Raw genomic sequence first — 144,179 nt, 5'->3', positions numbered from 1 at the left:
TAAAACAATGTAATTAATTGTTTAATAAAATTAAAGTATATTAATTACATTCTTTAAGCAAACAAATTATTATATAAATTACAGAGTTGGGGTTTTAGGGTGCATGAAAATCACACTTGTCTCCATTAATATTGTCTAGTTTACGTTAGATAGTTTTGACAGATCTTCGTAGAATCGTCCTTGGAATTTGAGACGTACAAACCAGGGACAAACAGGGGACAAATGCAAATAACTTCTATATGCCGTGAGTTATATATCAAGTATTGACCACATCTCCCCGGTTCGACTCTTTATCTTGTCCGGAAAAATTTATATATACACAATTCCCGATTGAATGCTTGTGTCCCCGTACCCAGATGAGTAAGACTGTTATATGTCTCGTCATCTTCTTTAAGGGTGACCAGCATTCCTGGACCAATCTTGGTGTAATACATACCCATATCAGGAATTTGATTGCAGCTTGACTATCGTTAAAAATTTGATTATCTCTATTGCACCTCTTCTAATGGCCGATATTTCAGACTGAAGTAAACTGTATTTATTCAGAATCCTAAACTTCATTTTGATCCCGAATTCCGGGCTCAAGATACCGTCTCTCGCTAGGTTTTTCCATTTTATACAGTGGAAAGACTGTTTGCACAGCGGCCGTCCTTCAATCTCAAGTTTCCCGAGATAATGAACCGCTGTTTCTGTGGAAGAAGTGTTTGGGAGCTTTATGTGACCATACACTTATTGCTTTTAATCTAAATGAATGAAAGAATTCGTCGAGTTTTTTCCCAAGGATACTGTAATAGAGATTAACAATATTCTCAGAACTTTGTCGAAGGGTTTACAATTTGAGTTCCTGTTTAGTACTTTTCGCCAAACAATGGCTCCATAAAATAGAATTGATTTAATAAGCATCCCAAAAATCCAATATACTAGGTACAAGTTTTGGTTTTATTTGCTCCTATGGCTTTTTTGCAAACATATCCTGGATATCAAAAATCGCCCCAAACTACTTCGTACTAACCAAAAGTGAGCAACTAGTTCTAGCAAACTTTTTCGATTCTGAAATATATTTTGTTGACTATTTCCCTACATTTGATATTTGTTAGATATATTCTTAGTTTATTGTTTCAATTTTGTTTAGTCTTGATTAAAGCGTTTTATTGCCTGACCCCACTGTATGGATGCTTAAGTAGTAACGGCTGAGTAATTTTAAAAAATTTTTGCTAATGATGATTCAATTAAAATTAAATTTAGATGTGGCATGATTAATAAAATAACTCAATTATATTTTAAAAACATAGATTTATGCGATTTTTTGCGGTATTTCAACACTTAAACACCAGCACACACAAATCTACTAAAATGTGGCTGAGTTGTTGTTAGAGGAATAAAGTTTTTTTTAATTTTCTTTTCTTCTTCTTCTTTTAGTTAAGCTTCAAAGAGAAATGCACCTGTTTAACAGTTGTTTGTATCGTTTTGTTTTGTTTTCATTATTATTTTTGTTTATTTTTACAGTTTTGTTGTCTGCGGAGAGTAGTAGAGAAATTGTATAAAAACGGGAGAGATATACATATATACAAAAACGAAGAAGAGGCCTTTCTATCTGTCTCTTATTGCATAAATAAAAAAGCAAGTTTGTGTTGTTTTAATAGTTGTCCTACATTTAGTTTGTTTTTATTTTTTATTCTGTTGGATACATTTTTTATATATTCTATAAGATACTTTTGCTATTAAAAAACAGCACCACCAATACTCTCTCAAATATGTACATGAAGTAAAAAAATGCTAAAATTATAACAAGACTAAAGCAAAAACAAACAAATACAAAAATATAAATACCAACACAATATGAGTTTCTGTGAGCTGTGGATGTATAGTTATTTGTAACTGTATAAGGTATGTCCCCACAAGGTCTGAAATGCTTCAAAAAACTAGAAAAATTATGTTTAACTAAATCCAATAAATAAATTGTATAATTGTTTACTCATTATTAATTTTTTACTTTTTTAAATTCCTTTTTATCAAATGAAGCAGAAAAGTTAAAAACCGGCCTCCAAGTGTCGTCTTTATTTTGATTATACATTCATAAAATAGACTAATGGAGCCAAAACAACAACAAAAATTTGCTTGAATTCCGTTTTTTTTTGACAATTGAGACAATTTGTACATTTCTATACTTATAAGAATGTTTTAGTTATCTCTTATCTACAAGAGAAAATTGTGTAATTCTCTTTCGTTATAAGTGAGAGTTTCCAATTGTAAATAATAATAAAGAGAAAAAAAAAGCAGAAATTACATTACTTTTGTGAAAACCTCTAAACAATCAAGGCTGCCAGAATCAATAATGTTGGAAAACAATCCGGAAGATTTCTTTGATAAATAGATACATAGATAGATAGATAGATAGATAGATAGATAGATAGATAGATAGATAGATAGATAGATAGATAGATAGATAGATAGATAGATAGATAGATAGATAGATAGATAGATAGATAGATAGATAGATAGATAGATAGATAGATAGATAGATAGATAGATAGATAGATAGATAGATAGATAGATATATTGATAGATAGATAGATAGATAGATAGATAGATAGATAGATAGATAGATAGATAGATAGATAGATAGATAGATAGATAGATAGATAGATAGATAGATAGATAGATAGATAGATAGATAGATAGATAGATAGATAGATAGATAGATAGATAGATAGATAGATAGAAAGATAGAAAGATAGATAGATAGATAGATAGATAGATAGATAGATAGATAGATAGATAGATAGATAGATAGATAGATAGATAGATAGATAGATAGATAGATAGATAGATAGATAGATAGATAGATAGATAGATAGATAGATAGATAGATAGATAGATACATAGATAGATAGATAGATAGATAGATAGATAGATAGATAGATAGATAGATAGATAGATAGATAGATAGATAGATAGATAGATAGATAGATAGATAGATATATAGATAGATAGATAGATAGATAGATAGATAGATAGATAGATAGATAGATAGATAGATAGATAGATAGATAGATAGATAGATAGATAGATAGATAGATAGATAGATAGATAGATAGATAGATAGATAGATAGATAGATAGATAGATAGATAGATAGATAGATAGATAGATAGATAGATAGATAGATAGATAGATAGATAGATAGATAGATAGATAGATAGATAGATAGATAGGGATAGATAGATAGATAGATAGATAGATAGATAGATAGATAGATAGATAGATAGATAGATAGATAGATAGATAGATAGATAGATAGATAGATAGATAGATAGATAGATAGATAGATAGATAGATAGATAGATAGATAGATAGATAGATAGATAGATAGATAGATAGATAGATAGATAGATAGATAGATAGATAGATAGATAGATAGATAGATAGATAGATAGATAGATAGATAGATAGATAGATAGATAGATAGATAGATAGATAGATAGATAGATAGATAGATAGATAGATAGATAGATAGATAGATAGATAGATAGATAGATAGATAGATAGATAGATAGATAGATAGATACATAGATAGATAGATAGATAGATACATAGATAGATAGATAGATAGATAGATAGATAGATAGATAGATAGATAGATAGATAGATAGATAGATAGATAGATAGATAGATAGATAGATAGATAGATAGATAGATAGATAGATAGATAGATAGATAGATAGATAGATAGATAGATAGATAGATAGATAGATAGATAGATAGATAGATAGATAGATAGATAGATAGATAGATAGATAGATAGATAGATAGATAGATAGATAGATAGATAGATAGATAGATAGATAGATAGATAGATAGATAGATAGATAGATAGATAGATAGGTAGATAGATAGAACTTGTAATCCTTAAAAGATTAGAGGGTGAAATGGGAAAACTAGGTAGCTTATCTAATAGCCAAAATGGTTTTCGTAAAGGGCCAATCACTGTAGATGCTATTAGAGAGGTGACGAATAAAGCAACGAGAGCAAAAATAACGAAGCATGTCTATGCGATAGACATTAGAAGTGCGAATCGCTTCCAAGAGTGTAAAATGGAAAGTAGTCAAATATTCTTTAGAAACGCAGGAATATATGACTATTTGTATAATATAGTAGATGACTACCTCAAAAACAGAACATTGCTATATGAAACAACAATATACCATTTGTAGTGCCGGTTGTAGTGCCACAAGTATCGCTACTAGAACCGTTTCTTTGGAACGTTATGTACGATGATCTCCTAAACATTAGAAATTAATCGAATATATGGACAATATTGCTTTGGTTATTATGCAACCACCCAGTGAGCTTAGACAAATTGTAGGAGGTAACAGCCTAAGACGGTGTAAAAATTTACTTAAAGAAAAGGCTTAGCTCGCAGTCACAAAAACAGAAGAGATTTTGGTGACATAAGAGAAAATTTACCCTCCCAAAACTACATCTAGAAAACATAGACATCATACTTAAACGAAACTTATGTTACCTCGGATTGCAACTTGATGAGATACTGAGATTCACACATCACGTAAAGAATATAATGAAAATGAAATACAAAAGCATCAAAGAATAAGTGCATTGTGGGTCATATCGGCGTATCGAACAGTGTCTACAGCTGCAGTATTAGTACTCGCAGGTATTCCACCAATCGACCACTTAGCCATAGAGAAAGAAGAAATATACAAATAGACAAACAAGTCAAATAGATCTCATTACCGACTTCATAACAAGAAAAGTGAAGGCTCGTATTAATATTTTGAGTAAATTGGAAACAAGAGGAAAGCGGAAGGTGGACCTACCATCCTTTGCCTTTAGCTACCTTTTATCTAACACAAGTCATGACAAATCATGGAGATTTCAACAAATACCTACACAGATTTGGTATAAAAGTTTCCCCTATATGATAAATGCAAAGGCAAGGAAGAAACGGCAAGACATATGATCTTCGTGAAAATTATATTAATACAATCTCAAGAATAAAAAGTATACAAATTTCTGAACTTCCTAGAAGGGGGACGTAGGGACTTAAAATAGAAGTAGAAGAAAACCAGTCAACTTGAATAAATGCCACAGTAATACCGATATTGATATGGAGGAGTTATCGTGCTATCACTATGTCCATTAAAAAAAATAGATAGGTAGTTGCTTTATATTCATGTGGCAACTCTGTTAATATGTAAATCTGAATTATCTTTATTTATGATGAAGAAATATAAACAAAATAATCGACAACATACATTTTCTGTATTATAGGTATGTACCTATTTTATTTACTTATTAATTAAATTGTTTAAGCTTGCACAAAGCTGTAGCATTACTTTTTTATTTATATGATTAAATAGTTTTCTAAATGTATCTATTTTTAAACAATTTACTTTAAAATGTGATTTTATGTATTTTACTTTATAGTTTTGTTTGTATGATGAAATAAACAAATACAAAATCATGTGTAGCCAGCTTTTTGTTCTCTCTCTCTCTCTCTCTTCTCTTAAAAAGTGAACGAATAAGCAAAGAATTTTATTTCTAAAGCTGCCAGATTGTTGTTTATTATAATAACGGTAAATTAAAGATTAGTGGAAAATTAGTATACTGAGATATCACTAGATCGATTGCAATAGCTTTTCGAAAATTTCAGGCGACTGCTAACATATTGGCGGGTCTCTGAGAGTTTCTGTTTTAAGCGAAATTAGCGTTGCGTTTAATATTCCAAATTCAGCGAAAATTTTACCAAATACGTACTTAAAATTTGGCAACACTGTTTTTCTATGCCATTTTAATTTTTGTTTACTTCTTTGTTGTTTCGTTTCGTTTTTTTGTTTACCGATTTACTTTGTTGATAAAAACAAAAACATTTGAAATTTGCTCCCAATGAGCTTCCCGCGCTCTCTTATTTCTTTAAAATTTAATATTCTCTTGCATTTAAGGTTTGTTTTTATTACTGTGTTTCTCTTGCCATGGTGCTACTCATCAAGTAATGTTATATAAACAAAACAAAAAATGTGCTTTTTTTTATACAATTCATAATAAAGCGATTTAAGAAGAATAAAATTTTTAATAGATTTTAATAAAAAATATATTTACTAGCAATTACTGTTACATTTCATAGACATTAGTTCTTGTTTGTCCCGCATATTTTGATTGTTTGTAACAAGATCAACCACGCCATATCAACATTTGTGAAAAAAGCCGCATCATGGTTACAAATCAGTTTTTATATATAATTATATACATATTTATGTACATAGATATTTTATTGTATCTGTATACGATATGTACTATAGGTACGAAATGTATTTTTATAAAAATCATTGTTGTTTATATACGGATGTTTGAGAATGCACACATAGTTAGTTACACTGCATCTAGTAATCGTTTGTATTTATCACAACAGCAACAACAATAATAATAACCATTTCAATTGTACAAATGTACATTTGTTATTGTTTGTGTGTTACAATCATTACTGAAATCATACGTACATACATTTTACATATAAAAAATATTCAGTTCAGTATAAATTCATCTGTACAATTACATTTATACAACAAATATTATTTTAGCCATACCCAATTTTATATTTATTTTGTTGTTGTAGATTAAAATGCTCTCCGTTTTCTTTATTTTTATAATATTGTTGTTCTTATTTAAGAAACTTTATCAAAAATGTACACATTCTCTTGGTTATTTGTGTATGTGTGGTTTTTAACCCAAGAAAATCATCACTAGAGTTACCAAAATAACATGACATTTCATTTAAGTTGCCATAGAGTTATTTTGCATTAAGTGTTAAATTGACATGTCAACTTTGACAGTTTGTACAATAATAAAACTTTTTGACCTTTCTCAATATAATTTCAAATGCTAAAAGTTAAAAGTAATTAAGCTAGTAAATACCTGTTGAGTTTATAAAACGTTGCCTTCAGTTTTGAGTTAGTAATTTTGTAGAAAATTACGATATTTTAAAATTGACATTTTGACAGAATCTGTCAAATCTGCTGTATCCAGTCAGATTTGTTTGCTCTGTTTATTTTGTTGGACTGCCTTTCTAGGTGGTATGGCCAAGTAAGCACCAAAAATCTGGACTTTACTTTGTACTGTTGGCTCTCTATGAATATAGGCCATTTACCACTTACCAAATCATGTGACCCAAATCTCTGCAGATTCTGGAAACATAGATAATGCTAATATTTTTCTCAAAACATTTTCAATATTCTCTCTCTGGAAGGAGATTTAATCCTGCTTCTCAGATCTTCTTCTCCAAAACTGCAGATTTTTGGGTATTACAGAATTATAGTCTTTAAAGATGGATCTAACTTAAGACAATATGATTATTGTACACTAGAATTGTACACTAGAAGGAGCCTTTGAAAATACAAAAATTTCCCACTTTCAATACAATATTATTAGTACAAATATTTCGGAAAGAATTCATTAAGATATAGGTTCGAAATATATAGGAATATGTCTTGACAGTTAATCGGCTATTCAATTTCTTTCGCGAATATTAGTGGTTCTTGATGTATGTCCAGTCATTCTAATATAACCAAAGGAATTGACCATGTAATTGACCCAACATTTTCCCCCCGGGGGCTTGTTAAATTGGTGAAATTTCCATCTTGGTGTTATTGCAATATCCTGGAGAAAAGTGGTGCTACCAAATGTATCCTCGGCCTTTTCTTGACATGGGGTCGAACCAGAGCACCATATAATCTGGCACTACGGGTGGCCGGTTGCTCACAGTACCTAGTCCTAGTCGGTTAATTGGTTGATGTTCCTTCGGGGTCCACGTAGTGGCTGTGGTTTAAACCCAAATTCGCGGGGAGAGAATGTTGGTTTAAGGACTGATATATCCAAATGCCATATACAAATGTCTGGATTCTCTCTCCGGTGCTGTTGTCATCTCAACAGATGACACTGGCTGATGTGACGGAGCAACTTATACTGGATGGTTGAGGTCCGTTTACTCAACTTGTAGGGGCAATTATTGGGTTCGAATTGACTTAGGGATTGCATTTTAAATAATGCAATCTTTCATGACATCAAAAGGGCATCTTCCGGTATACCGGAAGATTGATTTCACCTGATATTGGGGTTGTCTCCCCTTCTATTGACTTTAGACCAGTGATTGCTTTTTCCTTGTTCGGGTTTGCATTAGGATTGATCACATGCTGCCTGTCATTCCGGGGCTACTATGGCAAGAGATTCAGCAAAGTGCTTGTACATGGACCGGCACAGCCATGTACAAAAATTGCCACCTAAGTTCTTCATAGATGGAATCAGGGGCGATGATTAGTGGATAAAAAAGATCACCGTGAAATGAGGTCGTCAAGGCAGGTGTTCACGTCAAGCACTTAGACATATTGACCCAACATTTGTTAATAAGGCTTCTCACTGCTAGTTTTCGAAGGCCTGGTAACATCGGTCATTATAGAAAATTCAACTACCCCTGAAGCAGGCTATGGGCTATTACAGAAAAAAATCTATTCGGATGGATTTAAGTTTACCAAATGTTGATTTGCGGATTCCTCCCTTTTATAATCGTTCTTTCTGATCTAGTGTTCATGTTCGATATCACAGGTCGATGACCATGGTGAGAATTTTAAGGGATCCATTTTTTGCTTGACGAGATGTAAATGAAACCTTAATATGTTCTATTATTGTTTAGAATCTTCAAATTACTGAGATATAAACCATCTATCTGTGCTTCGGGTGTCATGAAGTCAATATAGAAATCAAAGTATTCCTAACCAGTCGATTTCAGTATCACAGTCAAGATGCGTTGGAAGTCAATTTCGCCTTGACCGCCTGTCGCAGGTCGATGGATGCGCTATGATGGGGTTCTTGCGAGAACCTCTTTGAGTTTTGATAGGTGCGATGCAGGACAGTGGAATTTTACGACTTAACAAATCAGTCGAGGGTTGATATTCACACGATAAATATCATAATTCGCTCCTCGAGCTTGATCAATGCTATATAGGAACACAAAATTGTCCTGATTCGGTTAATACAAAGACACAAGTCAAGTTTCTAGGGAGACAATGACGGCGGATTGTCTCTCTAACTTAACCGAACCTACTCTGCCACTGATGCCTGAAACAAAATCGAAATATATTGCACTAAAAAGAAAAGTTCTAGAAGTCGTTAAAAATATACAAATGACCAGGCAACACTGGCGCTAAATTTAATTCATACATAACAAGTATGAACAAAAAAAAAACTAATACTAACATGACAGTTTTAGCTACCTCTTCTTCTTTTTCTTATTATTGTTTTTATTATTATTTGGTATACTTTTAAGTTTTCTCTTTTAATTTTTCTTTGCCGATTTGTTTTTTGTTCAATTAATAGCAAAAACAAAATGTTGTTTACTATTCATTTTGCGCATTTATTGAGCACGCGCGTGTCAACAAATAAAACTATGCCACTAACAAAAACACTAATACTCTCAACAGCAGCAACAACAACAACACTGTTTATATACGAACACACAGAGGGACAAGGCAAATTGTGTGTAACATACAAGCAGTAGACAAACAAAATACTACAACTACTCGCAATAGAAACAAAACAAAAATTAGCAAATAACAACAATAGCAACAACAAACGACAATGAAAGAAAATATATGATCAATCGCATATTTTCTTAAAGATTTTACAAATAAACAAAACGTCAAGTAGCAATGTATGTACTTATGCATGCAGTTTTTTAATATCTAGTAAAGTACCAAATACAAAATACACGGGCATATCAAGTACTTGTTGTATTTTTTTCTCAATTTCTCTACATACAAATATGTCTAAATGTATAATAAATTTAAAATAAGTACTTAAAAATAGACAAAGTACAATTTTATTTATTTTTTTGTTAGTTATTGGTATGTGTATTTGTATCTTTTTAAATGCATGTGTATATATTCATACGCACATTATACAATATATGAAAATAAAATTGATGCTTGTTCTTTAAAGGTTTTTTCTTTTTCTTCTGTTCTTAAATACACAAAATATTTTTTTTCATTAAATTGTATGTATAAGCTGTCCATGTGGTCATTTTTAGTTAAATACACGTAAATTGTATTGCTTTTTGAAACATTTACAAAAATATCTAAAAGTGAAATAAAAAAGAAATGGTGGCTAAATTTAAAACATACAAATGACAAAGTGCTTGCTTGCATGCTCATGCTCACATATTGGGGGTAAAGGAATCCCTGCATATACATATAAGAATTTATCCATAAGAGGGATGAAATGATGGCTGGAATTATAGTTGGTGTTACAATTAAAGCCAAAAAAGTGTCATGATTTGGTAGAATTCAGAAAAATATATATGAAATAATATTTCTTTGAAATTTCGAGAAAAAATATATTTCCAATAACGATGGGAGATATCTGGCCGTCATGTCGGTCACATTTCGATTTAATTAATTTTGAAAATCAAACTACGGCACTTATGATCACTTGTACGTTACGTAGCAAGTCCCCAATCCATTATTCTACACAAATCCATTATTCTACACAAATAATTTGAGGAGAAGATTGGACTAAAACAAAGAGAGGATCCTGAAAACATCGGCATATATGATCACCTGAACGTTAAGAAGCATATCGTCGTTTGCTCACGGGGGTATTCAGGCTTAAAACTGGTTTAGAGACATCGGTTATGCGGTAGTTTTGGGAAACTCAATTATTATTCCTATTAATACCGACTGCTACTCACCCAATTTTCTCCCAACCAAACAAGTTGCGGAGAAGATTGGACAAAAACAATGAGAGGATCCTGCAAAGCCAAAAATTCGGTGATCAGGCTTAAAACTGTTAGCGATAAGCATGGGAAAATCGGCTATGCGACGGTTTTGGGAAACTTAATAATTTTTCCTATTAAGACCGGCTGCTACTCACCCAGTCCCATCCCCAACAAACAAGTTGAGGAAGAGGTTGGACTAAAACAAAAAGAGGAGCCTGTAAACCGTGACAATTACACGTTGTACGTTACGATGCATGACGCTCTCTCATTCCCAGGAAATTGACCCTTATCTCGGTGATTAGGCTTTACGATAATAAAATTCTTGGAAACATCGGCAATTTGACTATTTTGGGAAACTCTACTAATATCCCTATTAATACCGACTGCTATTCACCCAATTTCTTCTCAAACAAACAAAAAATGATCCTAAAAACGTTGTACGTCACGGAACATCATACCGGGCTCTCTTCGTTTTATTGAAATGGCCTTCCGATCTCATGACTAAGTAATTGGCCCAAAACTCAGCAGTTTGGAAGACTAGAAACATAATATTACCCTCTTCAAGAAGTTGTTTACTGTGCCTACATTCGTTGATGTTACATACGAATTCTGCGTACAATCAGGTCTACAACCATGATGGTAGCCTTACAAGAGCTCATGGAAAAAAAACATTACTTTGGGCAGTTAAATTTTGGATGACTTAGGGGTTCTAGTAAAGAACCTAGATTAGAAGTTAGTTTAATATACATATTTTTCGAATAATACAAGGGACCAGTCTATAGACCGAGTCGGTTGTTATACCCGGCTGTTTTAATAATTTAAATTATCTTTAGCAGAGGTGTGTTGCCATCTTGCTATAGATTATTCTGAATCTACAATCTACCGATGTACTCCAATTCAACATAAACTTTATCATGATAACAGTAATCCCGTGCATTGTGCTCACTTGTCACCGGTCTACGGATATGATGAAATTCTTATTTAATCGTCCTGGTATTTTACAAGAGTTTTCTCTTAGCCGTTATTATTGTCTTCGTTGTTGTTTACATTCTATACAAATTGAGAAGAAGAGGAAGACAAACCAGACATTTTGTCAATTCATACATAAGTGCTATTCATCGTTGCTTGTTTATGTTTGTTTCTTTATTTAATAATTTGAGCGTATTTTTGTATAGTATTAATATATTTGATACTATACTGCGGAGACTAATACGAATACTGTTATAAATACTACTACATATGACAACTATGATGACAGTGTTGCCAATATCGAGCGCTGTAGCTATAATTTCTTTTTCCACAAATTTATGGGGATATTTTGCAAATGGAAAGAACTTTATCATTTTGCTCATATTTGACCAGAATCTCTACAGAATAGAAATCGGAAGCCGGTGCGATCAACGTTGTTATAGCCATATAAAGAGCTCTTGGATCTCTAAGAGGAAGAGTGGAGGGATTAAAAAATAGAACTAGAACAGAACTAGAACAAAACTAGAACAGAACTAGAACAGAACTAGAACAGAACTAGAACAGAACTAGAACAGAACTAGAACAGAACTAGAACAGAACTAGAACAGAACTAGAACAGAACTAGAACAGAACTAGAACAGAACTAGAACAGAATTAGAACAGAAATATAACAGAATTAGAACAGAACTAGAACAGAATTAGAACAGAACTTGAATACTTATAACTAGAACAGCACTAGAACCCAGCTAGAATTGAACTAGAACTGAACTAGAACTGAACTAGAACTGAACTAGAACTGAACTAGAACTGAACTAGAACTGAACTAGAACTGAACTAGAACTAGAACTGAACTAGAACTGAACTAGAACTGAACTAGAACCGAACTAGAACTAGGACTGAACCAGAACTGAACTAGAACTGAACTAGAACTGAACTAGAACTGAACTAGAACTGAACTAGAACTGAACTAGAACTGAACTAGAACTGAACTAGAACTGAACTAGAACTGAACTAGAACTAGAACTGAACTAGAACTGAACTAGAACTGAACTAGAACTGAACTAGAACTGAACTAGAACTGAACTAGAACTGAACTAGAACTGAACTGAACTAGAACTGAACTAGAACTGAACTAGAACTGAACTAAAACTGAACTAAAACTGAACTAAAACTGAACTAGAACTGAACTAGAACTCAACTAGAACTCAACTAGAACTGAACTAGAACTGAACTAGAACTAGAACTCAACTAGAACTGAACTAGAACTGAACTAAAACTGAACTAGAACTGAAATAGAACTGAACTAGAACTCAACTAGAACTGAACTAGAATTGAACTAGAACTGAAGTAGAGCCAAACTAGAACAGAACTAGGGCAATGTATTATCCTAATCCTTAACGGGATTGGTCCATAATTGAATGAGAGCTAATAGGTAATGTGATTGTCCTATGCATTACAAGGTGAAAAAAATGTTTTAGAAAATTTCAATAATTTTCTAACCTAAACGGGCAAACTAGACTTTTGACTCCGGCAATACTGGCCCACCTTATTAATAAGATTGAAGAGAGTGCACTCTTAATAATTTCTTATGAACCACTAGCGAGTAAAACTGAGATACAACAGAAATATAACTACTATATATTTGTATATTTACAAAGAAAATAACAACAAAATAAAGGTTGGCTTGGCTGGTTTGTTGGTTGTCTGTTTGGGTTTGTTGTTTTTTCCTTTTTTTGTTTGTTTTTTGTTGGACATTCAAACAAACTATTTATACCAACATACCCCCAATGTCGTGTGTTTCTCTACGGTGGATACACGTACTCATATAATACGAATTAAGTTTGTACTCTACACTCGGCTCCACACTCTATAGTAGTGTTGCTCTAATATTGAAATGTTGTTGCTTTTTGTTTTTGCTAATGTTTTTGTTGTGAGTACTTACTCGCATTGAATGGCATTGCGATGATGTGATGCGATTTTCTGCTGTTTTTATTTTCATTGTTGTTGTTATTATTTTTCTTGTTGTTATTGTTATTATTATTGTTTTTTTTTTTTTTTTTATTTGCGGCTGACGGCGTAATTTGTTTTGTGCCTTACAAGCATACGGTTGCGTTTCTTTGCCAATTTCTTTATAAAAAATATTTAAAAAATAAAAAAAATTAAAGTTTTTCTTATAAGTAAATTTTTTAAAAAGAAACCCAGAGTATATTGAACTTAAAGATAAAACTTAAAATAAGAATTTTTTAAAATGTTAAACAAAGAGTTTTCTAAAATTACCTAGAAAAAAATACTATGGAAGAAACTGTGTAAAAAATTGAAAAAATCTCATAATTAACAAATGAACAAGTGCAATTCATAGATACATACTACCTACATCTAAACACAATTACAACTCAGTAGATACTATATAGTAGTATTAAATACATAAAAAACAAATAATTAATACGTACAGAAAAATCAAGCCTGATTTATAATTGAAACTTTTCAATAATTTTCACACTCAACACTCCAAAATAAAACAAACGAAAAAACATAGAGTATTGAGAAATTATCTGTTAAAAATACAAAAAAGACTAAAAGGAGGACATTTGCCAATTATTTTCGCAAAGTAAGTACCTACATGCTGAAAAATAATTTTATTTAAAAACTAAATAAAATTTTCAACAATTCATAGTACAGGAGTACATAAATATTATAACAAACATTGTAATATTTATACATATAAAAATTTAAATATAAATATTTCTACACACTAATTAAAAACAAATTTATAATTGTATTAAAATTCCTTATAATTTAAGTTGTACATGTAATTAATTAATTTTTTCGTTCAGTGTTTGTGTCTCATTAAGAAAAGAGATAGAGTTGTCTACTCTCTTAATAAACAATATATTAAAAATGTATGGAAATATTTTCTTTGTTTTTCTGTGTATTTTTAGAATTTTCACTTTTTTTGCTTTTGTAACAATCGATCAAATTTGAAATGTCACAAAAGCTGTTGTTATCCCTCTTATAAGGTCAAATCTAATGGTTATTTTATGAAGTGTTGAAGAGAAATTTTAAATATAGGGGTTTCGTTAAACAAAAAACATACCATTTACCGGATAGGGTTTGTTAATAAAGGAGTAAGACTATATAGTCAGCATTTGCTGAGGTATATTCTTCAGTCACTGATGCCAACGTATCAAGGCAAATTATACGATTGAAAATTCAAAATAAAAAAAATGGTTATTTCTTAGTCCAGTGACACTTCAAAGTCGACTCTCTAAATTTCGATGGGATATTTCAGGTTTAGTGAGCAAGCAAAAGAACAATAATTTTACATATGTCAAAAGAACGTCAAATTGATAGCTCACATTGACCGTAAAGCATCCGAGACTTGGCGATCTTGACATGTAGGTTTAGGACATCATCCCCCACTGATGCCAAGAGTCTACACCTTCTTCAGTCAATGATGCTAAAGTACAATTTCTCCTTAGTGCATCAACGGAAATGATGTTTGTGTGCGTTGTTAATAAGGTTTAAAGGGCGGTGGTGAGTCGCCTAACAGCTCTCCCTGTGGTTGTAAGAGCCACTGTGAAATAAGGCGAGAAGGCAGGTTTTCACGTAAAGCTCTTCGACCTTTGTTCCTTAGTGCATAGACGCTTCAAAGTCGACTTTCCAAATTTCGATGGGACATTTCAGACAACAGTTTTAGTGGGCAAACAATAAGAATAACAATACTTATACGTCAAAAGAACGTCAGATTACTTACAGTAAAGAACCCGAGATTTGGTGAACTTGACATATGAATATCCTCCACTGATTTCAAGTGTCTAAACCTTAAAGTCGATAACTGAACTTCGGTGCGTTCTGATGCTTAAAATAGTCATATATGCGTTCACAAATACAAGTTTCTTTTTAAAAAATTATATAAAATGAAGCTGGGGCGATTTAAATCTGAAGATTGTGGATCGTTTCTTTATTATTCGCATAGTAGTTTTTTTAACGAGTGCTAGTTCTTTGAGCGGTTTCTTAAAAGTTATGGCTGACAATTTCGAACAAAAATCGTCGTTTCAATAATAACAGAAACGTTATATAGAACGAAGTCCAACAAACCGGTTCTAATGGTAATAATATTAAACAAAAATATTTGGTCTCAACAACAAGCTTGAACAAGTGCAGTCTTAATTCATGTTGGTGAATTGGTGAAGTTATACTCGTCCTGTATGTCATCAGGAGACACACTATTCTCCGACTTGTTCCCCTGATGTGAAATTTTTGTAGTCCTTCCCAGCCGTCCACTATTACATATCGTGCGGCCTGGTGATCATATTATACATAGCTTACCACCGAAGGAAAAGTCAGTTACAACTTTTGTACAATCTAATATTGTCCTAGACTGAACGCCTTTATTGCCCTTTGGCTGTCGGAAAATATGTTTACATCTGCCTGTTCCATGTTTAATTCAGCCATTCAATATTAGCACGGACTTCAACTTGAAAACTTCCACTAGGAAAACGAAAATATATTTTCTGTTTGTTTTTAGTATAGATCCAGATGCCTGTTCTATCTCCCAGTTTAAAACCGTCCATTTAACAGTAAATTCTCACGGGTGTTTCATTTAACCATGATTCTAAATCTAAGATCAATGTCTCACAATTTCCAATTATTTCTGTGTCTGATATTCGATTGGGTAACTCATGTGTTTGTGTATGACAGTCCAATATGTTCCGTATAAACTAATTATGTCCACATTTGGTAATTCACCTGCAGCTAAAGTTGGAAGTACACAACACGCGTTGAGGCGGCAACGCGTTTTACGCTTTTCAAATTTTTCGCGCTTTACAAGCTGCATGTTACACACCACGCGTCATTTTGATCTTTCTTTTAATGTTTTTTAAGACTATTACTGTTTTAAAAATCAAAATTTTAAGTTTTCGTTTATTTTTTAATATTTTTCTTTCATTGTTGGTGAAATTTATTTCAGTTCAGTTTATTTTTATTCTACACAAAACAGCTGCTGACGCGTGAAAAGTTGAAAATTGCTGAACAATTCGCGGCAGACGCGTTACAAACTACAGTGTGTAACTTGTTAAATGAAAATACACTGTTTCAACTTTTTTTGACAAAAGCCTATAACGCGCTGCCGCGCACAACGTGTGTTGTGTACTTTCACCTTAAGAGTCGCTCGGTTGTGAGCGCCATATCATATGTATGTGCGTTTCGATTGGAGGAATATCCAATGTTTATAGAGCTTTAGTAATATTTATAGAGCTTTGGTCCCACTCATACTCTAGAAACATGTTATTTTGTCCAAAGGGGTCCACCAGATTACGCAGACCAACAAAAACTAAAAAAAGTTTAAGCTCAAAAACTAAAATATACTTTTCTAAGTGATTGATCTGGCCTCAGAATTTCATAAAATTCGTCTAATAATGGTTTTAAAAGTCAATGTATCATAATGGATCTAAGGGCCTATTTCGAGCCTGTGGTACTCATACAGAGTGCCCAGTACACATGTATACTTAGAATATAATTAAATCGCCAGATTAATATCAATTTTAATAACTTGCATTATTTTTATTATAGAAAGCGTCACGGGAATTTTTGCTGTAGCCATTTTACAATAGTTTATTATTAATAATAATAAAAACAATCTAGAGAAACCCCTACAACTCGCTCTTTTTCTCAATTTTTTTTTCATACATAATTTCATTCTATATTTAGAATTAAATAATTAAACAAAAAATTGAATGTGTCATCTGTATTTTACAAATAATATAAAAACAAATAATTTAAATAAAAAAAATGATAATTTAAAGAAATTTACAATTCTAGGTAGCTATCATGTGAATATTACACCAAATAAATCATAATAAAACTATAGTTTTTGTTATGCCGTCAAACTTTAAATGGAGCACATGACAACTTAAGAAAAAAAACCTAATGTGGTAGCTACACTTAAAGAATTGAAACTAATAATTATTTATACCTATACAAACGTAAATAAGTTTTTTTGTTTTTATCAAACTTTTAACCAAAAGATAAAGATGTGAAAAATTTAAACACTGTTACCAGCAACTTAAAAATTAAAAAAAAAAATTGGAATAATTTTTCAATAATTTTATAATATTGAACTAAAAAAATCATTTAGCAGTTAAAAATCTATAAATATTAAGTTTTATTGTTTACAATGTCAATTTTGACATTTATTACAGGTTTTCTACTGAACTCATCTTACTGTTGGCAACTCTAATTTTCACAAACAAACAACACATGGTTTTTTTTCAGCGTCTCTTTCAATTTGTTTTTGCAAACAGTTATTTTTGTTTATATGTCATCTCTTTAATATACAAAAAATTTTTATAAATAATAATACTCTCTCACAGATTTGACGTCATTATTAGAGAGAAGAAAATAATAAAAAAACGTTTTTGTATCTGTTGAGTTTATTTGTTTGTTTTTATTTTTTTTTATACATATTTATCTTTTGCTGCTTCTATCGTTTTTTTTCGTTTTTAACTATTCTGCCATTAGTTTTAAAATAGTTGTTGTTTTAACTTTATAGTGGCAGCCATTTGGCGTCTCGTCTATTAATTAATTTTTATATTTTATGCAATTTCAAATAAAAAAAAAGTTTTAAAATTTTACTCCACAAAAGCACATTTTTTTTTGTGTTTATTAAACAAATACCTACATGCAAGCGAATAGCTTAAGTTTTAATAAAATCAACAATAAATAATTAAAACCAGAAGGAGAAAGAGAGAGAAAAGCTAAATTTATTCAAAAGTGCATTTTAAAAAAAGCCCTTGTTTTAATTGTTTGTTTAAGAGTATTTTACTTTTTTGAAATTTGTTTTATTTTGAATTATTCTTAATTAACATATAACAATTCCTTTACATTTCTGTTTTTTATCATAGATCACATTTCTAAAGTTAATTTTTTTTATAAATTTTAATAATTTACGAAAACTTGAATACTTATTAGTACAAACAATTATGATGTAATGCTTAAAATGTTTAGAAATTGTAGGCTTTAGTTTTTTTTTGCCCCAAATTTGTTTAATGTGACCATTTGAAAAGAAAATGGGGCGTGTTTGCTTTTTACTCTAACGCAGTCAAAGGTAAAATTTTACAAACAAGGTTAACCTTACTTTTAAAATTAAATATAATGCTATTAATTACACGCTGCACGTTCGCCAAAAAAATGTAACAAAGGGAAAACCGGCTAAAGGTAACATTACTCAAACGTAATGTTACGTAAAAGTAATGTCATGTTAAAAATAAGTTTTTGCCCTTGGTGAAAACCATTCTAAAGTTCTGTACTTAAAAGGACGTATTAATAATTATTACTAGAAGTTCCTAGAGTTTAGATAGTCATAATTTTATTTGTCAAGAAGATCATAGAGATTGCTTTAATTTTGGCCCCTAAGCTTTCACGGATAAGTAAAGCTTTGAATCAAATATGTGGACAAAAATTAAGGGTTTACGACATCCAAGCGCTTGTTCTTAAAAGCTCTATGAGCTTCTCATAACATAAATATTTTGAAAATTGTCCAATAAAATGGAGGAATTTCTCAGAATTGTTTATAAAAGCGAACCTTAAGTATCAAACTACTCGGTAATAATCGACAACGAAAGTGCGAATGTACTTGCTATAATGGAAAGGTAACACGAGGATGTAATGCAAAACCACTTGAAGCAACGTAGGGTGAATGATGACAGACGGTTTTTAACTAAAGGAGGGATTGAATTAACTACTCGGGAATAATCAACAACGAATGTTCGAATATACTTGTTATAATGGGAAGGAAACACGAGGGTGTTATGCAAAACTGCTCGAATCAATGTAGGGTGAATGATGAATGCGAGTGTAATACTACGTATGTCCACTTAGAATACACACACAACCTACGTGATACTTTCTTTGTAATTGCCAAACTTTCGTCGAACTTATATCCAAATATCTTAAACTTTATTTAAAAAATATACTAAAACTTTCATCCACTTTAAACATTTTTGATATAAATCTTTACCAGTGTTCAAATAGTTCAAAATAGTACCAGTCGGTTTTTAGGATACAAGATAGCGTTCTCCAGGCTAACATTTTAGCCATAAAAAGATTAGTAGACTGGATGAAGTACTATAGAATATTCAGTGAAAATATCAATTTTTTCACCGATAAAAAATCTGCTTAAAAAGACAAGTAAACTGGGCTAGGTACTATAAGTTACTGACAGAAAATCTGCAATTAAATCGATTTTTGGCGCAACGGATGAACACTTATACAGCTGGAACTATACATGTAAGTCTACCCAGGCCAGATGATTATCTACGTACTCCTGTTCGACAGCTAAACTGACTGACGATACGATAATCGTAGAACCAAGTTAAACTGACTACAAGATAACATTATTAGCCCAGTAGATCATTTTTTAAGTTTTTATATATAGATTTAAAACGTACGCATGCCAAACTTCCTATAAAAAATTTGACATTTACACGAGTTCTTTTAGATGCTTGTACTTTATTAAATGTGTCTTGAGTGCAGCTTTCATTAGTGCGGCTGTCTCTATTGACAGCCAAATTGATAGGAAATTGAATATTTCCTTTATTGCTTTCTAAATAAGTTGTGATAACGAGGAGTAAACTGCCGAACACTTTCTCTTTTTGTGTCCTGGTCCAATCGATAATAAATTTCCCACTTTAGACTTTCAAGAAAAGATGTTCGTAAAATAGAGCCGTTTATTTATGCCATGGGTTGAGGTATCATCCTTTCCGGGTAACACAATAGAACCTAATTTAGACTTTGACTTTCAATGCTGATCCGTCTACGTAACCTAACCTAATTGACTGGCTGCATTTGGAGATATCGCTTTTATACAATCTAACACTCTATTGATAGGTAACTTTTCTCTTCAACATGGTAATGTTCCGATATTTTACTGCAGATCACTGAATTAAACCTAAACTTCTAAAGTAATAAAATTGGTTTAAACAAAATTTAAATTAGTATAGAGCTAACTTTTAAAGCTTGTCGATTTTAAAATCCTCAACTTTGATTTTAAGGCCTTAAGATTCAAAATTCTAACTGAAACGCGCTAACAAAGGAACAGTACAATCGGCGATGACCACTGACTAACGAACACTTATCCTCCCAGAAATGTTACTCGTTCAATAATGATCTTGGAAATACAAGAGTAGGTCGTTATTTATGGTACTATTTCTTTCAACCGATCACGTTAAAGACTTTATTTTGAAGAATTTTCATACGTCGGCGTATACTCATTACTCTAGAAATTCAACTCTGGCTTCCTGGTCCGTGTAGATCCATAGAAAAAATTTCAAATTGAAGTTCATGTTGCATAAGTTATAGTTCTAAGAGATGATTTCTCAGATGATTTGGCAATCATTTAAGGTATAAGTGTGTGGCTAATTGTTTAATGAACTGTAGGTAAAGTTCTTAGAAGAGATGTATTATCATTACTATTCCGTCCCAATAGAGGACTGGTAACATCGACTGATTTTTTTCAAAATTTTCATAGTTAAGTTATAAAACAAAAACATTTTTATAAGAAAATTTACTCACACATATTAAAAGTTTTACATGTTTGCTTTAAACCACTTGGCAACATTGACATAGTAATACGTTTCTTTCTTACATATGTATGTACTTTTCTTTAGTAATAAATTTGTTTACATTTCCATACATAAGTACTTGTGTACATTATAAAAATCGATTACATTTGATTTTTTTTTTTTTTTCATTTAGCCAACTTAAAATGTTTAAAAAAGTAAAAATATATAAAATAAAGATTACCAATGTGTAAATAGATCTACACTTCCGTACATAATTTTGTCAATCATACACTCGTCTGCCTGCAGTATGAGGAAGTTTAAATTCGAAAAAAAACAAGAAATTTCTAAAACAGAAATCAAATTTACGTGTGCATATTATAATCATAAAAAATAAAATTTAAACAAAAGGAAAAAAATACAACAATATAACAAGAAAGTATAATAAAAACAAAAATGCATGTGCTTTTTTTCGGGTTTCGCTTTAAATATTTGTTTCTCTAATAAAAATACTTACCAGCAAAACATTACTTTTTCGTTCTCTTTTTAAAAGCAAATATATTCCTATTCTAACAAATATACTAAATACTTTTAATTCTTGTATTTATAATATATTATTTATATTTTATTTTTTTTATAACAATTTGTCTGTTTGTCTGTCTGTTTACTCATTTATATGCAAAAAAACCGGAAACAAACAAAAATATTTAAATAAAATGTACAATAAAGAAATGAAGAAGAAGACGACTACGATGACGATAGAGAAGAAAATACGGGAAAAATAAAAATAATTCAATAATTTGTTTAGTGTTGCTTCGATGTTGTTGTTGTTTTTGTTAATGTTATGATACTCAAAATGAAAAGTTCTTAAACTTTTTTAACTTTGTACAAAGCATTTAGATATAAAAATATATATTACAGATCTACAAATTTTCGAATACAGAACCTATTGTTTTTCCCATGATTATAGCGAACGGTTTTTCGTTTCTTTTGAAGCTCAATTCATGTCAATTTTACTTCAAAAGAATTTGGATTCTAGTGAAAAGTTAAAGTTCTAATTCAGAAGACTTGTATAGAGAGAACAGCTATATTAGGGCGATCCAAATATCCTGGGATGCTCCCCTTGGGTGGAACTGTCTTTTAAAATCCGTCAATACAATGTTAAATTCTACAAAAATGGGAGCAGTGCCATCGGCGAGGATCTCGGACTAACAAAAACTCATTCTTTCAGAAATATATCTCGTTCAATAATGATATTCGAAAGATAAATGCTGGCTTATTGTTAAACGTACCATTTCTTTTGAACGGTCTCATTACAGATTCGATTTTGAAGAATCATTTTTCATTGACGTGCACTCATCTCTCGAAATTTCCCTTTGTCAATCCTTTTAGGTAAAGGTGTTGGGTAATTGTGAAACGAATTGTTTGTTGCGAGTGTTAGAGATAATAAGAAGTAAACTGTTCCTTCCGAGATAGAGTGACGGGAAAGATGTGCTGAACTGAGGTTTGGCAAAACGGAGTGAGATGGTGCAAGGTCTTTACTGTCTGTCCTTTCTTTAATTTATCGGCGGTTTTCCTTCATGGTTGAGTGTGTTAGAGTTTACTCTAAAACATGCTCAACTGCTTTTTTGTCTTGTCAATTTAAATTATCCGTGTTTCGGACTACCAATTACGTCCCCTAGGTGCTGTTGCCGAATCAACAGAGTCATCTCATTAGTGTGGTTAGGGGACATACAAGGTTTTCCTTTTTCGGGGTTAGATTGAGCTTGCTCATGACACCTGTCCTTCCCCAACGGGACTACTATAGCAAGAGATTAGATAGCTCGAGCACTCGAGCAAAGTTCACGTGTACTGGACCGAAAATTCCATATACGTAATCCAGTGGCCGAAAAAGACCACCGTGAAATAAAGCACTTCGACATTTATGTTTCTATTACATATATATTCAGATATATCCATTCTTCTATGATCTTGTTTTTGAAAAGATTCCTAAATAATTATTAAATTTGATGTTAGTGAACGTCAATAGATATTTTTCTCGTTCAATTGGGCGATCCTCTGAACTGTTTTAATCGTGTGATATTGTAGGGGACGATAGCTTCTAGAAATACCATTTGTCTGGACAAACGTCTCTCGCTGAATAATAAATTATCACCAAAATCCAACCATTTTGTTTTCTTGGGTTATGTCGATCTTCCAAGTTTGAATTCTAATACAAAATTTAAGAATCTCTGCGCTAAACTAAAGAAGCAATCAAATATAAACCAAAAATGGGTTGATTTCAAACAGCCCAGTCCAACCATCCTCTATATACATACATATATAACATATCCACACACATACATACGGGCATATATATCCAGTTAATTTTTTTTTTCATCTACGTTTTCTTTTTATTTTTCTTTTTGCTTTAGCGATTCTTAGTTGTCTGCTGAAAGACTTAGAGAGTTAGTTTGTCTATTCTGCTCATTTAATCATTCAGTCATTCATTGAATATGGGTGGCAGTTGTTTAATGATTAGATTTTATGTTTGAGAAGATGACATGCTTCAATGCTTCTTAATGTCGGCATTTATTCTGTTAAATATTTGTAGCGTGCAATTATGTTTTGTTGAATCCACTTTTTTTTATTATAATTATGACCACAAATAAGTCCAACTATAAATTGAAATTGACATTGAAAGAGAGCGAGAGAAGTAAAGTGATTGTGTTAATTGAAAAATGATTCAGTTTAGTTTTTATTGAAATACATATTTACATACTATGCCTTTAAATGGAAATAATGGAAGATTTTCTGTCACATGAAATGTGTTAAACATTTCGTTTGCAGATTGTAGTTTTACCTAATATAGTTTTCATATTGTTTAATTTTGGCAATTGTTCATATCTATTTTAAATTTAAAATTTTTGTTAAGCTTTGTCATTTTATTTAAAGAGGGACATAAAATACTATTAACGTCTTTTTTGAACTTATATTTGTTACACCATTTCTAATGGTATTGTATTTATTAGGAAATGTACTTAATTTCAGTTCAAAGTTTTTTATTCTTATTTACAAAGTTTCATTATAAATTTGAACTTATATTTGTTACACCATTTCTAATTGTATTGTATTTATTAGCAAATGTACTTCATTTCAGTTCAAAGTTTTTTATTCTTATTTTCAAAGTTTCATTATAAATTCTGAAAATTCTTTTGAAAATCTATAAAATATGTATAAATGGAAATGGTGTTAATAACTGCAATTACCTTTTAGAAACTCATGTTATTAAGAAAGAATGTGTTTAATTACAATGATTGCTTATTAACAATTAAAATCAATTACTGTAATAATATCCCTATAATTGGAAAATTAAATATATAAATATAAGTTTAAAATTAAATAAAACAGATTGCATTAATTGCATAGGAATTTGATTAATTTAATGGATACTTTTTTATATTACTTGGATGGACATCATTTTTCACCTGTCACTTATAGAACATTTTATAGTGGCTAGGAATCTACTAAGACTCATAGTATTCGTTGGTCAAACCTTCGCGCGACTTGATCATGGTAACTGGCCTTATTGTCTTGTATCCTAAAGACTGTTTGACGAGTGTACACTGCACACTTTTCATTTTTTATCGACGGGCCTAAGATGGATAACGGCATGGATGCCGGTGTCTATAACGCTGACGCCGATATAAAAAGGTTCTTCAGATTCTGAAGAAAATGTTTGAGCCGATAATTTAGCCGCCACCGGTATTTTCTATGATAAGCCGCCGACCAAAAATGGTTGCGCCGCCGCTGCCGACTATTTTGCATCGGCTTGTATCTCTGCTTCGGGCTCCTTTACGAATGCAGTGTCTTCCAAGCAGATATCGTAGCGGAATCATATATATCAAGGGTCACTTGTGATAATTTATGTCGATATTCAAGCTGCTCTAAGAGCATTGGCATGTAATATGGTACTTTCGCACCTGGTTGGAGATTGTAGAAATACTCTTAGGGACATTATGAAGGACTATTTACTATTAGACTGTGTTGGGTGCCGAGGTACTCCAATTTGTGTTAAAAACGAACTAGCTAGATTAGGTTTGAAGGGTGGGGAGACTCAGATTCTCACATTTTAAGGGAATCGATTCAGTAAAACTTCCAGGTTGACCTGTTCTTATTCCTCAGTCCTCTCTACATAAGTTATATTTCATATCTTATAGGTTTTTGTTTCTCTATCTTTGGACCTTTACACTCTACACAGGGAATCATTGTGTTTCTAAAATTTCATTCTGTCCCCGGAATCCGAAAAATATGAAGAAATTTATATATGTATGTATTTTATTATTCAATAGAAAATATTTTCAATTTCCTCTACATACTTATATATGCTAAAAAAGGGGGCAGGCCCAAACAACAATCTTTGGCATACGTACTATATTGCTCATCAATACACGCACCTTTTTTCAACTATTTATGAGAAGTAAAGAGCAAAATGAAAAGAACTATATTAATAATAAATAAACTAAAATAATAACAACAATTGAACATTAAAATTTTGTGTACGAAAAACATTTGAATAAAAATCAAATTATTCGTACATAATTTTCCGAACATACGGGTAACGCAAGAAGAAAAAAACAACAAAGACAAACGGACTTTGTTTAAAATAGGTAGGAATTTATAGCTGGACATCACCGACCAAAGGATATCCTAAACCAAAGGTAACAGTAGGGGTTTTTTATCCGTAAAACCTCCAGCAATTTGATCGCGATCAGGATATGAAAATGTTTACGATGTTAAATAAAAATCCGTAAATTTACAAAAAAACGTATGAAGATTTTCCATTTTAGGATTTTTATTAGATTGATTCCCTAAAACCAAGTTCCTATCGAAATATTTTAAGGGCAAATGAAGAATACATGAAGGTTCCCGAAACCATATTTCATTTTGAAATCTCCGCTTTGGGATTTTCAAACGTAAGGCCTAAAGTTAAAGGTTTAATAAAAATAGGTAAAATTTTAAGTAGTATAGAGGACACATATTTGGAAAACAGGACAAAAATTCAAAATGATAATGTTTTAAAGTTGAAAATCGTTTATTTTTGGTCCCGAACTTTTATAAGTGTATACATACATCTATACAATATTCTAACAATCATCCAGAAGTGATATACATATTCACAAATGTATTTTGTTTTTGTAAAATGTATACTTTCCAGAAGCGTTAATGACGTCTCGTTTTTAAAACCCCGCAATCATTTTGACTTTCAAATGTTGGAAGGGAGTGGTGTAGGGTATAAACACACTCACACTAAACAAAAAAGTCTATAATTGTTGTTAAAAGAAAATAAAATAAATTGTATAGAATATTTGTTTATTGTACAGCAGAGTATTGTTTTGTATTGTATTGTTTTTTTAAATGTAGTACTTTTATAATTGTTATTGTTGTTGTTGTTGCAGTAGTTTTTTTTTGCTATAGTTCTTGTTTAAAAATAAAACAATAGTTCTCTCATAGTTTTTCTCTATCTTTGTATTTAACGACTCAAATTGCGGATTTTTTTTTTGCTTTCTGCTTGTCCGTTTGTTTTGTTATAGTCGTCAACGTCGACGTCGTCATTGTAGCCATTGCCCTAATGTGTTTGTTGTTATATATTTATATTTTAAATGATTAGTGAGTGAGTGTTTGGCGTCGTTCCCAATAAGAATTTTTCTATACTACAACTAAAGTTATTTTCTGTAATTGTTGTTGTTATTGTTTATTATTGGTGATTTTTTTTGAGTGTTTAACACACATACAATCATCAAAATAATACCTAAAAACACGTTGTTTTTATTATTGTTGTTGATTCGCTCGTTCGTTTTTTATTTTCAAGAATGCGTTTAGCGTAGTTTTGTTGTATAACTTTCATTTTTGTTTTTCTTATATTCACATTTACATTTTCTAGTTCTTTTCTTCTTTCTAAATAATTTATTTTTATCTTATCTTGCATTTAGTTGCGAACCTAATTAACCACATTAAATGTGATTTTGTTTTAATATTATAGTTTTGTCTTTACCCACACTCACCCAACAAGTGTAAAAATTATAAATTACGTTTGTTATAAATAAATACATGTGTACTACATACGTATAATTTGTATGTTTTACTTAAATATAGCAAAAGTGCCACCGCAATTGTAAAATCCACCACATTTGTTGCTTTAAGCACGTCGTCAATATTGACAACTTAGTTGCAACTCTGTGTTTATTAATAAAAATAAACAAACAAATACATGTTCTGTTATGGTTGTTGTATAGCTGACGTTTTGTTTATGATTATCACAAGTAGGATTGCCAGACGGTCGAGATTTGTCTTGATTTTCAAGCCATTTTCAGGTTTTTAAGATTCAAACCAAAATACTGGGTGTATGTTTGAAAATAGGGGACTTTCTCAAATTTTTACAATATAAATTTATTCAAAGTATTAGCCATTGTTAACTATGACCTTTTCCTATCTTTCTGGCAACATGTCGATTTCGTGCCAAAAGAACTGCTTATCTTTTGAGGCAACAAATAGTAGTCAGACAGGGCAAGCTTTGGTCTATAAAAAGGGTTAGGCAAAACATTCCAAAGTTTTAAACAGCTATTGCAACATGTGGCCGAGCGTTTTCATGATGGAATATAAAGATTTCATGTTCGGCCAATTATCACTTCAAAAATATCAGTAGCATTCATTCTGACAAGATCTCAGTAGCTCTTAATAGATAGAACTCATTTGGTCAAAACAATTACAGTGCATTGCCTTAGCGCCAGTAATATTTGGCTTTGGCATCGATTACGCTAGTTGGCTGAGCTTTACCTATGTACGTTCTATTTAGTTTTATGTTATGATTTCCTTAGCAGCATTTTAACATGGAACGTTTTCAATTCATAGATACAATCTCGAATGAATCCTATTGTATGCAGACGTTTTGGAATTGCTCCGAACAATTTTGCAAACTCTTGCTGAATTTGATACAATCTCCATGAAGTAATGGCTCCGATTCTTCAAACTTTTTTTGGCTGACCTTGGTGATCTTTATTTTCCATGTCAAAGTCATCATTTCTTAAACCCAGCTCTAGCACACTGAATTTGATGGAACGTATTCACCATAAGTTACGGTGTGCAATCGGTGTACTTCAGTGGATATATACGATTCACTTCGTGAATTTCTGAATTAGAAATTCATTAGAAACCATTATCGATACTAAGTTCCTGCTGAATAAGCCCTCCGATTTGATTTGCTTTATAGTTGAAGTAAATTTCCGAATGAACACTTTTTGATACATATTTCTATCATTTATCCGAATGTTTTCATGTATTGAAAATACTACTGATTTAGGAATCTGATCGACATCCTCAGATTCACTTCATAGTCGTGAATTTACGAAGACTAAAATCGTGCCAAGCGGAATAAGCCTCTCGTATTCGGTTTTCTCTACATCATTGAAGTACATTTCCGAAAGAACACTTTTTGATACATAATTCTTTCATTCGAATGATTCCAGGTATTGAAAGTACTGATCGATAAACACTTTTAGATATTTACATCATAGTCGTGAATTTCCGAATTAAAAGTTCCTCAGAAACTAAGTTCGTGCTCGTATTTAAGCCACTAGTGGAAACTAAAATCGCTTCAAGCGAAATAGTAAAGTTTTCAGACGATATTACCAACGAAACGATAATAGTTATATATTATTTTTAAAAGTATGTACATATATTTTTAATTTTATTTCTATTTAATTCTATTTCTTTACACCTCAATTGCACTTTCAAAACATTATTCTAAAAATTTTCATTATCAAAATTTTTGTGTGTATGTATTTAGTATTGATATCTTTTACAATAGATTTTCATTACTTTTTTTTCATTAATGTGCGATAATCAAGAAACGTGCGGCGATGAAACTACATATATGCAACCTTGGACCTAAGACAGAAAAAGCGCGTGTTTTCTTACGTTCGTTTCTATATTTGTTAGTGTGTCTTTTTTTATTATAATTTATTTATTTTTGTTTTTCTTGAACACTTTTTTTTTTGCTAATCATTGCGTGTTGATATTTAACAAGTTGAACAAATTGTTTATTTTGTTTACTCATATATCAAAACTAGTTTAATTAACAATAATTTTCTAGTTGAAATCTACAACTTAATACGGTCGAAAAAAATGAGAGTTGAAATTTTTAAATGATAAATATTTTGATTTGATTAGATATTTTTTAATTAATTTTGTTTATACATAAAAAAAAAAACATTTGTAAACATATATTATAGATACATATTAGAAACTAAAATAGAAAAAAATAATTTGGGGAAAAAGTTTTTCTTCTAGTTTTATTTGTGTTTTTCTTTGGTTTAAGTATGAAATTCTATGCATACAACTGTATGAGCGAGAGTGTAGTATGCAAGATTTTTTTCCACCTCTGCAATTCTAAATTTAAACACAAATAGTTTTTCTTTCATTATTGTTGTTGTCATCTGACAAATGGTTACAACAACAAAAGCAGCCGCTTATATAGGACAACATTTTCGTCATTTTAGTTTTTTTAAGATGAATTTTTTTTTTTGAATAGCAACAGAGATTTATAATAGTTTGCATTCGATAATAACTATATAAAATAGGATTTTAAAATAGTTTTTGTTTAATTACAGGTTATACTTTCAAGTGCTAAAAAAGTCTTGTCAAGTAAACCAATTACATTTTGTGGAGCCTTTAATGGAATTCTGTACATCAAACATTATCAATATTCGATACAATTTATAGGATCTATCTAACCTTATAAAAAACTAGTTTTAAATTCAATTAAAATTAAACCTGATTTAAATCAGTTGAATGAAATCTAGACCAGATAATCAATAAAGTTAACTATTCATTCTGACTTCACTGAAGGATGTTCACAGATTAATATAAGAGGTAAATCACCAAAATGGTGTCCCGTCTACAAATACCGAAATATAACTTATATTCTTTTGGTTGCCAATCTTGCAGTCAACTGAAGTTGCCTAATTCGTTTTTCTATAATTATGTTGACTAAGAGATTCCTGAGATTATTAGAGAGACATATTCGTTCTTTAACGTTCAGACAATAACGATTTTTAAGTTCAATGACATCTGATTAGAATGTCTGATAACAATACTTGGTGTTAATGTTTATAGAATCCAAGGTCCTTGGGTTCTATTAACTATAATAGACTACCAAAAATCAGTAAGAAGAGGCAATATATTCCTCGCCTTAGAAGAGGACTTAGGTTATTTAGGTAACCGCCTGACAAATAGATGATTTTGGTCCAACCATAGGTTTCTTTGTGATATCGTTGTGCTTTCGCACCAATTCTTCCTTATCTATCTAGTCAACGTTGCTTTCGAGACATTTCGTTGCCCTCATAAAGGATATAATCTAAATCGTATTCTGATAAACCAAGTGTGTTCTGTGAAAATTCTTTATATGTGTTATGTCTTTAAAAGTTGGTATTTTTCAACTGACCAATGGTCAGTTATAATCCTATGAGGTTTCTAAGATAGAATCTAAATGGACTTAATGCAAATCGTTTCCACTTAATGTCCATTGACTGTCATGTCTAGGTGAAGCTATTCGGCTAATATCTTGAATAATTCTTGAATTGGTGTACAGGTGATTGGGTCAAGGGATCTGGTGGCCACTTTACTAGCATATCAGTTAGTAGAGACATGATACCCATTAAATAGATAATATCGTTTGCTTCTTGAAGTTTCGGAGCGTTTGGAAGAAGTTAGAGTTTATTTTGCACTAGAGGTGAGTGAAGCTCTCGTCGTGAGGCTTCAATCGTGCAATTTCAACCCCTTTTGGACATTTTAACATATGACCCGTTTGTGTTATTAGATCGGGATGGTATTATACCTGTAGATCTGTAACACAATGCCGTCTATTTAATACCGATTATACAATGCCTGTATTATATCGTCAAATATACTCGAAGCATGGATCAAGTGCAAGATGGCCTTCATTCCCAAAAAAAGTAAGACTTCACATATGCATCCCGTGTCGATCACATCAGCACTAAACGGTCTTCTATTCAACCAGTCTATTATTACTTTCGTGAACAGACTCCTGATCCCTAAGATCATTATCTCAGAAATCGAAGCAACCACTGCCTCTAAGGTGACAATCTGCAGTACCTCACAAGGAGGAGTATTATATTAACTCCTTTGGAATCTGGGGTTTAATTCGCTCCTCGTAAATCTTAAGTCTATGTGATTCTCGTAAAGGATGGAAATTTCACTTAAAACACTCAGTACCAGGAATTGGCTAGGAGTAAATCCGTCGAAAAAGGGAACTTACGCTCTTCATGAAAAAATACAAGATTGCAGAAATCACTCTAGCTCTTCTAAATGGAGTGGAGCTAAAGCTAACGGATATTGCAAAATATCTGGGAGTTATCGAAAATTCGAAACTCCCATTAAACTTAAATAAACAATTAAGAGTGTTGAAGGTGGCTGCTGTCAAAGTGGAAATCTCTGCAAAAAGCTATCCACCGAAAACAATTTGAAGGTATTCTTTGTATGTCAGCACAAATGATTGATTACTACTTCCTTGCAATCCGGGGGAAAAGAGGTGCTACCAATACTTCTTGTCAGCCGGGACTGTAAACCAGTGGAGACATATGTATCCTCTGCCTCTCCTTGGAATAATTTGACATGGGTTCGAAATAGGGAACCTTATATTACGGTACCACGGGAACTGGTAGCCCACAGGGCAGAGTTTCGTAGTTTGTCTAGTCCGATTACATCGCTAGATGGTGTTGTCGAATCAGCAGAGGTCATCCCATCTGCGTGGTTGTAAACCTAAATGATGTTTCTGTATCTCAGAAGTTAAGCAACGGGGCAGCAATGGTCAGAGATTCGATAGCTTGAGTACTTGAGCAAAGTGTTTGTACATGAACCGGCAGAACCTTTGTAAGAAGCACAAAAGGACGGTAGTGAGTCTTCTAATAAGCTCACCCTCGCAATGCATTTTTTTATGGTTGCTCTGACGTCATGATGATTCCGATTATGTTTTCTGTTCGTAAGTCTGAGAATTGAGGTCAAATAATGACTATGTACATGCTCCGCAGTTTCATCTTCCTCTGGGCATTTAGGACATATTTGTGAGTTGTCCTGCCCAAATGGGTGTAGATAGCTCCTATATATTCCGTGTTCTTTAAGAAATATGGAAGTTTAGTTCCATATCAGTTAGTTTGGCCACACAACAATTGCCAATAGTTTGGAAGAACTACCGGACAATATTGACTACAGCACCCCCAAATCATTTTTTGATAAGCACTTCTCAGTTTTAATACAATTATTAATACTCTGGCCCCTTTTCTTTAACAATATGATGGACTCACGTGCGTGGCTTAAACATGAGAGCAACATGCTCACCTTACATCAACAATAAAATAAGTTAAACCCAGTACCATAAATATCGGATTTCAACTACATTCAATCCTTATTGAAGACAATTTAAGAATTGAGAAAACTATATGTTTACAACCTTGAGCATGTTCTGATTTGTATTCAAATGAAAATATGTATCTTATGAAAGATTTATGGATTTTAAATAATAACTTTTTTATTCTAAAATTTTACTTAAACACTTAATTTGGCCTAAAACTTTTTAAGAAAATATAAAAATTTCCCCTAAACTTGACACCACCCGTTGCCAACTGCTAACAGATATTGGCATTTTTTGGCAACAGCTACTTGTACTATACTATACAGTCACAGATAATTGAATTTTTGTTGCTAATTATTTGCTAAGTGTTACATACTATAATGTAAACTTAAAATACCTTAAAAGAAACGGTACAATTGTAAGTGTCTAACTAATGTAGATATGTTTAAATGTTTATCTAACTTTGTATGTACATGATGATGTTGTACCAGATACTAGAGTACTCTAATAATGGCCCCGGCATTTAGTATGGGATACGAATGAATGTACATACATATGTATATTGTAGTAAAGGTATGTGTAGTTTCGGTCTAGTCTCGTGGTCGAGTGATTAGTATAGTGCTGCTATTGCCCATCAGTAGTTTGTTTTGCTACTAAAGTCACGAGTCTATTATGTGTGATTATCATTAATTTAGCGTATGGTTGCTGGTTCTGGCTCTGACTATGAGGTGTAGTTGTTGTCATAGCCGTATATACCGACGTCACCCTGCTTGCTGGCTGACTGGCTCATCTTCTTTGCTTGTTACCCCAACTTATAGTACATACACTCCCCACACTCTGCTATGTCACTCTTTTTTTGTTTAAGTTTCTTGTGGGCTAAGGAGAAATGCTGTTAACAAAACATTCTCTCTATTAAATTAAACGTGTGTGTGTTTTGGTTTTTTTTTATATCTCAGGTTTTGTTGTTATTTTTTGCTTTGTATTGCTACTCAATACTCTTTATTTTTTTTACTTTTAGTTTGTTTTTATTATGTTATTTGACATTTTGTTGACATATGGTAATTTTTTTATTATTGAAACTACTGGCGTGGAGTACAATTAGTTTGTATGTGTGTGTGTGTGTATTTCTAAAGTTAATTTAATTTTCTTAACAAAATGTGTAGAGATTCAATGATATGTGTGGTTTGTTATCAGCATTAAGTAATGATTTAAATGTTTTTTTTCTGTTTTCGTTTTTTAATAATTGATTGTGTAATTTCATTTGATTTTTCTAGTATTAAACAACTTGTATTATAGGGTATGTAGGGTTTATAGCAAGTCTATATACTTAAGCAAATAAGTTTTTTCATTTAAATTTATTTGCCGAACAAGGTGTTTAGTTCTGTGTTTGATATTTTTTTGTTTATAAAAATAATTTAAATAATTCTTTCCCTAGTCATAAACAAATTTCAAAATTAACATTTTACCGCAATTTTTTGTTTTCAGGTCTCATTAACAAAAAGTCACGAGATTTAATTATTATTATTTTTAATTTATTTATAGTAGGTATTTTTTGTTTTCTATAAATAGCTTTAAATGATTAAACATACGTACAGAAATTTCAAAATTTTGTCATTTTATGCAATCATCAAAAAAATTCTACAGTTTTTGACAGTTTAACAAGTCATTTTCAATGCAATTGTCATTAAATAGAAACAAATTTGTTTCGCCCTTTAAAGAAAATTTTATTAAAACTAGACTCACTTCGATGCCGTAGTGATTACAAACCTTTAAACAAACAACAATTTATAACAATATCGTAAAAAAATTGAGCCATTGAATGCCCTCTAAAGGAAAAAAAGGTGTTAATTGCATAAGAACTCCGCGTGTTAATAGAATAGAAATACACCAAAAACAATCCACTTTTTCTAACACAGTAGAGCACAAAACATTTTATGCTCTCTTTTATTTATTTATTCATTTGTTTATTTTTATGAACAACAATTTTTTTCTATACTTTTTAATAGTTTTCTAAGTGTTTTAATAAAGAAAAGCTCCAAGACCCCACACTAAACAAAAAAAAAAATACTACTAACACACACAATTGCAAATGACTGATAGAAGCAGAGGGAGAGAAAGAAAGAAGCATTCCCACTAAAAACAAAATCCACCAAAACAACAACAAATTATTGAGTATTATAAATGTTAAACAAAGAAATGTTTTCAAAACAAAATGCAAAAGAAAGTATACAATAAATGACAACAAAAAAATAAAAACAACAAACAAATCATACGAAGTAAAGGCATTCGCTAGTTTTCTTCTTCTTTTTCAATTTCATTGTAATAAAAATTTGATTTTTATTAAAAATATACTAACACAGATATTTTAAGAAATTAAGAGAGTTTAATGCGGGTCGTTAGAAAAGAGCGCTTGTTGCTTGAATTATTTTGTCATTTTTCTGTGTGTGTTTATATATTTTTTTTTGCACTAAACAACGTGGATTTTTTGTATTTATGTTATGTGGCTTGTGTTGCCAGATCAGAAAGGAAATTGTTTCAGAAAAATATTAATTTGTGGAGAATATGTACCTTAACAGGGCGTGCTAATACGAGGATAAGTCCATAAATAACCTTTTTAGAACACTGCCGCTAACACAAAGACAGTTATAATGAGTTAATAAAAAAAATACCGCTACCGAAATAAGTTTAAATATACCGATATCTTTCCAACTTTTAGAAACGGTTGTCAACCTTGAGTTGATTATGAATTTCTCATATGAATATTAAAGGGGTTTCAACGTCCATATTTTTCTAACAATTTCTATGAAATCTATTATATTAACGGATGGCAAATTAGTATTTTTGATAAATTGAAATGCACCTAAAAACACTTGTTCATGCATTGGTGGGATACCTTATATAAAGATCTAAGAAAATATTGAGAAACTCCGTTTCCTGGACGTAGATTCTAATACAAACTTTCCAATTAGGGTACCTGGGGGATGTAATATCTCGAATAATATCTCTCTTATTCATTCTAAGGAGGCTTCTCATCCTGCTGTCTGTTATATAAAGATCTAAGATAATATTGAGAAACTCAGTTTCCTCGACGTAGATTCTTATGTAATATCTCGAATAATATCTCTCTTGTTCATTCTAAGGAAGCTTCCCATCCTGCTATCTTGTGAGGTCAGTACATAGGATTTTAGTTTTTCTTCCCACAGTTTCATTTATGCAAGTAGCCGTATTGGTATTCGGACATCCTTACGCTGGTTTTGCTTAGCTTCCTTCTCTCCTCGTTCGCTCTATTTTTGTTTGAATGGCCTGGTACCAATAAGATGCAGTGGATCCACTGGAATAGCATTCGGTTATAGGTCTTTCACAGTCCAACACGTTTTAAATTTAACCTTATCATATCGCTCTAATTGCCGTCAGGTGTCTGAATGCTAGTGTTATGATTAGGAAGACGTTAGTATATTTCGATTTCCGAGTTTTCAATGTAGATCTCCAGTCCGTTTTGTCTCCCAGTTTAGAGATACCCGAGTATTGAACAAATCTCAATCCACTCAAGTTTCGTCAGATGGTAATTATAAATAGACAACTATGCCTCAATCTTACTAAACTTTCTATAGAAGTTTGTGTCTCGATCTCACCAAGCCTTTAATAGAAAATTATGTCTCGATCATTCCAAGCTTTCAATGGAAAACTGCGTCTCGTTGTAACTAATTTTATTATAGAAAACAATGCCACAATCTCAACATGTTTTCTTTGGAAATCTGTGTCTCAATCTAATGAAGTTTTTATAGAAAACTTTGTATCGATTTTGTCAAGTTTTCTATAGCAAACTTTGTTCGATCCCAGCATGTTCAATATTGAAAATTTTGTATCGATCTTAGCAGGTTTTACATAGAATACTTTGTCTCGATTTCATCAATATTTGTATATGAAAATTTATCTGGAACTAAACTTTCTAAAAAAAACAACTTAGTCTCGATCTTAACAAGTTTTCCATAGAAAATTTTATCTCGATCTCATCAAGATTACAGATTACAAAATAAATAAATAAATATATGCAGCTCGATCTAAGTGCCGGTTCACACAGGGAAACTATTGTTGGGAAACTTTAGTTGCACATAGTTGCTGAAACAAAAGTTTTTCTGTGTGGACATTAAGGCAACTTTAAAAGAGAATTTAGAATAATTTTATCAACAAAAGTCTAAATCGGTACTAAACAAATTATCATAAAAACAATGGATCAAAATCTGGGCTAAATTTCATAAGTTTTCTATTGAAGAAACTGTACCTTCTATAGAAAAACTGAGCGAAGACATTTTTGCAAGTTTTATATAGAAAGCAGCAGCTCGATCTCATCTAAAAGCATCATCTATACCTACATATATGTAGCTCGATCTAAGTGCCGGTTCACATTAAGGCAACTTTAAAAGAGAATTAAGAAAAAGTTTATCAACAAAAGTTTCTCTGTCTAAATCGGGACTAAGCAAATTATTATAAAAACAGTGAATCGAAATATGGGCAAAAATTGCCTGACAATTTATAAGAGGAAATGGGGAAGTTTGTCTCTGAAATCTGGTAAGCCTACTCTAAGGTTATTCTTATTAGTTTAAGAAGTACAACTCTCCCTTTTAAACAAAACGCTCTCTTTAGCCACACAACACTAACTCTCTGCTGTAAACAAATCTTTTCACAACATGACAAAAGAGAAACCATAACATAAGATAAGGCTAGTTAGTTGTTGTTATTTTCTATACAAAAAAGAGAGTGATTTGATTTCGAAAGAAGCAATCAAAGAAGAAGAGAGAATATTTTTGTTTTGTTTTTGTTGTTATGTTTGTGTGGGACAATAACAAAAAATATCAATACAACAACTCATCATATTAACAATACTCGTCGTAGCCGTAGACATCGTCATACATACACATGTAGAAATGTATGTCGAAAAAATAAAACAAAATAAAGTGAAGTGAAGAAAAAAAAATATAAAAAAACGGCCAACGCCGTACACACAGAATGAATTGAACATTTTTTCCAAACAACGACACGATAATCATTACAAAAGGCGTCGTTGTTGCAAAAACAACGTTTTCACCGTACTCTCTCCTATTTAACAAAGAAAATTATTAGTAGGGGAATATTTTAATTTTTTCTTTTTGTTTTATAATTATTTTTTTTCTACAAAAAAATATTGTTTATTTGTTTATAAAATAACAAAATTACAAAGAAAACAGCAAACAGTGTTAAACTTATTTTTAAAAAATATTTATTGCTTTAAAAAAAATTGTGTATTGTGAACAGAAAATTTATTTATATGAAATTTTATTTTGTGAAAAAAAACGTGTTTTCAAATGATTATAAATCAAGTGAAAAAAATATAAAAAAATTATTGATTGTTAAATAAAAATTTATACACATAAGAACGACGACGACAAGTAGATTTTGAAGAAAAAAAAAATTATAAAAATAAACATGTGGTTTTGAATCGCAGCTAAAATAAAAATATGAAGAAAAATTTATTTATTAATAAGAATTTAATAATAAAAAATTAAATTAATCTAAAAAAAAACTTTAAATAAATAAATAAAAACAAAGTTTAAGTTTTAGAAAAAAAAATAATAAAAATGGATCTTAAAACAAAGTAGGTAAATACATTTTAATTTATAATTTTGTTGTTTTATTAAAAAATTTTAATTTAATTTTTTTTATAAAAATTTATTTAAATTAGTTATTAATGAAATTAGGTTTTTTTTTTGACAAGTGTCACTGACAACTATTATTTTTGTGTGTTATTGTTGTTGTTATTTTTGTCTCTACTACTACTACTAGCACATACACATTAACTAAGTTCACCAACACTATGAAAACAACAACAGCAACAACATTTTAAAAGCTAAAAAAACAAAATGTGAGATACTTTTTCTTAACTATACAGTCAACAACAAATTGTTTTTTTCAATTTTGCTAAGCGGCCTTGTAGATTTTTATATTTTTTTAGATTTTTTCTATTTTTTTTATAAATTGTTTGCAGACGTGTGCTAATTTTATTATTTTGTTTTTAATTTAACTTTATTTTTTGGCTTCACAATGAATTTTCAATAATAAATTTATTTACTTTACATTTATTACGCAAAATGTTAAAAAAAGAAATCTATTCTATGGAATTTACTAAATTTAAATACAAATTGTGAAATTCTTGAAATATATTTAATATATAAAAATATCTTAAAAGAAATCTTAAAGATTTTCTCTAAGAAATATATCTTTGTTTTTAGTTAGTAATGCCAACTTAGTGCTTTTGTATTAATAAACCCTGTCAGTGTTTAAGTGTTTTGTGTGTCATAGTTTAATTTTAAAATTTTTGCTCAAAATTTAAAATTTCGTAAATTATTGACTAACAACTGTATACTCAATAGGGGTTGCAGTAATTTTAAAACAATTTTACAGTACTTGCCAAATCTTAATGAATGACAAGAGGGCTGAAACAAACAAAAAATCGATAGTGGATTTATCATAATTTTTTAAGGTTTATAAAGTAACTTTAAGTTGTCAAATTTTCTTATAAAAATATCCATACAAAATATTGATTTCATAAAATTTTCTATAGAATGTTATGTCTCAAACTAAAGAGAACCAAGCCTCGATTCTATCAAATTTTCCACTTTTATAGTATGTCTCAGTTTTAGCAAGTTTTCTGTAGAAAACATTGTCTGAAAATTTTAGAAAACTTAACCTAGATCTAGATCTCAGCAAAATTTTGTATAGAAAACTATAGCTCTAACGCAATTTTTATAGAGATTATGACTTGATCTCAGCAAACACTTTTATAGAAATCTAAGGCTCGATCTGAACTAATATCTTATGAAAATTATAGCTCGAACTCAATAAGTTCTTTATAGAAATTCTTAAACAATAAGTTTATTATAAAAGCAATGCGTCATTTTCAGGAAATTCTATAAAAAAAATTATAAAATCTTTTGATTAAATGTTCATGGAATATTTTGAAAAGACTTATAGGTACAAAATTGGTCCTTGAACTCAATCTCTACATATAAGTATACAAAAATGTCAATAAATTTCTCTATTTATAAAAAAATCGATTAATTCTCTCATTATATGGAAACATTCTTTAAAAAGATATGTCTTGATCTCAGCAAAACTTTTAAATAAAAATCTCTTTATGAAACAAATTTTCTTAAAATTTCGAATTTTTTCCTTGAATAAACTATTACTAACATTTTATTGTTTTTTCTGGTTTGCAAATATATAGACTCCTCTTACCTAAACATAAGAATCTGAGAGAAATAGTTTTCCTTTTTTCAACTAAACTGAAAAAAACCCTCTATTTAGACTGCTTATCTTTTTTCCAACAACATACTTTATCTGCTGATAAAACTAATTCAAATAAAAGATATAAATCTTTATATAATCGAAAAACTACTTATATTGATATTTTCCATTTGCACCTTTTTATTAATAGGGGCGTATAGTTTTCATTTTATAATACCTATAACATGTTTAATAGTGTATTTTTCAACATCGGCAAATTTATTAAACTTATGAATATTTTATTGCAATTCCTGGTTTTATAAAATTTTAGTTTCTTAACTATAAGATGTAAACGTGTGTATTGTGCAAGTAACCATGGCAACCCCAAAATTGCACTCGTACCAAAGGAAAAAGTACCGCTAAAGCACAAATGAAAAAAGCACGCGCTTTGTTTACGCAAACTTAACCTTTTCTCTTTTTTATTTTATTTATTTTTTTGTTTTGAATTCAATAAAATAACAACAACAGTAAACAACAAAAAAGAAAAACTTGTTTACATCACCAAATAATACAGAAAAAAAAGAAACATTCTCTCTCTTGCTATTTAGGCTTTCTCTCCGCTATAAATAATAAATACATGTATGTGATGATATAGTTTGGAGCTGCCAGATAAATATTAATAAAAAAATTAACAAAAAAAATCCATATCTTATAAAAATCTTTATTTTTTATTTTTAAAAAAGAAAACTTCTAGATTGTTTTTATACACATAGAAAAAGTAATTTTGAGCTAAAAAATCATTTAAAAGTCAATAAATCAATTGGCAAATCTGGCAGGTTTGTTTTTAGCTTGATTTTGTTGCGGAATTTTTCTGTCATTTCTGCAATTGTTTTTCTGATGTACAGTAGTACATTTAAAGTTAATTTGCCAAAAAAAACAAACACATGCAATTATTAAAAACAATTAGTAATACCTAGATTTTGTTTAAACTTTAAAATAACTCCACCTTCTTCCTAATTAGTACTTATCACTGTTGTGTGTGTCAGTATGTTTTGTTATTATTCTATAGCTGAGAAAAAACTCTCTTCTTTTGTTTAGTCATTCAATTATTTTGTACTTTTTTCTGTTTACTCTCACTCTCTGGCAGTTTACATAGTACCTACAGTTTTATTTTTGTTTTTCATTACAGAAAAATACGACGGTGTGTTATAATTATAATTTTTATTTAAATTGTATTTTAATTTGGATATGTATATATTGTTGTTGTTTAACTTAAGTAGCTTTAACATTAGCATCAGCTATCTATATGTGTGTTTTCTGCTGTTGTTGCTGCTGTTTGTATGACTAAATGTTGTTGGGTCCGTCGTTTGTTAGAGGTTCGTAAATTGTGTTTGCATATTTTCTTGTTTATCACAGTCTATTGGACAGGGGGAGACAAACAAAAACAGAGAATACAGATAAACAAACAAGACAGGTCACCATCATTCGTACTAGTAGTTTTCTTTTTTTTAGTAGTATGTAGTAGTAATTTAACTCTCAGTTACACATACTCACTGTTATACGCTGGAGCTGCCAGATTTAAGATATTAAACTGATTTAAGACTAATCTGTAGTCCTCACTATAGATCAGTCTTAAGTCTTAACTATAGATCAGTCTGTAGTCTTGACTATAGATCAGTCTGTAGTCTTGACTATAGATCAGTCTGTAGTCTTGACTATAGATCAGTCTATAGTCCTCACTACAGATCAGCCTTAAGTCTTGACTATAGATCGGTCTATAGCAACCTTGACTATAGATCGGTCTATAGCAACCTTGAATATAGATCGGTCTATAGCCTGGTCTTGACTATAGATCAGTCTATAGTCTTGACTATAGATCAGTCTATAGTCTTGACTATAGATCAGTCTATAGTCTTGACTATAGATCAGTCTATAGTCTTGACTATAGATCAGTCTATAGTCTTGACTATAGATCGATCTATAGTCTTGACTATAGATCAGTCTATAGTCTTGACTATAGATCAGTCTATAGCCTTGACTACAGATCAGTCTATAGTCTTGACTATAGATCAGTCTATAGTCTTGACTATAGATCAGTCTATAGTCTTGACCATAGATTAGTCTATATTCTTGACTATAGATCAGTCTATAGTCTTGACTATAGATCAGTCTACAGTAAAAAATAAAGACCTATCTTTCACTAATTTCGGCATAGATCGATCTATAAAACAGTCTGTACTCTTGACTATAAACAAAATTCTTTCTAGAAAATCTTTTATTTACTAAAATTAATTGGCAACCTTTTATTGTACAATTAAGTTGTATTATAAGAATAATTTCTCTCATTTTAAAGAGAGTATCACATTCACTTGTTTAATAATACTAACACAGTCATATATATTTTTTTGTGTAATTTTTTTTTATTTTTATTTTAATTTTATTTTGTTTAATTCCATATTTTTCTGTTGTTGTTATTGCTGCTGTTTTTCTACACCGTGATATTGTATTCATTCGTATAATGGCGTCGTTTGTTGTTTATTATTTAATATAATATAAATGTGTATTTAGTTTTGTTGACACTTTACTGTTGTTGTTGGTGTTTTTATTATTATAATTTTTTTCAAAATTCTACGCGCGACATTTTCACTGTAAACACAACAATGGAAATAAAGAATAAAAACAACAACAACAATAAAGAAACTTGGAAATGGAAATGGAAATGACGTCGCAATTTTCTTATTATTTATGTAGAAACTATTTGAGAAGTTTAAGTTAATTATAAAATAATTATGTAAATTGTTAATATTAAACATTTATAAGGTTAGGTTTTATGTAATCAGAAACAAATCTTAAACACATTTATTTGTGGATCGGATTATACCTATAGATTAACCTATGATACTATACCTATAAAGATATCTTTCGGAAATTACTGTCGGGTTTTTTATATATGTACATAACTATCACTTTTTCGTTTAGAAATGTCAAACAGTTTTTCATATTATTTTATATCGAATGCTCAAAGTTCAGAATTTTTTTTCGTATTTAATTTATTACGATTATATTAAAAACTAGTATTGGTCATATTCATTAAGTAGTCCCCATTTTATTTATTGACGTTCATAAATTTTTTGTATTCGAATATGATAAGAAGAAGGGGTATAAAGACAGCAGCAATACTAACTACTCTAAACTATTGAAAGATTTTAAATTTCAATTATTTTTTTTTCTTTTCAAATATCTCCGATTTATGTATGCGTAATTTAAAACCTTATCTCTACCTCAGTGACTGCAATGACTTGAGTTTTATTTTTTTATTCAATATACAGTATATCAGTAAAATATACAAAAAAAAAAAAGTGTTGTTAAATATGACGCCATTTGTCTTAAGCTTACAAAAGTTTTATATTATAAAAGGAAAATAAACAAATTTTATAATAATACTCAATGTAGGGTATTTTAAAGAAAAAATTAACAAATAAACCTATTTCTAAATCTATTAATTTGTTTGTGTGTGTGTAGGTACAATGTGTGTAAATTTTAATAATTTTTCTAAATTAACTTCAATTTCATTCATAGATGTCATTCAAAAAATAGAGACAAAACCATAAACAACAATGATTTCTATGTAAAACTAGTTGAGTGTAATTTACAAGATAGACAACATACCTATATACTGACATCTGTATGTATGTAAGTATGTACTGTTGTTTGTTCAGTAGACGTAAATGGTTCATTTAATATGTAAATATTCATTTATAATACAAAAAAAAGTACCAAACAAAAATATACACGAAAAAAGAGTACAAATTTGAGAGAAACGTGATTAAAAGAGGAAACCCGTTACACGACTCTAACAAGTGTAAAAAATAACATTTTGACTACTTTGTTGTCAATGTTTTTGTATATTAAACTTACAGAGTTGCCAGTTAAAGCTTTGTAATAAAGTTAGGGGAAAATGTAAATCATGGCATATCCCTCTAGAAAAACAAGAACAGTTGTTCTCAACTTAAGTACAAATTGAAACAGCTGATGTAGAAGTTTCGGGAAAACTTTATTTAGGGATTCCCCTTTATGATCTAAATGGCAACTCTGTATGTTATTGATATTTAACATGTTTATTGGAGCTTGTTGTTGTCTTTTTATAAACGTTTTTTCGTTTGTATGATTTTTTCCATTTTTGTTTTATTTTATTTATTAAGTGTTACCGTTGTTTATGGTTCTCCTCTATAATATATGTTTGACATTGTGGGGGTCTGTCTCTTGAATACATGTGAATTTGTCAACTTGTGTAAATATGGTTAATTTAAGTTCTCTTCTATGTCACACACAAACACTTTTTTTCTTTTTTCTTTCACTTATCATGCCCAAAGTGGGTGTCTCTCGTTTCTCGTTATCACAGTGTTGTATTATTTTTAGTGAATTTTAATTGTATTTAAAAATTGTTTGGTTAAGAGAACATAAAAATGAAGAGTATGTGTGATTTTTGTGGTATAAAAAGAGTATATAGTTTGTATAATAATTTATGCGCACATGTGGTAAAGAGGAAACGCGTCATTAATATAAATTATAAAAAAAACCTGCATATTTTTTTGGTTTTTCTTCACTTTATTATTAAACTACACCCATACATAGTGTAAAATAATAAAAACGATGGGCTTGTTTGTTTATGGTCATATGTTAAAAACAACAACAATAACAAAAAATTAAATGTATTTACTAACAAACCTATTTAATTTATAATAGTGGGGAGGGGGTATTTAAAAAAAACCCAAGGGATTAAACCTTTTTTATGCATTTTCTTGTTTTTGTAAATCTCTACTATATAAATAACATGTATAGTTATTATGTAGGTATCTAGTGCAAAAAGAAATTAAGAAAACATATGACTTTTGACATTTACTTACAACTACAATAAACTGCATTTATTTTCAGTATTAAGCAGTATTTATATAAAATGTTTGCAGTGCTAACAAATTATTAACGGATTTAGACGTTTTTTTAGTTCCAAAATGAATATTATACAAAAAGTTCAGTTTCACATTCGTTTTAAAAGAATTATCAATATTTCAACGACAAATTTGGTATTTTGGACTTTATTGTAAATAGCAATTATCAGATTTTTTGAATTTTTATAAAAATTATCAGACAGACCAGATGGCGACTTAAATGTCAGTAAAATATCGATTTATTACTATGTATTAAAAAAGGTTGAAAAACCGTCAATTGAAAAAGTTTCAAAAAGTCGTAAATAAAACTTTAAGCTATGGTTGTCATATTGTATGAAAAATATGTGTCTTACCCCATGTCTATACTTGACAAATATTTATCACAACATTTAACAAAACGTTAGCATTTCTATTGCAATACTAATGCTATTATTTATAAAAACAATGTATATTTTGCAAATAAACACTAATTTAACAAAAACATTTTTAATTGCTCAAAAAAATACACAAGTTTTACAATAAAATAACATTTGTTAGCCAAGACAAAGTTTTCTTCACAATTGTTCTGACAACTTTGGCATAACACTGCTACAACCCTAATAAATACCTCATATTTTTTATCTTGATAGCAATTTAACGTTTAGCATAGCAAAAATTTATCAAATCTAGACATGGGCTTACATTCGTGTGACTTCTGTTCAATTTGACCTAGAAAAACGCTTAAATTTCAACACTGCTACTAAACATGTTGTTCTCTCTCTCTTTCTCTGTCCACCTATTACACGCACTATTTCATTTACATTTTAAAATAACAATAAAAACAACAAACAATGACAATTTTAGCGCTATTAAAGTAATAACATGCCATCTCATCCTTTTATTGTTTGAACATTTTTGCAAAGGAATTGTTTGTTTTTACTCTCTCTTTGTTAAATTTTTAATATAACTCTTCTCCAAGAAAAACAAAAACAATTTCTTTGTAGCATAAACAAAAATAGAACAACAACAAAAGAAAATTTTGTTATGCGCAGTTGGTGTTTTTTCCAATTTCCTTTTTCATAACATAATGAGAGCTTAATGTGTTTACTCTTAAAAAGCTTTTCCTTAGCTCAAATACTTTTGTTGTTTTGTTTTTGTTGCTTGCTTTTTTGTTTATATATTATAGAATAACTTTGTTGTATAACTATATTTCTCTTTGATTTCCTTGTGTCAACAGAACAGTTTGTTTTTACTTATTTTCTTCCTCTCTCTCTCTCGCATTCTCCGGAAAATGAACTTTGCCATCTTTGGTTTTGTTTACCTTTAAGTAACTATGGCGACTTTAATGCTTCCGTTTTTCTTTTGTTGTTTATAAGTATGGTATGTGCAAAAAAATATACAACAATAATAACTAAACTAACATAACATATTTTTACTTAAGTTTTTGTTTTTCTTTTAAACAACAACCACATTATAAGAAAAATTGAAATTCCTTTAGAGGTTACTTGTGTTGTCTCATACCTCCGGGTATATATTATTTGTGCTAAAATTTGTTTTCTTCTTCGTTGTTATAGTTTCATTTTAGTTTATTTTTTGTTACTGTTATTGTTCTATATATTATATCTGTTTCTATGTGATTCTTTTTTTTATTTATTTATTATTATTTTCGTGCTTAAAGTTTTTTTGTCGTTCATGAGTGAAGGTTGTTGTCACTACAATTTCCTTATTATTAGCGTGTGTGTTGTGTGTGGTTTTGTTCTAGCATGGTCTAGTCGACCAGCCATAATTTGTTGTTGTTTTGTTTGTTTTTCTAGTATGTATATAAAGTGCAAATAATAAGCTTTTCTTATTCAATTTATAAAATATAATTACTTTTTTTAACCAAATATCAAATCATATCGTTGCATTGTTTAAATATGCAGTGTTGACATTTTTAAGTGAGAGAGAGTGGAAGTGGGAGTGTAAAAACTATGTAAACTTACGCAGTAAACATGTTGTTAAATGGGCGTTAGCAACATTGTTTACTATATTAAAATTACACTGAATAAAATTTTATCACATAAATACTTTAACATAACTTTAACTAAAAATAATTTTATTATAAAAATTATTTATTATAACATGACTGACGTTTTATAATAATCTTCAAAATACCTATGTACTTTCAAACACGAAACAAATTGAGATTCGCGTAAACTTTAATGGTGGGTATGGTTTGCAAGAATTTTTGTTTATTTTTCTTTTTTTGTGTAAATTTTTGTTTCTGTAGACATAGACAAACATTTATACACAAACTAAATTATCTCTACCTATTTAGTTTACGCAATAATTTCCTATGTACCCTACAGCAGTGTGATGGGGAAATTTTAATTTGAACTAATTTTTTAACTAAGTCAAGATGTTCGTCCCTCTGTCTGTTGTTACTAAATGAAATTTTTCCAAACATTCACCCCATTAACACTTATGGAAATTAGTCCATTATTTGGTGGGTATCATTTGGACCTGACCACATGCTGATCATATATTGGGGACGGCATGGTCTGTGCGGGACCAATAGTGTCAGAGCAACCCTTGTTTTTCACCGCAGGTGCTGTATATAAATTACGATCCTAGGGATCCTGCACATATGTATGTATATTTATATGCTCACCTTGTATACATAGAGCTTCTACCTTGGGGAAGCATCCAACTATGTGATGTTAAAGTTGGGATGATTACTCCGATGACATTCTAGGAGGAACTGTTTAGTCAGCATGACATTATGTTCCATGATTGGAAGGACCTTCGTTTCCTCGTGTAGGTGGTGCTCCGAGGTTATTTGCATGCAGCCCGTTTAGGTCCACAGGGCAGTATTTTGGCAGCTTAGCATATTTCTCCACTGGGTATCACTCTGCGAAGGAGATCACACTGGAGCAGTATAATTGAACACTGAACCGTCTATTGTTTTACAGTTAGCGAATAAGGTTTCTTTGTCCATCCTTCTATCCTTTAAGTGCTGACGGCTAGCATTTTGAGGATCATGTATTGGCATTAACTGAGTTGGTAAATAGGCGCTCAAAGTTGACTCTTAAACATTTTGGGTGGTTCGCAGTCGTTATTTGAACTCCATCGACTATGACGCCTAAATTCATGTTTACTTCCTTCGTATGTTCTATGGCTGAACTGCATCTGGAGGAGGAGCGCCTCAACAGTGTGACAGGAGGGAAACAGCCTGTAGGATTGTCCCTCTGTCACGTTTTCCCTGGTTTTAAATCCGGGATCAGGCATTAGGTATTATCAGGCTGTTCGTTGACAAGTTTAAAACCACTGTCAAGTACTTGAATCTCACCTTGCCAAGGTGTTTCAGCATCAGCCTGGATATGCCATCGGGGCCAATTGCTTTGGATGGTTTGTTAACATTGATGGCCTCTGCAACTTTAGAAGTGGTGTAGGTGTATGTAGGGTGTATCTTAAAGTCGTTACATTTTCTTTTAGTGAAAATATAAAAAAATATGTATACAAATTACGTATACACATTTCAAAGTAACAGACATTTTTTTATAGATAATACAAGTTGAAAATATAATTTTAACACATATAAAAGAGAGGCTTATCTTATCAATTAATTTATCTATCTGCTGATGTATGGTTCTTATATGTTTTATACATTGTTTATTAGGTAAATGTACATAGTCGTTGTATACTTAAAGTAGTAGTTTCTGCTAAGAAAAATTATCTAAGAATTCCCAAACAAAAATATTTTGGGGTTTACAGTGGGGCCACCCGTTCGTAGCCGCTATCGCCAAACAACATTTCACGTGAAATACATACATACATATTTTCTCTTTTCACTTTTTTCGTTTACTAACTTTTTAGACGTAAAAAAATCGCCTGTTGTTAAATTACTTGATTTTGTAAACAATGAACAGCTGTTCATTGTTTACTTTTAAAAAGTAGTTAGTTTGAAAGAATCCTAAGAAATACACCTAGGCCACTATCTTAATGCCGTTTGGGAAACACTGTTAGACTATTTTGTTCTTTGCTATTTGTTAGCTAGTCTGTTTACTTGTTCTGCTGTTTGTTGTATTAGTAGTAGTTCTGTATTTGTATACTTTATTTCAAAAATGCGTAAATAAATTATTTTTGTTGTTGTTGCCGCTGCTGTTTTCAGTTTTTTTCTTTTTAAAATTCAAAACTATAGTATATTGACTGGCTGCAAAAGATTTTGTTGTGTATTTGTGTTTTTCTTGCTTTTTTTGTTTAAGTAAAACACAAACAAGAAAAAAACTTATCATACAATTTTTTGTTGTTAAACTTAGAAATAAAAAGCAAAAGGCAAAATAAATACAAACTAAAGAAATCGTCTTGCTAAAACAAAATGTTCTAATTGTTTTAGTTCAGTTGACAATGTGACTTATAGACCAAACAACCAACCAATTTAATTTTCTTTTTTGGTTATAGACGCCAAAACACACAACCAAAACAACAATAAAAATATAAAAAATAAAAAGAAAAAGTATAAAAAGAAAATCAAGAAAATATATTGTTTAAAAATAAATTAAAAAAAAAAAAGAAAATTGTGTATTAGTTTTCTTTAAATACACTAAAAAAAATTGAAAATGTACGTTTTTCATACATAAATAAATATTTATAGCATAAAATTTTACATACAACTTCATGTATGTATGTAGTATGTATGTTTGAATTAAATGTGTATTAGTGCATAATAATATTATGTATTATTTATAGGAATTTTTTTTTTGTATTTTATTGTTATTGTCATTATATATTTGTTTGTTATATAAACAAATTGCTGTTTTTTCTAATTATTAAAAATTAATTAATTTGCCGTTAAAATTGTTTTTAATTGAAAGTAAGTTTTAAAAGAATTCTTTAATTTTGTAATTTTTTATAAAAAAAATAATGCATTAATTAATGATTATCTAAGAGTTTTGAAAAAAAGTGAAAAAAAAACGTGAAAGTGTTTTTTGTTAATAAAAAGCCGGGGAAAATTTTGTTATTTTTAAATAATTTAAAAAAATTAATAATTTGTAATTAAAAAGTTTTTTTTTAACATTTTTGTTTTAAATATTTTTAATGTGTTTTTCATAAAAATTTTCAAAAAAATTTCAATTCGAATCGAATTTTAAAAATAATTTTCAAAATATTATAAGTTTGACACTGAATGCCTCCGCAGGTTATTTGGTAGTGTTGTAGACGGTCGATAAGGAGTTTGTGGTAAAGGGACTCTGATAAAGGAACTCGCAACAGTCATGATAGTGGGCCAACAATATATCTTAGGTTCTGATGTATGAAATTATACTTAAATAAAACTAAAATTAGATTTTTATGAATCCTCATGATTTAGAGATCAGCTTTAAATAATTTCGAACATAATTTCGGATTTTCTTAGTTAAAATATTACATTTTTTTGCGATGATCTGGAGTTTTTTCATTAATTATAAGCTTTTAAACTTAACAAAAAATTCCAAATTTAAGTTCGAATTTTCGAACATATTTTAAACAAATTAATTTAACACCAAAAACTACATTGAAAATATTTCAAAAAGTATTAAATTAATTTAAAAAATATTTTAAATTTCATGAATATTTTAAAATTATATTCAAAATTGTTAATTTCGAAATTGGAAAGTGTATTAAATTGCACTCAAATAAAACTAAAATTACATATATTTTGATATTAGAGATCATTTGCCTAATATTTTCGAACATGTCTTTAAGAGGTATATTCTGAAATTCAAAAATAACTAAATATTAAGTGGGTCCCTAATTTTTCATTTTGTTATATAATTATTGTTATATAATTATTTTTAATACATCCTCACTATTTAGATTTTTGACAACTGACATTTCTTCTCTATGCTATAAACATAGTTTTGAAACCATTTATTAACAAATATCTTTGATTGACACTAATTTCAAGATTTAAAAAGGCAAATAAGAAAACAATTTAAACTACTAACTAAAAAGCACGTGTTGTTTTAATTTAAAATTATATTTTTTGTTTTCTTATAACAAAAAAATAATTCTCTCATAATAGAGTATAAATATCAAATATGATAAGATAATTTGTAGGTCATGCAAATAAAAACCTTAAATACATTAAAAAAAAGGGATAAAATGTTTATAAAAAATATTTGAAAAGTAAATGAAATAAACAAATTTGGTATTAGAGATAGGGAAAAGCATAAGTAAACAAAAATTGAGGGAGTCTTTAGAGAAAGAGAACAAAATTTTGTTATTTAGTTTACGATGTTAACGTGATGAAACTTTGTAATATTGTTACATTAGATTTCCTTTTTTTATTTGTTACTTTAACTTTAAATATGACTCATGATTTTTATTTGATTTTATTTTTTCTTCTTCCATTTTAGAATGTCGCCAGACAATCCTACACAAATATTGACGACTCATGACTTGAGCCAATTACGTACCTTACAACAAACAGTGACAACAGCTACCGTAGTGGCAGCCGCTTCAAATGGTCTAAGATATCATACGGCTGGGACACAACAGCAACAACATCATCCACAACTTTTGACAAATACTATAAATATCACCTCTTCAGCAGCGACAGCAGCAGCAACAATATCTGCTCATACAACAACCGCAAATAATTTCAATAATCTTTTGGCAGCCGCCACAAAGGCAACGTTTCTAAATTCATCTACAGCACCAGCGTCTTTTAATGCAACCACCATGCCAGCCACTTCGAAATATGTGCTACTGCAACAAAATCGTAACGGTCAGTTTACAGCATACGATGGGACCACAACCGCCATTACGACTAGCAATGGCAATAGCAATAACAATGGAACGTCTCAGACAACGGGCAATATTGTATTACTAGCAGCAGAACCTTTAGATGCCACCACCAACTCACACAATGAACATCATCACCATTCGCCTCACCAACATCACCAGCAGCAGCAGCATGTCATAACGACTTCAACAACAAATGACAATGACGAAGAGTTACGTTCTCTAGCCTGGTTGAACAATTCCAATTTAATTAAAGAAATTGTAACGACCACAACTCCCACCAGCAATACTAGCGGCGGCAGTAATAGCGGCAGCCATCCAAATAACACCACCCCTCAGAAACGTCCTCTATTGAATAATACCAATATTTGCATTGTAAATGCTGCCAATGCTCATGACTTAATTGAAGAGTTGCCTCATCATGTGGCCGGCGAAGAGCAAGTCATCTCGACAAATGTCACAGGTGGCTGTACTACTGAATTGCCGGCTGAAACACAAATAACCACTTTAAGTGCCAGTGATTTTCAGCAGCAATTCAAACGTTTTAGTGCCGTCGATTTAAAGGATACAAAAATTTATGGCAACATTGCGGCCTTAGGGGGTGCTACAACCACAGTGCATGTGGGTCCCAGTGGAACCACCACTGTGGTGGAGTATAAAGCGGGTACGAATTTTCTGCCCGCCAGACAACTTTTAAGCAACTCGAATGGTGGTGGTGGTGGCGCTCACCTTAATGCCACCAATTTAAGCAATAGTCATTCTAATAACAATAACAACAACAATTCTTCCCTTGTGCCTTCTTCATCATCATCATCTATAACCGGTGGTGGCAATAATAATACAACAACGGTAGTTGTAGCTACCAATCACACTGGGTCCAAACAATTAACACTGCCCAGTACTACTTCAATTGTTGCCAATGGCAATAGTGTTGTTAATGGCAGCAACATAGCAACGTCGATTACAACAAGCAGCAGTAACAATGTTACTACTAACACAGTTTATCAAGGTCATAAAAATAATTCTACTCCCGTTTCGAGTAGCAGCAGCAGTACCACCCATCATCCACACAAAAAATACTTAAGAGAGAAAATGAATGTTTTGGATCAAGGTGGCGGCGGTGGTGGCAACTCTACCACTATAACGTCGAATAACTATAATAACAATACAGCTTCTTCTGTCTTGTCCGTCACGTCGTCTGCTTCTCAAATTGCCACAGCTGTTGGCTCAACTATTACCGTAGTCTCATCACCTGCCTCCTCAAATACTTCACTCTCCTCCTCCCTATCGACGGCAGCTATTAATGGTGGCAATAGTCCACCTTTAAGTAAAACATCTTACTTTACTCTAAGTGGTTCATCAACACCTATAGCTCTAAATTACAGCAGCTCAAACTCCTCAACCACAGCACCATTTATAGCGGTTTCTTCAACTAACTCCTCGTCATCAGCTGCTTCGCCCACAACACTGACAACAAGTGTTATACCGCCCGGTTATACCTTAGTTAGTCATCCAGCTTTGCCTCTCGTTACAAATTCTCCTGCAGCTACACATCAGCAACAACAACAGCAACATCATCAAGTAGTGGTGTAAGTTAATTTTAACTATTTTCATAATTTTGTAAAAACTAATTGTTTATTTATTCTCTATTCAGTTCCTCACCAACTCTAATGGTTTCACCAGAAATACAAACACAACCTCAACATACAACCAAAGAATTTTATACACTTAGTAGTACACCTCAACAATTGCAGCATCATTTACAGCAGCAGCATCAAGCAATACGCAGTCCTACCTCTTTTTCCAGTTACGATAATGATTCTCTTAAAGATTTTGAAATATCCAATAGTAATTCAAACATTTCAAACCAAAGAATTAATAATTCTACACCTCAGCAACAACAACAGCAGCAGCAACAGTCACCTCTAACGCCAAAATCATCTTCCTCCTCATCGTTAACCATTAATACCAACCAGAATAATATGCAGACTACACCGCAAAAGCAAAAACATACCAATAAAGTGCCATATGATCCATTGGTACACACACACAACAAACCACCCTATAGTTTTAGGTAAGTTATCCTGAGTTTTTTTTTTTAATGCAATAGGGAATAATTGAATTGTTACATTTCATTACAGTTCCTTAATATTCATGGCCATAGAGGGATCACAAGAGAAGGCTTTGCCTGTTAAAGAAATCTATGCGTGGATAGTGCAACATTTTCCCTATTTCAAGACTGCACCTACTGGCTGGAAAAATAGTGTGCGTCACAATCTTTCATTGAACAAAAGTTTTGTTAAAGTGGAAAAAGCACCGGTAAGTAAAATAATTTAATAGTTTCTTAATTTTAAACAAAATTAACAAATTAATTAAATTATTTTCTCTAGAATATGGGCAAAGGTTCCTTGTGGCGTGTCGAACAGCAACAAAGACAAAATTTAATACAAGCCCTTAATCGTTCACCCTTCTTTCAAAATTCATCGGCTGATAAGATTAGTCTGAAAAGTCCAGGTGGTGGTTCGATAGGCTCATCACAGGGCTATGATGTTTTAGATGGTTCCAAATCATCGACGACATCTTCATCACATATCAATTCACGTTTCGATCCAAATCTATTTCCCAATCTATCGAAAGCCTTTAAAGACATCAGTGATGTAGTGCCCGATGTTCCTGATGATGAATATCCGTCCGATTATAGTACAACCAAAACAAATCATCTTACTAACAACACTAACAACAACAAATACAACTACCCCACAAATAATCCACAAAATGTTCAAACCAATGGCAATTCCCACAACAACAACAATAACATCAACGGCAACGGCAACAGTGCGAACAACACAAACAATCCCTCTTCCATAATGGGTGCTTTTAGCAATTACGAAAGCATAGAACGCTTGGCCAGAGATTGCGGTGCTGATAGCATAGACGATGTAAATGCCGCTACTGCTATGTTGGCTTTAAAACACGGACCAAAAGTTTTTGCCGAAACTTTCCAAAATGGGTAAGAAAAAAAAAAAAGAAACATTATACATTTTGTTTACACTTGCTATAATCTTATTGTTGTTTTGTTATATTTATTTTTAGATCACCTGTTATAACATCTTCACCTAGTGAAGATCATACATATTCCGCTGGTGGCGGTGGCAGTGCTGCTGGTAGTGGTGCTTCTACCCCATTAATCAATGGTAACTCATCTTTAGTTTTAAATGGCAATGGCCAACCATCATCACAACAAGGCTGTGCAGATAATCAAAGTAATTGTGCTTCATCAGATGCTGCCTACGAAAGTAGTGAAGAATGGTGAGTTTTCATATTCAAATTATCACAAAATTATGAGAAATAGAGGCTTTTGGAACTTACAAGTTCAAAAATTTTTTAAAATTTTAAAAATTTGTTTAATTATTATTATTTATTTACAGCCACAATATCACACCAGAAGAATTGGAAGATCAACAACGTCACCGCGATGGCGTAGATGCCTTACTATCACTTTCTCTATCCTCAGGTATTGATACTAGTTCTACAACCACCAATAGTCAAAATTCCAGTCTTAGTTCCAACTCACCGATTAAAAGACCACCTTCTACCACCGTCGAGGAAGAGCACATCATATCCACCTTGGATAGAAATAGCAATTATCATCATAATCAACATCATCAGCAACAACAGCAGCAACATCATCTAGCACAACAACCACACAACATGAGCAAAATGGCCTTATTAAGTACAGCAGCTGCAAATCTATCCTATGCCACTTTAAATGGCAATTCCAATAGACATTCAAGCTCATCCCTACTCGATGAAGGTTATAATACACAAAGTTACTTTGGTTCCACCAACAACAACAACAACAACAGCAATACCACCAACACCAATGGTGCCACACACAACAACCATAATCATCATCATTATGGTGGTTTGCATCATGCTTTGACACCTCAAAAGAAACCAAAAACCTTGAGAAGTTTGCGCACCAAAATTAAACGTAAAGCTCCCTGGATGAGATGAACTTGGTAATGAAATCAAAACTAAACAACAGAGGTAATTTTTTTTAGAGTTTTTTATTGTATCTATAAACATACATATTTCTAAAATACACTATCATCTTAACAACAAATAAAAAGAAAAATTAATTAAGATTAAGTAAATTAAATTAAATTAAATTAAATTTAAACAAAAAATTAGCTGCCTTTTGAGTTGCAAATATTTTTATTAAATAAAAAAACAAAACTCCCTCCCTCCTACTTCCCCTATATTACCTAACACTTCCATCCCTGTTACAAAAACATATATATACATATATATTTAAATAAATTAGAAATTATTATATATATTTTAACCAACTTAGTAAAAGAAAACATAAAATTTGTTAAAAAGAAAAATGTTACCACAACTTTTTTTAGTATTTAAGTGTTTATTATTACAACAACAACAAAAACTATTGTTTTAAACTTACTTTATTTCATTTCTCTAAATATATATATAAACAAAAGAAAAATATAAAATATTTATACACTTAAATTAATTAATGAAAAACTATTTGTTTGTTAAACATTACATTTAAAAGTTTCAATATTTAAAAGTGTTAAAAACGCATTATTATTGAAAAAAAAAATAAATAAAAAAAAACAAAGTTTAATAGTAAATTAATTTAAATACATAAGTAAAAGAAATAAATATATACTATATATATAAAAAAATATTATATACACATACATACTATACATATGTAGAGTATATTTAGCGCCTTATGCAAATCTAAAAGAAATAAAACAAAAATATATAAACTAAAATACTTAGTAACAAAATCAAAATAACAAAAATTATATTAAAAAAAAAAACTATAACAAATAAAACATTTATATTAACGTGCTCAGCGTCCTTACATAACAAAAAATAAAAAAATAAAACAACAGCAGCAACAAATGCTTATAATATCTATAAAGTTTTAATTTCAAACTCAGTCTTAGTTTAATTTTTTTATTATTTAATTTTTATTATTATTATTACTTATTGCTATATTTCTTTATATACATAATACTAAAGCTGTTGTTAAATAAAAAATTAAAAAAAAAAAACTTAAACACCAAATAAAATGAAACTTAAAAAAATATATTTAAATTTATAAAGGTTTGTCCTCCAAAAGAATGTAATAAAAATTACATAAATAAATAATTTTTATTTGAAAATATTTTTACAAAAAATATATCACAATTTATAAGCCTAATTGTATGCTTTAACTATAAAATATTCTTTTAATTCTTAAGTTATGCTTTAAATTGTTACAAATTGTTATTTGCTGCATACTTTTAGGCTTAACACCTTCTATTTTTTTCTCTTCTTTATTAAAATTATTTTTATTATTATTATATATTGTTAACATTTTTACTGTTTTAAATTTAAATTAATAAAACAAAGAAAAGAAAAACAGCAAAAAAATATTTAGTTAAATTGGTTTTTGTAGCCCTCTTTTTATTATTATTATATTATTATTATTTTTTAAAACGTTGATTAATATCAATTGACTTTTATTAGAAAAATTAAACTAGTTTTACTCTATATTTAATCATTAATATATAAATATTATTATTATTATCTACAATTATGTAACTAAAAAAAAAAACAAACAACAAAAAAACACAATAAATCTTAAAGAGATCAATTAAATTTAAAATTTTGTTATAAAACAATGCCACGGGAATGTCGCAATGGTCCTTTATTTAATTTATAAAAATAAATATTTGTCTTTTTTTTACTTATGGAATTAGTTCCACCTTTAGGCATGGCCTGGGTTCTTCACTAAAGATTACAGTTGAAAGTTTAGACAGCGTTTTGTTATATTATTGGTAGTGTACATTTCTTTCGATCTTTGTTAGTTTATTCTGCATTTCAATTCGAATCGAAGTTTTCTTGCATTTCGATTTTACGCGTCATCACTAAAATAACAACTTACAAAAACGTAGCTACGATCGTTATGCAGAATCACACACACACAATCGTAAAGCATTAAACGAAATGGAATTGCTTCTTCTTTTTTGACAATTCCTTTTTGCCATCGTTGTGTAAATAAATGAGGAAATATAATCGAAATGCAGAATAAGAAGGATTAGTTTAAGTGAAACAATGTTACTGTTCGAAGGCCTTTTGCTTTGAATCGAATTCAAGCTAAAGAGCCCATTTATCTTTAGATACATGTATCTACGTAAACTACTTCTTAGAAATGGCTGATAAAATAAATTCTTTAAAACTATTCATAATAATATCTTTTCTACATTTTTTCGCAGAACTTCTTTTAAAGGTTACAATGTGAATGAAAAATTGTTTATAAACCAATTCAAGAACTGTTCTGTAGGACATATGAATATTTTAAACACTTCATCTTCACTGTTATTGTCTGATTTACTGAGAGTATGGAACAATTTGCACTTTAGTTTCGTTTAAAAGGGTTGTATACCAAAGTATACATCCACTTGGGCACCAAAAAGGTCCATTGTGATTAAAAACTAGAAAAATAGAAAGAATAAAAGAGAGAAAGATGTTTCAGTTAATCGTGGAATCCTTTACCGACCCTATTACCCCAAAAGGCTGCAATTACTTTTCCTTTCCATTTATAATAGTACTCTGGTTGCTTTTGCATTTAACATCGGTCATATTTTCTTTAAAACACTGCAATCTAGACTACTGTGCCAGGACCGGATGTTACAGTTTTTGCCATTTTTCGAAGATTAGTCTATAGTAATGACAGACAGGGGGTTGTCTGTCCAACTCAGCTTCTATCTCGTTACCTGTATAACCGGACTAACACTTCCAGGTCCCTTCTGCTGCAAGTTACTAAGCTAGAATGTAACGTGTAACATTGCAAAGCTTTAAGAGCTGCCTGACTATCAAAATAAATCCTTATTTCCGACCCCCTAGTTATATGTGTCTTAATAATATCCGCGGCTAAGATCTCCGCCTGATAGACGCAACATTCGGCGGAAGTCTATAGCACACTTTTGTTTCCATCAACCAGATAAAGTCCGGCCCCTGTGCTAGATTCCTTGGATCCATCAGTAAAGACTGCACACCCCTCAAACAGTTTCTCGTATCCAATTCGCTCGTCCCTACTAGGAATCTCTATAGAAGATGTCACTCCGAAGTCAAGGTCGTAACCAATTGATTCGAAATATCGGCAGTACTTCCCTCAATTCCTGTTAGACCTATCTCGTACAGAGTTTGGTTTTCGCTTTGGTTTTACTAGAGCTGATTCAAACAGTCTAAATAAGTTCCAAGCTACTACACTTTCAACATATTTCTCCAATGCCGCTTGCGGTGTACAACTTTTAGCCTTATTGAGTACTAATCTATAGCTGCTTTTACTCATCCCTACCCACCAAACGGTACAATTTTGATTTTTCATTTATGTATGGAGAAGTTGTCTGGGAATAAACTTAAATTCCTCCTAAACTTCCTAAATGTAAGCGGTTGGTTTAATTCTGGAAGTAGTGAGTAATACTATTAAGACTCCTACGACAACTAGGGTATCCCAAGTGAGCTGATTATCGAGTGGCTACCCTATAAACATAACCTAATTCCTATAGAGTTTATAGCTACGTCCGTCCGTCTCTGCGGCCATTTGCATATTGTAGACATGATAGATGAGAGAAGCAAAATATCCTCCATTGATAAGCACTGTCACGATTTCTATATGAACAAAAATCTCTTGAAGATCGATTCATAATTGACCTCATATAACCGCTCTTGCAGAAATCAGTTTATTGGTCCCCCTATCAAGACTATTTCTCGATCGCTTCCCATTAGCAAGGCACAGCACTACAACAACTCTAAATTTTATAACCACTTAGGTCGCCAACGACTTCAATAAGCAGCAGACGTGTTTAAGCTAAAGCTTTTGTCATGATTGTTTACTCAAGACCGATTAATGACATTTCAAACTCTACTGGACCCCAACGAAGTCAAACGTAGGATTACTGGTTATCTTTGAGAGCATTTGTTGTGTATAGGACAATAATCTAACTACCGAAAGATAAAAATATATACACATTGCATATGCATCTTATTGGCATAATATTCTTTGCTGTCAAAATAAGTTTCAAAATATTTCAATCCTCTCTATTTTGCATTTCGATTACGTTTCCGCATTCTGTTATTTAATGATCGAAAAAAAGGTATTCCAATGGGTAACGGGTAATTCCATTTCGTTTCAATACTTTACGAAAATGGAATTGCTCATCTTTGTTGAGCATTTCCAGGCACGTATGCTGCAGTTATTTACTTTAAAGTCTAAAACTCTATATATTTCGGTCTGAAGTAGACGTATCCTTACAGTACAAAACTCGAAAATTCTAGAGGATATCCCCCTCATTCACTTCTCTTATATCAATCAGAAAGTGAATTCTTGTAATAAAATACTAAAAGCTCTTGCTAGCACCTAGTGGAGTATGTATAAGTAGATGACTACAACGAAATAAGAGGCAATCGATCGCTCCCTTCTTAATTACACAGCCGTTGTATGGCCCCTTTTTCACAGTGACGCACAATCGCTATTTTTGGTAACACAGCAAAACAATGCAAATCGAATCGCGACCAGATGTTTAAAGATATGTAAATAACGCGGATCACCTAAATAAGGAAAGGAATGTTGACTGTCATCCAGTCCTTTCCTAAAAATTTGGAAAAACTTTTTGTGTTATATAAGAGAAATTCTCGACTTCAAATCTGATGTAGACTTATTGTTACTATTAAACGCGCAGAAGACATTGCACCAAAAGAGGTTTCAGAGGCCTTTAGGGACTACATGTGCTATATTGTCTTAAGTCAATATCTCCAGCGATTTCTTATAGTGTATGTAGCAATAACCCACACATACTTGTTCAACTTTTGCACAATTAAGAGAAGGTTGGAGCAATATTCTCAATTGTTATACAAGGAAAAGGTCTTTAAGCCTTCATTTTTCATTTTGGTAGGAGTTAAATTTTTGTGTGGACAATTGTTTTGTGTAATACATCAGAATTTATGCAATAGTCAGTTTTTAAAATGTTTAATTCATTAACTTTTTAGTTGACGATACAAATTGATTACAAATTTATTTATTTACATAATAACTAATTATGTTTATAAACAAATTATTCAATTATTTAATTGATCTCTTGGTGTATATCTGAATTCTAACATATATTTAAATGAAAATTAAATTTATTTTAATTTATTTTAAATATTAGCTTTGTTTCAGATGTTTTGTAATAAAACTTATAGGGTTTAAAACACAACGATCGGGTACTAAAAGTTTAAATTGTTGTTTTAAAACCTGTAAATCTGACTTGAGCTGGAATAAAGTAATAAATTAAAACCATTAAAGTCAAATTTATATATAATAAAGTTTTAATTATATATTTATGTATGTTTTTGGCCCATATGTTTTTATTAAAAAGCTTTTTTTAAAAAAGCAAATAAACACAAATTATAAACTTCTATAAAATTTACACTTGTTGTACCTTTTTGGCGCAAACTAAAATTTGTTGTTTAAATTGACAGAGATATTATGTTTAAAATATAAACAAAATAAAATTTATATTTAACTTAAGCTTTTTACAGCCTTTTTTTTATTAGCTTTTAACTGAAAGAAAATAATAAAATTTAATTTATAATAACAATTGTATAAGAAACAAATGACTAATAAAATCACAATGGCAATATAAATAATAAATAAATACATAACTAAATATTTATTGAACTATTTAAATATAATAAAAAAATAAAACAAAATATCATAAATACAATCAGATGTATGATTATAACTGTTTTAAAATCTATTACAACTAATTGGTTTTCTTAAAAGAATGTACAGTAGACTGATTTAGAAATAGAAAGAATAAGCAGATATATATGTATATATGTCCATTGTTTTTTCTTAGAGCTCTGTAGAACAATATTCAGAATTCGCTATAATTTGCAATTTTTTGTTAATATTTCGATATTGTTAATTCATTTTCCAATTCACAACCACTGTCTTATAGTTGTATGTTGTAAAATTTTTGTAAAAGGTGGCTTGTAGTTTCCTTCATAGAAACTTCCAGGAACGGAAGTTAGGATATGATTTGCATAATAAATTTATTATATTTAACTCAATATGAACTCAAATATGGTTCGCCTTCGACCTCTAGTTTAATTACAATGTTTACATGAACAGACGAAAGGCCATGAAATTGATTCTGAATTGATTGGTATAATCTAAGGTGAGTGTAAGAACAGTATACTTCATTAGGACATAGACCATTTTTGTAATACGAATAGACAACATGTTCTACGAATTCTTAGGCATAATAAAGAAATTAACCAACTTGTATCTCAACCAAGTTATGGCAAAATGATTACTGTAATCACTGGGCATTGTAATTTGGTAACCATGGAAGGAGATATGGCTTCCCGTATTGTAGAGCTATCAAGATGAGTAAGAAGAGGAACCAATTGCTAATCTTCTACGTCCGTTGTCCAGTATTAAGGGACATCCGTCTCCGATGTCTGACATCGATTTTTGAAGATTCTTTCGGGGTTATCTGGTAATAAATTAGATAAAATAAACGTCTTTATTAACGACTGCACTAACGGTAGCTTTTGGTCCAAGGATCTCATTTTAATATTGCTTTATTTTTCATTAGTTTGACTATTAAGTTTTTAACTATTCCTGACTTCTTACTCTTACTCTAATATAACACTTTATTCTTCACTGGTCTCCCGTTTAAATCTTAAAGGTATCTCAAAAAACCCACCTGAGCTTCTTTTGCATTCTGAAAAAACAAAGTCTACTGCTCCATTATAGCAGTAGACTTTGCAGTGTGATTTGTTTAGTCCACTTCGGCAGCTCATATTTTACACTGCAAGTAGTGACTAATAATGCTTTAAAACTGACTTTTAATAGAAAAAGTATTTGCATTAGTTTAAATTTATCCCTAGAAATACGATTTGAGTATATGATCCATTAAAGTAATTCCAAAAATACTCCCCTGCAAACATTATTGGATCACATAATTCGTTTAGTAGACATATTTAATGTCGGCCTGAATCATGTTCTTTTTCTTGATAACATGGTACATGGCTTGCATTACATAGAATTCTGAGAGTAGTTTTAGGATTAGTCTGATGTAATGCTTGTATGGATTACGTGGACCACACCTAGGACATCGCAAATTTCAAATTTAAATGCAGAATAGGTGTGATTAAGTCTTAATTTGACAATTTTATCTTTAATTTCAAATATAAATATGTAACTCTGCAAAGCATCGAACTGTAATAAATGGTCTGTAAGATATCGAGGTATACCTGGCATCTACTTATATGATGCATTCAGATCAAGATTACTTATAAACTTTCGCATAGTTCAGATAAGATTGTTAATATCGGTAATCACAGAACACAGTCTCATTTGCATAATAACTTACACTGAATGCGAAAACGTAATCGAAATGCAGTATAGGGATGAATATACAACTTTGTTGTCTTTCATGGTCATATTACATTCATAAGTCAATTATGGGTATTTCCAGGAGACGGTCGTGTATTTATATGGTGACTATGGTCATATATGGCCGGATCTTCACCAAACTTGAGTGAACAATAATCAATAGAATGATAACAATTACAAAACACTGGAATCAGATATCATAACTATAGGTTCAGATTTCTCGCAGAAGGATGAGGAGTTTAAAACTTTGTTTTTAAGTCGACATAACCGATTTTATAAATAAAAGTGTCCTCCCGCTGTTTCAAATACATATGTGTTTTTTTATAAAGCAATAAATATGTATTATAACAGAAGAAAAGCGAGTTCACACGATGCGCTCTTTATATACTACTCTCTTTTTAAGTTCAACATGACAAAGGTAAAATGAGGTCATATCAAGACATACAAAAGTTTTTATCATCTCCCAATTAATTATCAGATCAGTTATTAACCTAAAAACACATTTGCTCCCGTTACTTCACTTATTCCATTTAAAAAACAAGTAAGAAATTGTAGTCAGGCGAGGCCGACCATATAATACCCTACACCAGTTATAAAAATAAAAAGTGATTTACCTTGATATCTTGCCTCAGATATACTTAAAGCTATTTATTGTTGAATAAAATTGTGGACATTTAAGTCATATTTTGAAGGGGCTTTGCATAGGTGCTAGGGTAAAATGAGGCCCTTTCATTATAAAATTCATCAGGGTTATCAAGGCTGTTAACCATTTTCAATAAGCTATGTCTCATGTGCCAAATTTTATTTAATTATCTTCAAAATTGCGACCCGTAGTTTGATTACAAGGTTTACAAGCTCTATTCGGGGGTTCAGTTGTATGGGGGCTAGTTCAGATAATGTACCGATCTTAACCATTTTTAATTAACTTCGTCCCTGAGACAATAGAAGATCATGTAGCAAATTTCACTGAATTATCTTCAAAATTGTAGTTTGATTAAAAGGTTTAAATGGACGGACATAGCTAAATCGACTAAGAAAATGATTCTAAGTGGATTGGTATACTTTAAGGTTGATATAGGACCATTATTATTGTGTACTATAAACATCAGCACGAATCCAATATACCCTCCCCACTAAAGTGGTGTAGGGTATAATGAAGTGACGTGAAGGGTTTTATAAAAAAGGTAGTTAATCTAAACTTAATCATCTTTGCTGATTTTGTGTTAAATCTTACAGTTAAAAACTGTATATAAATGGGCTTCAAAATCATAATAAGCTAAGTGCATACTTCTAGCGATTAAAAAAAGCTTAAAAAATATTAAAATAAAAAAATCATAGTTTAACTAAGCATATTTTTAAAAGAAAGTCTTTTATATTCTATTATATTTTGAAAAATATCTATTAAACTCTTAATTAAAAAGTGCCTATATAGAATATAAAAAATATAAATATTATTAATATAATACAGTTATTGTAAAAAGTAAACATACATATGTACATATATTTAAATTATATAAGTAACTAGAAAATAAAACAAACCCCGAACTCAATAAACATATTATTAAAACATTACAAATTTATGTACATACTATTTAACTAGATATGTATGTATGTATGTATGCATTTCATTAACAATAAATAAAGTTATTTTTTAACTTTAAGTTATATTGACAGTTTTCATGCAACCATTATTTTAAGTGATTTAAGGAGTGGTGAAAATGGGAGATAAACATATTATTATATAAATTAAAAAATATAAAATATAATTTTATTGTTATAATATAATTTGTATGTTTATTTTATTTAATAAATAAGTAATAAATACACAATAAATATGAACATACATAGATTAAATATAAATTATTAATAAATCAACTGAATTTATATATAAATAAAACCATTAAAAAACATTAAAAAATATTACATGTATAAGGGCCAATCTTTAGGCGAAAGATTAGCGATTAAATTAAAATTAATCCTCGAAAGATGTTTTTGAGTACTCAATTAGTTAATTTTGTTTGCAAGTTTAAGCGCCCAAAGGACGTGGTTTAATCTTAAGAACGAAATGCAAAAGTGTAAACAGCTGATGCAAAAAAATTACTAAAATGTTTATAAATATAAACATTAAAATGTTCTATTTATTGATTAGTATAAATTATGGACACTTCAAAATAGATTTTTTTGTTTTTAATTTAAGTTTTCATTAATTTTCATATTAAATTTACAATTGTCTTCTTCTTTTTTATAAAATATGCATTGTTTTGATAACAAACAGTGAAGTTTTCTGTTGTTTTGTATGGCAACACTGCGAAGTTTAATATTGTACTCAAAAACATCAAAGGGGATTAACATAAGATTAAATTTATTTTTAGATTAAATAATCTGATTATTAATTGGCATTTGATTACCATCTCAAAAACCCGCTCTAAGTATATCAAATGTTTAATAAATCAACAAACTTGTACTTTTTATTTCATTAAAAAAACTTCAATTTACAAAATCATATAGGTTTTTTAACAATTTACAAATTTTTGGTAAGTAAAAATCAAAATTATAATTAAAACATTTGAATTTTGAAAAAATTGGCATTCATGAATACTGATATAATATTTACCACTATTCTACATTTCGATTAAGTTCTCGCATTTAATTCTCGATGGACAAAAAAGGCGAAGGGAATCACAATGGACCTTAGGTCTCCGAGTGGAGTTGCAGCTTTTTATGGCGCATAACCCTTTTTAACCTAAAGTTTAGGTCCTTAACCTTGATAATATCGTAATCAATATAATGAAAAAAGGAACTTTATACATAAGTTAAATGAAAATAAAAAAACTATAATATCGTTTTTTATTTTATTTATTTTTATATTTCATCTCAATTTCAAACATTTTTATCCGTTCATTTTGTTCCAATTCTAATTTTTTTAATTGAAATTCATTTTCAAGTCTAATTCTATCCATCTCTAGTTTTTTCTTCTCCACCTCTTTCGCCCACTCAAATTTGTCTGTTTCTAATTTTAGTTGCTTTTCCCAAAATTTCGTACGCTCAACTTCTATAGCGGTCAACTTGTCGGGGGAAGTGTTTTGTGCTATAGGCTTTACTTTATAAGCTGCTATTGCCGGGGAGGTTGTTGCAAGACTCTCATCTCTATTGTCGATAGCAAGAGGGGAATTGTAGTCAAATCTCTCGTAATTTTCTTCAACGATCTCATTTTTGATCTCAATTGCTTCGTGTGAACTGTTGTCGAATGCATCGTCACTTACTTCATGGTTCTCATCTTTGATGTCAGTTGCATCTTGTGAAATGTAGTTGGCCTCATCGAATGATGTATCTAGTACAGCATAATTTATTTCCTTACCAAGTATAAATATGTCCGATAACTGTTCGTAATATGGGCATATTTTTTGTACAACCTTATCTGTAAAAATTGTAATTGTATATATTTAACTAGCATCTTAACATCGTTTATAATAACGTGTATAACAATGCTTGAGGAATCATGTTATACAAAACTGTTTCTTAAGAAATATGACAATTGAAAAATCGTATCTTGTATAGAACTTCCTTAAATCATGTTGTCTTTGTAAGATGTAATTAAACTTTTTTTATATACAGTGATATAGAAGAAAAAAGAGGGAAATAATTCTGTAACATCACCAGTTCTATCCAAAAAAGCCTATTTTTATGTAACCATTTTTAATGATTATTTTTCTGACTTTATCAATAACAAAAAAAAAAAAAAAAACAACATACAGCTTCATATGTTAAATTTATATGTTTATATATCGTCAGTATATTATTGGTTTGACCCATACGCCAAACACTTGTTATTGAGAAAAACGACTTAGAAGGTTTACATAAACTTTTCTCAAAATTTACGTGATAGATTTTTTCTTTTAATTTTCTCAGTTGATTTCCACATATATTTTGAACAAAGTTATAGATTTATACACCGTTATGTAAAATTGAAAAAAAGTTATTAAGATTTTAATGACAAAAATAATTCCTGTTTTATGGTCTATATCAATTTGTATGCCCTCCACCACCATCAGTGGTGATAGAGGGTATATATAAGTTTGTCATTCCGTGTGTAACACCAAGAAATATTCATCTGAGACCCAACAAAGTATATATATACTGGGTCCTTATGAAATTCTGAGTCGATTTAGCTATGTCCGTCTGTCCGTCCGTCTGTATGTCTGTGTAAAACACGCTCACAAAAGCAAAATCGGTTCACATCGGGAAAAGTTATGAATCAAAATTTAAAACAACTCCGAAATAAATAAGCATTTTTTACACATTCTGATGTTTTTTGTTAATAACTTCCGTAAGAATGTTGATATCTTCACAAAATTTTACAAATTAAAATCTTATGTCAATGGAATTCATTGAGAGAAAAAATTTTCTGGATCGGTCCATAATTGGACATAGCTCCCATACAAGGTCCCCTCCCGAAAATCACTTAAACGAACATAACTCACTACTAAATTAAGATATCCATATAAAATTTGGTACAAGTATTGCTCTCAAATACAGAAATATTACTATGAAATTTTTTTCCGATCGGTCCATAATTGGTCATAGCTCCCATACAAGGACCCTTCCCGAAAATCACTTAAACGCGCATAACTCATTACTAAATTAAGATATCCATATAAAATTTGGAATAAGTATTGCTCATATGCACAGAAATATTACTATGAAATATTTTTCGGATCGGTCCATAATTGGTCATGGCTCCCATACAAGGACCCTTCTCGAAAATCACTTAAACGCGCATAACTCATTACTTAATTAAGATATCCATACAAAATTTGGTACAAGTATTGCTCACATGCACAGAAATATTACTGTAAACGCGCGTAACTCATTACTAAATTAAGATATCCATATAAAATTTGGAATAAGTATTGCTCATATGCACAGAAATATTACTATGAAATATTTTTCCGATCGGTCCATAACTGGTCATAGCTCCCATACAAGGTCCCCTCCCGAAAATCACTTAAACGAACATAACTCATTACTAAATTAAGATATATTACTATGAAATTATTTTCCGATCCGTCCATAATTGGTCATAGCTCCCGTACAAGTCCCCTTCCGAAAATCACTTAAACGCACATTACTAAATTAAGATATCCATATAAAGTTTGGTACAAGTATTGCTCACATATACAGAAATATTACTATGAAAGTTTTTTCCGATCGGTCCATAATTGGCTATAGCTCCCATACAAGGTCCCCTTCCGAAAATCACTTAAACGCACATAACTCATTACTAAATTAAGAAATGCATATAAAATTTGGTACAAGTATTGCTCACATATACAGAAATATTATTATGGAAGTTTTTTTCGGATCGGTCCATAATTGGTCATAGCTCCCATACAAGGTTCCCTCCCGAAAATCACTTAAACGCACATAACTCATTACAAAATATTGATATCCATACATTTAGCACAAATATTGCTCTTATATACATAAATTACACTATAAAAGTTGTTTACGATCGGTCCATATTTGGTCATAGCACTCATACTAGGTCCCCTCCAGAAAATCACATAAATGCACAATATTCATTGCCAAATAATGATATAGATACAGAATTTTAAAATTGTCTTTATGTAGATAATTGTATCATACAAGGTCCTTTTACGAAAATCCCTTAAACGCACGATACTCATTACCAAATAAAGCTATTGATACAAAATTTGGCACAAATATTAGTTTTGTATACAAAAATTCTATTTTAAGATTTTTTTCACGATTGGTTCATAACATGGGTGCGGTCGGTCCCATACGAGGTTCCCTTCAGAAAATCACTTAAACACACATTACTTATTACTAAATTAAGATATAGATACAAAATTTGACTGTAATATAGCTTTTATGTACAGAAATTCAGCTTAAAGAATTTTGTACGAGCGGTCTATAATTGGTCATATCTCCAATACTAGGTCCTGCCCTTAAAAGCGCTTTAACCGTATTTAACTAGTTGCATTATCAATTTGTGTAGAACAAAATTATATATGTATTTTAAAAATCCTTAAATCTTTCACATACTGCCGGTTCACACTAGGAAACTTTTTTTGAGAAACTTTTGATTTTGCGTGAGAGAGAAAGAAAAAGAAAATCATTCATGTCTCTCGCGGTACGGAGTTTCCCGTACTCGGAAACTTGTTTTGATTTGTTATTCTTCTCATTCGTACAACAACATGCAATTAATACGTAGTTGCTGAAACAAAAGTTTTCATGTGTGGACATTAAGGAAATTTCAAAAGAGAATTAAGAAAAAGTTTCTCAACAAAAGTTTCCTAGTGTGGACCAGGTCATACATGCAAATTACTAAATATCCTAAGCGCTATTAAAATATAAAGAAAATGGCGTTTGTCAATAAATCTTGGAATTGTAATAGATTTAAGCTGTTTAAATCTTGGGAATTTTTCTATTTAAGACATGAGAAAACTTATTTCTACAAATATTTGATCAATTAGAAAAGTATTAATATAAAAGTATCTGGTGGAGGGTATTTAAGATTCGGCTCAGCCGAATATAGCATTCTAACTTGTTTGTTTTGTTATTGGTAAAGTAATGGATGGAAAAATGAAATGAATTGAAAATTTACAAAATTAAACTTTTTTAAACACACTATGGTTAAGAATATACATAACTTCACTTGCTATGACTCGGAATTTGTTCGTTATAGCTATATGGTATATTTTTGAATGTAAAACTTTGCAATAAAGAGGACTCTTCAAGGAAATCGAAACAATTCGTTATACATATTTTAATGAGATTGTTATTTCGAAGTTTTATTGTATTTACATGTATGTTAGTATGTATTTACCTTTAACAGAACTCGCACCATCACCATTCTCCATTCTAACACCTGCTTTTCTTCTCCAAGATTCAGCTTTTTGTAAAGTACCCTTAAGATAACGAACTTTACACTTTAATATATTCCAATTTGCATCGAGTTTTGTTTCTTCCAACAATTTTTCATAGTACATACGGGCTGTTGGTTTCTGTAAAAATTCCAACAATCCACTATACTAAGGGCGGGTTTCTTACTACTCAGTTAAACTAGGCTTAACTTGCTGTTAGATTAAACTCGGAACAAATTTAGGCGGACTTTAACCGTTGATTGTGTTTTTCAGTTATGGAGTTAAGTTCAGTTAACTTTGTAAGAATTGCCAACTTTTCACTCAAAAACATAAACAATGAACAGCTGTTTTTTGCAAATAATACTTTTGTAAAATGAAAAATTTTGGAAAAATGTTAAATAAACATTTAAAACAATAATAAATAAAACAAAACAAATCAGAAAATTATAATTTACTTAAAATATTAAGTTTTTGTTCTTCCGAAATCATTGTTTTATTGTTTTTGTTAATTGTGTCTTCTCACTTATAACTTAAGTTTAATTGGCCAATAACACTCAGTTAAACTAAGATAATAAGTAACGTTACTCTTTACTGAAAAACACAAAACAAAGAATGTAGATTATCCTTATCTGAAAAACCCGCCCTAAATATGTAAGTGTCCATGGAATCATGCATCCAAAATCATACCTCAATATTTCGGTGAGCCTGCATATAGCATAACACCTTTTTTATGTCTTCGTCTGTCCATTTCTTTACTTCATTTTCTCTTTTTCTTTTGCGAATTCCATTACGAACTGAAACAAGTGTAAATCAAATATAAACAAATTTTTATTTTAAAACAAATCTTTTACTTACTAGTGCTCATTTTTAAGTTTAATTCGAGTTTAGGTTTAATTTAATATAATTTTTAGTTTATTTTATAAATTTATTGTTTACGGTTGACTGTTTATCGGGTTATCTGTACAAAAACAAAATTTGTTGAAAAATAACCATGTTTACAATTGTTTATAGATTATGTGGTTATTTATATATATCCAGTGTTGAAAAGTAATACGAATTACAACAACACATAGTAGGGTTTTATAGTTGAAAAAAGTCAACTCTTTGCAATTAATGATAAGTCGATTTTTCGACTTATGACTTTGGTAGTAAAAGTAATTTATATATTTGCAATAAAAATAAGTAAGAAAATATAGTCTGGAGTGGCCAACCATATGTTACCATACACCAGTTTTTAAGTTCTACATTGGTTCCTACATATTTAAGCTATATGAGTTAACAAAACAACACATTTTCTGAAAGAGAATTTATATGGAAACAAATGGCAAGTATGGATCGATCCCCATACTATTTGTTGGGGATGTCATTATGAAATTCGACAAAGGCTTGAGATACAGATATGAATATTTAACATAATTTTGAGCTCGAAAGACATATTTGGAGGGTTCAGTTGTATGGGGCTAAATTTTAACCATATTTAATATGTCCTGTGGTCAAAAAAGGCGTAAGTGCCAAATTATCATGAGTACCAATATTTTTTTGCGTTATAAATATCAGCACAAACGATAACAGTCTCCCCACTATAGTGATGCAGGGCATAAATATAGAAGCATTATTGAATTGACTCCCTAACAAACCAATCGGACTATTTCAACTCTTATTTATAAAATCGACTTTCCGCATTTTATGAACAGTCGACTTTTCGACAAAAAGTCAAAATATAAATTTAAACGAATGGCAACTCAAATAAAGTTGTCTTTTATTGGTAACACTGGCACCATCAGTTACTTTTAAAAAATCTTTATTCACTCTGCAGTTACACCCATGATTTAAAAATATCATGGTTATACCTGCAAGTTTTTCATACAAACTGCTTGTCAAAATTCATTTGTAATTGCTTATACTAAAACAGTGGATGGAAAGCAAAATTTCAAAGCAAGTTTCTTTCAACTTTGTAAACTTATCTCTGGTTTGTAATAACATTTTGAACCAGTTCTCCTATTGGGAATAGGCTGATATATGGTAGCCATGAATCCACCTGATGATAATGCAATTATATGTTAGAAAGCAATAATTGATTTAAGTTCTTCTTAAATACTGATGGTTGTTAAAAATATAGTTTTATTTTTTTAATTAAACCATTTTTATGAATTTCGAACTTTCAAATTTTGAAAATAATTTCAAAATTGTAAACTTTAAAGTACTTTCAATGTATCAATGTAGCTTTATAGACTTTTTAAAATATCCATCATTTACTTAATTAAATACTAGACTTCTAGTTAGTTCGTATTGAAATAAATGTGCGATATATTCATAACTTATAATTGATCGATTATTAACGAAAACGAAAATAGTTTTAATAACTATAATAATATGTGTATTTTCAAAAAATGGGTAATTAATGATTTATTAAGCATTTCGTCTAATTTATTGTATATTTAATTTTTTACAACAATTGTTATTTATAACAATTTTTCTAGTTTTTCTTTCAGTTTTAAATTTACCTTTTAGATTTGTGTTTAAAAAAACTTTACTTTTCTGAACACCATATTAATTTATACTTATTTAACATTTAAAAATACACTTATATAAAACTTATTTCATAACAAAGTCTTTTATTTATATAGGCTATAAATTGTGCATTTAACTTACAAGTACATACAGTAATCATCATTATCACCACATGCAAACGAGTATTTTTTTAATTAATATTTTATCACTATTTTTTAATTGAGATAATTTTTTATCCTTAAACTAATATACAATCGGCCAGACTGAATTTTGCAAACAGTTTTCCATAGTAGATTTTTTACATAGCGTATTAAATGTACGATCCCTGGGAAAACCCAATATTTCACGTTCTTCATAGATGCGATAGGTAAATGTACTCTCGTAGGTACCGATAAAAAAATGAGCATGTGAACATATGATTTGATCTATGATGGCAATCCCACCATCTTTAATTAGAGATTTCTGATATAGATTCTCTGCTGTGAAACGAACTACACGATAGCGGGGAATGTATGATTTTAGATTTTTTATTTCAAACGCTGTAGCGTCCGTCGCTAGAAACACTGTGGTGAGATTGTGATTTTGTAAATAGTATTTGATTTGTAGCGCAGATGATTTTAAAGTAGGCGTGGTTTTTTCACGGCCATATAAGAAATCTCCACGCCTCAAATGAACACACAAGTATGGACCTCCCAAAGCTTTGCCTTTATGTTTGGGAGTTTCATATTCCCACATAGGAGGTCTTTGCACATTATCTACTTTATCATAACTATTGAAATTAGACCAACGAAAATCCGCCGCAATTTTCATAAGGTTGTCCGCAAAACGCATGGAACGGCGAGCTCTCCAAAATTCTCGATCAGCCCAGTGTTCATGTAAAACTATTTCAGCGTTTAAAATGGCTATAACTTTAGGCAGATTATCGTTTTCCAAACCTTTTGTTATACGATTAATAACCTGTTTCAGAAGGTTTGCACTACCCTGATAATTGACACATTGTATTTTCGGGTCTTTTATCCAAAGAGGAGATTCCTTCAAAAATGATCCCTGTAATAGTTGAGGATTTTCGGGGCATTCATTGCTTAGTTCCCATTTATCTCTAAACACTCCATTTTCAAACATATCTTTAAAATGTCTTAACTGCAAAACTTTGTGCACAGGTAAGCCAAAAGTTTCTTCTACTCCGAAATTTTTATATTCTGCTAGAAATTCTGGAAAATCCATAACGGGTGCATAACGTTTTAAACTTTCTATATTGAAAAAATTTTGCCACGGCACATTATCCTGTTCTATATGATGAGACTTCCAGTGGTACAATCTACGCCAAGGTGGTAAAACAATACGAACATTTTCATAACCAGGTGTTGCTTGTAAATGACGCATGAAAACGGCCAAACGTATATACACATCGCGACGTAAATTGAATCCTTCCGGAGGATTTACGTCATACAGCAAAAATATGACATTATCTTTATTTTCAGTTGTAAAAGGACAGTAAGGTGGTTGAGGCTGTTGAGAAATAAATTTCAGCCATTTATCAAATCCCAAACATGTAGATTTAGTTGCATTTCCAATATTCACATATATTAACAATAAAACAACTACGCACCACTCTACTCTGATCATTTTAGTTATTTAAACTAAATTTAAAACATTGGAAATTACTATTGTTGAGTTTTTCCGGTTGTAATTTCATGAAGAGATAAGATTGGTACAAAACATCTGGTTAATGTTTGTTTACATTTATTTCTTATCTATTAAAAACACTGAACATACCCGCATGAATAGAGATGCCAATTTTCAAGTTAATTAATTAATTATTATTCCCTTATATCAGCAGGGCTGTAGATGTAGAGATTTTGCGTTTGACGACATGTCTCGATTTTAATCATAATTTACAGTGTTGGTATCATACTCGAGGTATTTTAGATCCGAAACAAAAACAAATATACATGAAATAATATTATAATTTCGAAGAAAAACCGTTATAAAAAAAATACAAAAGAAGATTAATACGTCTTGAAAATTTTTCCATGTTTTATATAATTTACAGAACGCTTTCGCTAAATTTAAGGATTTTTACAAAATAAAATTAATTTGTTTTCATTTAAGCAAGTTTTCTTTTATCTAATAAAAAGCCGCTCATTGAGATTTGGCGGAACAAAAATAAGTCTACCAAATTCTATGACGATCGAAGCATAATTCACCCTAAACCCATATGAGATGTTCTTCAGATAATGACTAAAACGCACAAAAATGGCTTTCAAATGTAGATGTAATAATGGAATTCGACAAAAAAAAAAACTTTTTTAGGAACCGAAACCAATATTTGTGAAACCTGAAATTTTGAGGATCGGTCCGCCAATGTAACCCTCTTACAGAAAATCAATTTATAGTTAATACATCATTCCAAAAGTTTAGCATTATGATACAATTATGGTAGAATTAAAAAAAATATATTAAATTATGGAGATCTTGGTCCATAATTGACCAAATCCCTCATTGAAGTCCCTATTTCGAAAATCAATTTATAGCTAATACATTATTCCAAAAGTTATCACTATGATACAATTATGGTAGAATTAAAAAAATACTTTAAATTATGCAGAACATGGTCCATAATTGACCCAATCCTACATTTAAGTCCCTATTCCGAAAATCACGCTGACGTTCTTATTAATCTAATGATCAAAGTCCATATACATATGTATATGACCACTTCCGAAATTTGCTTTTTTACGACATATTTTTATTATTTATTTATTTCAAATATACTTTATAAATTAATTTATAAAATATATAAAAATGCGCCGGGTAACTAGACCATATGCACATAAAAAGTTAATAAATTAATATATCTGTGAAGATTAAATTGGTGAATTTTGGTGGAAAAAAGGAAGATGGGTGATACCGAGGGCACTCCGGCACGTAAACGGGATAATCCTGATGGTGGAAAAAAACCAAAGAAGAACAAACCAGAGGACACGGTACCTATGAATTCGCCAAATACAGAGGGTAAGTCAGATCAGCTAGACAAGACTAGGGAAAATTCGGACAAAGGACAGAATGATAATTTCGGACAAAGGACGGAATGACAAAATGAAAATTGAACAACCAATTTATAGATATGACGAAACTCACAAGAGAGCATTTTTTGTGTATGTTGATGCTTTCGATAAATCTGGGATAAGAATATACTTGAATGGTATAACTGTTTGTAGAATATTGAATCAATTACAAGGATGTATTGGAAGTGGCAAAAATTGGTTTTGGTAGATGTAAGGTTGTTTTTAAGAATTTTAGAGCTGCTAATGATTTGGCTGAAGATAAGAGATTGTCTGAACTCGGTTTATCGGTTAAAATTTTTGCTCATTTTGTATCTAAAGTGGCAATAATTTTTGACATTCCCACGGAACTCTCAGAAGAGGAACTCAGGAAGAGGAGGCCCGTGAACTTTTTTCTAATATGTTTTCTAATAGATTCTCAATATTGGAGGATGACGAAACTCAATTCCCTCCACTGACTCAAGACTCATCCACTAGATTAAGGAACAATCATCAGGACGCGGTGAAAGATGTCCATAATATAATTCCCTATGCTAAGGCTGTTAAAATTAATTTAAATCGTCAGAGAGAAATTATGAACTCCCAAGAAACAATGAGAAAACACCGTGAGATGGTGAAGGATAATGAGATTTCATTTTCCTATAATTTACCCAAATATTGGGAACTGGAGGTTTTGGAGGTGTAGGTTTCTACATACACAAGGAAATAAAGTACAGTATTTTAAAGTATCAAACCTCGAAGAATATTTTGGCAATAACAACATTAAATTTAAAGAAGAACATTAACATATTTTGTGTCTATTGTCCGCCCAACATCTCTGAAGGCGATTTTTCTATTGAAATGAATAATTCCCTTTATGGAGAATTGGTTTAGAGAATCCCAAGGGTTTAATTTTGGAATCCATTGTTAATGATAATGGTCTTCTGTATTTAAATGATGGCAGTCCAACAAATTCCACGGCATCATGCTCTCCTCCTACATTAGATGTCACTTTTAGTTCCAATTTGCATTGTGATTATGAATGGTCAGCGCTAAATATAAAAATAACAAATAGTAATCATCGTCCTGTGGTTATTTCATTAAAGGATTCCTTTGAACGAAGAGGTTGTAAAAAGATTCTGAATAAGAAACAATTTTATTCTGAGTTATTAGTGGCTAATATAGGTGATAATCTCAGTGATATGCAGAAGGAAGTGGAAATTATTAGAAAAAGTAACACAATACTGGCTGAAGCCAAACATTGGTGGGATGAAGAGGCATCAAAATTATTCCGATTGAGAAATGCTGCGAGAAAAAAATATCACCTGACAAAGAAAGCAGAAGATTTATATATGAATGCAGAAGATAAACTCAAGACTCACATCTCTGAGAGGAAGAAAACATCATTTAATCAATTTTTGGAAGAAATTTCAAGACCTACTGATTTGAAAACACTTTTGAGAAAGTTATCTAATATTAAAAAATATAAAAATTACGACGACTTTGTGAAATTTTTAGTTACCAGAAATCCTGATTCAGCTGCGGGAGTTGATGGAATCTCATATCGCATTTTACTAAATATTTCAGAAGAGAACAGAAAAGCTGTATTCAACCTTATAATAAGCTGCTTTAACTCCTCTTTTTCCTGAATGCTGGAGAAAGATAAGAGTGTGTCCGGTCCCTAAGAAGAACAAGGATATATCTTTAATTGAAAATCACAGACCTGTATGCCTCATGTCTGTTACTGTAAAGGCTCTGGAACACCTGTCAAGATTGAAAATAGAAGAACAATTAAATGGAACGAGGATAATTCCTGAAAGATCATATGCCTTTAGGAAAAAAAGGTCCCTGACAAACTGCATTAATGATGTGATAAATCTAGTGGAGACTTTCAAGAAAAATGGCAATCATGTTATTAGTATCTGTATTGACATAGTGAAAGAAAATGGAAAAAATCCGCATATAATTAACTGGATAGATGCATTTCTATCGGAAAGATTACTTGTGATGGGGGAACAGACAGTGAGGATCAATAACGGCCTTGCTCAGTTCCTTAGTTCCTTATTTCCCTTGCTTTTCAATATATTCACGGCTGATCTACATAAAATTTCATCGGAAAATGTTCACCTCTTCCAATTTGCGGATGATTTCTTCTTAATATATGCAGATAAAGATTTCTCTAAGGCAAAAGATCTGTTACTGGAGAATATAAAGGTGCTTGATAATATGTGCAAAGAAGGTAATCTTCATTTTAATCCGGAGAAAACGAATGCTATACACTTTAGTAGAAGACCGAGAACTCTGAATTTATCTTTGAACAACATTCCAATACCAGAAGTTTCATTCATTAAATATCTTGGTAGAGTTATAGCTGCTAATAACTCTTCGGTTCAACATGCAACAGAAATTGTGAATAATACTAAGAATTCGTGCAAATTTATTAAATTTTTGAGTAGTTGTCGTTTTGGTATCTCTCCGGCGAGGGCTTTAAAATTATATAAAACCTATACAAGGTCCAAAATTGAGTATGCTGTGTCGTCCTTTTCCAATCTCTCCAAAAAAGCCGTTGGCAAGATTTACGTATACACAAATGATGTTCTTAGAAGAAGTCTTGGTCTGATTAGATCTACTCCCATGTTATCTACCACATGGCAGCCGAATTACCACCTAAATATAGATTTATTATCACTACGGCAAAGGAAATAGCAAAGGCGGTTACATTTGAATTCCCAATAATTGACCAGCTTTGTAATTCGGATATGGTCCTGGATACTAGTATTTCGGAGACAATCAATACTAATCAATATAAATTTATTTTTAAAGACATGGGCTCTTTTAAATTTTCGCCACATAAGGAGAAAATCTCTGTATTTATGAATTTCTATAAGGAATTTTAAATTCAAAATTAGAGGCAAGCAAGGAAGAAGTACAATTATTATTCAGAGAGAAGGATAATGTTATCGAAGAAAAAGATTTCGATATTCTGTATACTGACGGTTCAGTTACTGAGACTTCTACTGGATTTGCCTTCTCGCGTCAGGATGACAATATAGCCAATTCATTTTACACACACAAGATTCTTTCTTCTACTACTGCTGAGTTATTAGCTATTGATAAAGCCATTGATTTTGCTATTGATCATGGTATTGAGAAATTAGCGTTATTAATATTCCAATGTCTCCCTTGTTGAATTTCATTTAATTCCTGGTCATGTCGGCATAGCTGGCAATGAATTAGTGGACTAGATGGCTAGAGAGGCAATTAGGCATGGTGCTTGTATTGAAGTGGCTTGGACATACTTAGATGCAATTAGAACAATTGATGGTTAGGGTAGACGGGCAAAACGAATATGACAGATTACGCTTGACTAAAGGTATTAGTAATGGGAAGATTTTTCCTACAGTGAATAGACAACCATGTTTTTCGAACATAAATAATGACGACATTAGACTTGCTGATCTGAAACTTGCTAGTAGAATACTGTCTGGTCACGCTTTTTGCGAGGAAACATTGGCAAACATTGTTCAGTCAAATCTTCGTGAAATATGCAATGAGATCGAGGATATTTCCCATATTGTTTTCAAATGTACAATTTACAACGCTCAAAGATCTAACTTTCCTGACCTATTGAACCATAATTCATAGGAGGAATTCTTGGAAGATAACGGAATCAAGAAAATTTTCATCATAACTCAATTCATTGGTTGTCCAGAATTGGTGTTGGCGTTATCTACAAGGAGAAATAAATCTTAATAATAAATAAATACAATATAAAAAAATGGAAGTTAATAAAATTTTCATTGGGTTTAAATAATAATAAAAAAATCTTAAATTTCGAAAATAGAAAATGGTCTCAGATATCATCAATATTGTGCTTCCGTAAACTTTTTTGTATTGTGGCCAGAAAAGATCCATCTTCACAGTCAAGAATACGTTCCAGTGGTTCATTGATCTTGGACTTCGGACATTCGGCAAGTATATGAGAAACTGTAAGAATTGTATCACATAGAGTACATTTAGGGGGCTCCTTTTTCTCATAATAGCATTTAGTGTTGAAAATAGCTTGCCCACCCTTAAGCGTGCTAACGTCACGCATTGGCTTCATGTCAATGTGTTATTGTATTTGGGTCTTATAGATACAGGATTTTGCCCCTTTCGTAATGTCTTGAAAGTGTTTGTTATAGCCTTAGGAAAACACGGAGCGCAATATTAATAGCCCTTTTAGCTACTTTGTCGGCATGTTCATTTCCCTATATTCCAATGTGAGAGGGAATCCAGAGAATTAAAATTGGTTGTTCTATTCTTTGCTGCAAAATGTTATCGTATAATCCATTTCGGTTTTTCTTCAAAGCCATTGTTGGGCTTAAGCTATCTGTGCAAATTACGGTACTTTGACTCTCCGCCGGAACTACAGCTCCTCTTCGGAGGATAAATAACCATCAACTTTAATCACCATCTTTCAGTTCCGGAGAAAAGATAACAAAATTTTCAAAATTTTTGTAGGTATACCCCATTCGTTGAGTTCCAGAAGAATATAAGTAGAAACAACTCTATCAAAGGCCCTCTCAATGTCCTCCGATAGGACTACAGAGTGTTTGCCATGTTTCAGGTTATGTCGCAATTGTTCTTCAAGTTGATGACAAATACTATGGACACCGTGTCTAGGTATGAATGCGTGTTGAAGTTTCGAAATAATTCCACATCGTTTGGCCAATATTTTCTCAAATATTTTCGATAAAACGGGTAACAAAGAAATTGGACGATATCCTTCAAGTTGATTTGGATTTTTTCCAGGCTTTGGAATGGGTGCCAAAATTGCAGTTTTCCAATCATCTGGAAAGACACCGCTGGTCAAGATTTCGTTGTAAAGGTCACATAGGCGAGATTTCAGGCTATCGGGAGCATTTTTAACCATCGCATAGGTAATCTTATCCTGCGCTGGAGTGGAACCCTTTAATGTTCTCAAAATTTCGTCAAGTTCCACAAGTTCTATTTTAGCACCAATTAACTCATAATTTCGATTGGATTTCTGTAGGTTTTCAATGGCAAAGTTTCTTTTGGCCGCTACTATATCAGGACCAAAAGTATCATCCGAACTAAGTGAGCTCCAAACAAGGCAAATTTATCAGCAATATCCTTAGGATGTGATAAACTGGTACCATCTACAATTAAGTTAGGGAAGATACAAGTTCTGTTTGAATTCAAGTTTCTTATCTTATTCCACAGGTATTTAGTGTCCATTGCTGGACTTAAGGAATTAAAAAAATTCTCCCATGTAAGTCTTTTAGCAATTCTGCATTCCCTTTTGACCTTAACACAAGCTCTTCTGTATTCCTCAACATTTGTTCTATTACGATGCCTCTTAAACATTTTCCCGAATTGTTGCCTTATACGAATCAGTTTCGCAATTTCCGTATTAAACCAGATTGTACTATGATTGGCCGTGGGCTCAATACTAGTAGAAATGATTTCATTAGCTATTTTTCTGAATACACGTTTGATTTGGGCGGCTTCTCTGTTAGCATTGAAGGATTTCTCAAAATGAGATTCAATTATCAAGGCTCTTTCAGAAAATTTGGCCCAGTCAGCATTCCTTTCCTGAAAACGTGGTGAAAATCGTTTAAAATGAGAATCCATATTATTAAAGACACGAGTGGGAAAATGATTCCCAACTTCCGGCATGGGTCAATTCAAATGGGGAGCGATTCCGGCACTTGACATAGAAACGTCTACAGAGGTCAGAGTGTTCCTTGTATTCAATAAAGTAGGAGATCCATCCTTCATAATCACTAAATTTCTGTCATCTGCAAAATCTTCTTCTTTCATTTTCAGAATTTATTCTATTAGTTCTCGGAGGGCTATTTACATCCAAACTTTCCGTGATGTCCATTATAATACCTTCCTTTGTTAATTTCTTATCCATCAACATGTTTACTGTTTCATTTTACTGAGTGGTCGTCATCAATGTTGCTATCAGTTACTGGAATATTAGAATTCATGTTAACTATCCGGCTTTGACCTTCCGGTTTCGCCAAGCTCACGAAACCGGTTGTAATTTGGGGGGTGAACCCCGTTCATAATCACAAAAAAAGGAACCAACCAAAAAATCTGTCGAAAAAACCGTAAACCAATAAAAATTACTTCACGATAACAAATTCGGGAGAGAAAAATAAAACTCGAAGAGTTAGCAACAGACAGATGTTAATTAACCGACACGAGCGAAATTGATGTGCACGCGGCAACTGCCTAACATAGACTGACATATGATTTGCCGAATATAACTATTACTTCTTAATTATTTTAATCATAAAGAAATTAGCGCTTAAATAGGAATAATCCTCCTTTAGAGTTGCGAGTTTTCATACACTCTAATAATGTTTTTAAAGTGAAACTTTTGGAATATTTTTCAATCTCTTTGATTGAATGTTTAATTGATGTTGTTTTGGTTCTCATTATCCCTAAGTGGACCTATTTCATTTGTTGAAACTTTTAAAATTTGGTGTTCTTCAAATCGAATTTTTATTTGAACGTAGAATTTAGAAAAATAAACATATTTTAGCATTGTTCCAGAACTTTTCTGGCTAAAGAGAATTAATGAATTTTCTCTTCGTACTTGTAAAAAGTACGGGAATAGAAAAAACTGAATTTCTTTTTCAAGAAATAAAAAATTTCAAACATTTATTTGTTTTCAATGTACTTTTTAAACAAATAATTTATTTGACATTTTTTTTTTTATTTGCCAGGAAAAAATTTCTGGCTAAAACCGACAAGTTCTGGCAAAGAGAAAACTATTATTATATCCATGATTATTTCTCAATTTTGTTCAATTTCTGGTAAAAACCTGCAAACATGACAAGTAAACGAACACAGCTTTTATATGAAAAAGAGATTAAAATGCCCATAGCATTTATATTTAGTTACAATTGTTTTAAAAAACGCAGAAAATAATTATTTAATTTATTAGAATAAAATTACATTCGATTTACTTTCCACTAGATTTGTGTACTCGGTTTTAAAACGAGAAAAATTATGCGAATTCATTTTTAAACGAGAAATTTACTCGGATTCGGTTTACAGAACAGACAGGACTGTGTAATATTATTTTGCCCAAATTGGCTTTTTTTATTACTGAATAAATAAAGGATTTGTTTTTAATTTTTAAGAATTTTTTATCCATCCCTGCATAATTTCTAACACAACTTTTGTTTGTTTGTTTTTTAAGTTACTTAGTTTACAAAACTAAGATTTATTTGGCCTGTAATTAAAAATTATACAACGCCATCACCAATTTTAGCTAGAAAAAACTAGCTCATATGTTCTAATATCATAATGAGTAAATGAGATGATGATGACGATATAGATACAATAGAGATATAGATACAAATCAAAATATTTACTTTGTATATATAAGATTATACATATATAACTTCCGTAAAAAACCTCATTAAAGTGTTAAATCTATGGATTTTAGAAACTCAATGATATGAGTGATTTTATCCATCCCCTCGCTTTCAATGAATTCATAAAGTTGGTTGTGTCTACTAATTGAAGGAAAATTGCTCCGTTGATTCTCATATTTATGACATTTAAAAATGATGTGAGCTGAATCCTCAGTACAATTTCAACTAGTACAAATATCAGAAACTGAGACACCCATTCTACTCAGTGTTTGGCCACAATAAGTATGTCCGCTCAAAATTCTGTTTATCATTCTCAAGTCGGAAGCCTTGAAGTAAGTTGGGTCAACGTTATAGTCCGCCGTCCAAAAGTTGTCTGAGGTCCTAGGGAAAAACTTACCATAATCGACGCATTTAGTGATCTTCAACCGGCAGTATTCTGTGCCCCATTCGCCCTTTAACATTGATTCAATTACTGGGTAAACCATTCTTGTGTGCATTTATGGCGGCCATCGGTAAAGAAGATCTCATATTCATTATTTACCATTTCATTAATTTTTTCCAAAAACAGGCTGATTACATACCCTTAAAAAAGTTGAGTTGAAAAGATACATGTGCACAATTGCCCACAAAATCGCTGAGATTACCTATATCCTTGAAGATAAAATCATATTGTCTGTATATTTCAGCTATACTTGTATTAACACCGAGAAGGCCGTCTATGTATGAAGAAATAGGAAGTTTGTACATTAACGATTTCAGGATTTCTCTTGCAGTGACCATCACGAATCTATATTTTGGAGGTAGCTCCGCTGCCATGTGATAGAGAATGTGAGTTGGAGTCGATCTTAGTAATCCCAGACCTTGTCTAAGGAAAACATTTACCTGGGTCGTTATAAAATTCAGCGCCGTTTTGCCCAGGTTTGCAAAGGAGGATACTGCATATTCGATGCGAGGTCTTATGAAGGCACGATAGATCTGTATAGCACGAAGAGGGGAAACTCCTTTATTCCTGTGGTTCAAGATCCGATAAAAATTGCAAGTTCTGTTGATACTACCAAAGACTGATCTTATATGATTCATGGATGAGTTGTTACAAGCAATAGTTCTCCCCAAATACTTAATTGAGTTAACTTCCGGTATTGAAATTGATCCAACGGAAAGATTCATTGTTCTAGGTCTGTTGTTAAAATGTATTGCTTTAGTCTTCTCGAAATTAAAGGATAGTTCTATACTCGAACATAAATTAGAAAGTTCCATAAGTTTATTCAGCAATAGACATCTGGCTTTATCAAAGATTCTGTCAATTCATACAACGAAAAAATCATCTGCGAATTGGAAAAGAAATGTACTATCATCCACTATCGAATGTAATTTAATTGTAAAAATATTAAAAAGAATTGGAGAGATTGCACTACCCTGGGCAAGTCCCTTATTTGTACTAACCTCCTGGTCACCATGAACTAGCGTTCTATTCCCCCAAAAAGGATCTTAAGAAATTAACAATGTAATCATTGAATTCAAGACTCGATAGCATTTCACAAAGGATTACGGGATTCGTGTTGTCATACGCCTTGTCTATATCGAGGCAGGCACCCACCACCTGATAGCCCTCATTCCTAGCTTTATATACCGTGTTGATGACGTCATTTACACAATTAGCGGTTGATCTTTTCTTTCGGAAAGCGTAGGATCTGTCCGGGATGATACTTCTAGCCTCATTATGATCTTCAATATGTGGTTTTATCATAGCTTCTAGACATTTAAACATTATCGATCCTTCTCCATTTTCCAGGGATAGTGCCATTTCTCCATAAAGCGTTGATCATATTAAAAAGTTTTTCCCTCTCGATTGGGTTTAGGTTTATGATCATTCTGTAGGAGATTCCGTCATCTCCTTTAGCTGAATCAGGGTTTCTGGAATTAATGTATTTAGTAAATACATCAAGGGATAAGAAAGGTACGTTGTTTGGTGAAATGTTGAAATTAGAGAGATCCTGAGTCGGGATAGAGTTGGGACCAGCAATCATGTTCAAAAAATCTTTCTTTTGTTCACTGTTCCAGGAGTTATTACTATTCTTTGGTAATTGGTACTTCTTCAGATGCGCAAGCTTCTTCCACATATCCTTAATAGAATTAGGATGTGATAATTCTTCCAAAACAGTAGCGAAAGCTTCTTTTTTCCTTTCCGATATGTAATTTTCAAGTTTGGAACCAGCCTCTTTGAATCTTACAAAGTCAGTTAGGGATTTATTCTTAAAGAATCTCGTTCTCATCAAATTTCTAGTAGCGAAAAGTTTATTGGCCAACGGATCCCACCATTTTTTGGATTTAAACTTGTTTTTCTCCGTGACATTTATTGTACAAAGTCTACGAATTCTCTCAATATCTTTTTGAAAATCGTCTATATTATTACAAACTGCCCAATTCAGAGAAGAATCTGGATTTATCTAGAATGATATTATTCTTAAACGATACTGGTAAATTAAGGATTTCTATTACAATGGGTAGGTGATTACTACCCGTCAATTTTGTATTATGTACCTTCCATAATATATCCGAATCTAATTGATTACAAAAAGATACATCCAGTGCTGAAGGTTGGACATTTTCCGTTACGTATGCTACCGATCCATTATTAATGCAATGAAAGTTAGTGTTGAACATGATGTCCTCCAAAATTTTCCCCTTATGATCCTCCTGGTTAGGGTTCCAGAGGAGAGCTTTAGCGTTAAAATCACGACAGATAAAAGTTAAATTTCTATTACTACGAGCGAAAAGAAAAATTTTTCTCATTTCCTATGCGAAATCCTCTAAGTATATACTAGGCGGGCTATAGTTGACAATTATAGTTATGTTTCTTCTCAGATTTAAGGTGGTAATAGCTAGAGTATCAGCGTTTGTGTCAATTGGGTTTATTGTATACCTAATATGTCTTCTCATATAAAAACCAACGCCACCAAAGCCGTCAGTTCTATTTTTCCGATAAAATTAAATTCCGCAAGACTGATACAGGAGTTGTTCTGTAACCACGTTTCGTATAGTATAGCAATATCGATCTGGAAATTATTCATGAATAATTCCAATAATTCTTTGTTACCCTTCTTTTTCAAACTTTGGATGTTAAACTGTAAAATTTTCATTTTGAAATATTAAACTTTAAAATTTATCTTTTATAATGGATTTGTTAATCCTATCTGCGTCTATATAATTCATACCTTTATTTAAATTATCTCTCATGTTAAGGAGGATTTTTCTTATGTGTTATTGACTAAGTTTGCCACTTGTCCAATCTGTTATCATATTCGAAGTGTCTTGGGACACTTTGGCCAAAATATTTATAGCTTTGCTGTGATTATCAGAGGGATCGAGTAGGTCCAATTCGCTCTGACCGGCCTTGCCGCGTTTTTCACTATTGCTTGAACGTTTCGTGTTGTCACCCAAACCCTGACGATTATACTCGAGATTGACCGAATGTTGACTGAGAATTTCTTGATGTTCTCTCATAGTATTACGCGCATTAGCCTCTTCTCTAGCTTTGTTCATATTTATCTTAACTGCTTTCGAATAAGGAAGTACTCTATGAATTTCTTTAATGGCTTCATGGTGTCAGTTACGGTTGTTTCCAGCGCTTCCGGACAGTCTCAACGGTGGGAAATCGTCCACATCTTCTAAAATCTCAAAACGGTTAGAAAACACATTGGAAAAACGTGTTCTAGCCTCTTTAATTGTCAGGTTTTCGATAGTCATTAGCTTTTTGATGGCATAAGCCTTAGTCCGAGCCGGGCAGTCCCTATAAGTGGGAGGATGTTTATCCCTGCAGTTCACACAACTCATATCTAGGCAGTTTACCTCCTCCTCATGTTGGTTAAAACACTTCTTACATAGCTCAAAGGTCTGTTTACAATGTTGCGCAAAGTGGTTAAATCTGTAGCATCTTTAGCACTGACCAAAAGGGATATAGTATTTTACCTTCAATTTCGTGTATCCGTAATTAATTTCCCTAAGGATTTCGTTCCCCTTGAAAATAATTTTAATATTCTTTGTAGGTGTGGAGGACACTTCGCCATCTGAATTCTTCTGCCTGCGTGTGATTCTTATAATTTTCAGTATCTCAATGGGAGAAAAAATTTCCTTCACCAAATCTTCCTCAGAAATATCCACCGGGACATCATAAACTATACCAGGACTCAAACCCTTCTCTTTGATTCTTGAATCATCCATGAAATTGTTAGCAGCGGAAAAATTCTTAAATAATATTTTACAGCGACCGTAGCCTGTCTTCGAGACTTCTTCTATGTGTTCAATTCCAAAGTCCATTACCATCTTGCACACCGTTATAGCATTCAAATATTTCCTCATACCTTTATCGTCATAAGAGTCCACATACACTATGCAAGGGTCTTTATGATCCTTGTCGTAACGATATGTCGATTCAAAAGTAGGTCTTTCCCTATGTGAATTTCCGTCCGATAATTTATCTTTATTATTCTTCGTCCGAACTGTATTCAAGGCTAAGACCGACTTACCTGTAACTGCCATGGCCAAGTCCATTTCGTTCTCATTAGATTCTTGAGTCTCCTGAATTTTCCTCCTCTTCTCCTGCCCATCGTCAACTTCCGGCGGGCTAAAGCCCCCGGCAGATGCCATCCTCTTCCCACCCGGCAATGTCAGGAAGGAAACCACTGATCAATGTGATGAAAATGAATGTATTCCAAATAAGAATGAATGTACAAAATTAAAAAGATAAAAACCACAACGTGGTTTTTTATTTTCCTTTCCACTTAACAGTTATAACAGTAAAAAACACAATCGGAACAAAAGACAAAATTAAAATGCACAAGTAAGAGTGAGACAAACTATACACTTAACAAATCCACAATAATACGTCTTAACACGCTGAAAGTCCACACGCGAATGCACAACTTTTGTGCTTGCTCTGTTTTGTTGTTATAAACAATATATTTGCTTCCAAAATCCCACTTTCTGATCTCTCGGATTCCGTTTATATTAAAAATCGTTGAAATTTTAAAAACTATACGTAGTTGAAAACTTAGCCGGCTTACAGTCGATTTTAAGCAGCCGCCGACATATTTGGTATCAGACGCCGTCGCCGGTAATATTTGTCGGCGCAGGGTTCTGTTGTCTGGTTTAGTTAACACTGTGATCCTTTATTTAAAATTGTTAAAGTAAAAAGTATTAATTAAAACGCGATGTTTATACGACCTATTCACCACATTCGAGCTCTACAAAGATTGCAAACTTTGTCACAGAGATTGTCTACACAAGCGGCTATTAACCGAAGTTATGCAACTTATGGGGAAATTTGTGGGAGAGGACCAACAGTGCTACAAGTAAAACCAATATTATCGTATACATCCAGCGTATGTTATGCGAGTCAACAAGCTAAACCTGTGGAACATGCTGATAGATCTTTAAAATATGGCTTTGAACATGTTATGGGCAAACTGGAGTCAGCTTATCAGTGGAATGGTTTCGTAGGCATTGATCAATTACAACCTTTAATGGATGTACTTAAAGCAAATCCTAATTTGAAGTTGACCCACGAACAAGGATTATTTCTTTTGAATTTATGTGGCTGTGAAATGCCCTCTTTGACGGCTGACGAACGTCTTGTATATTTTCAACATATTTGGCAGTTTCTACAGCAGTCTGATCAGATTACAAAAGATCATTACCACACTATGCTACAAGTTTTCAAATTCAATCGGGCTCCTTTAAAAGACTATAAAATATTGTTACAAGAATACGAAAAACATAATGGCTCACCTAATGAAATATTGTCACAGCTGCTGGAAGTATCTGGTGCTAATGGAGATGTTAAATTAACCACTGAACTCTTATCGGAAATGCGTTCCTTACAAATGGCTCTAACGGAACACGATTTTAATTCTCTGCTGTTAGCTCATGCCCGGGCCAAGGATATGAGCGGTTGCCAAACAGTTCAAGATAGTATGCATGCCACTGGTTTGTCTATAAGTACAGAAACACAATCAACCTTAATTGTGGCTTATATGGAAAATGGAGATGAAGCAAAAGCATCAAATATATTGCAACAATATCATGGACAGTTTAAGTCCTATCAGGTGATAAAAATGTTGCAAAGCATAACGGCGTGTTCGAAAATTTCTCAAGAATTTGTTAGCCAATTGGTAAAAGAGTTTAAGTCGGATTACCTTAAAGGGCCAGAAGTACCAATAGCACTACGAAGAATATGTGTGGAGTTATTGCACAATGAGTAAGTATATATCAACATGTTATTCGGGAATCTCTAGGTATAAATAAACTCAAAAATGTATGCATCATATTGCACAAAATGCACATACTGAGGGTTTCTATTATACCATAATACTGAAGACATTGTTTTCAAATTAAAAAAATATATATAATTATAAAGAAAAGTTGTAATCACAAAATCTTAAGATTATTGCAGCTGCAATTAATAAATACTTTAACAATTTTCCATTGCAGCAAACTGGATTATGCTCTCTGCATTATTGATACTTTGCCAAAGCCTAATTTCCAAGAAAATCAAGATATTGATACATACGGAGTATTTTTGTTGCACGCACTTTTTAGAGCCGACTGTGAACTAACGAAAATCATAGAAATAGCCACTCGACTAGAAGATACTAATAAAAACACGCGTGCTCTGCATGTAGCTGCGGAAATTGCGCTAAAGCGCAATCCACCTATGGCTTTACCCATACTTGAGGCTTTAGTAAAACGAGAACAACCTCTAAGGCCTCACTATTTTTGGCCTTTAATGATGTATAATTTCAGAAGACACAACGAATCGGGCATATTACGTACATTGAAAATTATGCAAGATTTCAAAGTTGAATGTGATCATCAAACGATAGTGCAATATGTTCTACCCAGATTATCGATTATTTTAACAAATCCTCAGGTGGCACTTAAGCAATTGGAAGATGCTGGCCTTAAGACATCTTTGGTACTAACGCCAATTGTTTCTCACATGTTGACGCAGAACAAATGGTTTGATGTTACCCCTCTCGTTGAAGCCTATACGACTAAAATAAATACTGCAGATCTTATTACACCGCTATGCAGTGTTGCTGTTCATGTGAGGGCCACCAAAAGATATCATCAATTTGCCAAATTGCTCAATGCTTTATCCAATAAGAATATCGATCAAAAACAGGATTTCGTAGGACAATTTTTGATTGAACTACTATCAACTCAACCACGTATGCTAGGGGATCTTTTTAGCATACAGCGTTTGTTAAATGAAATGCAAAAAATTGGTTTACATATATCGCCAGCAGCAGTGACAGCTCTACAAACTATATTAACAACAAACAATGGTGAAACTTCAGATGTTTCGACGACAATAAATCAAAAATTGAAAGAAATGACAAAACGCAATTTAGTTCTAGCCAACAGTACAGAAGACGGTTCCGTAATGTCATCTTCATTTATAAAACATCCTCGTGATATGAATATCGACGAATTAGAATGCCACTTAGTAGAATTGGAGGCAAAACAAATGAATACTCGTGGTGTACTCAGACGTTTACTGCAGGTGTGTGTACGTGACAATCGTTTGGAACGTGCTGTAGAAATTAAAAACAAATGCGATAAGTTAAAGGTGCAGACTAGTCCTGGTATGTTAGCCAGCATATTTGAAATGTATACAAAACTAGGGGATCTCGCTAAAGCACAAGAAAGTCTAAAAATATTGCAACAAACTTATCCAGGTAAGTGTACAGCATTAACTGTAAATTATTTTTATTTCTAAATGATATTTCTTATAACACTTTTAGGATTCCAAATTGATGAACACAAACATGTGGATTATGCCACCCTTTTAGTTAAATGTGGTCAGTTGGACACTGCGAAAAAGTTGTTAGAAGAGCGTAGTCTTAAACACCAGATAATAGGTGGTGATTATATTTTAAAAAATATATGGAATTTGCTAACGAATGTGGCTCATTTAGCAGCCATTTCTAAAGATCTTCCTAACGAACGTAATCTCACCCGTGAGACTTATGCATTTTTGCAAAAATTGGGTTATTGTCGAACCCACAATGCCATATTAGGACCCATAGTTAGAGAACGTTTACTGAGGGGTGATATCAACGGTGCCATAATGGAATTCAAACAATTGGCTCAACAATTCAAACACACGCCTCTACAATTTGAATTACTTTCTCTTATAGTGCGTTTGTGCAATGGCGATGAGGAACTATCTAAAAAATATAACTGTAGTACCGAGGAGGCACAAAAACTCTTGGGCGATATAACCGAAATAGTCACTAAAATTCATGGTGTTGTTAATATGAATAGTGGCCTCCTGTTGGCATTTGCTGAATCCGGCTCTGACAATCAACTGAGACGTCTTTTAATTAATCCTGAATTCCGTATTAATGAAGAGCTTCTATTGCGTAATTGTGAACATTTGGGCCAGGAAGGCGCTGTTCGCACGCTGTTGCGTTTGGCACGTGGTGCGCGAGGTTTAAATCGTGTCATCAATGAGCAAAATATTTACAATATGCTATTGAATAACTTTATTAAAGCGAATAATTATGAAGCAGCTCTTAAACTTTACAACCTGTTAGAAGAAGACGATGAATTAAAGGTGTCACAAGAATTTTTACGTAATATAGTTAAACTTTTGAACGTAAATAATATTGAAATACCAAGTAATATTGCTCTGAGAGCACGTGTGGTTTAAGCTTTAACATTTATTAATTATTTGTTTTGTTTTAAAGTTATTTTTAGTAATTTTGATTTTTTACATATTTTATTGTAAACCTTAAATGAAAAATAAACGAAAAGAATTAATTATAAAGAAATTTTTAAATATAAATTCAGACTTTTAAAAATCTAATGGGGTTTGGTTAACTAGCGTAATGGAGACTTTTATTAGGGGATAATATAACTACTCAGGAATGCATGGGTTACTGCAAAGAAGTAATTGCAGTCAATCGAGCATTTAATAAATATATATTTAAGACAAAGGCATAATATTTGTTCAAGGCACATTAAAACGAATGTGTTTTCCCCTAAGTTTACCATAGTTCTGCAATAGTTTTCGTTAAATAAGTTATAATTAGAAAAAAACAAATTATTTTTGTTGGTTTTAATTAATATAGTTTTTCATTTTTATTTAATTATTTTTAATTTAATGCATTTATCATTTATGTATTTAGCAATATTAGTTTATATTATTATATATTTTTTTTAATTTTTATTTATTTTCTTTGTGTTTGTTTATTTTTAATTAATCAATCATTTTTTTCTTTAATAATTAAATTACTAACTATATCTTAGACATAAACATAAATATAAATCATTTTTATTTAGTTTTTTTCTGCATTATTTTTCATAAATCTTATTTAGATATTTACATTTTGAAAAATTAAAATAAAACTGAATTTGTTAAAAAAAAAACAAATATATAAATAAGACTTTATTATTAGTATAACAAAAAAGCACTTTCAATAATTTTAGCCAAGTTTCTTTGTGGGAAAACAAAATTGTTTTTCTATCTTGATATCAAATTAAATTGAATTTTATTCAAAACCAAAAAATTTATATTTTTAAAATTTTAAATGGGATCATGAGGGAATCTCAAGAAAATTGAGGATTTGTAAAGAATTCATGGATTAAATAATTATGTGGATTACACAGGCCAACAAATTTAAAACCCAAAGACCACTGAATTTCTCCATCACATCAGATTTTCGATATATAGTCATAAAAAGGGATTTTTTCAATGTTTAAGAAACAATATCTAAAACCTAATATGATGGAGATATTTTGAGGCGAAGTTTAATACTTTAGAAAAGCATAACTTGATATCTGGGTTTCGACCTTGTTTCAAATTTTGTTGGCCTGTGTTATTTCACTAAAAGTTAATGTTCTTGAAATTTCGTTATGGTCTTATTGTGATTTTTATACGTTGTTAGTTACAATATATAGGATAGGTATAGAATTTATGAAAGTGGAATATACCTATTTTGAGATACATACATATCCTTGACTCAAGGACTGTTTTAGATTTTATTATTCCTGTTTAAAACCTATTTAGTTTAGTTTGTATACCCAAAAGGTTTACATCCACTCGAAGACCCAAGAGGATTGTGATTGCCTTTAAGAAGAAACATAAACAGAAAGAATATAGAAAAGCCGAAGAGATAAGTGTGAAATTAATGAATTCCTTAATTAATTTGATACCAAGATTATTAAATCAGATAACTAGCTTAGAAAATATACGTTAATAATCTGCAAGCCTTTGAGAGAAACTCTTAAAACAAGTGCTAACTTTGAATCTTCATAAGACATAAACAGTAACAAATTGGAAAATTTGTAAACAATTTTTCCAACGAATTTCAACGATAAAGGAGAGTATTATGTTCGAAATTACACTTTTTTGTTCGAAAAATTGTTTACCAGGATTGTTTACTAAAATTATAAATTATTAGAAAATGTTGCTTTCATGCGAAATTATATTATTTTCTTCTTCTTACTTTTCATTGGCAATATTTATATTATGCCTAAACGTATGCAATACTTTTAAAAGTAACGGAAATAGAAAATTACATTTTACAGAAAATACACATGTTTTTGCAAAAACATAAATGTAGTTGATAAACAAAGTCTAAAATGAAAACAAAATATTTGTTTATCCCATTTATTTTAGGTTTAATGGTCTTAAATGACTTTTGAGAACATATCATGAAAGCCTAGTGATTATTACTAATGACTTTTGCCATAATTGTTGTGAATCAACTTCCTTAAAATTGGCAAACTTTGGCTTATTTTGGAATGAACCAGGACAATTTTTTTTTGTATATTCAGACAAAGCTGTCTGTCATCCTTCATGACATTCTAACAAAGTTGCCTGTTTTATACAAGATGATCATGAATTTTTCCACAGATTTTCTCTATGCGAGAATTACAGAAACGGGGCACTGGATTCAGTTTATTTCATAATCTTTTTACTATGCAAATAAAACTCATTTTTGTTGCTATCATCGCCCGAATAAATAAACATGAAAGTTTTATGAACTGTTTATTCACAATCGCTAATTTTGTAAGTAATAGTTCACTTATATTGTTGCTTTCAAAGATATTTAAGAAACTTTCGAAGAGTTTGAAATACATCTGATGAACAGTGCGTTCGGAAGTGCATCACATAAATATATGATGCGCAAACAAATCATATGTGGTGTATAAGTATTTGGATTTTAGTTTGAAAAAATACTAAAAATCCCGTAAATCAATTTTTAAATTAAATTGTGCCAAGTGCCCGCGCATATAAATTAGCAATTGTATGCATTGACTTCGATAAAGATTTCTTCCAAATCGAAACACACAATAAGCCGCGGCATCTGAAGCACAGTATGTTCGCAATTGCATGAGTTTGCAACACTAATACACTTTTATATGATGCGCAAAAAAAGTCAAACACGAGTGATGACTGACGCAGTAAATGAACCCAGGAGAACTTTTATTAGTTTCACCTTTGGTCACTTTCGGAACTATTTCTGTGGAAGTTTCATGGACACTAGTTGTTGTAACAGTTCGACTGTGGCCGATAGTTCTTTCCAGCTGTATCAACTTTCGGTTGATACAGGTGTCGTTGGGTAGAATCTTTGAATCTTTGGCCGAGTAAGACTCGGGTCGTTCCGGAGCGAAGATCCAATAGTTCTATAGAACGGTTCTGGAAACAGTTCTTTCTTTTTTTAAACTTTTTGTTTATTGTTGATTGATTGAGTGTCGAATCGAAATGGAGAATACGAAAGTTGACAAGCGGATAAAACTTCGATTCGAATTGAAATGCAGAATATGGGTGATTATTTTTATTAATGCCGTTATATTTGTTGTTCCATAATTTAAAGATATATTATGTAAACACCCAAATATATGAATATTTCATTAAATTGTTTACATTTTTAATAGATTCTAAGAAGTTCTTTGTAACCATAAAAATATTCCACTGAACTAGTTTAGAACCAAAGTATAATTCAAGCCAAAGAATAAGTTCTTTGAAAACTCTTTAAAAATACTTTCGAATCCCAAGAAAAAACATTTCGTTCTTTGCACCAGAACGACTCAAAATTTAACGAACAATGATCAAGGACCGACAACCACAATCAGAACAATGTTCCACAGAAAAAGATCCAGAGTGCTATGCTAGCTGTTCAAAAATCTTAAGTGGTTCAGTTTGTACCTGTTCTAGTAATAGTTTATTAAGAACAAATGCTAAAATTGTTGCATGTTTAAAACATGCAGCGTAGTAAAGTACTTCCGGAACAGTTTTCGTTATTTCAAAAAAAATATGAAAATGCAATTAAAATTATTAAAAAAATAATAAAAAACTTAACAATTTCCATAGAAAATTATTTGTATTTTTCTTAATTTATATAGAACAAAATAAAAACTAAAAGAAATTCAGTTTCATATTCAAATAAACAATAATCAAAATAAGATAATTTACATTATGGAAAGAAATAAGGAAAAGAACAAAAACATATTCAGTTACATATTTAAATAAGGACTTGTTTTATTATATAAATAATTTTATAATTTTCATTTTTTTATTATTAATTTAGTATAATAATAATTATAATGTAGGATTATTATCGAGTATAAGCATTAGTTTAAGAAAATCTAGCAAAGGTTTGTATTAATTTTTTTTATTTAAAAAAATTTATGAATATATGTTAAATATATAATTATTTTCTTTTAGTTTATTTTTTATTTTTCTTTTGTTAATATTTATTATATTTTTTTGTTTTGATTGTTACACATACATATCTACATGACTATTAATTTTATTAATATTATTTTAGGACATTAAAATATTTATATAAGGGACTAAAATTTAACTTGTTTTTTTTTTCAATCTTTCAAATTTATATTAATATATATATATTTTTTTAAATATTTTATTTTGTTAAATATTAAGAAACTGTATTTTATTTTTATATATGTATATATAGAATTATTTAAATTTATTTTATATTATATTTATATATATTTATAATTATATTCATTTTTATTTAAAGTAATAAACTTAAGCTTTCTTGCCTTATAAATTTGATTTATTTTTTTCTTTTGTTTTTTTTTTTTGTTCTATTAAATTTAAGGTGTAATACAAGTTAATCTAAAAAAGTGAGTTTTTTTATTTTGTTTAAATATTTATATATTGGTTTATACTTTTAATTCAGTTTTTAGTTTTAATAAAAATATAATTTATTTTAATTTAAGATTATTATATGTATATTAATAATTATTAGTTTATATAGTTATCTATATGTATATTTTAATTTTATTAAATAAATATAAAAGCAAGAAAACATTATTTTTTCTCTGTGTTGTATTTAAAAATATATGTATTTTTTAAATTTTCTTATGAGTTAAGTAACTAAACTTAAATTACAGCACAAAAACAACAACAAAGTCGAAGAATTTAAATTCAAAATTAATATCAAATTAAAAAAATAATCTAAAAACAAAATAACGAAATAAACTTATGTTTTCTTTTCCTTAAACAAAATTTGACTGTTCATAAGAATATTTTGCATTATTGAACAAAATAAGGGCCGGAGTCAGGCATGGAAAATTTAGTACTTTTTTCTAACTTAACACTTTTGATAAATGGACCACATAGTAGTCCATCGACCAGTTTGTAGTACATTCTAGTCTATAGTATACTCTAGTCTATAGTCGAGTCTATAGTGTATCCTATAATCTAGTTTATAGCCAATTGTATAGTCTAGTCTATAGACTAGTCTATAGTTTAGTCTATAGTTTAGTCTATAGACTAGTCTATAGTCTAGTCTATAGTGTAGTCTATAGTCTAGTCTATAGTCTAGTCTATAGTCTAGTCTATAGTCTAGTCTATAGTCTAGTCTATAGTCTAGTCTATAGTCTAGTCTATAGTCTAGTCTATAGTCTAGTCTATAGTCTAGTCTATAGTCTAGTCTATAGTCTAGTCTATAGTCTAGTCTATAGTCTAGTCTATAGTCTAGTCTATAGTCTAGTCTATAGTCTAGTCTATAGTCTAGTCTATAGTCTAGTCTATAGTCTAGTCTATAGTCTAGTCTATAGTCTAGTCTATAGTCTAGTCTATAGTCTAGTCTATAGTCTAGTCTATAGTCTAGTCTATAGTCTAGTCTATAGTCTAGTCTATAGTCTAGTCTATAGTCTAGTCTATAGTCTAGTCTATAGTCTAGTCTATAGTCTAGTCTATAGTCTAGTCTATAGTCTAGTCTATAGTCTAGTCTATAGTCTAGTCTATAGTCTAGTCTATAGTCTAGTCTATAGTCTAGTCTATAGTCTAGTCTATAGTCTAGTCTATAGTCTAGTCTATAGTCTAGTCTATAGTCTAGTCTATAGTCTAGTCTATAGTCTAGTCTATAGTCTAGTCTATAGTCTAGTCTAAATCTAGTCTATAGTCTAGTTTAGTTTAAGTTTTAGCCTAAAAAGGTACTCTTTTCAAAATTTCAATTCAATCCTTGCCTGACCGGGGTTCGATAAATAACTCAGAGGTAGTTTTATAATTTAGATTTTAAATTTTAAAATAAAAATAAAAATTCTCTCCGAGCAAAAGAATTGCATCCCTCTATTTAATCTTACGAAATACAATTAAATAAAAAAGCTTGGGTACTTTAAAAGTATACATTTCTTAAGAAGACAATAATAACCAGGTAATTATAATAATTCTACATAAGTTAAGCAAAGACCCTATTCTTAATCGGAAACATTGTCAATTTAGTAACAGTTGTATCAACCGGAAGATTATAGCCGCCATTCACCTCTATTATGAACAAACATGGATTTAACTGTTTCTCTATGGATTTAACCGTTTGCTTAAATAGACATTTTCTGTCATTTAATTTAAGTTCATTCACAATAGTAGATGTTGTTCGTATTTGCTGAGTCGACAACGAAGAAAGTTCAGATAGGAAAATTTTGATTCATGTGAAGAGAGATTATTTCATGTTAAAAAAGTTTTATCAATTGCGATGAGGCAGCTTTTTAACCAACGAAATAATAATTTGTAATTTTACAAAACATATCTTAAAAATTTAATTTAAAATTCCATTTGTACTGCCTTAATTTTGTGAAAACTTTTTAAAATTGATTGCTTTTTAATAGAAATTAAGATAAATGTTTCTGCTATAATACTCCGGTAAAGTGATTTTGGACTAATGCATCATTTCTCTTTTACTTTTGTACTTGTTAATGCAAACTTTAGTGCATTATTTCGTATTCCGATTCGTATAACAAATTCAAACATTTTTGCTTACGAATTACAAAGTAATTGCTTTGTTTTCGTATCGCTTCTATCGAGAATATCTGGGTATTACAATGCAATTAATCATAAATGGACCCAAGTGAGCTGCTTAAAGAGAAAACACTAAACCTATCACTTATCTTCAAATCATAACTCGGCTCTTAATCATGTATTCAAAGCAGCAGATATTAACATTGGTTAAACGTTCTAACAGAACTAATTTGACAACTGTGTTTTTATTTTCTTCAAAAGCACTCAATTTATTACAATGGAATTAATCATAAATGGACCCAAGCAAGCTGCTTAAAGAGAACCTATCGAAAATTTGATACTAAAACATATCACATATCTTCAAATCATAAATTATTATAATTCAGTTTTATCCATTTACGTTTTTTGGTGATAAAATAAAAAAAAAATCCATAAAAACTTCCATCGCGAGTAGTACTGAGCTTTTCACACGAAGAAACATTTTATAGCATTCACAATAATAAGAGCTGAGAATTATTTACAATATTTTATCGATCGGATTAACGACAGAGGGAATTCATTCATTCTTAGATCATTTCTTCGTATTCTATATTTATTTTAATTGAAAAAGAACACACACACACATCTAATCAATGTAAGACCCAGCAGTTCAGAGGGTCAGTCTCGAACTATCTATTTACCCTACCACTTAAGGTTGCCCCTAGCCACTAACTACCCAGTTATAACATGTGCTTGTGTCCTTCAAGGAAGTAGACCATCAATCCATAGATTACAAAGAGACTAGTCCAAAGGAGTCAATGCATGGCAATGAACATATTTGCTTAAGTTTGAGTTTTAAACATCCACTACCTAGATTACGTATGGACTGTAAAGTGGCGATTGATAGCCTCCGCTCTCGCATACAAAGGCTAAATTGAAGACTGTCTTCACTCTCGTTTACAAAGAGTACAAGTCGAATTAAAGATAACCAGATGGTTAGACGTTAGCGAATGCAATGACTCTTTGTCAGAAACTACAAATCTGAAATAAAAACTTGTAACTTTGACGGGATTTTAAGAATAATTAGATACATTAACATAATATAACTCTAATTTTCTTGTTTTCTTATCATTTTTATCGTAACATACAGTTTTCAGAATATCTACCGGTTAAACAACAATCGTAGGTTGAGATAATGGGACTAAAGCAATTAAGTTTCGATATAAACAAGTTTAAAAACATGTTTTGTAATTTTTTTAAATCTTTAAAAAGAAAAAACATTTAATTTGTTTAATAAATATTATCTTTTAGATAACATGTGAACCATTTTTCTATACTTTTAGAGGAAAAACTTAACAAACGCTTGGCTTCTAATATGAATATTTTAATAACCTGTTTAAATATCAAAATACCTGGAGTTGTCTTCACAATGATAACACAAAAACATTAACAAAACAAAAAATAAAATAAGTTGGTTTCATTAGTTTAAATAATATATTTAAAAAACAATTGGTTTCTTTTTTCTTTTATTTCATGACTGCATCCGAATTTAATAACATTAAAATATAAAATGGATTATTATTTTTTTTTTATTAATTTAAATAAAATAAGTGGTAAAATTAAGATTTAAAAAGAAAATGTTATGAGAAAACTAAACAAAAAAAATACGTTTTACATCTAATTCTTGTGTCTCAGCTCTATAATCTTCTATTTCTTTCTTAGTTTATTTAGTTTAATTCTTTTTTTTTTTTCTTTTTTGTTTTCAATATTTAATTTTATTATAATTTCTTTATGTTTTTTTTTTTCTTTAATTTTTAATTTTGTTTATTTTAATACTATTTAAAAATAAAATTATACATACGCTTGTTGCTTTTTAATGTTAATGCTTTTTCCTCATTTTTTGTTCCTGTGCTCTGCTGCTTTATACATTTATTTTTTGTTTTGTTTTAGACAGACTGCGACTGACTCTGCGTTGTCTGTTTTGTTGCCTAAATTATACAAAAAATTCGTAAAAAATGTTTACGGTTCTTTTGTTAAAAAAAAAAACTATTTCTCTTCTACTTTGTTTGTTAATTGCTTGATTTTTGTCGTTAGGAGGCGGCTGTTTTAAAGTCCAAACATAGCGTTTACAAAAAAAAAAAAAACAGGTTGATATTGAGATGGAGGAAATATGTATTACAATACTAGTGATAATGCTGCTGCAGCATATTTATTTAATAAATTTATTGTCCATCGTAGACCTTTGTAACTTTGCTATTTGCGACTTCTTCCCATGCTGAAAAGAGAGAGAAAAATCAAATAAATGAAGTGCCTTCTTTCTCCGCCTTCGAGAATTTTACGTTTCAAAACACATTGGCCAAATGTCTGGCGTCGTATAACTGTGCCGAGTTGAGGTTTATCAAAGATTACACATTGACTATATGCAATAACCTAAACATTTTTATTATGGTGGAGGGCCAAACAAAACACAATTTTATATTCTAACCAGTCGTACTGGAAAATTTGAGTTGACAATGTGAGTCTAAGATTGAAGCCAAATAATCTTAAAACTCAAACAAACAAATAAATAGCGATATAATTCATTTATTTTCTGTAAAGCTCGGCCCTGTAACTCTTAATTGTTTATAATTGAAATAATTTTGTATTACACTTACCAGAACCAATAAAATCAATAATGATGTCATTATGTTGTTGCGTACTAAATGCTGTTGGCATTGTTGTGGGCGGTATAAAATGAATGTCAAACTCTTTGTTGGCCACTGTACCGCCTGCAATGGAAATACGTCTTGGACGACTAGGACTGCGGCTACGTGGAGTATTATTGGCAAAGGAATCATCATCGTTATCATCATAGTCTTCATCGTATTGTTGTTGGGACTGATGATATGACATGACATTGCCACTGCTACTGCCACTGCCGTATTGATTTTGATAATTTTTATTACTATTAATATTACTGTTGTGGTGTTGATGCTGATGGTGCTGTTGGTATGCAGATGACGTTGTTGATGAGGAAATTGAAGATGATGAGAAGGAACTAGAATTTGATGAAGTATTTGAATTTTTATATTGTTGTTGCTGCTGCTGGTTATGGTGCGTTGGTGGCGGTTGTTGATGTTTAGCAGCTGCACGAGCTGCCGCAATAATAGCAGTCTCGATATCATTGCATGTCTCTAATTGTTGTGGCGGTGGTAGTGGTGGATCTAAATTATCCATTGATGTATGAACACTAGCACATCTGGTATTCGAGAGGAAAGTGTTTAGTTTATTTTCCTCCTTTGTTGGCGACATTTGTTGCTTTTGTTTTTGTTTTGCTGAAACAACACTGCTGCCTGCTACGCCACTACTACTGCTGTTACTACAACTGCTATTGGATGACTTTGTTTTATCGGTGTAGATACCGCTATCACTGGACTGATTATTACTGGGCGCTGGCATATGTACAGCTCCTCCACCATTATTGCCGTGACTATTGGCAACGAATGATGTATTGGGAGACGACGCATCAATGCTTGAACTTAATAACATGTCTGAAGTTGAATTATTCACCATGTCATTGCTACACGAGGCTCCAGAATCATTGAAATACATTGTGGATTGTGGTGACTTTATTACTGTATCGTTATTACCAGTGTGCTGGTGTTTCTCCTCGTCCTCATCTTGCGTTTGATTTACATTAATATCGTTATTATCAATGGGATTTTCAACAGCAGTAGCAGCAGAATTATTGTCATCGTCAAATAATTTTAATTCTTCTTCATTGAAGTCGCCAAATGTGAATTGATTGTCTGCGGTGCAGCTAACAGGGTTGCGATCATCGTTAAGTATGATAACAGCAGGACGATTAACTAACGCCGTAGTACTGGCTCCACTGGCAGCAGTCACAGATGATGATGATATTGACGATGCCAAACCCAGAGGCAATGAGTTTGAAGACTTCAACTGTGCTTTTAATGGCTTTTTATTAGCTACAGTGTTGGGGTTATTTTGATTTTGTTTCAATTGAGAGCTGTCCAAAGAACTTTGTTGCAGCTGATGCTGCTGTTGACGTTCTTTTTTAGATTTTTTGGGATTTGTTGTCGATGTTGCTGCTGTTGTTGAAGTCGCATTATTATCTTGGCTGACTTGTTGCTGTGTGGTTGCTACAGCAGTTGGATTACTTGTCGATGAAAGTAATGGTGGAGTTTTTTCTTTGGATTTTTTATTAGTGTTGTTAGTGGTGTTTCCACTGTTGCTGTTAGCGTTTATGTTAGAGCTGGTGCTATTTAATAATGCCGCTTGTATTGTGTTGCTGTTATTGTTAGTATTTGAGGTAGTTAAGGCTGAGTTTTTATTTGAATTTATATTATGCTGTTCAGAGACATTTGCTGCAATTTGTTGCTTAGCAGCTGCCGCAAAATTAAATGGCGTCTGGTTGGTCGTATTCGCCGCCGTTCCAATCATTGTTACATTGGCTGAACTATGACGTTTGACTGTTTTCTCTAGGGCAGGATATTGCTGATCTAAGTTGTTACTATTCAACGAAGCCATATAAATGGCAGAAGAAGATGAAGACGATGACGAAGAATTCGTGGAAGAAATAATGGAATCGTTTTCAACACTTTTGGATTTTTGCAAAATCTGCTGCTGTGGATGTTGCAATGGAGGAATATTGGCATGTTGATGTACTATTAAATTTTTATGCAGCTCTGTTGGCGAGGCTTTGGTATTAATGTCAGAGGAAGAAGGCGAAGAATCGCTGCCCGAACTAAAACCACCAGCACCACCACCAACTGCAGCATGACTTTGAGTTGATATAGTGTTTTGTGTAGGATTTGTTACAGCAGTTAAACTTTGAGAATACGTTATAGTCTTATGATTTACATTCGTACTAGGAATCTTTTCGTCAGCGAGAGCAGCTGAAGACGTGCCGGCCAATTCAGGGAAATCTTGTTTAATTTGCGATTTCTTAACTTTGTGTGATTTTGTAGCTGCACTTGCTGCTGTGGCTGCCGTTGTTGTCGTGGGATTGACAATAGCCGCAGGCTTATCGTCGGTATTAAGTGATTCTGTTGTTGTCATTGCATTGTGTACAAGAGTGTCAGCATTTCTGCATTCAGTGGACATTTCATTATTGTTTATTAAAATACCAGAAGCAGATGCGGCAGCAGCATCAGCAATTTCTTTATTAGTTCTTGCAATATCTGCATATGAAATTGGAGCCGGTGAATTGTGATTTTTAGGATTACTATTTCCCAAAATTGCATTGTTATTATTGTTTTTAGCACCTTTTGTTCTTTGCTGCGTATTTCCTCCTCCTCCTCCTCCCTTGGTCGTATTCGAAGTTGTTGTTGCTACAGCTATATTATTTGCTTTATTGGATGATTCAATTGGTAATGAATGAACCGAATCGAGATCACTTGAATCAGATTTTTCTGAAGGTGGCACGGATGAAGTTGATTTACGTCTAGACTTATCTGTAGTATTAGTATAACTTTCAGTTGAATTATGTTGCTGTTGTTGTGGTTGTTGCTGATTTTGGTGCTGCTGGTGATGATGAGAATTGATTGCACCAACAGCATTCGAGTTAAAATTGCTTGACTGCTGCTGCTGCTGTGATGATGGCTGTTGATGATTATTTTGACTGCTGGTATTTGTATTTGAAATACCAGTGTTCGATGAATTATCATGGTGATAATATTTGTAACGAACAGTCATTTGTTGCTGTTGTTGATTAAATGTTGTTGTTTTTTGCATGGTAAAGTTGTGCGTACGATTGAAAGTGACGGTAGTTTCCTCTAAATTGTTGATCACCTTTTGTTTTTTGGGTTTTTTCTTCTTGGTAACAACGTGAAATTCGGCAGTTTCTGGTAGTACTGATTCTATGGCTAGAATATCGACCACAGTAACAGCATTTGGTGGAATATCTTGTTTCTTACGTTTTTCCGATTTCTCCAATTTATTTTCACTCTTCTCACATTTGTCCGATTTTTCCAATTTCTCAGCTTTTTCGATTTTTTCCAATTTATCAGATTTGTCAATTTGTATTGTAGGTGTGAGCGTAACGTTATTGACCAAATTACGTTCGTTACGTTCATTAGTTTTGTCTTTCATTTCCTTTTCTTCCTTTGAAGACGTTGGCAAGCAACCACCAGCCACTTTACTTTTACGTTCTTTAGCTGATGCTGAAGTAGCAGCAGTGGCTGTTTTCTCTTCGTTTGTTAAATTTGCATTCTGCTGATCTTCCAAATATTTCAAGTCTTCATTTCCCCACGATCTGCGATCGGATTTACGAGAATTTGTTGCTGTTTGTGTTGTGTTTTTCCCCTCTAAATTCTTGTTGATGTCAGCCGTAGAAGATGAATTATTTTTATTCTGTTTACCGCCACCAGCACCACCACTTTTTTGTCGTACCAGTACAGCATTACTTTCAGTTGTGGCTGCAGTTCTCTTAAGTTCATGTACTTCCATTTTAGCACCGCTGCGTAATTCTTCCAGAGAATTACTTTTCTTAAGTTTTTGGTGCTTTTCCTTGTCCTTTTTGCGTTCCTTTTTCTTATCGCCCGACTTAGAGCCTGAACCTGCTTGTTTATCCTCTCCACTACTTTCGATATATTTGACCAATTCTTCAACTGGATCTTTTCCTCGATAGCCGGCTACGGACTCAACATCTACAGTTTTCGTATTGCGTTCCTGTTGAGACTTTTTCTTAGCTTTAGCCTTCGCCTGCGAAGGTCCAGAGGTAAATGTTGTAGTAACTGTAGCCGACGTTGAGACTGTGGTTGATGCGGTATGTGGCGATATGGTTACAGTGGCTGAGGTCGATACATTGCCGCAAGAATTCAATAAAGCGGCAGACGCATTAGCAGCTGTAGGTGAGACAGCATTTATTTGTATTGTTGCCCCAGAGCCTGAACCAGCACCGGAGGAATTCTGATACAATTCACTGAGAGCATTACCATTCTCATCAAGTTGACGTTGTGTCAAGGTTGTAATATTGTTTGTGGTCCCAGTCAAAACAGCGGAACCAGCAGAGGCAGGTGAAGATATTTTTGTATAAATCTAAAAATTCAAATACATACATAGTTACATAATTGTAATTGACACTGAATGCTAGTTAGTCTAAAGCACATACCGAATTTGATTTGGCAAGCATTTCTGGTGATTTATCACCATTGCTACCTAAAACAGATTTGCAGGATTTGTAATTTTCGTCTAAGGGTAAAAATTTTGCATCGATTTGTGATGAAGTTGGACCATTGTTTGTGCCACCATTCTGTTCCAATGCATTGAAACGTACCGTTTCATCGACATACACCTGTGAAGTAGTCGGAGTAAAATTAGTGCCCTTCTTTGAACCAATATTGGCTCTAGGTATACGTTTGTCAGTATTGGCTAAACGTTCGTAAAATGAATGTCCCTTAAGAAAGAAAAAATATAAGTACAAAATAAAAAGAAATTATTAATTTTGAAAAAAAATACCTGTGTGGCTGGATCTTGACCCTTGCATTGTAGTATTTTCTGTTGTTGCTGTATATCCATCATGGGTTCCCCCATGTCAATGATAAAATCACCACCAGAAGCAGTAAATGCGGAATTTGCGGTGGTTGTTGTATTTTCCGAAGTAGTAACAGCAGATTCTCCAACACTACTTGAAGAGGGGTTTTCTTTTATTTCAGTACTACCAGCCGTAGTCGTAGATGCAGCTTTTGAAGCGTTGCGCCGTTGTTCTTTTTTGTTAACTTTGCCAGTAGTCGATGAAGTGGCAGTTCCTGGAGTCCCTCCTTCTTGCTGCATTAAACCTAAATCATTAACGACACCACCACTGCCGCCAACGCTCAATTGATGCGTTACATTAACGTTACTTGGCAAACTACCACCTTCACGTTGTCGTGATGACACTGACGAGGAGTATTTTTTCTGTCTTGAGTTGTGATTTTGTCGACGTGTGCGCTGATTGCCACTGATGCCAATACCAAATGTTTGATCGTAATCCAATTGTGATTCATGTAAACCGATTTCTAAGAGATCTTGCAGAGATCCACCCTGCTTATGGTGATGATGAGAACGATTATGATTATGGCTCTGTTGATAATGATGATAACTGTTGGACGTTATTGAATTGGATAAATTGCGCGATCCACGTGAAGTTACACGGAAAGGATATGATTGATCCTCATTTTCTGCCTTTTCAAGTAATTGCTGGGCGATACAATTAAACGTTAAAGTAAAAAAAAATGTCAACAAAATTTATTTAAATAAAATATACTTTATTGATATGATAATTTCATTATTCATATGTATACATATTTCATATCCTACTCTAATTAATTTTTAATATCTAGGTTTTTACTTACCAAAAATGTTTTACTTTTATTTTCTTTATCTCTAGGATTTTTGTAGGAATAGGCTTCATCTAATAATTCTTTGAGTTTGCTGTCATCCCAATCTTTTAGGCGGCTCTCTTCCCATGATTCAGATAAAAAGTCCTTAAAAATTAAAATAAAAGAATATTTGGATTTAGAAGCCGAAGTAGATTTTTATTAAAATTTTTTTCATTCTTTTAACTTTTTGCAGCAGAGATTAGAGTTGTGCGCAACTACCTATTATAGCAACTGATCGATTTGCGATTCTTTAACATTGCAGTCATTTTATTAACTTTTTTTAAAAGGGTTGCGTTAAGTGCAACTCTGTTAAAAATTAAATGAAAATCTTGTGATCGCTTATTGCAACATTTTGAAAATTGCAACAAGCCCTATTTCCTATTTGGAGTTATGCCAGTCTGGTAGTAAATGAAAAAAAAATCAATAACAAATACATATGTATACAGTAGTGGCCATGAGGTTAGCACATTTGGTATCTGTTAAATATAAAATCAAATATTTCCTATAGTTCTTAACTTTTTTAACAAATTCTTTTTTATGCGTAACACATGTCCTTCGAGGATCACGACACATTACATTTTGTTCCACTACTTTGTTGCAGATAGATTTCTTTCTTTCCAAAGTACATCTACCCCGAAAAAAATCTGGACATAAGTTTAGCACAAAATAAAAAAATCATTAAAAAATTAAAAATAAAGCAAAGAAACTGGATAATTTTATGTAATTTCACTTAAAATTTTATATTTTGTAGAATAGTTGCACATTTTGATAATATCATTTCTTCTCCTTGACATAATCTTCACCAGAACCCACTAGAAATTTCATGACATAAATTTTAACTTTCAGCCCATAAATAGGCAAAATTCTTAGGAATTTGTGTTTTATTTGTTGCACCATTTCGTTTAATATGTTCCCTATTGGATTGGGATCTAGAAATTATTCTGGGGGCTGCAAACATGTCAATCTCGCTCGCTTCCAAGAAGCTCCTCTCTGTACTTTTAACATATTTTGGGTCATTGTCGACCAAAAAACGCCATTTAACTGAACTTTTGTCCACTCATTTTTTTACTAAAATATTTAAGAGTCTATTTTGATAGTCATACTGATCCATTTGTGCATCCACCTTGCGTATAGAACCTCCACTAGCCCGGAAAACGCATCCGAATTCGTCATATTTCACCCATTGTGTTTTATGGTTTTAAATGTACACTTTGGTTGTTGCTGCATGTTTGGAGTACAGCATAATTACATTTTTCCATCAAATTTGATCCTATTAATCTTCAACTAGTATCCTCCAATCATGCAGATAAAGCTAAAGTGTTCCAGAGAAATCATATATCACAATGGGGGGAAATTTCATGGTATTCATTGCATTTTCTTGGCATGCTGTTGGTCCTATATTGATGTTGGATGCAGAAGTGGATCCGTATGACTATCAAAATAGGATCTTAAATACTTTATTAAAAAATCGGAGGACAAAGATGGCGTTTTTTGGTCGACATCGACCGTAAATGTGCTAAAAGTGCTGAGATGAGCTGCTTGGAAGCGACCGGGATTGTCATGTTTGCAGTGCCCAGTATATTTTCTCGATTCCAATTCAATAGAGAACATATAACATGATATGGACCAACAAATAAAAGCAGAAATCACCAAGAATTTTGCCAATTTATGGGCTGAAATTTCTAGAGGGTTCTGGTGAAGATTATGTCCAGGAGGAGGAATGATATTATCAAAATCTGCAACTATTCCACAAAATATAAAATCTTAAGTGCAATAAGATAAATATAACCGGTTGTTTTGTTTTATTTTTAATTTTTTAATGATTTTTTAATTTTGTGCTAAACTTATGTCCAGATTTTTTTGGGGGTAGATGTACTTTGGAAAGAAAAAAATCTACATGCAACAAAGTAGTGGAACAAAATGTAATGTGTCGTGATCCTCGAAGGACATGTGTTACGCATAAAAAAGAATTTGTTAAAAAAGTTAAGAACTATAGGAAATATTTTATGTTATAGGCAACATATACCAAGTGTGCTAAAATCGTAGCCACCACTGTATGTACCTATTAATTACATGCAACATAAGCTATCTTCTAAAATCATTTTTTTGGAATGGACAACACAGTATCAGTATCTGGAAAAGTAATCAATTTATGTTGAATTTAATTTTTTAACAAATACATATAAAAACAATATATAACAACAAGAAGTAAATTGATCCCCAGATACGTATTTATCAAGATAAATAGCATTTTGTTTTTATTAAAAATAACAAATTTTAAATTCTTTCGAAACCTTAACCTATAACTGTTGAATAATTTGCGAATTAAGCAAGAATGCTGTCAATTCTTATATAGTACATTCAAGACTTTTCACAGTCATTGGGCTTTAGCAGAATTTTTTTTTTACTCATTTACCCGTTTTTTAGTTAAAAATGGGGAGTTGATAATATGGGTCACGTTCAAATTAAACAGTATGGATATGTTCAAATCTGGTGGTTCAATAAATTCACATGCTTCTAGGTAAAGACTCAGTAATTTAAGGGCTCTATGACATTGACCGCCATGCCAGAAGACTCGGTCTTGAATACAATGACTACTACAAAAGTTGTCATAATTAAGTGTAAAATGAGACAGTGTCCTATCTACTATGTTATTAGTCTACATATACAAAGAGCATAACTTTTGTACATAAGATAAATCTTGAGAATGTCCTAAGCTTTATCAATGAATCCGGATTGTTTACTTTTGGAAGCAGAGAGTAACACTAAGCACAAGGTCATTCCCCGACAGCCGGCTCTACGTACCGGAATAACCAGAATTATTCGGCGAAGGGCTGTCAACCCCAGCAACAACAATACAATTTTCTACAGCGGAATAACATTTTCCGGTATTGCTGCTTCGCACCCTTTTAATCCGTGTCAGAATTTAATTAAATCCCGGACACGAGGAAACGAAAATCCTCCCAATCAAGAAACACAATGTCATGTTGACTAAACAGTTCCTCCTGGTATGTTATATGAGGAGTCATCCCAACTTTAACATCTCACAGTTGGATACTCGCCCGAGGCATGTCGGGAAGGATCTTCGTATATACGAGGAGAGCAAACGCAGTTATATGCAGGATCCAATATATTTGAACGATATTCATAGTGTCGCCATCAATTCGCAGGATAACGCATAATTGTTGTACTTGGAGGTGGCCCACCGCCCATAGCAGACTCAAAAGAAAACCTACTACGGAAAACAGGAGTAGTTCGAATGTCCAGCATGAGGTCAAGGTACCCATGATATCCACCACATATTTGTCCAATGGATTTATGGACACATCCAGTTGAAGTAGCACAATTTTTAGGCCTGGACATGTACTAGATTATTGTATAGTTTTAGCTGTTACAACAACAGCAACAACTCAGCACATGGTCCTCTGACTAATAGAATAAGACAAGGGGATCAAAAGTGCTAATGAAGTGACTACTACTTCTTTGTCGTATTTTATGTAACTAATATAAAATGAATTTAAGACTTAAGTCATTATGGATCGATCGTTTCGAAATTTATTTTATGGGGTCCATAACAGATCGAACAATTCGACATTAATGTCTTAAAATAAATAGTTTTTGTGCAATTTGAAGTAGGACTTAAATAGATCTACCAATGTTTCTCAATTTATTTTTCTAATGATATCCATTAACTTTTTCACAGTTTTCGTAAAGAAAGTAATATAGAATCGAGGTAAAGATTAAAACAATGTTATTGATATAGAAAATTTATATTTTTGTTTGTTGTAGAAATTGCAAAATATTTCAATTAATTTCTGATATACAATAAATCTTATTAAACCCAATTGGTTCTAAATTTTATTTGAATTATTCCAAAACAAAATCTAATTAGAAAAGGAAAGATTTATTATTATCACTCAATTACATTAAAACTGCCACAAGGGAAACAAAATACTTTGGAGACAATTGATTTGTACAATGGCAAAGTAAATTTATAATAAAAATAGCAATAAAATCATATTGGGTTTTTTTCAATAAATGTAAATTTGCCTTTCTAATTAACTATTAAAGGCTGTATATGTATTTAGTTCAAGGTTATAAATGTTACATTAAACAAAAAATACAAAACACAACTTCAGTTTTATTCTTTACTTTTTTTCCTTTTTGGACTATACCGTTACTTTGGATATTTTTTTGATTTGCAACGAATTCTATGAAAAAAAATAATAATTTACCAAAAATTTAAGTGCGTACACCAAATAAGGATTTCTATTGGATAATTAGATTAGTTGATTTTTTTTTATACAAAAATATAAAATTGAACTTAAACACGTTTCCTTTTACAAAAGTATAAATTTCATAAAATTCTAATAAGTAGGAGATTATAAACAAACAAGTTAGTATTATTGTCTTGTATTACACACTAGCAATATTTATTTAAATGTAGTCTTTAAGAACTTGTGTTGGTTTTCGATAGTTTATTATTTAAAATTTTTTTATTAATTTATTTCTAGTCTTTTTTTCTGAACTGTACTATACACAAATTATAATTTGTTTTTTCGACTGACTAAAATAAGCGACTAAAAGCAAGTATATTAAACTCTAACGGTATGCATATGCGATTTCTTTTTTCATGTGTGTTTATTTGAAATTCTACTTTTGCTTTTGTTTCTCTGGTTCTGTTTTGTGCAAAATTTTAACGTGTGTGAGAGATGTAAACTGCGTGTTACAAATTCATAATACCAGAGGCGAAGAAGTTAGTATTAAAGTCATCTCTTTCATAGAATTATAGGCTGCAATATAATCGTTTATATTTTAATGAGTAAAATTCTATGAAATATTTTTACATTTTAAGACGTTTATCGGAATTTAGGCAATAGAAAAATCTTAATTTATTAAATGATTTTAAATACTCTTTTATTACATTTTTAAGGTAGACCATAATCAACCTACCTACCTACCTATAGAATAACTCAAATATCAGTGCTATTCTGATATATTTCTCTGGGGACGCAGGTGGTTCCTAAATATTATCCTGTTCTTGATCATTAAAAGCCTATTCGACTAAACGTTCGGTATAGATTTTGACAAAAAAACTTCAATTACAAGTAACAAATATATAAGTCTCCTGGGTCAAAAGATATTCCCTTACTAGTCTTGAAGAAGTGACAGCATTTCATTCTGCCGAATTTCCTGCATTTTTGGCTGTATTAACGCCCAATACAAATTTATTTTGTACATTTTAAAGTTATGGAAAGTATGGTAAACTATCATTTTGTTAGGTATGTACAATGTACATTGTACATATTTAGAGTCTAACAATTTTCGACCGCCAGTAAGGCCTTTGGAGAAATTGTTCTTTCGAAAAAGCGGTGTCATTTTGGCAAAAGCAAAGTGGTGGTTCCCGTTCGCCGATGTAAATATTCATGTTCTAGTCATGAGAATACTTTGAGATTTCCGCAGAACTAAACACATCTTTTAAGGTTCTAAAGAAGAATACTTCGCACTATCTGATCTTCTTATTATCTGCACCACTTATATCCGAACATGTCAGTACATGTGTTTCTATAAAATTGAGGAACTAGTTACCGATACTCGCGATACCCAATATTTTTCAATAACACTATACCAGCTGCGGTCAATTGGTCAATGGAATGCACAATGAATTACCGCATGTGGTACAAACTCCTAACAGAGGAATTTTCTGTTATTTTAAATGAATTAAAACCCGTTATAGAATACAATCATTGTAGAAATTGAACTTAAAAACGACTGAAATAAGTGTTGTAGCTTAACCTTTTTTTCATTTTCCATAAAAAAGAGAATCTGCTTATTATTCGTGGTCGCAAATGAAATTCCATTCGTATTCAAAAAAAGATAATAAAAGTCGTAAGTCGAACACAATAACAAAGTAAGATGGAAACAGCTGTTTCATTTTGTTTTGTATGTGTTTACATAAAAATACATCCGTTATCAAATGGAACATTTTTGTTTTTAGAATCATTTCAAAAAAATAAAAAGAGTCATACGACTGTAAAATTTTGTATTCGCATTCTCTAATGTGTGATCGCTTTATTACATATTACGTTTAGACCAGCGAAACAAAACAAAAATTTTTACACATCATATTACTTGTGGTATAATGTAAAAGGGGCTTAATCAATAATCTGACGTTTATCACGCTGCCTCTTTAATATAGGAAACATATGCAAAAATACTGTTTTTCAGAAAATGATTTTTCTGAATATAAAAAAAACTTTATATCGAAAAGCAGAACTAATTAACAAGTGCAAAAATATTTTTAAGTTATGTACCATAATAAACAATCTGTTAAATATTGATCTAACAAAAATAAAATTATATTTTGTTTTTCAATAATAGAACGGTATCAAAACTTTCATACAAACTAAGTATGTATTTATATATGTATTTCTATGAACAATCAATACCCAAGCAGTTTGATTTCTTCTCAACATTACATTATTCATAAATTTATAATACAAAAAAATAATTAAAAGCAATAAATACACATTTTTAGTGACCAAGAGCATTAGAGGGTTAAGTTTATCTGTAGCGATACGATCTAATAATTTTTTGTGCTGTTAACAGGCATGTGTTTTAGTTAATATATCAATGAATCAGAAATCCTTTCACTTGTTATTTTCTTTCAAGAAGAAAAGTATAAAATGCTTCATATTTAAACACATTGAGTAAAATGACTAATATAATCAAGTTTTTCTTTCAAACAGCTGCCAAATATTAGTTTTACAGTTAAAAAAAGAAATTAACAGCAACAATTATATTTTGATATTGCCGACTGTTGTTTTTGTTTATGACCTTTTCAAGCAGTTAAGCATAAAACAACAATATTAAAAGGGGCAGGACAAGACAGACATAGAATGAAGTTGCTTATAAAAAATTCTCTTTATAATACAATAATAAAAAATCACACAACTGTGTGTATCTGATGAGTTTCAATGTTCGATTTCACCCAAATATGGGCGTGCAATGAAATAAATGATTGTACAAATAAAAATTTGGATCAAACATAGAATAGACCTACCTTTGATTTAGTTTCATTAGGTGTGACATTGATATCATCAGTTTTGCTTGCAGAAGCGGTAGTATTAACAACTACTGGCTGTGAAGACGATGAATTTGACGAAGTTGTTGCTGCTATTGATTTCGATTCTGTTGCTGTTGGCAATGAATTAGATTTGATAATTGTTGGCCCGCTGCTGGTTGTGGAAGAAGACCCCTTTACAGTACTACCGGTTAAATTGTCTTTTGTCTGCTTCGTGCTGACAGTATTATTTTCAATTTCAGCTGCAGCAGCATTAGCAGCCGTAGTTGAGGCGTTCGTTAATGCGCCCGTAACAGATGAATTGGCAACCGACATTGAATTTAAACCCTTTGCGGATGCTCTTGATGTTGAATATGATAACGATGATGGGTGTTCAGTGGAAGATGATGACGAAGGCTGTGTTTTATTTTGTAAATCTTTACTATTTGTATTTTTATTGCTATTACTATTCAAAGTGTCGTTGCTGTTACTGTTGTTGTTGCTTCTATCTGTCTCCTTGCTTGTGGGTACAGGAGTTGGTGTAGTTTTCGTTGATGTTGTTGTTGTTGTAATTTCACTTAAAGTCGAACCTGCAATCGATACAATTGGTGTATCAGGAATTATGGCTGCAGCTAATGAAGAAACTGCAACGGCGACAACTGCAGCAGCAGCGTTGGGGGGCGTAGTAACGGGCAAGTGGTTACTTGCATTGACCACTGCAGCTATAGCGCTGACAGTAAATTGTGTTGAGGTTGAATACGATAGTGGTGCTAAAGATGAAAAAGATGACAACGGCAATGATGGCGATGATGATATTGATGAAAATGATGTTGCTGTTGTTGTCGTACTACTGCTGGTATTGCCTGTAGAGTAATTATTGTTTGTAGACGTAGTTGAAACTGTTGTACTAATTTTAGGCGATCTAATACTTTCATTGTTCATCTTTGTGAACAAAAAAAGAACACAGCGACAGCAGCAACAACGATGGTGTCAGCAGCAGCGGCGGTGACGCAGTCAGTAGGTGTGATATTTCAACAAATGCCATTAAATTGAACTGTTCTTCAACAACTTAGGATCAATTAATGAAACGATCAAAAAAGAAGCCAGCAAAGAGACAACACTTTGTTTAACTGCTTTGTTAATGGACTATTGAGTAATGCTTATTTCAGTATATGTATATATAACCGGCAAAATTATCGAACTTTCATATAATGCAGTATAAGTTTTTTTCTTCATGTGATTCCAATGAATAGTCAGTCTGCATTAAACGACCTCGTTGTTTTTTTGTTTTTTTCTTTCTTTTTTAATACACCTATGGAAAAATTGGAGTAATTTCAACTCGTATTTCGTCTCTATCCGGATAAAAATAATAATTAAAATTAAATTATATTAAAAGATTTAACGTTTTAATAACTTTTTTACAACTTCGTTATGTTCAACAATTTATTTTTTTTCTCAGACGTCGATTTTTTGTAGCACCTTTTCGGGTTTCTTTTTATATATATGCACGTCTGCAAAAGTTTTCTTTTCATATATTAGACATACAAATATTTAAAAATTTCATTATTACAATACGACTTTGCAATATTTATATATAAATTTAACTTTTTTCGCAAAAGAAAATTTTTTCAACACTCTATATTGCAAAGAAAACACAGGACGATGTTTTTTCTGACGACTTGTCAAAATATGTTCGCCATTTCAATTCTGCAGTAATAAAAAACGACCGCATATGAAATTGCAGGCTGCAAGAGTGAGACAAATAATATAACATGTATATGTGCAAATAATTGCGTGAGAAAACACTTTATAAAGCTGCCAAGTCAGAGTTGTATTTTAAGGGAGTAAATTTTATTGCCACTTCCTTAGAATCGTTACATTTAGTATTTCCCCTTGTAAATCATTAACTTCGGTTTTATACTTTTTTAGGTTTGGTAATAAATATTTTTCTCAAACGATTTTTTTATTTAAGCTTACTGTTCATAATAATTTTTGTCAAAAAATATAACTTTGATTTCAAGTTTAATAATATGTAAGATATTTCATATCATTTTTTTTTTAATGACCCTTTTAATATTTCCAATAGGTTACAAAGTATTTTCAATTCAAATATTACTATTGGAAATGTAATGCTAATTGATTTTCAGTTGTGCATACAAATATAAAAATTGTAATTGCCAAACACAATTTAATAATTTCAATAAAATAGTGTAATTTTATCGTTACTTTCCTGTTGATTTTTCATAAAAGGGTGTCTACTACCTTTTTACTTTTTATTTTTGAAAAGGTGTCGTATTACAATTAAAATCAAAGAATTATTCTGAACTTGGCAACACTGTACATATAAAAATTTGTAAATATTTTTTTCTTTTTTACAATATTTGATTTTTTTTGTTAACAAATTGTGGTATTTATTATTTTGTTTGCTAAGTAATATTTATCATTTAGCTATTTTTATCGATAGATGATATTATTAATCAAATAGTTATTTGAAATTTACATATATATGTATATATTTCCTTGCCAATATATATTTTTTCAAGTAGGGGTCACAACACATGCACTCTATTTGTCACACTCTAGCAGCCAAAACACGTCATTCTTCATTTTGCACTTATTTTCTTATTGAGGGGCTTAATTTTTTCTTCGAAAAGTTGAAAATATTTACAATTTTTTTAAATGCACTTTTTATTTTAGCAAAATAAGAAAAAATATTTTTTCATTTATGGATTTTTATTAACATAATTATTAAACAATTATATATACGTCTCAATTAATTTATTATTTCTATGATGATTACATATGCTATTTCAATTTACGTTTTCCAGTTTTTTTCTTTATTTAATTTATGGAATTTCTATTACCACTAAAACACCACACTTTGACAATTTTTTCTTTCAATTTTTTTATACATTGCTTAATTTTGCCATTTCATATTCTTCTTCGTTTTGTATGAAAATCTCACGAATAGAACGTATTTTTACACAACTTTGCTTAGAGCAATAAACACTCGATTTAACTGTTACATTAAATTTTCAATGATTTCCATCAAATTTATAGTTTATATATCTGTTTAATAAAGTTTTTATTTATTTTTTTATTAATTAAATGCTTAAAATTCAATGCACAAAATTCACCAGGGCTGACGAACGACGACTATGATGCAAAGACCTGCGCCGACAAACATTAACAGTGACTGCGTCTGACACTTAAAATTTAGTTCGGCGGCTTTAAATTGACTGTACGCCGGCAAAATATTGAGCTGTTTTTAAATTTTCAACTATATGTCTGTTCAATAACTAAAAGTTCCCAGCGGTAAAAATACACATTATGTATTCGCTTATCTAAGTGATATTTCGTGGCAATCAGTGGTGATGCTTTCACTTATTCTTTCACTTAGATTTAACATAAAAGTGTCCTAGGCTACCTCATCGATGTGCTCTCGCTTAGAATGTAAGCCACAATATCATTAAGACAAATTAAAATTTCACTTACATAATGTGTGGAGTTCTAAGCGAAGTTAATGAGACGCCTATAAACGCTTGCAAATAAGAATGTAATGTATGTAGATTACAATCCTATTTGCATCTGTAAGTTAAAGTACCATGTTTTCCGATTTTGTTATAGAAAAAATATATACTTTTTATATTTATTTTAAAATTATGCAAGTTTATTTAAAAATGATCATCAAATAATAAACATGTATTATAGTTAATTCAATAAAAATATAATTAAACAATTTTAACGAAGATAAATGAAATGAATCTTAATTTTCTTTTGAAACTTTCGGTCATCTTCCTTTAGAGATCCTGTAAATAATCAAGAGGAAATTGTCAGTATTAAAACTAGAATATATGAAGTAAATTTACCCTAATTTTTAAGTCCGTTTCTGCCATTTGGATCACCACAATTATTTTAGATTTTTACAATAAAATAACTTTTTTAACAAAACACAACTTCACTTACAAAAGATCAACTTTAAACTGAAACAAAAAGATTCTTCTTTTCATGTAGTATACAAAAGAAAAATAAAACGGTACTTTAGTTCTGTTTTTTTTTTTAAGAAATAAAAACAAAAAACAACATGTAGAAGGCAGCTAACTCTCTGCTTAAATCGTAATCTATGTTATAATTAAAGTGCATGATATGTTGGATTACGCATACATTGCACTGTAAGTACTTAGATTGCTCGCTTAGAACGTCATACTGATGTCATCGAATATTATCTAAGTACTTTGTTTCATTTACCGCTGGGTTGTTACTAATTTTCTCAAAAATATTTGAAATTTGTATTGAAATACAAAAACAATTTGTGATGTATTGTAAACATTTTTTGTTATTGATCAGACATTATATAAACCATAATTTAAGTCTTTTTTCCCTCTAACCATAGAAAAATAAATAGAACTGAAACTGAGAATAAGAAATATTACTCTCTCACATGTACAGGTTTTGTGTGAATTTAATACAATTGTATGAGTATTTTTATTTTTGTTTACATAAAATAACAAAAATATGAAAGTACAAAATGTATCCGAATACATCATACCCTACCACATTGCGAGTAAGTAGCAATAAGTTATTTAGTATTTTTTAATGTAGAAGTTATATTCAAGAGATTGATGTTTGCTTAATTAATGAATGTACTGCTCATTATAACAATATATAGTCAAAATTTCGTATATATAAAATTTGTTGAGTCGAATTTTATAAATACCCTATTCTTGTATAGCATGTACCGCTTACAAAAAAGTTCAATAGGCTAATTTATGGGCGGATTACATCATTACATCGACGCAGGTGTTACAAACTTTAAGACGTAAACAAAATACCGTTCCCATTAGTGTGGTGTAGGGTGTATTTTGACTGCATTTGGGCTGCTTTGAAATTAACAATAATCGTTCATATCAAGCGTTAATTTTAGCATTAGCACAATTTCTTTGGCAAAATAGCCCCTGCTGCTGCAATAAACACTGCTAAAGGTTATGTTTTTCCCATAAAATTATTGAAAACATTTTCAGAAAAAAACAAATTTTTCAATCGTTTTTATTTTTTTAATATTATTTTTAAGTGTCAATATTGACTCAACCCAGCAACCACAAAGAGTTTATTTAAAATTAAAAATAATTTTTAATGAAGATCTTTCTTACATTGGTCAACTGATATTGAATAAAAATGGCTAATTCAAACCATTATTTCATAAAATATCGAAATATAATATCAAACAAAAATATAAAAACTTTTTAAACGAAAGAGTTTGTGTTTGTTGGGTTACATATTTTTCAACTAATACATTCTCACGACTTAGGTTTTTGACAGCAGACTTAGGTTTTGTCATACTCAGTTTCAGTTCTATGTATAGCTTTTCTATGCCTCTAACTATCACTCGATGTTGAATGACACATAAAAGAAAAAGAACCATGATTTAAAAAATGTTGGCTCTCCTTTTTTGAAATAAGCTTCATGTTTTTATTTTTTTTTTTTTCATTGAAGTATCAAATGAATATGGTAGCTTTATTTTATACTGTTATTGCTAAGCTATCGATAATGCTAAAACACCTTTTCAGTCGTTCTACCGTTACCGATAAAATACCAATAACGAAATAAGCCTGAATACCGTTATTATCGCTAAAATATCGAAATTAACCAAAGTGCTTGTGCTGCCGATTTTTCTCTTTCGCTGAAACAAAATTTGTGGACATTAACACAAATTTAAAAGAGAATTAAGAAAATAGTTTAATACAATAATTTCAAATACATATGTTTTAAAAGTTTGCTTAATGCAGTGAGCATTTACTAACATATTTATTTATAATTATTTCAGTCAGCTCTAAAACTCCGTTTCCGAAATAAGCCAAAATACCGATAACGCTGAAATACCAATAACTGTAGTTCAGAGCTGTAAATTAATAATTCATTTTTGACTTTAATTCGTTACGAATTGGCTAAATTTTGTAAAATATTTTTCAATTCAAGCAAATATAATATTTTACAAAATCAAATAGTTATAAGTTTATTAAAAGTTAATTACATTAAAACAAAATTATTAATTTCAATGAATGTATGTTTTTATACAAAATTATTAAAAGTAAAAACATAACGTTTCCTCCTCGTATAATTTAAAACATGGTAAATAAGGAGTGTAACGATCAGGCATTAATACCGATAGAATTTCATCCGATGGAATTTCATCCATTAAGGCTGTAGGATCATTCACTACATCACTTGGATTTTGACAATTTTCAATATTTTGTTGTAAGTTTTCAAAAGTTTGAAAACTTTGTTGTGATGGTTGAACTGACTCTAATAATGAAGGAGCTAATTGGGAAAAATTTGTTAAATTATGGTTATATAGCGATTTATTTAAACGAATTTGACGGGGAGAAAACTGTTTTGATGGATTTGTTGAATGTGAATAACAAGCTTGACATGACGACACGATTTCAGCTATATCCTCATCAATTTTCGGCCACCAACAATAACGTCTCGCAATTTGTTTCATTCTAACTATCCCAAAATGTCCTTGATTTAAAAGTTTTAGAATACGTTATCTCAGGCGTTTAGGAATCACGACACGATTACAATTATTTTGTAAAATTATAACATCACCTTTAAATGTCAAGCTATTACGATGACGGTAATATTGTAGTAATTCTTCAGAGAACGACTTATCCATTTTGTATAAAATTTAAAACATTTGTTAAATTATTGTCTTCTTTAGAAAATTTTGCAATTGCATTAAAATCAAAAGGGAAATTGTCAAATTGCTATTCAACGTTAATTTCATTAACTTCAATTGATGTTTCAAACTCAACATCTTCCTTGTAAGGTAATCTGGACAATAGGTCTGCATTCCCATGACATTTTGTACTCTCCCAGCAAAAAAAGTGTGGAAAAAGATGTAGTATTTTCATCACAACTAGTAACCCGAAGTGCTTCAAATTCGGGTGTAAAACCTATGAATTTTACATTAGCGTGTCATTGGGGGGATGTTGTTCATTTTTGGCAACTTTCTTATTTTTAGAAGCAGTAAAAATCCGATATTTGGATGTCAAAAATAAAACACATTCTCTTAATGACACGCTTATGTAAATTTCAGTACTCTTTCACCAAATCTTGATGTACTTCAAATAGGTTATTTGTATTGACTTTTCAACATCTCCTTCCTCACTTTTAACTGGGGTTTCATTTGTAAGGAAATATTGGGTTTATTTTAAGATGTGATTAAGATCCCAGCAAAAAATAATTGATGTCATACTTTACAAACTACATCTTAATCACATCTTAAAATGCGATTTCATATTTTTCACTTTTATAAACCAAATATTTCCTTATAAATGACACCCCAGTTAAAAGTGAGGAAAGAGATGTGGAAAAGTCATTACAAATAACATATTTGAAGTACATCAAGATTTGGTGAAAGAGTTGTGAAATTTACATAAGCGTGTCATTAAGAGAATGTGTTTTATTTTTGACATCCAAATATCGGATTTTTACTGCTTCTAAAAATAAGATCAGATGTAGTTCAAAGCTGCCAAAAATGAACAACATCCCTCCAATGACACGCTAATGTAAAATTCATAGGTTTTACACCCGAATTTGAAGCACTTCGGGTTACTAGTTGTGATGAAAATTCTACATCTTTTTCCACACTTTTTTTGCTGGGATGTAGTTTGTAAAGTATGACATCAATTATTTTTTGCTGGGCCCAGCAAAAAAAGTGTGGAAAAAGATGTAGAATTTTCATCACAACTAGTAACCCGAAGTGCTTCAAATTCGGGTTCGTATTTGCAAAAATAGTTCGTCATTTAAATGAGTTCTTATAACCAATGAATATTCGATGATTCTCAAGCGAATTTTCATTGGTGCACTATATTTATTTAAAAATGCATTAATGGTATTTCGATTTAATTATCAATATTTAAATAATTTTTTTGAGTGATATTGACTGATTTTAATTGGATTTAAATTCATGCAGAGGAAAAATACCCATTGTGTTTTAAAATCCGTTAAGCAGTCTTGGTTTTTTCCTTCTCTTATTAATGAACTTAATATTACTAATTTTAATGGACTTAATATTACTAATTTTAACAAAAATCTAATAAAAAAATTAATGTCACTTTTAATCTTTATTGTATGAAATGCACGTTTTCGTTAAATCTCCTAAGAGAATACCAAATTACAGTAAAATATTACAATTCCTATAGTGGAGTGAATTTGGGTGCATTTTTCATGCCTTCACTGATGACAAATTTATTAGAATTTAGGCATGTATTTAAAACGCATTAAATAGAATACTTACTAAAGAAATCATGAAAATATCCCTTCTTCTTTAACAACTTCAAAATTTTTTTGCTGGGGTGTCATTGGAGGGATGTTGTTCATTTTTGGCAGATTTGAACTACATCTGATCTTATTTTTAGAAGCAGTAAAAATCCGATATTTGGATGTCAAAAATAAAACACATTCTCTTAATGACACGCTTATGTAAATTTCACTTCTCTTTCACCAAATCTTGATGTACTTCAAATATGTTATTTGTAATGACTTTTCCACATCTCTTTCCTCACTTTTAACTGGGGTTTCATTTGTAAGGAAATATTTGGTTTATAAAAGTGAAAAATATGTAATCGCATTTTAAGATGTGATTAAGATGTAGTTTGTAAAGTATGACATCAATTATTTTTTGCTGGGGGTTTTTGAAACTTTCATTTAAGGTTTTTGAAAGCATCTGTCGCCAAAACTGCAGTGTAGGTAGTGTTTCATCAAAGTAAGCTAACTGAGTAATTTCAACTAACTGATGTTTAAGCTCTTGAAAAGAATTCTTTTGTTCTTTCCCCCAGAAAAAATTCTGATTTTTCTTTCTTAATAAATTAAGTGGGCCACAAATTGTAGAAAAGTTTTTAAAGTTTAACTTTTCCTAAAAACGACTGAAGTTCCTCAAGATTTCTTGGTCGAGGGAACTTACTAATGGCTAATATGAACTAATAATTTGACCAAGATACTCTATCATTGGTTGCATAAATGAGCATTTTTCAAAATTACATCGAAACCAAATTCATACAAACGAGTTAAAAGAAGTTTGAGATTATTAATATGATCTTCATCATTGGAACCGGTACATATTATAATTAACGGAGCCTGGAATACCGGAAATTGACTGTTCAGCACTGGCTACTCCAAACGGTAAACGTTAGTATTGATATAACTCTAATGAAATATTCACTACTAGTAAATTTTAAGATCCTTCGTCAACTTCGATTTGCAAATACGCATCAGAAGGATAGATTTTCGAAAATAACTTTCCGTTCTTTAGTTTGTGAAATAAATCACGAATTCTTGGAATAGCATATTGCTCAACATCCATTTGGGGATTATTTGTAACTTTGAAATCATCACAAATACTAATCTTATTATTTGGCTTTGGCACTATCACGAGAGGTGAAGCCCACTGACTAAACTTTACAGGTTTCCAAATATCTAATTTGGTTAATCTCTTTGAATGTATTAGCGATAGCATATGGAACAGGTCTAGGTTCGAAAAACTTGGGTCTAACATCCGATTTCATATAAATATCCCAATTCTTTGGGGAATAATTCATTAAAATAGTTATAAATTGATTTTATTTTAAAAACTTCCTCTATTCGAAAAATCTGTACCGATTTAATTTCATCATAACAATTTAAAGCAAATATATTGTTGCAATGTTCTGAATTGGCCACAATAACATCTAAAACTTTCGTTTCCTCACGAAATTCTACATATACTTTACACGATCCTAAAACTGCAATCTTTGAGTTGCCGTAAGCATGTATGTAACTTACCCTCATGATTTTCTCTTTTATAAATCCCATATCTATTTTTAATGACATGAATCTTGGTTTTGTAATGATCGTCTAAGCTTGAAATCAATTCAAAATTTGAAGTATGTTTTTTTCCAATAAGATGAAAAGCTTTGTCTCCGACCCATGAACGAAAAAATGAACGGTTCTTATCGTTGTCTTCAACTCCGTATTCCTTAAAATGCTCTTCAAGCTGTCTTTTATACGTATCAAAATCATTTTGTTCATCATCAAAATTGTGAAACTGTGGTACTGCCACAGAACCCGATGCTAAACTGAAAACTGGACTAGACCTTGAATCTCTCAAAGAATTGGTGTTGTTCAGGTACCATTCGCTGAGCCCACTTCTGTTGCATTGTAAGAACATCTTACAAAAATGTTTAGCAATAAATGACCTCGTCCCAATAAAATGTTTTTCAATTCAAGTAAATATAATATTTTACAAAGTCAAATAGTTATAAGTTTATTAAATGTTAATTCTGGAATGAAAAAATTATTGAAAACAGTTGACAAAACTAAATTATAAATTAGTATAAATCTTAATGTGTACTTTGTTCCACATTGTTAAAAACACTTTAATATTTGAATTTTATATTATACTAGCGTCTTATGATATCGACCAAATTTTGTTAATCGAAGAAAATATATTCTTTTTAAATTTCCTTCATTATACCCTACATCACTATAGTGGGAAGGGTATTATGCGTTTGTGCTGGTGTAACGCATTAAAAAATTAGTACTATACCCACTTTAAAGTATACGTTGTTATCAAAGTACAGGTCGCAATTTTTAAAGATAATTTCATGAAATTTGGAATACACGTTTGTTTTGACCCAAGGACGAAGCCTATTGAAAATGGTTAAAATCGGTCCGTTATTTCACCTAGCCCCCATTGAACTGAACCCCCCGAAAATGGCTTTTGAGCTCATAATTATGTATAATATAGATGTATCTAGATGAAAGTTCGCACTACTGTTTTATACAAGCCTTGATGACCTTGCCGAATTTCGAAATGATCGGACTTCATATGACCCTAAACAACATACAAAGCCCCCTTCAGAAAGTGACTTGAATATCCGCAATTAATTTATTAACACTGTTATTGCAATGAAATTTAGCACAGACAAATATTATATAAATACAAATCTATCCAGTCCATTTTATCGGGATCGGTCTACATTTGCTCCTATCCCACACATAACACCTATCGTGCAGTTCGCTGGTTCTAATTTTATAATTCCGCGTAGAGAGGGATCTTTCATCAGTAGGTTGTTTAAAAGCTGTTAATGAGTCAGCACCTACAGAAGCTGTTGTATGAAATTAATTTGATGCAAAAGCCCAGGATGTTATAGTCTGATTTACGATTGTGTGAAGGAGATACTATTGAAATTCGACTCCTTGATTCGTAAATTGAAGTCTGCTGGTGCAAAGCTTGATGCTGTGGTAACAGCATTAGAAAATCTTCGATCTAAAGAGCTAAACGTATCAATTGTGAAAAAAAACTTTTATTAGCTGAAGAATCTAAAAAGAAACAAAGGCAGTCTGAAAACGTAGAAAAAAGTATTATCGCTTTTGCTACAAGAAAAAAAAAGCCAAGTTTAATGGAAAGTGCCATAAGTGTGGTCATATGAAAAAGGACTGAAGTGTAAAAGAGGCAGAGGATGCTGTGAATCAAACCGTTAGTTTTATAGCTGACTCAATCGTCAGATTAGTAACGGTGTAGTCGTATCTTTTGCGATAGATTCGAGTGCAACTGATCATTTTGTAAATGATGAAAAACTTTTTTCAAATATAAATGAACTTTCCGAAACAAGTAATATAAGCGTTGCAAAAGATGGTGAATTTGTATTGGTGAGAAAAATTGGAGAAGTTAAAGGCTTAAGCAACAGTGGTGTTGAGGTAACATTAAAAATCGTATTGTATAGTCCCAAATTTCGTGAGAATCTTTTGTCAGTAAGCCGTGTTGTGGAAGCTGGTATCAAAGTCAATTTCAAAAGGTACGAAACTAGTCTGGAAAATAATGGAATTGTTAATAGCTGTAGCAAAAAGAGTTGGTAACTTATTTGAACTAAAATTCAAGATTTCGAGGTTAGTATCAAATTTATCTAAAGAAGAGTTGGAAGGACTGTGGCATCGGCGTATGGGTCACATTGACAAACAGACATATAGTAATATGGTCAAATATAATATGGGAATATGTATTCCAAATCAAATCCCAATAGATAGTTTGTATCCAAAGTAAACAATGTCGTGATCCATTTGATGGAACTCGTTCTAGTGCTACACGTCCTATAGAGCATATCCACTCAGACGTTTGTAGACCAATTAGTCCTATGACGTACAATGGTCCAAAATACTTCGTTTCTTTCATAGACGACTATACTCATTTTACACATGTCTATTTAATGAAAAATAAGTCTGAAGTTTTTGTAAAGTTTAACGAATATTGTGCTCTTGTTAATGCTAAGTTTGGAATTAACCGTAGACCAGGGTAGAGAATATATCGTCACCTAAAACGCAAACGACCCTATCTAATATTTTTAAAATTTTACAGGAGAAGCAAAAAACTATTTAAATTGAAAAGTTTGTTTCTATCGCCGCGATTTATTTGTAGTAAATAAACAAATTTTTTAATAGTGAAATCTATCAGTTATGATAGTTGACAATGGCGTATAAAAAATTTATAAATTGGACTTTCTACCTTTACCCCCTCATTCACAAACAACATTTTTATTTTATAAAAGGTTTATAAAACAAAATTTCCATACAAAATCTAATTTATAAACTGTTTATAAAATAAAAATTTTGTTTGTGAATAAGGGGGTTAATATTTAAATGTTTTTGTAGATAGGGCCTTTAGTTTTTTGTCAATAAAAACGTTTATTTTTGTGTGGATATTTGTTTTGATGCAATACATGATAATCACCAATAAAAACGATTTTGAATTTTTGGTTAGTTAGAGCCGTTTGCGTTCCAGGTAACGATATGTCAAATAAAATGGATGCGTATTGTAAAAACAATGGTGTATTCTACCCAAAAAATGGCGTGGCGAAGAGGTTTAACCGAACTGTTATTGAAAAAGTTCGAGCGTTATTAATTGAATCGGGTGCACGGAAATTTCTTTGGACAGAAGCACTACACACAATCACAATATTAAAATACAAATTTTGATGCATTTGTTGTTGCAATTTATTATTTTTCATCAGAATTTTCAGGTCAATAAATTATTTTGCATTTTTATAGCGGGTTTTTGAGATGGTAATCAAACACCAATTAATAATTAATTAGTTAATCTAAAAATAAATTTAATCTTATGTTAATCCCCTTTGATGTTTTTGAGTACAAGATTAAACTTCGCAGTGTTGCCATACAAAACAACAGAAAACTTCACTGTTTGTTATCAAAACAATGCTTATTTTATAAAAAGAAGAAGACAATTGTAAATTTAATATGAAAATTAATGAAAAATTAAATTAAAAACAAAAAAATGTATTTTGAAGTGTCCATAATTTATACTAATCAATAAATAGAACATTTTAATGTTTATATTTATAAAAAATTTATTAATTTTTTTGCATCAGCTGTTTACACTTTTCCATTTCGGCGCTTAAACTTGCAAACAAAATTAACTAATTGAGTACTCAAAAACATCTTTCGAGGATTAATTTCAATTTAATCGCTAATCTTTCACCTAAAGATTGGCCCTTAGAATTCCAGTTAATTTCGTTGGGTTTTTCAAATTATTTTTTAATTACTTTTTGGAATTTATTTTATTTTTTTATTCTTAAAAGGTCACGTGTTAAGTATTTTTCAACTGCCATTTGCAAAAAACATATCCTCATTGTGTGAAACTGTGAAGTTATTTGCGTTAAAAATGTTTAAAGGGAAATAATGAGGCAATTCCAATATAAAAAAATAGCCCAATAAACCAAAGAACGATATGATAGCAAAAACGGTATTACTTTTTTAGGGCGATTAGGATATCATATTTTATAATTGAAAACGATATTATAATATAATATAAATTTAATATATTTTGTTTCCAATAAAAAATACAAACATTTGAAAAATATTTCAAACATAAAAATAATTTAAATACACAATTTTCATGAAAAGCTGTTAAGGAAATTCAAATAAAATCAATTCAATTTAGATAAATAATATAAAACTAAAAGAAATACGCGAATTTTGATATTTAAATTTTGTGGTAAGTTGACATGTATACAATTTTAAAAAAGTTTCAGATATTTGCATGACAACGCAGATTTTATGAAAAATTTGATTCTACGAATGTATCTAAGAATGTATATATGGAATCTTTTCTTTTTCAGGCTTTTGTTATTTTACTTTAGCGAAATATTTAGTTAAATATCCTTTAAAATGAGATTTTGATAACAAAAGAGCATACAGAATAAAAGCTAGAAAAGGCGATTTTACTATCGTTATTTTTGGAAATTATGATAGAGAAAACGATATTATAATTTCATGGAAAAACGATATTATAAGGAAAAGTACAATTTAGTCCGTAAGTACTATCATTTCCGATACGAGAACGATATTACTTATGATAATTTTTATTACCTATCACCTATCGTTTCTATATCGTTATAATATCCATGGTATATTTAACAAGGTAGTCTCGTCGCTACAACAAATACAATAATACAAAAACAACAGGCATTTTGTTATTGTAAAATAGGCCAAACTGTCAAAAAAAATGTGTGTGTGTAATAGAAAAACAATAAATAAACACAACAGAAATTTGCGATTTTTGTTTTAAAAATTTAAAATAAGAACTGAAAGAATAAGAAATGTCTTTATTTGCATCCATGTTTACGTAAATAAGTGTCCGGAATATTGAATATCGTAAAATTTAGCGTTCAGCTTTTGTGGTTGTTAATGCATTTTAACATCAAGTCATGATTTTTTAGATAAATGTAAGTAACAATTTCAGATAAAGCATAACAGAATGATAATTTTTCCATAATTTCTCTGAATTAGCTTCATCTGCATAACAAGTCTAAACAAAAATAGGTGAAAATTAAACTAATTCTAAAACTGTAGGTAAGAATGTGAGTGCATCTGTTATCAAGCGTCCCTAAAAGTTTTACAGAGGTATCGAACTTCGTTGATTAAATTGGTGGTTTATACAAAGGTCGCTTCTATATAGCTTTTACAGAACCAGTTCCTGGGATGCTCTTTAATTTAAAATTATCATCGCCAAACTAGAACAGATAAAAGTAGGTAAATTGCATGCGTGCTATGTTTGTGTGTCACACAAACATAGGTCACGTTAAGTCTTAACTCCGGGTACATAAAAGCAATGAGTGCCACATTGAAGTCACACACAATATTATTATTCTCCAATCTTAATTATTTTAAATTAATTTAATTGAATTAATAAAAAATATAAAACTTAAATTTATTTTTCTACAATATTTCACAATTATTTTGAAAGATTTTTCAAATTCAAATAATTTTAAAATTTTCCATAGTAACGTAAACAAACATTTTGACAAATTGGCCTTAAGCAGCTGATAATCAGCTGTGCTGATGAGTATACCTTCTTAATCTACCTTGATAATATCGTTTGGTTTATTGGGAGTTTAGTTTTTTAGAACAAGTGCAAATCAACGAAATACAATTATGATATGTTTAATCAATATCATTAAAGAATATAAAATAGAGCAATTGATGAAATGACCCAAATAATTAATAGCATAAACGCACTGAGTGGTCTTTCAAAATCTTTAACTACCAAAGGGTTGCTCGGAACCAATATAAAGTGAACTGTCGTGTGATACAGGAAAAATACTTAATTTAGATATTTACAAACAGAGGCGGTTATCATCACCTAAGGTCCACAAAAGCAATATCTTTCAGCTAATACATACACTTATTTATATTTAGAACCCAAATCAAGAATAATTACCCCGATCCAAATACGCCTACTGTATTTTATTCATAAAATAGAATCATGTATTCTATTCAAAATACTTATTATTTTCGAAATAAAATCAAAGAAACGATAGATTTCATGTCAAATATTAGTAAATTCTTATAGGTATATAGGATAATAAATCGGTTAAGAAACGTCCAAATTTAGTCGTACTACTACTAAAATTTCTAAAAACTGTTTATATAATATACAGGAGTAATAAAAATGTTAAATTTTATAAAATAATACAGCAATAATAAAAAAAATTAACAAAAAATCTAAAAAAGCAAAATACTTTATTGACCTAAAAAATTAACAATACGTTCACATTTTATAAAAAATCTCGTTAGTTAATATCACGATTTTACCTTTTTTGGTAGAAAATTAAAATATAAGATATTCTTTAAAAAATGCAAATTGCTTAACTTTGCTAAAAATAATTGTTCAGACAAAGCTTTTTCTTAAAATTAATAAAATTTTACATAGGCAAATTACTTAATTGATTCACTGTATTTAATGAATCGAAGTTTCACAAGAGCGTTAACAAAAAGTAGTAAATGTCATGGTGGAATATTGTCCTAATTGATATAGGCTATGGAATCAAGAGGCGCGATCAATAATCTTGTCTCGAGATTGCGACTTTAATGAGTCCAAATTTCCTTTTAAGAAAATCGAGAGTAATGCATCAAGAATTAGAATTGCAGAACGTGAAGACTGCGATGTTGCAAATAGCTTACATCAAATTTAAGAACCAAACCAACAAGAGGGTGAAGGGTAACAGTGTTTCGGTTGAAATAATAGAAGAACCAACAAATTCTGAAGGACTACACAATCATGAAGTGGAAACTGCAACAAATAAAAATATGAAGTGGAAGCTAAACTCAGGGGAAGTACATATGAAAGAAAACCTCCAACCAGACCGACTGATATATATGAAGCCATATTTGAAACCGTTTGTAATGATGATGTCCTCAGCCCGTTTTCACAAATTGAAAATTCGTGTAATCGTGATTAATGGCTTAAAGCTGCCAAAAGCGAACTTTATTCAATGGAGAAGAATAAAGTTTGGAAATTTGTGGATAAACCGAAGAATGAAAAACTTCTCGAAAGTCAGATTCTAATGGAAATCCTGTTCGTTTTGAAACAAGATTAGTTGCAAAAGGTTTCTTGAAAAAATTCGGTGTTGATTATGATGAAACATATTCTCCGGTAGCAAAGTGGTGCCAAAAGAGGCTGCACATTTTACCAATTAGATGTTAAAACAGCATTTCTGCATGGCGAACTTAAAGAGAACATATACATAATTAAATCTGAATGCTGGATGTATTGCTATTTTAAAAAATGCTGAATGTAAAAGGTCAAAACACATTGACATTATGAAACATTTCACATGGGATCATGTTTTAAAGGGTCACTTGAAGATACATACTTCTACGAAGAATCAAGTTGTTGTATTTACAAAAGAGTTAGATAAATGTAATTTTGTTGCAATTAGAGATTTATTAAAATGATCTAATTGAGAAAGGGTGTTGTAATATGTACATTGTTAAAAATACATTATTATTTGTATTTTATATTGTTGTTTTTCGAAGGAAAAATATTCCAACATTTTTAATAAAACCATTTTTATAAAACTATTAGTTGATTTTCCTCTTATTAATATAAAATAAGACCAACAAACAAACTTAGCAAGTGAAATAAAAACTTGTAATATTTTAAAATTTTCCTAAAAAAGTTAAAATTTATTTAGCGCTTAATTTTTAATTCAATATATAAGTAGACCTAAGTTATTTAAAAAGTAATACAATCAATTTAAATATACACTTTACTCGAAACTAGGACTCATTTGGAGCCAAATTACGATATATTTTGTACACATTAATAACATAGCTTTTTTGTTTCTTAAACATAAAATTAAGTGTGAAATACATTTTTTTTAATCAATGTACTTCTATTGCACATTCCTCATTTGCAGATGGTACATCTGTATTTATAGAGAGTTCATCTATTATCTCTGCTAATTCTACAGGTGTAATTGCGTCAGTTTTTTCACCCTCAATATCATTCAAAACAGTTTTCGTATGATCTCGATATATATTAACATTTTTTCGTATCTCTGCATCATCTTCCAAATCTTCTATAAAGTCAAGTTTATCTCTGACGATACGTTCGTCCACCGGGCCATATGTTAAGTGTTTAAGTTTCCAAAGCCGTTGCTTATTGCGGGCTGTACGATCGTGACATTTACGAACGATTATTATATCGGGAATTTGATCTGAATGCAATTTATCAAACTCTGCCTCATTGATATTAATTTCCCTCATGCTATAACACATAACGGAATCACCCACGCTGAGAACATGACCCAGGTGTGAACGAGTATGTGTTATATTTTCATTAGTACCTAGTTGCGATGCACGCACTAACCAAATGTCGCATAATTGATGGCGGCATGATTTTTGACCCTTGCCTGGCGCATTTTTAATATCATTTTCACGGAACGGCTCAACATCCATTACAATAAATTCAATCAGTTGCTTTGGATTACAAATGGCAGAAAACGGTGATCGAAAATAATTTAGACCGCTTAATTCGGATAATTGTGCTGTCATTGGATCTATCAGATGCATTCCATGAGTAACTCTATGTACCAAACACAAAGGTGGCAAGTTGCCGAGTTGATGCCTGAGCTTTTGCGGCAGGCAAACTAGACTGTCTTTTGATAGAGGAGCAATTTCTACGGACCAAGTATATTTATAATGATGAATATTGCTATTTTGATCATGTGAAATTAAACGTCTTGATGGCGTTACTTTTACAGGAACCATACTCTCTAAGAAATTCACCATTTTACGGGCATGATTTTCGGAGGCGTAGTAAAAGTCTAAACCTCCGTGCACTGGCTTAATACCCAAGGTGTTTTCATGAGCTTTGTGCTTCAGAATTAATTGTTCCAAATACAAATAGGTCTTTTTATTTTCCGCATGCTGCCTCACTTGAACTACACAACGCCAATAATCCTTGGCTTCGACACGATGACACTCATTACACATAAGATTTTGAATTGTATAGTCGATAATAACACCTTGACGTAGTGAAGAAAAATCCGCGGGATTTCCTTCTACTACTAATTTTACCTTGAGACGTTTTGAGTGACGTTCTGTCCATATGAAACATGCATCAATTAATTGTAAATTTTTTAAACCTTTCAGTTTTTTTAGACATAGGCCCAACAGTTCGCGGGATTCCCATTTGGCATTTATCCACTCACCGGGAGGTTGCAAAAAACGATCACAACCTTTACAGAACTGCAGTTCGACTTGTTTACATATGCCTGCGGTTATATCAATATGTTCACGTAAACACGTCAAGCACATATTATGGGAATTGGGTTGTATGGATACCCCACATTCACAACATTTTATAGTATTTGTTCTGATTTCGATATTCTCTTCACTATTATTTCTGGCACCTTTAGCGTTAAAATCGACGTATTCCATTCTGCTCTTTGTGGTTGCAATGAAAAAAAGAACCTTGCCTCTGTTATTTTCTTTATGTATTTTGTTATTAAACTATGATTTATTAATAAGGTGATGGCAACGGTAAGGTGGTTGTTTTTTTAATCATTTTTTCTATATTGAATTTGACAGTTATAGTACGGGACAGACAAGACAATCCATTTCGATTGGGTGGGCATCTGAATTTATCAATGTGAATATTTTAAATGAAATGAATAATTTCATCATGTTTGTAAATTAGGGTTGATTTAGATGGTGCAAGTTAACTTGCTGTTGTAAACAAAACAGCAAGACTATTTTGATAATTTTCATTTCGAATGAGATATAAAAGAAATAGGAACCTGTAAAGTACGAACAATTTGTGCCCAAGGTCTATTAATTATAATTAATTTACCTTTTATTTATTTTTATTTATTTATTCAAATGTAATACATGTAGCCACTTGGCCAATAAAAATTATATTACAAGTATTCTTATTATCTATGAGAACATCCACTTCTCCTAACGACCCCTACAAATACATACTTATATAAAATATAAAAATAAGATAAACAATGTACTAGGGTTCTATAGTTGAAACGAAAAGTCGACTTTTCGACTTCTTTCATTTAGTTAAAAGTCGACTTTTCGACCTTTTGCATTTTATGAAAAGTCGATTTTTCGTTGTTTTATTAACCGGTATACTTTTTTCGACTTTTCGACTTTTTTCGACTTTTTTCAACTTTTTCCGACTTTTCGACTTTTTGACTATTTTCGACTTCTTTCTACTTTTTTCCGACTATTTTTTGACTTTTTTCGAGTTTTTTCCGACTATTTTAGAGTTTTTGACTTTTTTCCACTTTTTTTAAATTTTTGACTATTTTTGACTTGTTTCTACAATTTTCGAGCTTTCGACTTTTTCCGACTTTTTTCGAATTTTTTCGAATTTTTTCGACTTTTTCCGACTTTTCGACTTTTTCGACTTTTTACGACTTTTCGACTTTTTTCGACTTTTTTCGACTTTCAGACTTTTCGACTTTTATTAACAAGTCGACTTTTCGACCTTTTTCACAGACGATAGTCGAGTTATCGACTTTTTTGGAACAAAATAGTTGACTTCTACTTTTCGACAAAAAGTCGATTGTTCGATTATTCGAAAGTCGATTTATAGAACCCTACTTAGACTGTATAAAATTATCGCATTGTTGCCAAATAGTTAAAACTTGTATATTTTTGATTGATACAGTACGTGAACAGAGCTATATTTACAAAAAATCTACGTAAACAACAGTTTGCTTATGAATCTGGCATCATCATCTGGATCCACATAAATATTTCAAGCGCAGCGGTGCTGCACGTGTTTTTGTTTTTTATTTTATTAAAATAAATATATAAATTTTCAAAAATTTCGCTGAAATTAATATAATTTGAATTACTCAGTTGTTGGTAGACTTTTGAAAAAATGGAATATGTTGATTTTTCTGGCGGTACCGCAACTGATGCTACAGCTAACAATGATGTACAACAGTCTGTGATATTATGTTGCGAATGTGGTGTGGCTATCCAACCAAATCCTTCGAATATGTGTGTCACTTGTCTACGTAATCACGTTGACATCACCGAAGGTATTCCTAAGCAGGCTGTGCTTCATTTTTGCCGCAATTGTGAACGTTATTTGCAACCCCCCGGGGAATGGATACAGGCAGCATTGGAATCCCGAGAATTGTTGGCTCTTTGTCTCAAAAAGTTGAAAGGACTAAAAGAAGTTAAACTTGTTGATGCTGGGTTCGTGTGGACAGAGGCTCACTCTAAACGTATTAAAGTTAAATTAACTGTACATGGAGAAATATCTGGTGGCACAGTGCTCCAACAAGTTTTCATAGTGGAATTTACAATACAGAATCAAATGTGTGATGATTGTCATCGTACGGAGGCCAAAGATTTCTGGCGCTGTATGGTGCAGGTTCGCCAACGTGCTGAAAACAAGAAAACGTTCTATTATTTGGAACAATTGATATTAAAACACAAGGCCCATGAAAATACTTTGGGCATTAAACCCAAGCATGGCGGTTTAGATTTCTACTATGCCAACGAAAATCATGCTCGCAAAATGGTTGATTTCTTACAAACAATGGTTCCCGTTAAAATAACATCTTCGAAGCGTTTAATTTCCCATGATATACACAGCAACAATTTTAATTATAAATATACTTGGTCGGTGGATATTGCTCCCGTATCGAAGGACAGTGTTGTATGTTTGTCCAAAAAGTTGCGACAACAGTTAGGAAATCTTTCTCCTATATGTTTAATACACAAAGTGACAAGTGGAATACATTTAATAGACCCTATGACTGCTCAGATTGCCGAACTATCTGGTCAAGTATTTTACCGTTCTCCCTTCGGTCCCATTTGCAATCCCAAGCAATTGGTGGAGTACGTTGTAATGGACGTCGAAATAATTATGGATAAAGATCGTAAATATTACCCAGGCCAGGGACAATTGTCTTTCCGTCACGTACTCTGTGATATTTGGGTTGTACGAGCTTCTGAACTAGGTATCAACGACAATCCCATACATACACGCTCACATTTAGGTCACATTCTCAAAGTCGGAGATTCTGTGTTGGGTTATAATATAGGTGAGGCCAATATCAACGACAATGAATTTGAAAAGCTCACGGCCGAACAAATTCCCGATGTAGTTTTGGTGAAAAAATGTTATATTGATCGCCAGACACGCTCGAATCAGCGTTTGTGGAAATTACGCCATTTGGCGGATGAAGCTACAGATGAACGTAGTAAAAACGATTATCATGAATTTTTGGAAGATTTAGAAGAAGATCCAGACTACCGTAGACAAGTTAATATTTATCGCGATGCTAAGAAAATTCCAGTTGACGGCGGAGACACTTTGGGTTTCAATGATAATGTTCCACGTATTACTTTAGCAGAAATGTTGGACGATTTAACTTTGGATTGTGCTGATGATGAAATGGGAGAAACGGAGGATGCACCTGAGGAACCTCAATTGTAAAAAAATTGTATTTTTATTAATACATAAATTTATTATTATTATTATTATTTTAATGAATTATTGGAAAATATTACGTTAATGTACTATATATACTAAAGATGAAAAGGATTTATTATGAATAATTTGTATGTTGTTATTTTTCTTAAATGGTTTTATTTAACTTGATCTGTTAGTTTATTTGAATATCTAAAATTGTTTTGATAATATGAAGTTTTGTGATTTAGTTAGTTTGGTTAAAAATTAGCTTAAACTGAAAAGGCTGATATTTGGGAAATATGTTGACACCTAATAAAAATACAATCCTTGAAAAAATAAGTAGAAAATTGGAACTAATATAAATTGGGTATAACTCTCAAATTTTGAAACAAATTTTACCGCTTAAAGGCCTTTTAATGATATGATTTGTGATACGTATGTATGTGTTTTGGTCAACAAATTTTTCTCTTTCAAATTATACATATTTTGACTGGATCGGTTCATGAATAGGAAAAGTATGATAATATATAAAAAAACATAACAAGTCTATAACTCCATAACTAAAAATTGGTTAACCAAAAGGCATATCACAAATTATAGAATTAAAAGATCTTTAAGTGGTGAATGTTCAAAATTAGAGAGTTATACATATTGTAAATATATGTACGTCAAAGAGTAAATTGTTTCCTAGTAGTGTGGCAACTTGTTAAATGTCATTCTTTTTGTTTACACTTGATTTTGTATTATTTTTGACAAAAATATCAATAAATAGAATATTAATTAAAAATGTTAAATTTTTTAAAACAAACACGTAAATTCGTTAATACTAAGGTAATAAACAAGATTTTAATTTTTTCACAATACTTATTTTTTTTGCATTAGGAACCAATTTGTATTGTTTTGGGAAACGAATCCTGTGATTTGGATTCAGCAGTATGTGCTGTTTCTATGGCATATTATTATCAAAAGAATAGAAACTCTTGTTTAAATACACCAAAGGCTTATAATTACTTACCAGTACTGAATATTCCTAAACGAGACTATCCGCTAAAAACTGAAGTAAAATATATATTTCAAGAAAATAACATTAGTGAGGAATGGCTAACGTTTAAAGATGAGTTGAATGAGGACTTTTTGAAGGATTCGGCATTTGTATTAGTCGATCATCATGTTAGTCCCTGGTTAAAAAACTGCATAGCAATATACGATCATAGACCTAAAGATGCGGCAGCAATTATATCAGATAAATGTGATTTGCATTTGAATTTAGTAGGTTCCTGTGCAACTCTTGTGGCAGAGAAATTTGTAAATGCAAAAATGTTGGATGCTTCGGAAAAGGAGATTTTAAATTTATTGCGTAGTACTATCGTATTGGATACCGTTAACTTTTCAGAGTCTGCGGCCAGGGCAACGCCCAAAGATCTCGAAATTTGTTTAGCCTTGGAGGAAGTTTTGGAGAAATTTAACTGTTTACAAAACAGAGAAACTTTGTTTGAAACATTAGTTAAGGCCAGAGCAGATGTGGGTTCCTTGACGGCTTCACAGTTGTTGCGAAAAGATCTTAAAATTTTAACTTCAAACAAAAATGGTGGCAACATTAATATCGCCATACCCGGTTTCCCACTTCTGGTGCAGCATTTTATTTCCAAATCCGGTGCAGAAGATGCTGTAAAAGAATTTGCCCAAGAATTTAATTGTAGCGTTGTGCTATTGATGGGTATGTTTGTCCAACCGGAAGACAATAGTGTTCATCGTGATTTTGGTTTAATAAATATAAGCGACTCTACTATGTGTGAATCCATTAAAAAACGACTTTTGTCACTAGATGAACCTAATTTATGTGTCGAACTTTACAATAATTGTAATTTTATGGATGGATCATTTTATAAACAACAAAATATTAAGATAACAAGGAAACATGTTTTACCAATTGTAAAAAATATTTTAGATCAATAAAAAAACCGAGAAATTTTTTTAAAATAAATCCTAATTTAATGTCTCTCAATAATGGGCTGATACACAGTAAGTTCGGAAATGTATCACGGAAGTATATGATGCATAAAAAACGTCCAAACACGCAGCATAAAAACAATTGACACAGTGCAAAAATGTATTTTTAGATTTTAATTTATTTATGATCATTATTTTCATTTACTATTTTTAAGTATTCGAATTTAGGTAAACTATGAAAAGATACCAAATTTAATAATATATTTTCTATGCAAAATAAATAAATTAATTTGTTATATTGTCTAGACAGTCCTTATGTTTGATATATCGTTTTTTAAAACTTGAAAAATTTACATTTACTTAAATTTATTTAGCTTTTTTTTAAAAAAGTCCCTAAAACTACTTCACAAAAGTATACGAATTTATTCTGTATTTCATATTTGAACATATTATACGAAACACAAATTCTAGAATCGAATGGTTTTTATGCTTAAAATTGTTTTAAGGAGTTACTATCAACCGAAAGGATATATTTTTGGCCCATTTGGTCCACAATTTTAGGGGATTTGTACCCTCTTTTCACGTAATATCATTAAAATGGCGATTTTTGAAAATATTTGTAATTTTTTCCTCTTTTTTCCAGAGATAAAACCAAAATTTTATATTGGGATTTAATAGACCCCTTGGGATATCCAAAAATAATGTAGTTTGTTACAAGAATCTGTATATAAATGTTCCAAGATATATTATTGGGATCATTCTTCTGTAGCTAGTTCAATATAATGGAACTTAGGACTATTTTTATAATACTAGGGTCAAAAATTTTCAGGGAAAGTTTTCTGGTATGTATTTTTTGGATATCAAGTTTTATACATTTTAAGTTTTCAATGTATTGTGGAAGTGTATAACTCCAAAACATGCTTCGAATAAACACCTTTCAATATAGTAGAATCGTTCTTTTTATATACCAATGGCCTCCAGGCTGCATGTCACCATATCATAATGTTTTAACTCAAAAATCCTTCGCCTGGGTAACAATCTTGTCGCGATGCGAGGGCTTACGTACACTCTGTTGTCAGGGCCTTCTGAGTTTATTGGCTTCAAACCTCTACTCGCGGTGGGTTCTGGCTTATAAAGGGGTGTATAACTAAAGGTTACTCATCCTGTCATGGTATGGCTGTAGCAATAAGCGGTTTACATAGCTTGTCGCTTTATTATCATGGCATAGATGATACGTGATTGCCCATTGCAGGTTCGCTCTTGATTGATAAGAGCTTTACTATTAGGGTATTGCGTTATATAAGCACTTTTAAGGTCAAGGTGGTTGGAAGCAGTGCCGAGGTCCTGAATGGCTAATTAGTGCGTAAATAAATTAGCCGTTAACAGCTCCCCTCAGCGTCAGGGTAAAACGCTGTTGTAAGATAGTTGCCTAGTCCACGTATGCCGTCACTGCGTGGATGGTCCGTCCGAACGAGCATATTCGTGGGATCAAAATTGAATCGAAACATTTAAATAAAGAAAAGGGAGAGGTAGTAGCGGACAGAAAAGACGTACAATGTGACGAAAGGGTAGTAGAGCTGGACACTACGGCTTTCAGGGACCGGACTAGTGAGGATGGTGGGGATACAGACCTATCATTAGACGGAGGACTGACACTGACTGACATTCATGCTAGGATCTTGAAGCATGAAGAACAGATTCTAACGGACTGTAATGTGGACGACCTTCTAGGGTTGTCGAAGGACTCCTTTGGAGAATCCGGCGCCACACAGAAGTTCGGGGAGATGGATCTGTCATCCGACGGGGAACATAACACCACTGTGGTGTCTGCTCACGGTCGGATGACAGAGTCATCCCCTCCCACTGACGAGGCCAAGGAGGACCAATGTAGCCTCTCGGAAGAAGGTCGTCCACATGGCGTAAAGAACGCCAATCTCGTTCGGCAAGCCGCCGTGGAGGAGTCGCCTAGAGCCCCTCCACGAGATCTTGCTAATGCTGGTCGAACGAAAGAGGATAGGGCGAAGAACGGCACCCGGAAATCTCTGGCCTTTCTGGCTAAGATGGAGCAGAGAGATCCGGCGTCGTTCTCATCAAAGGAGAAGTACCTCGTCAAGAAGCACAAGCATGACGTAGCTAGATTTGAAAGAATCTATGGTCCTGTTAGTGTTATCTTGGGGTGGCCTTCTAAGGAACAGCAAGCAGGTAATGATGTTGGCCAGGTATGCACTCACAAGGGTGTGGGGCCTTCAACATCGGCTGCTTGTCGTGACGAAAACAAAAAGGAGGATGGTGTTATTGCTGCCGAAGCGCTCAGGGCCTCGGCGGGAGCTGCGGGTGGCAACAAAACATCATCCAAAGTGGTGCCAGGGGCGAAGAGGGAAGGGAAACCTCCAGCTGCTTCTCCTAAGGGTCCTCAAAAGGGGGCCATTAGGAGAACCGGGTCTGGAGGTGGCCAGAACTCCAAGCTAAAGGGGCCCAGAAAATCTTCGTCGCTGAGGACGGCTGGTAGAAACCCGGCTAGCACCTCTAATGAGCCTCAAAAGGGGACCATTAAAAGAGCTAGATCTGGGGATGATCAGCCGACCTCATCAACGAAGAAGGTGAAGAAATCCACGAGCCTGGATGGAAACTTTCGGGCGGCTGTTATAGATCGGTCTGATCCGGATGGGAAGATCAGTCCCGAGCTTTGGCAGCTGGTCGAGGGCAGGTTCCTGGACGAAATCGCTGCATACAGTGGTAGCCCAGATGACGTATCCTTCAAGGGTGCAGACTGGGCTAGGGGCATCAAGATTGTCAACTGTGGCAATAAAAATTCCTTTGAATTTTTAAGGGCCACGGTTGCCAAGCTTGGAGACCTTAGTCCGGACTCAAAGCTCGAGGTGATTTATGCATCTGAATTACCACTCAGGTCAATAGTGACAGTGTGGATTCCACCACCCATAAGACCGGTGGACACCATACTGGCGGTATTGGCCAAGCAGAACAGTAATCTCCTTACAAACCAATGGAAGTTTGTTGCTTCAATGGTGTGCAAGGAGAATACAGGGAGGGATTTCCGTTTCGCTGTAGACGACAAATCCCTCGAGATCTTGGATGGGCTGAGGGGAGTTGTCAACTTCGGACTTGGAACTGTACGGTTTAGATACTCTAAGCATGACAGATCCAAGGAAGCTGCAGGTGGTGCAAATAAACCTGCATCATTGTGAGGCAGCTTCAGCGGAGTTGGCAAGGTTCATCACCCATTCCCAGACGGACGTGGCCCTAATCCAAGAACCATGGCTAAATAACAATAGGGTTTGTGGATTAGCGATCACGGGATATACTTTGTTCGTCCCGTCCACTGAGGATAAGGTTAGAACTTGTATATTGGCAAAGAATGAACTTAATTTTCTAATATCTCATTCTTTTAGGAGCGGTGATCTAACCGTTATAAACAGAGAGGTCAAGGGTGAGCGGTTGCTCTCGGTGGCCTCAGTGTACATGCCGTATGAAGCTATAGAGCCGCCTGGTGTAGAGGTGCTGGAGCTGACGGCGTATGCAAAGCGGAAGGGCGCTATCCTGATACTAGGCTGTGATGCAAACGCACATCACAGTCAATGGGGCAGTGCTGACATTAATAAAAGAGGTGAGTTAGTGTTTAATTTCATTACTGCATGGAATCTTATTATCTGTAACAGGGGCAATATGCCAACGTTTAGGAATAAAGATAGGGAAACAGTTATTGATATTACCCTTACTAACCAAAATGAGGATCTTATTAGGGATTGGAAAGTACATACCGACTATTCGTTCTCTGACCATAGCCGGATTACCTTCACAGTGAATTTGAGTAAATCCAAGCAGGAACCCTTTAGGGACCGTAGGAAAACCGACTGGTTAAAATTCTACAACAGGGTCCGGTCAGGATTTTCGCAGATGGATATAAATGTTCTGCGGTCCCTCGAATTGGATAAGGTTGTAGACAAATTTACCAGTGTGTTAACGGAGAGCTATGAGCTATCCTGCCCGTTGAGATTTCCGGGTAGGCATAAGCAACCTAAGTGGTGGACCAGGGAACTACGTGATCAAAGGTCGACGGTTAGAAGGTTGTTTAATAAGGCAAAGCTTACTAGACTTCCAAAAGATTGGAACAACTACAAAGTGAGTTTCAATAAGTATAAGGGAGAGATCAAAAGAGCAAAACAGATATCATGGAGGAACTACTGTGAATCTGTTGGCAACGTAAATGAGATGTCTAGATTCCGTAGAATTTTAGCCAAAGACCCCAAGGCCTTAGGTTACATTCAGCGTGAAGACAACTCGTGGACGGAGTCCAGCTCAGAGACACTCTCTTTGCTTATGGAAACTCACTTCCCAGGTTGTGCTGATATAGATGATAGGGACTTAAGTCAGGGGGTCCAAGGACCTGGGGCTTCTAGTTATTCATCTGGTCATATTGATGAAATAGTCACTAGGGACAAATTGGGCTGGGCGGTGAACACTTTTGACCCATATAAATCACCGGGTCCGGATGGTGTTTTTCCGGCCATGCTCTGTAATATTCCTGAAGACGCATTGGCACTTCTAGCTGATATTTTCAAGAGGTGTCTCCTCACGGGATACCTTCCAAGAAGGTGGAGAGAGGTTAGGGTAATCTTTATTCCTAAGGCCGGTAGGGCATGCCACTCGAAACCTAAGGATTTCAGGCCTATCAGCCTATCGTCTTTTATACTGAAGACTTTAGAACGTCTGATAGATCTTTATCTCAGGAGCAATATAGATACCCGTCTTATTAGCAACGCTCAACATGCCTACCTAAAGGGTAAGTCGGTTGAGAGTGCGTTACATGAGGTGGTTGGTTGTATTGAGCACGGTTTAGAGCATAGGGAATATACTCTAGCCGCGTTTTTAGACATAGAGGGCGCCTTTAACAACATTAGAATAGAGGCCATCAGAGAGTCGTTAGTCGTACTCGGAGTTCAGGATTTCCTAGTGAGTTGGATAGTATCGATGCTTGATAGCAGAATTATCAACTCAACCTTAGGGGATGATAGGATTCGCAAACGAGTTACCAGGGGTACACCACAAGGAGGAGTGTTATCTCCCCTACTATGGTTACTGGCGGTCAACTCTATCCTAAGGATCTTTGAATCTAAAGGTAGGAAGATAGTCGCTTATGCGGATGACGTGGTGCTACTGGTCAAAGGTAAATTTCTCCCGACAATCAGTGAGGTCATGCAGTCAGCACTAAGTGATCTATCAACCTGGGCAAACAGGAATGGGTTGGGTGTGAATCCATCTAAGACGGAGCTAGTACTTTTCACTAGGAAATATAAAGTTGAGAGTTTTAGCTTGCCGAGATTAGACGGCGTTGAACTGAAATTATCGGAAGGAGCCAAGTATCTAGGGACCTTCCTCGACCAAAAATTGTCTTGGAAGAAGAATATACAGGAACGGCTTAAAAAGGGGCTCAATGCATATTACACGTGCAGAAACTCTATTGGTAAGAATTGGGGTTTGCGACCAGACATGGTAAATTGGATTTACACGTCGGTAGTAAGGCCCATCATTACCTATGGTTGTACTGTGTGGTGGGTAGGAATGAGGAAATGCAGCTATAGATTAATACTCAGTAAGGCTCAAAGGTGTGCTTCTATCGGCATAACAGGTGCCAGGGGCAGTACACCGCAAGCAGCATTGGATATTATTCTGAATCTGCTCCCAATTGAGAAATATGTTGAGAGTGTAGCGGCTAGGAACTTATTCAGACTGTTTGAATCAGCTCTAGTAAGACCAAAGCGGGTAGGCCACACTAGAATACTGTACGAGGTAGGTCTAACAGGAATTGAGGGAAGTACGGAGGGTATTTCTGATCATTTGGTTACGACCCTGGACTTCGGAGTAACACCCTCAATAGTGATTCCTAGTAGGGATGAGTGGGAAGGATCCGAAGTACTGTTTGAGGGGTGTGCAGTTTTCACTGACGGATCCAAGATGGACTCTGGCACAGGTGCCGGGGTTTATTTGGTAGACAACAATATAAGAGTGTCCTACAGACTTCCGGACGAATGTAGCGTTTTTCAAGCGGAAATCCTGGCTATATGGAAATCCGTGGATATTATTAAGACACACATTACTAGGGGGTCGGAAGTGACGATTTATGTTGATAGTCAGGCAGCTCTTAAAGCTTTGCAGTGTAAAACGTTACATTCTAGCTTGGTAAACAGCTGCAAAAGAGACCTGGAAGGGTTAGTCAGGTTATACACACTCAGGCTGTGTTGGGTACCGGGACACTGT

General features: G+C 31.6%; 8 protein-coding genes and 1 long non-coding RNA gene across 18 annotated transcripts in view; 4 read left to right on the top strand and 5 right to left on the bottom strand.

Moving 5' to 3' along the window:
* Positions 1–6,725, bottom strand: part of LOC119604842 — a 19,056-nt gene extending 12,331 nt beyond the window's left edge. For both annotated transcript variants that reach the window (XR_005231549.1, XR_005231551.1), the window contains exon 1: positions 6,605–6,725. This is a non-coding gene — a long non-coding RNA (uncharacterized LOC119604842). The remainder of the gene's footprint in view (positions 1–6,604) is intronic.
* LOC119604841 (probable serine/threonine-protein kinase DDB_G0282963) overlaps positions 1–56,081 on the top strand; it is a 66,627-nt gene extending 10,546 nt beyond the window's left edge. The window contains exons 1-7 of one of the 5 annotated variants that reach the window (XM_037957714.1): positions 13,835–14,359; positions 51,278–53,254; positions 53,320–53,739; positions 53,807–53,984; positions 54,056–54,675; positions 54,759–54,974; positions 55,094–56,081. In XM_037957714.1, coding sequence (XP_037813642.1) covers positions 51,279–53,254; positions 53,320–53,739; positions 53,807–53,984; positions 54,056–54,675; positions 54,759–54,974; positions 55,094–55,682 — 3,999 coding nt within the window. In that variant the 5' untranslated portion in view covers positions 13,835–14,359; position 51,278 and the 3' untranslated portion in view covers positions 55,683–56,081. Of the gene's footprint in view, positions 1–13,834; positions 14,360–37,742; positions 38,352–49,479; positions 49,504–51,277; positions 53,255–53,319; positions 53,740–53,806; positions 53,985–54,055; positions 54,676–54,758; positions 54,975–55,093 lie in introns of those variants that run through there. The other 4 variants (XM_037957712.1, XM_037957711.1, XM_037957715.1 and 1 more) reach the window with 4 other exon arrangements.
* Positions 56,082–65,813: 9,732 nt separating this feature from the next.
* Positions 65,814–71,482, bottom strand: LOC119604858. Its single transcript, XM_037957743.1, has 4 exons — positions 70,878–71,482; positions 70,710–70,816; positions 69,986–70,163; positions 65,814–66,553 (listed from the first exon to the last, which is right to left on the bottom strand). Exons 1-4 carry the CDS (start codon positions 70,885–70,887, stop codon positions 65,988–65,990), a joined length of 861 nt encoding a protein of 286 aa, XP_037813671.1. The 5' UTR covers positions 70,888–71,482; the 3' UTR covers positions 65,814–65,987.
* Positions 71,483–72,611: 1,129 nt separating this feature from the next.
* LOC119604854 (GDP-fucose protein O-fucosyltransferase 2) lies at positions 72,612–74,269 on the bottom strand. Its single transcript, XM_037957740.1, has one exon. The coding sequence runs from the start codon at positions 74,157–74,159 to the stop codon at positions 72,777–72,779; it is 1,383 nt and encodes a 460-aa protein (XP_037813668.1). The 5' UTR covers positions 74,160–74,269; the 3' UTR covers positions 72,612–72,776.
* Positions 74,270–88,075: 13,806 nt separating this feature from the next.
* Positions 88,076–92,412, top strand: LOC119604845 (leucine-rich PPR motif-containing protein, mitochondrial). The gene is made up of 3 exons (XM_037957726.1): positions 88,076–89,233; positions 89,467–90,716; positions 90,783–92,412. The coding sequence occupies exons 1-3, from the start codon at positions 88,188–88,190 to the stop codon at positions 91,691–91,693; spliced, it is 3,207 nt and encodes a 1,068-aa protein (XP_037813654.1). The 5' UTR covers positions 88,076–88,187; the 3' UTR covers positions 91,694–92,412.
* Positions 92,413–100,033: 7,621 nt separating this feature from the next.
* LOC119604850 (serine-rich adhesin for platelets) lies at positions 100,034–116,852 on the bottom strand. 5 transcript variants are annotated; one of them, XM_037957733.1, is made up of 7 exons: positions 116,466–116,852; positions 113,666–115,017; positions 106,576–106,707; positions 105,701–106,420; positions 105,354–105,638; positions 100,894–105,280; positions 100,034–100,514 (listed from the first exon to the last, which is right to left on the bottom strand). In XM_037957733.1, the coding sequence occupies exons 2-7, from the start codon at positions 114,605–114,607 to the stop codon at positions 100,462–100,464; spliced, it is 6,519 nt and encodes a 2,172-aa protein (XP_037813661.1). In that variant the 5' UTR covers positions 114,608–115,017; positions 116,466–116,852; the 3' UTR covers positions 100,034–100,461. The 5 variants fall into 5 exon arrangements, with proteins under 5 accessions (XP_037813661.1, XP_037813659.1, XP_037813663.1 ...); XM_037957731.1 differs by having other exon boundaries at positions 116,530–116,852; XM_037957735.1 differs by having other exon boundaries at positions 113,666–114,977; positions 116,530–116,852.
* Positions 116,853–131,159: 14,307 nt separating this feature from the next.
* On the bottom strand, positions 131,160–133,097 carry LOC119604852 (60S ribosomal export protein NMD3-like). The gene has a single exon (XM_037957736.1). It carries the CDS (start codon positions 132,944–132,946, stop codon positions 131,387–131,389), a length of 1,560 nt encoding a protein of 519 aa, XP_037813664.1. The 5' UTR covers positions 132,947–133,097; the 3' UTR covers positions 131,160–131,386.
* A 1,140-nt stretch (positions 133,098–134,237) lies between these two features.
* LOC119604846 (60S ribosomal export protein NMD3) lies at positions 134,238–136,099 on the top strand. The gene has a single exon (XM_037957727.1). It carries the CDS (start codon positions 134,406–134,408, stop codon positions 135,975–135,977), a length of 1,572 nt encoding a protein of 523 aa, XP_037813655.1. The 5' UTR covers positions 134,238–134,405; the 3' UTR covers positions 135,978–136,099.
* Positions 136,100–136,251: 152 nt separating this feature from the next.
* Positions 136,252–137,943, top strand: LOC119604848 (exopolyphosphatase PRUNE1). Its single transcript, XM_037957728.1, has 2 exons — positions 136,252–136,784; positions 136,836–137,943. Exons 1-2 carry the CDS (start codon positions 136,740–136,742, stop codon positions 137,907–137,909), a joined length of 1,119 nt encoding a protein of 372 aa, XP_037813656.1. The 5' UTR covers positions 136,252–136,739; the 3' UTR covers positions 137,910–137,943.
* The last annotated feature ends 6,236 nt before the right edge of the window (positions 137,944–144,179 follow it).

The sequence above is a fragment of the Lucilia sericata genome, unplaced genomic scaffold, assembly GCF_015586225.1.
Source record: "Lucilia sericata isolate MDLA Ls3-8-SP2 unplaced genomic scaffold, ASM1558622v1 Contig000438F_arrow, whole genome shotgun sequence".
Lineage (NCBI taxonomy): Eukaryota > Metazoa > Arthropoda > Insecta > Diptera > Calliphoridae > Lucilia > Lucilia sericata.
Note: the sequence above shows the minus strand (reverse complement) of the source record. Positions and strands in the feature narration are given on the sequence as shown.

Excerpts from the sequence above, each read along its gene's own strand:
- LOC119604846 (XM_037957727.1), top strand. The coding sequence starts at position 134,406 with ATGGAATATGTTGATTTTTCTGGCGGTACCGCAACTGATGCTACAGCT.
- LOC119604850 (XM_037957733.1), bottom strand. The coding sequence starts at position 114,607 with ATGAACAATGAAAGTATTAGATCGCCTAAAATTAGTACAACAGTTTCA. Across the intron at positions 105,639-105,700 it reads GTCAAGATCCAGCCACACAG|GGACATTCATTTTACGAACG; the intron begins GTATTTTTTTTC and ends TTCTTTCTTAAG. Across the intron at positions 105,281-105,353 it reads TGCTTGCCAAATCAAATTCG|ATTTATACAAAAATATCTTC; the intron begins GTATGTGCTTTA and ends TTGAATTTTTAG.
- LOC119604848 (XM_037957728.1), top strand. The coding sequence starts at position 136,740 with ATGTTAAATTTTTTAAAACAAACACGTAAATTCGTTAATACTAAG. Across the intron at positions 136,785-136,835 it reads GTAAATTCGTTAATACTAAG|GAACCAATTTGTATTGTTTT; the intron begins GTAATAAACAAG and ends TTTTTGCATTAG.
- LOC119604854 (XM_037957740.1), bottom strand. The coding sequence starts at position 74,159 with ATGATCAGAGTAGAGTGGTGCGTAGTTGTTTTATTGTTAATATATGTG.
- LOC119604858 (XM_037957743.1), bottom strand. Across the intron at positions 70,164-70,709 it reads AGGCTCACCGAAATATTGAG|AAACCAACAGCCCGTATGTA; the intron begins GTATGATTTTGG and ends GAATTTTTACAG. Across the intron at positions 66,554-69,985 it reads TGGTGCGAGTTCTGTTAAAG|ATAAGGTTGTACAAAAAATA; the intron begins GTAAATACATAC and ends CAATTTTTACAG.
- LOC119604845 (XM_037957726.1), top strand. The coding sequence starts at position 88,188 with ATGTTTATACGACCTATTCACCACATTCGAGCTCTACAAAGATTGCAA. Across the intron at positions 89,234-89,466 it reads GTGGAGTTATTGCACAATGA|CAAACTGGATTATGCTCTCT; the intron begins GTAAGTATATAT and ends TTTCCATTGCAG. Across the intron at positions 90,717-90,782 it reads ATTGCAACAAACTTATCCAG|GATTCCAAATTGATGAACAC; the intron begins GTAAGTGTACAG and ends TAACACTTTTAG.
- LOC119604852 (XM_037957736.1), bottom strand. The coding sequence starts at position 132,946 with ATGGAATACGTCGATTTTAACGCTAAAGGTGCCAGAAATAATAGTGAA.